We start from the raw sequence: 125,067 nt of genomic DNA, 5'->3' as shown, positions 1-125,067 counted from the left end.
TAGAACTGGCCAAACATATTTATTGGCCCGTTTAAGACAGAGGTCGGAAGCATTTTTCGACAAAGGAGCCATATTTATCCTAATTTTCAGTTGTCAATGCCTTTCCATTGTGACGTCACAATTCAATATTCGTGAGGTTATGGCTTGTTTACAAGGGCCATGTTTTAAGCTTGTTTGTTTTAAATTGATTCTTCTTGTTCCAAATGCAACCCTATAGGCTCATCATTTGTCAATATATCGTATATATCGCCCGGCTTCTCGCTTGATGAGTTTGATCGTACACTCTTAAGCGAAGAGAGAGAGATTCTTTATTTTCATTTAAAAAAAATACATAACGAACACCGGCAATGATGGTGGTACAGAAAATATGCATGCACGGTATTCGGTATCAGATAGGAACGATCGTGACTTGGAGCAGTTCTTGAAAGCAGAGACCCCCTTGGCCTAAGCGACGTAAAGAGGACGCATGCACACTGAATGAAAAGTAAAAGAAGATATATAATATAGACAAGAAAGCGACAGAGATGAGGTGGCATGTCACGGAAGGCGAGATCGAAAGGTCAGTTCCGGGTACGGTAATCTTGAGGACGGACTAGTAGTCATTTAGTAGAAATTGCATGTATTTCGACTTGAATGTGGACATGGACTTGGACATGATCGTCGACTGTCGGATAGCCGGCGGGATAATGTTCCACACGTCAGGCCCGGTATATTTGATATAGCGATGATCTTGTCGGTCGATCATGTGATAATTGGACGGCGTGGACGCGCCTTTGTCGTAGGCTACTTGTGCGCTTTTCATTCCGAGGTGAAGAAGTCATTGAAACATTCAGAGCAATGACCGCAGTGCAACTGATACATAAACTTTGCGATTTCTAGTTTCCGCATATCAGATCAGACACTCACCTTGGCCTAGGACAGTGGTTCTCAACCTTTTTGTCTTCGTGGACCCCCTTTGGACTGCAACGGACCCCCGCGGATCACACACCCACCCCTCTCTCTTTCACACTCTCTCTCACTCACTCACACACACACACACACACAGTTTTAGTTCAAATATGGCTCTATTATCGTGCAACAGTCATCTGTCTTGTGCAAATATTAACTGATAGGTTATACAGATAAACAACTTGGAATTATATCCCGCGTGCCTACGTGTATATCTTTCTACCTCCCTACGTGCAAGCATCATTTGGGTTGACAATTCGTGTTTGATTTATACCGTGGTGTAGGCCAAGTACGAGTATAAGGTTCTAGTTTCGTGTATCAGGGGTGATAAACGGGTGTGAACAAACACTATTTTTCCTAAGGCAACATCATCATCATTGGTAGGCTATATTAGCAATTTTTATCAGTTCCATACACCACAAAAATGCGATACAATGAACAGATAGAAAGGTGTCGAAGCGACTTTGAGTAGTCTATGGAATCAGGAAAGTGTGTACTGTGTACCCTTCTTTGTGAAGTTTTATGATATTGTCATTCTCGCTGTATTTTTGCCGACAAAATAAATCTACGCAACGATTCCCACACAATGCATCTCGTCTTGTTCATTTTTGCTAAATCTTGTCGCTGTAGTTTTCGATCCATATTTTCCAATTTATCGGAGGTCAGGTTTACAGAACTTGGGTGGAATAGATCCAAGGGATCAGTGAAATATCAATCAAAGTCGCGGGGAATGGGCTAAAAAGTCGTGTAACTAAATCCTAGATTTACGGCAAATCCTTTGTATAATCAATCCAGTCGATCCAATCGAGTTGGGGTTGGAAAATTTTGAAATTATAAGCTTCCAGATGGATTTCGATGAAAATTTGTATGGATATAGAGTTTCGGCGTTGGTGAATCCGCGTGTAGAAACTCAGTATTCGAGTTCATTTTTAGATTTTTTTGGGGGGTGGGGTGGGGGTGGGGGGTCCGATGCCCGATTCCCAGTAATTCTCCATAAAATTTATTGGGCATTAGGTGCTGGTGCATCTTGCGTCAGCATCAAAGTCTACTCTAATACATGATAGTGTGTGGTTTTGATCATAATACCCCGGTGTCGCTCGTTCCTACGTCGATAAAAAACCACCGAAAAAAGACCCGATGTCTTTCACATCGAATCGACGAGCAAAGAGAGCGTAAAAAATACAGTCAAATAAAGATAAAACTCTGTTTCATCAAACAATAGACCCAGATGGATGCATAACTGGTCGCTTCGGTCTCCTCATATCTGTTCGTTTACTAGGCTACATCACATTTTTGCGTCTCGTGTGTCTTGAGCGGATGAAAATATATAATCCAAGCAGTTTTTCTTAATCTAAGACCAAGGATTGTTACGATTATTACGATTTTTCTCGGTTTTTGTCGTGTGTCGGGTTGCGCGCATAGAACTCTTTAAAACAGTTTTCGGAAGGACGTTGGGGATTTTGACACTGTTCCTCGGGTGGATCTCGATGAAATTTGGTGCAAATTGGGTCCAACTGTACATCTTCTGGAGGTGTCAACTGCCCTTTACAGAATCGTTCTCTCAGTTCTCTCAACGAGTAGAAGTATTTCCTCCAGCAACCTAAAACTACTTGAAGTAGAAGTAGAATTGACTGACTTTAAATCCATTCAAGTAAGTAAGTAGTTGTGAAAACGATCGGAATTCTTTACTCAAACTGCCTGTTTTAGAAAATATCATGGTATGGCGCACTCCCCCATATTATAAGACTTGTTGTTTAGTCGGACAGCAATACGGAGAAGTTGTATCGGATACTGTGTGAACACTTTGCACGATTAGTACACGTTGATAAAAATATGGTGGATCGTAAAAATGCCATATTGTGTAGCTTTATTTCCGGAAATTAAAGGCATTACTACACTTTCTTCTATACTTCAACATGTATGTTCTCCTGACTAAAGAAGTGAAACTAATTAGAACTCAAAGTAGGATACTGCATGGGAATTGAGAGAGAAATATAAATACTACTTCTAAAAGCGTAAAATGTATTTCATGTCTTTAGTCAAGAAAAATTTCAAAGGTGGTTTGCTAAAGCAGGTCTAAAGCTAAGAAAAAGTCCCGAGTTCATTTTTCCAGATTAGGACACGAGATGGACTGCTAGATTACGATATGATAAGTAAATGCTGGATTTCGAAACATCCGTTTCAAACGTTATGACGGGCCATACTGTGATGAAATATTTCATATGGGCGACAATGCGGTGTGAACGGAACCACGCAACCCATTACCTAAATTATATTCACCAATAGTTTCGTGAAATCATACTGGTCACTCCATACCAGTGTTGGGATCAAGTCACTACCTTCGAGTCACGAGTCATTTCGAGTCATTGCAGATTTTGACTCGAGTCAAGTCAAGTCAATCGATTTTCGAAGGTGACTCGAGTCAAGTCAAGTCAGTCGATTTTTGGAGGTGACTCGAGTCAAGTCGAGTCAAGTCAAGTCAAGTCACGAGTCAAGTCACAATTCAAGTCAAGTAGCCTTTTCGAACTATGAGGCATGATTACGTCATTGCTGATGCATTTTGCTAGCTGTCTGAAATACAGATTGAGTGGTCCTTGATTTTGAAGCGATGAACGAATATAGAGTAAATATACACGCAAGTAGGCGCTGTATCGCTCACATATACGTAGAACTGCTCACTACGTAAGTAATTGCATAGCCTTAGTTTATAGTTACCAGTCAAAATAGAGAATAGAGTAACGAATTGACAACATGCAATACATTACCCATTTACAAATTGATATGATACAATTCGAGCCCGCGCCAATGGTTGAGGATCGACTACATAAACTATATTCGAATTCAATTTCAATAAAACAAGAAGTTTTGTTAAGGCTATTAGAACACAGAACAGAAATAGACATTCTGCTATAAAAATTAATATACTATACTAGTTTCCGACAGCGTAAGCTGTAAGCTTCAATCACTTCGTTTGCGGTCAATTTATTTGTGAGAAAACAATGGAGGCTCAGTAAAACGGACGTTCATTGTATTATTGGTCGCTCTCACGGGTTCTTACATCAGCGTTTCGCGAACAATCCGAACATATGCAAGATAGAGTGATTTTTATCGACACCGATTACTTGATGACTTGAAATTGACTCGTGAATTTAGCTCCGAGTCACGAGTCAATCCACATTTCTGATACGCCGAGTCAAGTCAAGTCAAGTCATTTTAGCAAAGTGACTCGAGTCAAGTCAAGTCATACGAAAAAGGTGACTCGAGTCTGACTCGAGTCAAGTCATGACTCGAGTCATCCCAACACTGCTCCATACCACTGTGCGAGAAGCGCTACGAAAATTCTGGGCTTTACTCAACTATAATGAAAATTAAATGTTGATGCTCCGTGAAAACAGCCCCGAATTTCATCAGGCTGTCTTCCTGATTGTAGGAATAAACTACTTCTTCTTGACAAACTGAAAATAGCGAAAAGTAAGTAAGTAAGATCACAACAAAAAAATACGAAGTAGAAGAAACGGGAAATTTGATCTACTTGAGTAACTACCCAAGTAGCGGAAAACTACTCAAGTACTTTAAAAAAGTAGAAGTACTTCGCTACTGACCGACCACCTCTGGACCTAGTACGAGGAGATAGCGTAGTGGTAAACGTCGGCGCCATCCAAGCAGGCGACCTGGGCTCGATTCCCGCCGTCACTGTTATTCTGGGCTCCTCGTCCCGCGTGTCGTTGTCCGTTCGGCGACAAAAAAGCCCAGAAAAAAAGACCAGATAAAGAAAGAAAAAGAGCAAGAAACATCTTGTAAAAAGAACCGACGAAGAAAGAATAACATCGAAGAAGACTGTGACATCGGACATCGGGTCCTATAGGTCGAGGTGAATGCCAGCTCAGGAGACCCAGACTGGTTGGTTGGTTGGAACACATCGCATTGTGTGTCTTGTATATCCCATTGTATATTGTGTGTGTGTTCCAGATGAAAATATAATCATTGATTGATTGATAGTACGGAGCTAGAGCACATATTATTGTGGTCGCTCATTTTAGTGATGATATTAACGTGTTCGCGCTACATGACACTTTCGATTTTTTATTGCTAGAAAAGTTATGGCCCTTCAAGCCTTCACTGTTCACTCCGATCTCCGATGTATTTTGCGCAAGTACTTAGTACTCAGCTCAAAAGTTCATAATTTTCATTAGCTAGTTTTATCCTATGCATATTATGTATTTTCACTATCAGTAGCTTTCGATCCATTGATTTCACTGGTAGAATACGCACAGTGCCCGGCAGCTATCTATAGGTTGGTTAAGTTACGTCGTGTGAGGATTTGACAGCTTATTGTGGTTTGTAATTTAAATAAGATTACCATTATTTGTAAATAATGGCTACAGTTGAGACTGTTATATATAAAGTGTAAGAGTCTAATTCAATACATACCGTATCTTTTTTATTTTGCCATAGTTATAGCAAAGCAGTTAGTATTTGATTGGAACTTTGGAGTTGTGAGTTTCAAACCAGTTTAGTTCCTGAGCTTGATTACCTCAGACCATCTTGACCATCGTGAGCTGTATCAATTCCATGATATTATGCATGCGGAGCTTGCTTGACTGGATAATGCAGATCTGAGTGAAAATATGTCAACAGTTACTTCATCTTCGTCCCCACCTTCTGACACATCGAACGATGACGCAAGAGTAGGGAATGGAAAAATCGTGTGTACTACACAGGGTTGTAATCAGGTAAGCAGACTCCTGAATCGAGATATTCTGGCTACTGTCAATTCTTCTTAGACCATTGTAGGCCTCGTGATTCGTATTACATATTGTTTGTATTACATGGTTATTATTATATATTAGATTTTAGGGTTACCATACGTCTTCCTTTAGAAGGATTTTTCATCCCGTTTCAGGAATTGAAAATCTCCTTGGAGGACGCCTAAATGTCCACCTTTTCAGCTTTGACAGCTACTAAAAAACACCATAAATGATGCAAAATATATTATGCGGACGTTCAAGCGGGTGATTTGAAGTCAAATCGGAGTAATTTCCAGTAAAAATTATAATTTCAGACTTCTTCAATTCCGGTAATATACGGTAACTTTATGATTTGAACAAAGGTTCCTCCTTTCCTGATTCCAAAGTATGGTAGACCTATTTTATTCATATTCAACCGATACTAGTTGTGTCAGAAGTTTATTTTCACTGGTGGGCGGAGTGGTGGCACAGTAGGATTGTTCGGAATTTGGAAAATGTTTGGAATACTGCGTATCCATGGCTTATTCTGTAGATTATTGTTAAAAACAACCATGGGCCTGAAAGAAGCTCGCAGGAAAGCCGGTAAGATTTGTCTAAATGCGGTTGAAAGTAGCCGTCGGCGAGTGGGCGGAGAATCGATAAAGTGGGCGGGCAAACAGAAGCCAATAATCTTGATTGGTTGAAGCCAGTAATAATAAGCTACTGATTAGCTGAAAGACCGACTTTGTGAACACTGCTGGTAACGATTTCTGTCTGCTGTAGTGCAGTCGTTTCTGTTGGTGGCATTGCAGACATAATATATTGCCTTTGTTAATGTTGTCATCGAGAGTCCATAGTACAACATGGCAACCGCCCAAGTTATTATCTACCTACAGAACGTGTATAGCAGTGTTGCTATGTATTGCACAGTTGCTCTCGGTAGTTGAGATACGAATAAACTAGATGCATGCATCTTGCTACCTTCGACCTTTCCAAAACTTACTGACAGTGAGTGAAACTCAAAAATTTTCCACCAGCAGTCAACAACTCAGTAGCACTTGTTATGACTAGTCGACGTCTCACCCATAACGAACGCATATTAAACTTTTTATTCGCGATTGAATGAAGGCAAAAAGCACTATTTACAAAAGACATTAAAAAATGTATGTTGCAGGATCGGTGTTGCATTGTCAGGCACAAGTTGCAGATTACAGGCTTTTGATTAGAGTTGACTTCCTGCTGTCTCCAACTGTCTTCCTATGCTGTTCCACAGCTTGAAGCGGACTGTCTCTTTGTTGTTCATTGTCAGTCAAGATTGCAGCATAGTCTGTGCTTAGCTTTACACCTCGTTCTATGGCATCATAAGCGACTTTGACAGAACTGATGTAGGAGCTCATTCTGGTGTAGGAATCTGATAAGTGCCAAACATCAACCGGTCGAGTTAGCCACACCCCAGAGCATTGAAAAACATCAAATATGTACCACGTCTGTGGCCTAATAAAATCAGACAAAGTAGTGTCCTTGTTAATCTGTGCAGTTGCATTTAACGAAGGCGGGCCCCTATCTGAAACTTTGAAGTTGGCTCTGCCTGCAGGAGCGTCTTTGCCATATTTTCTCGAGATTCATTGCTTTCACTTGGCAAAACCAAGGCATATACAGCGGTTCCCTCCACGATATACCAGTCATGCTTTAAAAGCTTTTGTGAAGCAGCTTTGGGAACTTGTAACTCAACATGTCCTGAATGAATCTCAAGCCATTACCGGCTGCATCACGACCGATGCTAGAATCAACCCATGCAGGGATATAAAAGAGAGCTAAAAATAAATTGGAGCGATGCATCAGTTCCACTTCTTCAGATTTGTAATGTAACTGATAAGCCCACATTAACATCTTCTGAGCATACAGAATTGTGCCCATCCATCTTGCAGGGTTTGTGATGATGTATATCTTCACCTGCACCGAGAAGGGCAAGAGCATTAGTCGCACATTGTCTGTAGTCATCCTTGTAAAGAAATCTTTTCTGGTCAGTATAGTAGCTTGAAGTTATCAACTGCCGTTGCTGCTCGTTCTTCAAACCATATAGGAATAGTCATAAGAGTCTTGAATTGCTGTTTTCTGTCAAGACCGCTCAAGCTATTCTTGAGGTGGGCATACCATGTGATCACGCCATCTTTTGTGCAGGTTTTGAAGTGATGGCACCACAAGTGATTTCTGCATGGTTGCAATTCTCGCCATTTTCCAAACTGTCATTACATCATCCAACACCACATTACACAGTTCATGAGTAGGGATTGACTGAGGACAATGCTCTTTCAGATGCAGAAAGTAACTCATTACTTCTCGTATAGTAGGTAATCTCGAGCCACAGATGCAATCGCAAGTATATCCGACCAAGTACTGCTCAGATTTAGATCTTGTTCTTCGCTGCGCCATGTGTACATTCTTTCGCCGTTTTGCCTCTGCCATGACCGCGCAATATTGTTGCTCCAAATCATAAACTACTGCTATCAACTCTGAAGCATTCAGAGAACACGTGTTACAGTACTACTGATGACTCATCCACCCAGATCCGCTTGTACAGATTACAGAACCACAGCAGTTACTAAGTACTAACAGACTTGACCTCAGCAAAACCGACTTTTAATTTAGTAAAGCGAAGCACCCGAATCCGAGTCAGCTGTTCCAGTAATCATTGAAGCTTAGCCGATTACCCAATCAAGAACGTGCTTTCGTGATTGTCCGCCTTTTCGCAACTCTGCTGTCGGTGGCCCGCCCAGTCTTCAACAACGACTTTCATACGCATTTAGGCAAATCTTACCGACTTTCCTGCGAGTTTCTTTCAGGCCCATTATTGTTTATTAACAATAATCTACAGAATAAGCCATGGATCCGCAGTATTCCAAGCTATTTGCAAATTTTGAACAACCCTATTGCACAGTAGTGGCGCTGCAGCCTGCGGGAGATCCAATATAGCCCTAACCTGTCCATTTTTCAGAATACGGGGTGACATGCACACAACATAACATATAATTGCCTGATAAAGCCAATGATTCATCCCAAGCAGGCAGTGAAAATCAAATAGGCTACAGACTGGTTTTGGGTGCATGAGCGCAGAAACTCTGTGGAATATTCCCCAATGAAAAATTACGAATACATTAGAGAGTTGCATAGTAGTTGATTACCTGTAAAAGGTTTCAGTAATCTCTTCTAGTTGTGACCCAGTATGATACGGTGTCTACCCTGGAGGGAGGGTATAGATGAGCTATGTACCATGCACCCTTTTTAAATACTATTACTTGAAGACGTATCATTATAGTACTCCACACTAGTATGGTGTAAAGTGCTTGAAGAAAAAGTAACCTTTGTGCAACATTCTAGGCTCTTGCCGACTCTGATTTAATTACAGTTCACTGTGTATGATCGGTAGTAGCCTATGTCATGTGCATTCAATAATTTTATTCTAATATTTTGAAGACTCATTTCATTGTCGTTTGTCGACATACAGCCACTGCAACCAGCTAAAAGTAAATCGGAATACTGTTGCATAGTAGGGTGGTGTATATATTTTCATTTTGCCTATATTCGAATTAGTGGACTTCGTTCATCAGCTGTCTGAAATTTCTAGACGTTCAACAGCGCCGGGGAATTGGCCGTTCATAAACAAAAACATCAGATGACTTTGAAACTAGGACCAGCTCGTACTGGACTCTCCGATATGTTACCCTTTGGTAAGTAGGCGATTGTTAGGCTTAGAATCAAGGAGACATTACCATGGTGACCAAATTCGTGTTTTTCAGAGTAATTAATATGAGATTATTGATTTCAACATTGCACTGTATTTTCCAGTTGGTTGATGCGGTGATTATCATTACAGCTACTATTGCTAGTGGCACAATAAACCATCTTTAAAAATTGTGATGTAGGGCGGTTCAAAAATAACCTTTTTTCCTTAATCTTGCGGGCTACGTGATTAAATCGTTAGGTTGCCTTAAAAAACGACGCACACCAAATTTGAATTCATTCCAACCAATATTCGCGGTTTACGTAGAGTTTGAAAATTTTGAATTTGCCCAGAAACGCAAAAAATTTTTTTTTTCAAATTTTTCTGCCAACCCCATGAAAATGTTGGGCTGTCTTCAAAAACTATGCAAAACAAATTTGACTCAATTCCAAGCCGTAGAAGTGGAGTTATATCAGTTTTTCTTTGATAATTCTGGGATTATCCTTGATCGGTGGATAATTCAATAATTTTCATCGAAAAACTGGAATAACTCCGCTTCTACGGCTTGGAATTGAGTAAAATTTGTTTTGCATAGTCTTTGAAGACAGCCGAACAATTTCATGGGGTTGGCAGAAAAATTTGAAAATTTTTTTTTTTTGCGTTTCTGGGCAAATTCAAAATTTTCAAACTCTACGTAAACCGCGAATATTGGTTGGAATGAATTCAAATTTGGTATGCGTCGTTTTTTAAGGCAACCTAACAATTTAATCACGTAGCCCGCAAGATTAAGGAAAAAAGGTTATTTTTGAACCGCCCTATTGTGATGTCTTGAATGGATCTCAAATTACTGTGTTGTGATTATTGGTTTGCCTTCGGCTAATTGTCATCCCTTTCATTCCTGCTGGGATATTCTGCCTTTCGAACATGATGTTGGTATTGTTACTGTTAAATAGGGCTGGACCCAACAATTCGAGTACTCGAATCCGGATCGAATATTATCTATAAATATTTTATACCTCCAGCCACTAAGAGTTCAATTATTATCAAAGAGAATCATAAAATTTAAACCCTACTAATAGATGCCACACAATGCTCCATCTAAGCCAGTGGTTCTCAAACTGGGGGGCGTGAAAGCATCTGAAGGGGGTCGTGAAGCTGCGGTCTTATAAAATGGAACCCGAATATTTTCGACTGACACTCGCCAGGGGTAATCGTCAGCAACTAGTGGAGAATTTGAAAGAACGTTGTATAGGCCTAAATATCAACAATCGTGATGCATTTCAATACGAATATACTATTCAATTGTAATTGAAGTTTTATACCTTCAAGAAGCTCTTCAAATTTCATATATGAGAATTCTCTCTTCATCCGTTATTATCTCTATGCCATCAAACTATCCCTTGAGATTGCTAGCTTTCTGGTTGCATTTTGTGATATGACGATTAGGGGGCGTGAAATTTTTCACTATCATAAAGGGGGGCGTGTCTAAAATTGTTTGAGAACCACTGATCTAGACAGTCTAATTGAGTCTATAAGTTTATTGCAAGCAAGTGGGTAACAACCCCAATCGTACGGTACTTTTATGATACGCACGGGTTGTTACCGTTAAAGAAACGTCACCAAGCATCAGTAGGCCATAGCTAGTGCAAAGCCTGGCGACTACTAGTGATCCACTATGCCTGTCCTGGTCAAGCAATGCAAAATGACAATAAGCCATAATTGAAGAAGGGAACAGATCTCTCAAAATATCAGAATTTGAGACGTAGCCTCTTATTTACGGCCGTGGAAGCGTGATTCGTCATGTCACAGCGTCCAAAACATGTACCACCTAGATATGCACGTTGCTGGAAACGACATTTCTGCGAAATAGCCATGAAGTGATAGGTTATGAATAGCTCCATCACCTTTTATATGATCGACAACTGCCGATATTTTTTTTGGTGGCATAAGAGATACCTATTTGAACTTACCAGTCATCCACACCATTGGGACATCATTATGAGTGATACTAGAATAGGGCACATAGTACTCGATTCTGAATCGAATCACCAACGTACTTGATTTTGCCCCGCCTTCATTTCAAATCTGTCTTTCTGTGAGTAGCCCATGTATTTTCCATTACATACAAGAGTATTGACTGAAATCCTTGCGATTTTCATGCGATGTTTACTGGCTGTTCCACAAGGCCTATTGCGGAACAAAATATCCGTCAGTATAGGCAGCAGGCAAGTGATTACCGCGTATCATTCTCACAGACCAAACTCCAACCCCGACAAAATTCCTTCAGTACGGCAAAGAATCTGGTTTATTCGAAGAAATAAGCAATCCCTTCGATTCCGAGTTCAAAAGGACAGCTTCCAGCATGAGAGAGGTGAGGTTGGAAGACTTTACGTGCGGCATGGTAATTCAAATTTGTCCAATATACTGATTTAAGTAAATAAGTAAATTATATTCGAGTGTTTATTGTTCGAATTCATGATACGCCTCGTTAGGATTGAGACTTCTCAACCTACACCAAAGGTATACATACAAAATCGTGCATGATCGTAAGTGGTTTCCACCTGTGAAATCTTGACTTTAGAGGACATGCGCTTTCCGGTTGAAAAGACGATTGAATTATTCATCAGTGCTCGGTGGATTACTCAATCCTAACCGAAATGGTTTTGACTGGATGGCAATGTTATTTTCAACAGAAAGCACGCCGATCCGCTGTGCCGGGCTTGATTATCGACGGCAACAAATCCAGGACACCGACCAGCCTCCCGTTCGCGTCGCAGTCCGGACAGCCAGTCGCGGTAAAGATTTTATTGTGTTGCTCGTCCATTCCTGGTAAAAGCACATTTCGTTCTATACAGCAACCGGTACATGTTATTACGTTGACGCCGACCCTACCTTCGCCGATAATTCCAGGAAGCCAATTTTTTCTACCCCCTTTACCGTCGCCGCAAGGATTCAGTCCAGCGACTTTGATCAGTCCCTCGATAGTTCCATTTTCAGCTCGTGAGTATTAGCATCTGTGGTTAAGTTGATTTCCTTCAATTCTCACGAAGTGATGTGTTGGGCGGTGCAATTTTTATCTGTTCCACTAGTTTCTATGGTGAAAATGTTGTTGACTAATTCTCTGTGCATTCCAATAGAAGTATGGTAACGAAGCATGTCATGCTGGGTCAAGGCTATACGCTCCGTAGGTTAATCTGCGATTCACCTCAATATTCAACGGTAGCCTACTGAAGTTTTTCTCATCTTCACGCACAGTTCTATTCTAAGTTTGATGCCGATAGAATGACCGAAAGGGCAGTGCTTTATAAGAACTCGGAACTCAAATGTCACACACTGACGTTTGTTAAATTCAAAAATTCTGATGTTGTGTGACATTCTATTTCCATGTTCGTGTATGCATAACATGTGATAGGTGCTTTATTAATTTCAACCTTCAATGGGATATTCCAATGATTTTGTGAGTGTGAGTAAAGTAATGGTGGTTTGAATTCATTCTTTCCAGCTGCATATTGTGATTGCAAACTTAGTATGACAGCTACGTTTTGGTGTTTTATGAATTCAAGATGGAAGTTGGCAGTCTACACTGCCCATCCCTGGTTTTCCTGTGCCTTGTCATTGCTTGTTTGTCTTGCGAGATAGTGTATTAACGCTAGCAGTTGTGACGTTTTTCCTCATCAAGTACTTGTCATTGGAAAATCCCCATTGTCACAGACTCATATCACTATGGTTTAAGTTACGTCATCTATTTTGATGCTGACACGTTTCTCTTTCAAGGCCATTGAAAGTGGAATGAAAGTTTCAGCGCTACGGATGTGATCGATTGCACTTTGCGCAATTCATGAATTGATCACCGTGTTCTTGCTAGATATGGTATCGTTCTTTGTCCTTTGGGACGTATAGGCAAATTAGGCTTTTTGATTGCCGTGCAGTAAACTATTTGGCAATTGCCAATGTTTTACCCTAGTGGAATGACTACAAGTTTACTATGCCATGGCTCCGTTTTATGATTTCAGTGTTAGTCCTTGAATACTCTCAATAGTTTGGTCACACTATACGTTGTGGTTTTGGTCTGGATTTGTTTATTTTAGTCATTGAGGTATGATGGAAAATGTATGTGCTGTGAATCATATCGACTTTCAAAGCTTATATGGTTTCAAGGTTTCGAGTGATTTTGTTGAATAGATCACTGCAGTAATATGAAGCAGGGAGGTGCTGCTTTTTGGCATATTTTGAACATTGAGTTATATGTCAAGCTCATCTCGTGTAAATATATCCTTCACACGTTAGCGTCTGAATCGAGCTTTCGCACACTTATTTTTAACGGCACATTCTTTGGCGTTCCTAAATCAAATCTTGTTCACTTGGTGTTGGATTTCATTCCGTATGAATGGCGATAGGTACACTCTCTCCTATCCGATGACTTTCTCCTACTCGCCATCCAACCAAATCCTTATCCTACTTACTGCTCTACGCTAATCCCATGTTCAATGGAATATCCAAATATCAGTGGAGCGGTATGTGCCTAGAGGCTAGATTTCTGCCCGGTATGCTTGAGACTTCCGTTTTGTCGGCTTTGATGGGCCGTTATGCGTCTGTGTGATCTAATTTTTTTCTGAAATAGTGAAATAAGACATGGCACTAAATACACTTCAATAATATCATGTTTATAGCGGAATTATTACGTAAGCTACACACTTGAAACAGTCGGTCATATTTCTATTTCAACTCTGCCCGAAGATAAAGTTTATGAATTCCTTGATGAATAAAGATATCGTCGATGTTATTCTTGAGATAATGTATCAAGCATTATTTAAAATCCGCTTAAGATAGATTCTCCTCTCATATTTCCTAATACAGTCATTTGTTTGTTGTTTCCCTAGTCATATGCGCAGCCACTTATCCTAGCCTTCAAACAATGGATTGGATGTCAAGGATTAAAAGATTGCACGAAATGAAATTTTGCATTGCGTTGTTCAGCTCGAATGACCACCACAATGTAGTCTATTGATCTGCGATGTATTAGTAGACTAACACCGTATTAGTAGACTAACACCGCATATAAGTAAACTGGGTTTGCTCGGTTCTTTGTGAAGTATCAAAACTAGCTAGGGCAATTTTCATGTGAACTAGATTTAAGAACATATTACCTAAAACTAGCTCAATTACAAATTCAAATCGCTTCATATGATATTCATCCTAAATTTGCGATTTTCTGGCCAACATTATCAATTCTATTGCTACCAACGTTACTGCATATGTGCATGTGATTAGCGGCATTTACTGACCAGTAAGGATACCAAACTTCCCATTTCTGATATCGGACAATTAGAGACGGTTTCGATATGAAACACTCCCGTACCGCCGCTCTATCACATTAGGTTTTTCGTATCTGTGCACCGTGCTGCACGACCTGTATGTGTTGACTATTTTCTATAAGTTTAGAGTTAGGCAACTTGTTTTGGGTTTTGAGGGAAATGCATATTGATCCATGACATCCTGTTTGGTATACACCAGTCTTCGTGCCATTCAAATGTATTTAGTCACTCGGGAGAAGCAGCCATGTATCACACAGGTATTGAAGTTTGCTCCGCTGATCATCTTGTACTTTTAGACTTCTGCCTACGTTGTCTGGACACTAATGTCAGGTTATTTGCGCGGTGTTCAAGTTTTCGAATCAGTTTAGTGTGCTGAATCAATGGTCTTGTTTTTCGAATCAAATTTAAAAAATCTGGCCTGACCAGGTTGAGCTTACTCTAAAGTTTCTTTGGTATACAGAATCGATTGAGCTCATTTTCTCAGTGTATCTTGATTAATGAGTTTTCAGTTGCTAATTAGTACAGCAATTGCATATTTCGCGATCTCGGTTTCGTGAAATTTCTCGGAAACGAAACTGTGACATGCGAGGAGATTTTTCAGGATGTGCTGCCTTGATTAATTGGGACGTTGACTCTGGTATCAAGAAATGTCCTTTTAAAATCCCCCTTGTATCTCCAATATTCAGTTGCTAATCAGTAATTCGTAGTAGCAGTGATGCGTGCTGTCGATTGGCGAGAAGCTGGCCTGAACAATCGCATCTGCAATAGGCCTCTCGCTAATTGTCGGCATTGCCGGACTCGCTGGTAAACTTGCCGTACGCGTAAGTTCGTCGACACGAGAAGCTTCTATAATCAACATTTCCACATGCCTACTTGACCCAGTTAACCCTAATGAATTGATGCTATATTGGTATATTTCAAAAAATCCAAACCTTTGCCTTTTTTCAAGCCCCCTCTTTTTTCTCGGCTGGCTTCGCGCATGATAGTACGCACGGTTGTTAATAAGGCTTTGTTTTGTGACCGCCCTATCTTAATTTTTGATGCTATTGGGGTGAGGGGGACCCGCAATTTGAATGAATTCATTTTTGTTGAATGTGATTTGTCAAGCTCCATCACCGATAGGCAGCATTGCGTTTCAAAAATAGTCAGGTCTCTTGAAAGTGTCTGTCTGTGTGCTAGTGTACATCAAGTCTGGAGTACCCGACAGATTCACAAGATTTCGTTTGAAAATCTGGGAGCCCGTGTTGTAACGGGAAGTTTGAAACTGGTCGTTTAATTGAATGAGAAGCTGTGAGCGAAGAGGTGATTAACTTCTAGCCCACTGCAATAAACTAATTCTTGATTTACCTCAACTTACTCGCATCGCATTTGATTACAAGCGCAGAACCGGCACGTAATTTTCGTCGTTTTTTTAGCCGGACTCTACCCAAGCGTGCAGGCAGTTGTAGAAGCACAGCATGCTGCGCTGGCGCAGGCGTTCATCCACGCAGCATCTGCGAGCACTGCCACCATGACCAGCATCAACAGCCAATCGGAGAGCATGGCCGCGCCGTCTCAGTCGCACATTCTGACGTCGCAGTCGCACTTGACAGCGTCCAGGACCTCTTCAATAACGGACCTTCCCAGCTCCGTTGCGTGAGTAGGATTTAATATCTGTTTCGTCTACTGCGGTGGTTGTTAATGGGGTTTCGAAGGGGAATTCACTGACCCAGTCTCACGGGCTCGCTGAAGGTCAAGACATACGGTCACCCGAGTCGGGCGAGATAGCGTAGTTGTAATATGAAATAGAAATTAAGAAAATTGGTCTGGTGTTAATGACCATAGTAGGCGACAGACACCATGAATACCACAAACAACCACACACCCGACTCATACAGCAGAAGTCATCATGTTTTAATGGTTTTGTTATTTTGACACTGTTGTTGATGCACAGTTGATTAGATGTTAATGAGGTAGAATTTCGCGGATAGAGGCTTTCAGATTGGCGTAAGGGTTCTCCAAGTTAAGAACCACTCTTCCAATGCCAACTTATCTTTGGAGCCGTCTATCAATCGGAGTTCGGTGTTCGAGTGCCCTCCCAAGGCGAGGCTGTAGAAAAGTTGTTAGCTTCCACATTTTCTCAGTGATTTCAAACTGTTTAATTAAAATGCTTCCTGCCTCAATTATAAGCTTGAAACGCAATTTTGGTGCGACAAGGAATCATCAAATTCGACGACCGCTTGTGTACCAAACACTAAAATCGGATGATATTGCATCCAAAATTCTGCGTTAAAGTTTTTGATCGGTCAATATACAGCGGTTTATTTGATGTATGATTTGTTTTGACGGCTCCTCACTGAATTTCGATATCAGCCTTAGAAAGAGGATGTTTGACCTATCGTATCTGAAAAATTGATTCTTCAAACATATTTGCGGAAAGTCTATTCACTGGTGTAATGATAATAGTAAGATTACGTTAATAATCACCCGAAAAGTGTAATAAAAAATAACAACGTTTGTAACGTTTTCAGGCCGCCTTTCCCTACTCAAAACGTGTCTGTGCCGGTCAACAACAATCCTACTCCGCCTACGTGCCGCGCAATGCCCGTCGGTCAAAACATGCCGTCTGCGCCGGGGGGATCTGCGTCGGTGATCCAGCAGCACGTTCAACAAAACATGGAGCAAAGGAGACCCCTGTCCCAGGTTCGAACGGTTTATGTTGCAGGCTTGTGTGTAGATTATTTCGTCTCTTGTTTAAACCTAATGGTTCCGTTGCCCAGTTTTTAGCATGTCTTTACTAAAATACTATTCAGTAGAGTAAGTCGTCGTCTACACACTTGAGAATGAAGTGCAAGGATAGTATAGTAGGCCTAGTGGTTGGTTTTGAACCTAACAAATATGGCTCTCGGAATGACTCCGTCAAATTTTTCTTCTCGATCACAGTCCGGTTCGCTGGATCATCCTGATTCTGCAAACCTGGAAAGAAAGCCCAGCTTCCACGGGGAGACGTCAGTGATAACGCAGGTTCCGGCCCACTCATCCACCGGTCAGATCAACGTCAATATGTGAGTTGGTCTTGCCAGCTTTCGGCTGTGCAAATTGCGTATTTGTATTACCTTTAGGCTTTGTGTCGTCGATGCATTATTGAATGGTGAGTCACCTGGAGATAGGGAGATAAACCACGTATAACACGCAAAGCCGATTAACCTTATGGTGTGCAAAGGATATGTTTGTGTTTCATCAATGGGAGATTTTTTATTGATAAACGGAATTTTCGCTGTAACTGACTGATGCCACACTCATATGAGTCGGTCGCGACCTATGGACTTTCATAGCCATCGGCCTGCCTCGGACTGTCACCTGATTACGACAACGATAGTTGACTCTTCTGCGGACTACATCGAAATTTTTTTACATATTGAGTGCAGCATGTGTAGCTTTTCACTCACTTTATTCAGCAGTGCGTCAAGCTGTGGCTCAATAATTGACGGTTTCCGTCCTTTTCAAGGCCCGGTACAACAGCGAGTTTTGCGGACGTTGATTTGGGCCTACAGTGCCACTGATACTAGTTTTGTTTCACGCCTCCTGCTATTGTTATCATTACTCGTATTTTGAATCTAAAATCTTTTCACTGACCAAAATATGAATGTAATATCACTATGTCGGTCCATCTTGATGTGAAGATCAGATAAGATTACCCAGAGTGAGCCGTTCTACTAACCCATGTGGGAAAGAGTTGAAGCTGATAGTGAAATTATGGCAGTTTATTCAGTATGTACTACATATTCACTTTAGCTGTCCAAAATTTGGAAAGTCTCAGGAATGCTCCCTTGTAATGTCTCATTCTATAGATTATTGATAGGAATCAACAGTGAGCATGAAAGACGCTATGACAACACTTACAAGTGCATTCAATTTGCTGTAAGCATCTGAAAAGTGCCAAGCATGACCGGCTGATTCAGCAATTTCCTAGAGCATTCAAAACTTCAACTATATACTACAACTTGAGCCCAATATGATCACACAAAGTATAGTGTCATTGTTTAGTTGCATATTTGTATTCAATGATGATGGATCTCTTCTGAAATGATGAATTTGGTCACCATTTGCGTAAGCGCCTCTGCTGTCCCCTGATGAAAACAAGGCATGTAGGCTACAACGATTTTCTTCGCAATAAAGTAGTCATGTTTTAGAAGTTTTTGTGAAGCAGCTGTTGTTCGTTCATCGTGTGTTTTATAACTCAACATGCCCCGAATTAATGTTAAATCATTATCTGCCAACCTACCTACAATACGCTTTCGGAATCACCGCCGGTAGCGGACTCTTTGAACACCTAATCAGCAAGCTGCTGCTGTCGTGATCATCGAGGCATAGCCGATTAGCTAATCAAGAGCCGTGGTTTCGTGATTACTCGTCTTCTCGTCGGCCTATGGTCGGTGGCACGCCCACTCTTTGCCAGCTACTTTCAAAAGCTTTGTCCGAAATCTTGACGATTTTCCTGTGAGCTTCTTGCAGGCTTATTGTTTAGAATGAGACATTACAACTGAGCATTTTCGAGATTTGCCAAATTTTGGACAACCCTAGTATTCACTAAGAATCTACCTATCCGTACTGCTGCCTCAACGACCAGCAGATAATTTCCGATACGATCGATTAATTAACGAAAAACCATGGGTTTCAGGGGCATGCACACGGGAAACGCCAACGGATACCCGTACATGTCGGTGCAACAGAGCCTGCCGCCTTTCTCGCAGCTTGCCGCGGACACTTCCGGTCGAATGGCCAACCATCAGATTTTGACGTCGTCTCGGTCGGTGCCGACTCCGTCGCACATGCAAAATCAACGGCAGTCGTTGCCTCATCAAAATTCCTTAGGCAGCATGGACGCGAAGCAGGTACGCATTCTTGCGCTAACGTTGAGACAGCTCAAATTTGGACTATAGTCAAGTCATTCCGGGAACTGTCCAGTGTTCATTCACAAGGCAAGTCACGCGTATTTTCAAAGTGACTCGCGACCGTCATCTCAAAATTTTTCAAGTCAATTTACGGAAGTTTTCAAAGTAACTCGTGTCGAGTGTGGTGTTTGTGGCATGGTGTGATGTTTATCGACTGCAATGGTCATTTGCACCAGGCCGATATTCTTTATTTTGATTCCGTCGCTCCTGACTTGTAGCATATAAATAACCCTCCAACACTTGGGAAGGAATTATGGAGTCGGATCCGGAACTCATTGTTGTTGCAGCTGTGGATCATACCACCTCACCATCTCGCCACTAGGGTCACACAAAATTGCAAAGCGACGAGTCGTGCCGAGTAATCTCAAATTTTCCGATTTTGAGTTAGTTTTAAATGTGTCAATTTCAACATATTTCATACTTATATCATATTGGAGCTATAGCTGGAGAAATTGGAACGGGAACCCACATGCGCTTGGCGTCAGTATTTTAAAGTTATGAATACGCGATTTTCCGTTTCGCAGAAGCTGAAGCAGACGCTGACGTCAAACAATCCGAACCTGCACATCGATCTGGAAAGCCAATACTCTCTCGACTCGGACGAAAACGATCTGGCAAGAAGAGTACTTGTTATTTCATGTTGCTTGCGACGGATAGCTAACTTGCTATGGGCCTGGAGTTTTTTTAAAATTCAATCCGACTGCGCCGGGGGTTTCAACCTTTCTTTGTTCATGTACAACTAATGAAAACCTGTCTGCAAAATTTGGAAAACTAATGACTAGGGCGTTTTTTTTTACCTAAAAAACGGAAGATTCTGACCTAAAAACTCTAAATTTTGACATTTTTTGACCTTAAAAAATATGCAAATTGGGTGTTTTCTCACATAATGTCTTACTTGTACTACTTATCTTCATTTCTGGATGGAACTATCTGTCCTTATGAAGTAGTTTGGCTTGAAAAAAAACTTTTTTGACTCAAAATTGACAAATTTTTACATGAAAAAACTTTATTTTAACGAAATCTTGCCCTATGAAGAATTCCAGTAGTTACATTACGCATTATGGTAGAAATAATTGAAAGTTTTTGTTGTACAGCGAAAGATACTTTCCTACTACATTCTCGGGTAGAAAGTGTCTGTCCTTACTAAGTAGCTTGCAAGGAGTAGGGAAAGAACGTTCAACAGGAGCAGTTGTTGGCTGACAACACTGGTGACAAACCGTGTTGCTTCATTCTGGCTATGATGTCTACATCACATTTTTTCATCATGCGCTTCTTGATATAAGAACCATGCAGTGCCCACGCAGTCTTGCGTCAGTTAGATATTGCGGTACGTTGAGCATAATCCATGTCAACCTATTTGTCTCATTTGAAAGTTTAAGTGGCCTTATAAAGAAGGCTGCAAGCTGTAAAATGTCAAATAATAAGTTCACCGACAGTGCAAAATCTATGATACAAACGAAAGACAGGTTGCCAAAAAATTTCGACTTTGTAAAAAAAATGACATTTTTTGACCTCACGCTACCATTTTGACCTAATTTTGACGTTTTTTGACATGTAAAAAAATCGCAATACTGATGACTAAAAAATACTCGGTTTATTTGGGAGGCTAACGGCTGAAAAAGCTCATCTCTTTCGCCTAGTCTGGGGAGAAGGTACGCCAAGGCCTCAATACTAGGTTTGGGCACGAGGATTCGAGTACTCTAATCCAAATTGAGCATGCTCCTTGACACTACGGACCTATTTTGTAGAGTAACGATTTATGTTAGGGTTACCACAAGTCCTCTTTTAAGAGAATTTGTTCTCTTTTTTGCCTTTTTTGAAAGTGTCCTCAGAGGACGCTCAAATGTCCTCTTTTTTAAGAATTTTGGTTAAATATAGGGCAAAATTTGACTGAGATACAGTAAGTCAGCACTGAAGTAACGCTCCCAGGGCTATTTTGAGAGCTGAGCCAGAAAGCTGTCTTTTTTTTTAGTCAACCGACCACGAAGTGCGGAAAATTTACCCATTTTTCAGGATTTTGCTTCAGTGTTGCAGGTCTGAAAATTTTGAAAAAGTGTCCTCTTTTCAGATTTCCAAAATAGGGTGACCCTAATTTACGTCCTAGTGAGAGACAATTTCTTTGAGCACTAAGTTAACACTACAAGTTGAATTATATCAACGACAATTCTGATTTGGATACATTTTTACCAACGTGGAAGCCTGTGTTGGTCGTGTTGCAGCAAAACGTGTAGTAGAAAGTCACGCTCGTTAACGGAAACGTGTGAAGTAGCGATCAACCCACAGCATCGTCACACATGCAACGCAGTAGATATGATAAGGGGCACACGAAAATCTTCAATGTAGTCCTGAAAGCAATATGCAGTAGATATTGTTGAGAAAATATAGCACTGGCAACCTGGCATCATACTCTTTGGGGCCGCATAAGAGGTACATCTTCAAACTTTCGATACTCCATACTTTGAAAACTCCTAGACTAAGACTTCCATCGGGCTAATAAACTTCTCCCAAAGTTGCTCGTAGCCGAAACAGCCTTTGCCGCCTCTTCTGCACCTCTGGTTTAATGATTGAATCTGCGAAAACTTCGTACTTTGCTCATAAATGCCGTTTGAAAAGTCTTTGTCCTTCGCAGAACGAGGTCACATCATCGAGCGGGATGGACGAAGGTCAAAAGACAGGACGTCGGAGAGGACGACAGAACAACATCGACCCTGATACGAAGCGGATGAGGTTTTTGGAGCGGAATCGAGCCGCAGCCAGCAGGTCAGTGACTCGGTGTATTTGCGGGATACTGTACGTTGGCTCGCTGTAACGTGTCGTTATTCGAGTCTGCGTATATTTATTGGTTGTTTGATATTTGAGTATGCGACACAATGAAAATCAACGGTTTAGCATGCGGCACTTAAGAACGTGACTTTATACCCTCAAATGTGCTCGCGGGCCAATTTCCTACTTTTTGATGGCGCCGCTGGCCGCAACACCAATAATAGGGGAATTCAATGTGTTTCCGAGTAGGCCTTACTTGACGGGACCTTGCAGACCGACATATGTGATTTACTATTGTGAATTCACGTTTGGCACGAAAAAAATCACATTTTAAAATATATGAATGAAATTTCTGCTGTACTTGGCATAGCTGCTGAAGACATCATGCGAGAGTACAAATGCATCAGGACATCGTAAAAGCTGTCGCGTTATGATTTTGCAGCTAGCGGAAATTTGACGTGTCACAATTATAGGTAGACTATTTTAGAATTTTACAAAGATTGATCTGAAATCAGAGCATTGGAGCAGTACAGCCTAATCCGGGTTTCGGGCATACTCCTGATAACAAAACTATTGATCATGTCATTACCTATGTCAAATTTAATCAGTGTTAGATTCACCTTTGAAAACTGGAACAGATCTAAAACAACTTGAATATAATGATTACTGTGCAATAGCAATAGAAATGTCCAATCGCCGAAGTATTCATTGATCTTCCACTCAGTGGTAACTTTTGAAAGTGATGTAATAGTGAAGTTTAATGAGTAGTTTTGGGGCGAATTTCCAGTTTTCTAATAAAAAAGGAGATATGGCAGTTAAATATTGTCCAATACTTCGAAATCCAAAATACGGTTGCGGGCCGTGTGTTTGAGACCTCTGCCCTAAAACAAATCTAACCCTATTCCTAACCATAAAATTAACACTTATATCAACCATAACCCCAAGCCAGACCCCAAATCAAACCCTAACTCAACCCACATGCTTGCTTTATCTTTATCGTCATTCGGCTGTATCTCGCCCGTTTAAACTTTGACATTAAAAAATCAATGACAATCGAATTGCTGGCCAAACTTTTCTGCCGCGTCGTGTCGAAGGTCGAAGCACTCCGTCAATCTACTCCCCAGACGATTTAATTGTATCGAATGAAGATGAAAAGGTGTGACCAACGCGGTGGATAGTCTGCGTTACATTAATATTTGATCATTTTCCGTAAGCCTCATTTATCGAGAAGTATTCTTTCCCTGATGTGATTTTGTTGAAATCTGTGCTTGCAACTGCATGCTGTCGGGTAAGATCGACGTCTTGTATGTTCCAGATGCCGAGCCAAAAAGAAACAGTGGGTCAACGGATTGGAATCCAAAGCGAAAGAACTCTCCAATTCCAACGTTAGCCTTCAGGTATGTTACGGATAAAGGCGTACGTTTCCCTAGGTACAGACTTTTAACGGCAGAGTCAGGCATGTAGAAATTCCCTATTTGTCATTGATATGTTTGAGATACATCTTACTATTTTATTGCGCCCCACCGCTAATTGTTTACCAATACTGCTATGGCAAAAAATCTTATGGTGTGGAATGATATCAATGAGGCAAGTGAGTGAATTGATAAACGACAATGCTCAAGTTGAACGTCAAATCATTTTTGAACTAAATATTTGCGAGTGATAACATTTTTCATCACGACTCTTCCTCAACTATATCACGGAATTTGCAATTGCTGCTGCAAAACTGTCTTCTCGCGTACACCATCCACTAAGTTTACCGAGATGGAAGGGCTTTGGCCTCACTTTTCGTTTCAGTTGACAAAAGTTGAGGCAGATTGCTCGAATGCGAATTGCGTCGCATGTCGTTTTGCCTGCATCCGTTGCGTCTGATCAATAGCCCCAAGTTTCATACACTGTAGAGTAAATGACCGACTGAACGTGACATGAAATCGATCAGTGTACGTTAAATGTTCGACACCATAGAAGAGAGGAAATTGAGCCTCGTTTAATAGAGTGTTTTCGCTGTACATAAGCGAGAAGTACATTCATTAAATTTCCGCTCTGCACTTTGTAAAAACATGTTTACGGTCGCCACACGTGCGACTATCTCTGATGTTCTCTGAAACAATCTTATGTTTTGAACTTTCAACCTATCAGCCATTAAGCGATCGAATGTTGTTTTTGATGTACAGAGATATTCTTATGACGGCTTGCACACCCGGGCGGTTGCAAATAAGAAAGTAGGTCCCGGGGGTTTCTCACTCGTAGTTGTTGCGTCAGGAATATACTTCTCGTAAAGTGATAATTGACCTGAGACTTGGTGTGACTCTGTACCAGACATGGGGTGGTTACTGCACCAGTGTAAACGATTATGATAAAGATTACATGGAACAGCAACCATGATAACTCACAATTGCATATTTTGCTTCATTGAACTTCAGTATTAAGCACATTGAAAGACAATATAACGATTTCGATGATAATAGCCTTTTTAAAAAATTTAATGTCATATGCTGGCTATGTCACAATACATCATTGTTGAACTATGAAGAGCACTGCTAACACTGAGATGTAATAATGTAATGTGGAGGTTAAAAATCCGTTTCTGCTATCAGTATTGTGGTATCATGCACTCACTCACAATGTTCGGTTGACGCAGTCGTAGTCATGTCATAGTAAAGGTGAATATTTTAGTAATATAGAATCGTTATTTTACAAAGAAATCAATTGGATATGTGAATTAATCGATTACGATTACCAATCACCGTTACCCCATGTCTGCTTGGTACCACGCCTCTGAAGTTTGGCTTGGGTGCTATCTCTGTTTTTACTCGCTTATCATTGTTTCCTATTTATAAGTGTTGCCCAGTATGATATTTTTTCTGCATTGATTGTAAGCACAGTTTACCCAGTAGGATGAGTCAATTACAAGAATGTGGAGGTGCCCGCGCAAACACGGCACGTCTACCCTGGTGCACCAACACATTTTTGTCGTCACGGATTTACATCCCCGCCGTTTTGACAGGGCGAAGTGGCCCAGCTGCGAGAGGAGGTCGCCTCGCTCAAGCAGCTTCTGCTGGCCCATCGCGACTGCCCGATCACCCGTCTGCAGCAGCAGAAGCTGGCCATCGCCGGCGGTGACCCGTCAGCCGTCGTGACCAATCCGGTCCAGGCCGCGGCCAGCCTGCTCGGCATTGAGAGGGGCGAGAACATGGACGCCCGAAACGGAGATGAGGACGACGTCAAGCCTGGTTTAGGTAAGCGGCTGGATTTGGTTGTTCTTACCCGTACCCATGTGAAGATTAGGGCTGGGCAAAATCTAGTACTGAGTGATTCGATTGGCCTCGAATCGAGTGTTTGAGTATCACTCATTATGACGATATAACAGTATCGGATTCATTTCTCCCAGCCCTACTGACAATGTACCTGGTTTATCATATTTTACAAGATTTGCGCTGTAAGGTCTCCGTATGCTGTGTGCAATCGCATCAAATATTTATGAAAGAGGTGCCGTAAAACCGGTACGACCCGGCTGAATCCGACCACTGCATGCAGTATGCAGCTATTAATAAGAGGTGTTTGTGTGTATTGGATGAAAAGTAACAGAAGGTAACAGAAGGACATGCAATGAAAATGAGATTGTGTGTGTCGGCGGGCCTTATCAAGATGTCAGATTATGGTAATCTGGAAGGCAGACTGGTAATCGTTCAGCAGAAGCTACTTGTATTTTGTCGTGAATGTGGACGCAATTGATGACTGTCATATTGTCAGCCAAATACTGCTCCACATTTAGGGTCCTTCATACTTGATTTGATAAAGTGATGCGTTTTAAATTGCTATTCGCTCGGGACACGTCGTAATTGGACAACGCGGACACTCGTTTGTTGTAGCGATGCGCTTCAGATCCCGTAAAAAAATTCGTTGAATTATGTGGGAAAGCAACGGGAATGATTCATAAACTTGGCGATTGTATTGACGGTGACTGCGTGTGCTTTGCGTCACAAACCATCTGTCTGTTCAGCAGCCTCCAGCATGGACATGCGGATTTCGTCGTCTCTACACAACAATTCGAACCACGCTTGCAAAACAGAACATCCTCTCGACGATTATCCACAGGTGAGCCCATATTGACATGACGAGAAATGAGCGCATTATCGAAAATATCACATTCGATTGCCGATGAAATTTCAACCATTTGTTAGTGTAGGACGGTTGTCCTCAATTCGGGTGCCACGAGAAAATGAGGTAAAGAAGGATACCTTCGATATATTATAACAAAAGTTAAGTACATTGAAATTCTGAATAGCATTTGGGAAGCTCGTAGACTACTTTATAATGTAGCGGTTGCAGTTAGCCCGTTGTCTACTCATTGTGAATCGTAAACCATCGAATGAAACGAATAAGTTGACGCGGCTAAAAACGAGCGACTTTCCGAGTAGGTCAGCGATTTTTACAAGCTCACACCGATATCTCAAATCTGAAACTTGACTGCGTGATTAACATTGGTTCTTATAGCACAGTGGTTCTCAACTTATGGGTGGATCGCGAGATCTTAACAAATCTCACATTTGAGTTGCGGCCTAAAAAGGTCGATGTTGATCAAATTGTCCGTATGAAGCGGTAAGTCTGTTACAGGCACTCCGGCAGTATACACTGAAATTCAATGCTGCCACCAAACAATTTCTCTATTCTTGCAAAGCTACTTTGTAAGGACAGATAATTTACGCCAGAAATGTACCTCAATTCTAACGTTTTGCGCAACAATGCCTAATTTAAATACTTGAGTGCAACATTTTGTCAAAATTTAGTTATTTAAAGTAAAAAATGCCAAAATCGCCCTAGTCCTCACCATCAGAAGCGTTTCTGTATTTCGTAGTGTTGTATCCACCAACAGCTTGAAATTCCCAACTATATACGTGTGCGGCACAGTCAGCCGTTTTGTATGTGGGCCAACTGGATAATTTAAGCCAGTACGCTAGCAGATTTCGTTACTTTGACGTGGGTACTTTTATTCAAGTTCCTCGTCTGACTTACAGTAGTATTGTCCAACTCTTGAAATTACTCGACTAAATGCCCTTTTTTCGATCAGGTCACGAGTACTTCGGCAATCACCATGAACTCGAACTACGGCAGTAATCCTAATTTGTCAACCACCGCCGGCACGTGACAGCGACACGACACTGCTTCTAGCCTCGTCGCCTGACCATCGTTTGAACACAAAGTATTTCCGGATTGAGAGTAATCATATTATGCTTCACATATGAGAGATATTTTACAGTCGCAACAACGTTGACCCATTTATATGATACAATTGCCCTGTTAGAGCAGAGGGTGCCCGGCGCAAAGATGGGTGTCGCAGTCACCATCGATTCTCGTCCGGACAATCAATAAATTGATGCGGAACGCAAAATATAACACACAAAAGACTTACTCATTGGAATCCTTCTGTACGAATCAAGTAGCGATGAGCACGAAAAGTGCCTTTAGATTTGAAACCTTACTGCGTTATGAAAGATTGGAAAGTAACTGCAGATATCAGTCGGTGGGAGTCGATGTGTCCGTAATGCCAAAAGGACCCGAGTACAATTCTGTTGCATCCTATCTCGTTGTGGAACCGTGTCCATTCAGCTTCTCCCTGGATGTTGTGTTTTTTTCCGAATGTTCCAGCTTTTGCTCGACTTATTTTATTGTGATGTGCTTTTGTTGTTTCGTCCTCGCTCTGGCCGCGTGTCAGCTTAGCGACAGCTGTCGGATGCTAGCTGATCAGATTGCCTACTTTGCCATTTTGACGTTTTATCCGTTTTAAACACGGGCTCTTTCCTTTTCTTTATTTTTAAGAATCGAGTTTGCATAACGATCAGATTTTAAATAGGAGTATAGGGTTCAGCAACGCTCTTGATCTCATTTGTTCACATTATGACCAGCTACTTTTTATAGATGTTTATGTATTTTTTATTATTTCACGCCGCAGAGCTAGTTTACAAACTACTTTACATAGATTTCGATGTAACGCACGATAGCCGATTGTGTATCTGCGGAAAATTGCCATCGCGAATGATACTTCTTCTATCGATTTTGACGCTTTGAATGTATAGTTCTCGATATTTTAGATTCTTTTTTTATTTCTAATCATACCGTTGCTAGTACATTTGCACACCCGATGTGGTAATGTGCGCCATTTATATAACTAGAGTATTGCGGTTGTAAGGTATCATGTTAAAGCTCTGGTTGGTCCCGAACATATGACGACGGTAGTTGACTACGTTTGATTGCGATTGCGACGTCGCATTGATGCCGGAAATAGTAACGTAACGGAGGTAACTTGATCTATTGAAATTAGATGCTGAGGTCGTATGTTTTAGGCTGAAGGGTGCACCAGACTCCAATCTATCCCAGCATCCGGTAGTCGGGTTATTTTGAATAAAATGCGACATTGCTGATGATTTGTAGCCGTTCTCGTCTTGTGCGCACCCCCTAGTTTTCCAGGGGTCTTTGTTATGCTGTCTCCTGCACGTGACTGTCACGTGACCCATATGTGGTACATTTTTGCATGAATTCATTAATCCGCTCTTTTCTCGAAATATAATAATACCGTTCCACATGTTTCTGTGCAGTGTGCATTCATATCGGGTCGCACCACGATGGAGTCTGCAGTCCCCCTAATCTGAGTCAGTGTTGGGATGACTCTAGTCATTACTTGACTCGAGTCACTTTTTTCGTATGACTTGATTTGACTCGAGTCACTTTGCTAAAATGACTTGACTTGACTCGGCGTATCAGAAATGTGGATTGACTCGTGACTCGGAGCAAAATTCACCAGTCAATTTCAAGTCATCAAGCAATAAATGTCGATAAAAATCTCAGTATTTTGAATAAGGTCGGATTGAGAGCGACCAATCATTCAATGATCGTGCGTTTTACTGAGCCTCCATTTTTCTCCCATAAATATATTGACCGCAAACGAAGTGATCGAAGCTTGCAGCTTACGTTGTCGTAACCAAACCTCTTGTTTTATTGAAATTGAATTCGAATATTGTTTATATAGTCCCGAACCATTGGCACAGGCTCGAATTGTATCATATCGTATCAATTTGTAAATGGGTAATGTATTGCATCTTATCAATTCGTTTCTCTATTCTCTATTTGGCTGGTAACTATAAACTGAGGCTATGCAATTGGTTACGTAGTTTAGCATTTCTACGCAGGCTATATGCGAGTGATATAGGGCCTTCTTGCATGTATATTCGGCAACTCTATAATCGTTCATCTGTTCAGAATCAATGACCACTTAATCTGTATTTCAGGCAGCTAGCAAAATGCAATGACATAAGCATGCCTCGTACTTCGAAAAGGCAACTTGACTTGACTCGAGTCACCTTCGAAAATCGACTGACTTGACTTGACTCAAGTCAAAATGTGCAATGACTCGTGACTCGTTACTCGAAGGTAGTGACTTGATCCCAACACTGACTTGAGTAAGCGTCCTAGGTAGACCTATGTGCCATATAATTATATTCGTCTTTTTGGTGAAGGGTAGCACTAAAACGTTCTGCTTCCTTCAGGGGTGGGACACAATAAATGCGACAACAATGTCAGCGCACTGAATCGTTCTAGCCAAGGCATACAGCTCGGGTACAACAAGCCATATCTGAACCAAATCGGGTCGGAAAGCGGCTCCAAACGCACTTTCATACTTCGATAACGCTCAGTCTTTTGCGGACACACTTTGCTGGGTTTGTCAGTAAGAATCTAAAGAGTTATGCGACACGGGCGTCGACTGGTACAGTGAGGTCTCACTAGATTGCTGCCGCGGTGTGAATGCAGTCCTACTCCGCTGCCTCAAAATTTCTCTGTTGACAGATATCAGGGATATCGAGCTAGAATCAGGTGTATACTAGATGTCCTTGGTAAATATTTTTTATAATCGCGTTCGCGGTCTGTCGGGTACAGTTGTACAACTCAGCCATGTAATTGAGCGGAGTTGACATACAATGTCGGATAAGTTGTGTGGTGGAGTGTATAGTTAATGATTCGATATGAACTTCAACTTAACTTGTTCGTGGTAGCGGAGGAGTTATGCCGTTGCTAAGTCAGGAACACCATAGTTTGGTGGCTCTCTCTCGAACATCTTAAACAAGGCACAGTCATCAATGAAATCGAGACGCTTTCACGCATAGGAAGGGATGTAATATATATGGTCATGTTCAAAGATATAGCAGACGAACGGTAAGGACGCGAGCTTTTCTATCTTTTTATTACATCGCAATCTTGTGGTGTTTTGATCTAATGAAAATTTCAATAAAATTACTGGTAGATTGATTGACCCGAAGGTAAGCCTATACCCTAGTGCAGGACCGTAACGGCGCTTCGTCAGCCCTCCCCCACAAAACGTTGGTCTTTGGCCTCCCATAGAGGGACAAACCAAACCCCAGATCCCCCACCACGTTAGTCGTGTTTGCCGTGACTTACAAACAACATTTATTGTAGGCCTACTTTTTAGTGATAGCCTACGTATTACTACACCTAAACGCGGGAAGCGCAAAATTTTTTAACATTTCATGATCGTACTGGTCAGTATGATCGGGAATTGCATATATGTTGCTATCAATTTTTATCCTCCCCGCTCACGTTATCAGATTTCCCGGTAGAGCTGAATGAGGTGTCTTGGAAACTGCAGGTCCTAAATATTAAACACATTCGGGCTGTATAATAGGGTTCCATGTTTTGGAAAGATGAAAAGAGGACACTTTTTCAGAATTTTCGGACATGCAAAACCGGTGGGAAATCTCAGTCCATTTTGGCCGAAAATTTTTCCAAAATTCTCAAAAAAGAGGACAAAAGGTCGTCCTCCGAGGACACTTTCAAAAAAGTCAAAAAAGAGGACAAAATCCTCTTAAAAGAAGACGTATGGTGTACTATATAATAACTTCATTACATGATGTTGTTTCGTGACCTCCTGTCTGCTATGTCAAAAGATATTGAAATCACCCATATGTATTAGACTATAGAAGACGCACACGATTTCAAACTGGTATTTCTTCACTGGCAATTAAATTTTCGTTGCGGGTAGGCATTTGTCTTGTGGGGTTCAGATTGCCAGGACAGGAACATTCGGCGCCATCCATATAGGCACCTATGGACAATTAAACATATTGGCCCACTGGTTCCCAACCTGGGGGACGCGCTCCCCTTGGGGGTGGGGGGCGTGAAAGCATCTGAGGACGGGCGCGAAGAAGCGGTCAACTGAAAAATTTTTCGCGCTCTGCACGATTTACCTCCAATTCACGCGTATTTCTCTATATACAGACCGATTTTCATATTTTTGAATTCTCTGATCAACAGTCATAACCTTCCATGCCATCAAACAATCTGTTGGGGTTGCCAGCATCCCCGTTGGATTTTGTGACCTATGACGATAAGGGGGCGCGATTTTTTTCACTATCATAAAGGGGGGCGTGTCAAAAAAAGGTTGGGAGCCACTGTATTGGCCTATGCCGAAGTTTTCGGTCAGCATAAGGGCAGTCCTTTTCGGCCCAGGTTTTCTCGCCACCGATCGTTCTGGCACACTTCTTGGAATCGCATATGTTACATGGTCTAAAACTGTATAGTGTACATGTGTTGGTGCGTTGTGGCGCGGTAATGGCCGACGCCGAAATGGCCTTCTGCATAAATCATGTGTATTTTTTCTTTGGGGAAGGGGAGTACCTAATCCAGAAATTTGGCAACATTAAATCGCGCGAAGTGCCGAATTTTTTTTAAAGTTGCAAAAATTTCCAAAATAACAAAATAATTTTGGGCCCCCTTCGAGCTCGGCTCCCCCTAATTGGGGGGTTTGGGGTGCGGCAGTTACGGTCCTGCCCTAGTGACATGATCCCAACACTGGCTAACCTACATATAGATAGAGAGAGAGAGAGAGAGAGAGAGTCTTTATTTTCATCCAACCAAAATACATAACAGCAGACGGCAATGATGTTGGTACACAAAATATGCATGCACATTGCACAGTATTCGGTATTAGATAGGAATGATCGATACGACGACCTTGAGGGTCAACTAGTCTGATCACACCCTCATCGAACAGGTACACTTGACTCTATGGCTACACCTCTTCATAATACCCACCAGCAGCAGCGCAACAACTGACTATAAAGAAATTGAACTAACAGCAACTCTCGCATTAATTAAATGACTGACGAAATTTTGTATTTCTATGTACAATAGATTGGAAATTCGTTCGTTTGTTTTAATATTAATTTCATCAATGACCAACAAACAGGGCATGGCGGTATGGAAGTATGGTGTAGTGCAGGGGTGGGCAATTATTTTTCTCCGCGGGCCAAATGAGAAGCTGAAATATGTTGACGGGCCGAGTCAAAAATTAGAATATCCAGCGTATTGATTTTCTTTCTAAATTGGAAGCAGGGTATTACACGAATTGGTGCTCAGTGGATGTGTTGATATGGAGAAATAACAAAGTGACGGTTAATTGCCCGAAAAATATCTATTTGCCTTCATATTTTGAAACAGTGTTAAACATGATACATTTTGAACTCTCTTTAAACCCCTATCCGCGTTTTTCTATCAATACCAGCCCCCATTGAGATGCACGATGTAATACGAGACGTTTTGTATGCCCTACTCGCGCGAAGCGCGGAATTTTTTCATGATTCATGATTCAATCGGTCAATAATATTGGTGATTTCAAATATATTGCTATATTTTTTAACCTCTCTCAGCCCACGTAGTGGCCTACTCAGTTTTACCGCTAGAGCTGAGTGAGGTAGGGGAGACCGGGGACAAATGTAACTAGGGGCAAATGTAACAATCGACCTCACCGCTAGTAGGATGGAGAAATCAGCTTGATATTTTAGGTGCGCATGCAGTAGTTATCTCTCCTATTATACCTGGAGTTACGTTGAGCTACGATGTGAAGCCCCGGAATAATTTGCAAAAAACGTAATTTTTGACCCTTGAGTAAAGTTTTTCTAGTCTGGAATAATTTGTCTAGACGAATAGTACCTCAAGTAGTTACAACGTAATATGTGTAGCTGGAACAATGTTACTATAGTCTACCGTGGTGATGGAAAGAATAGGACTTGCATCGCCGGGAAGGTACCATACTTAGACACTAATCATGGTCGAGCGTGTCAGGGGCAATCGTAACACTCTGTTACTTTTGCCCCGTTACAATATGTTATCAATTCTGAATGTCTTTGTTCATATGTTGGTATTACCATTCATCTACTGCAGAATAATCTTGCAACAGCCAGAAGTTCACCAGAACGGATACTGCCTTGCGATACCGATTCTAACATGATCATCTGTCGAAACGGCCATGCAATAGTTCTGATGTGAATCTGACGGTTCGGTTATTTTCGTGATTCAACCACCCTTTCTCATGTTGATCGACTTTTGGTGTGTCGAACTTCAATAGTCATGGCTTAATTCTCGTCCTCTGACTTTGATCATGGCCCACTTACATTTTGATATTTGATGTGAACAATTTATGTTAATTTTCTACAGCACAGAAGAATGTCATTATAGCTTTGACGCCACACAATGTTGCGTCCTCGTTTAACTATAGGCCTACTATCATCGGTCCATTCAACCAAGATATGTTAGCCAGGTCGGTTTCGCACCTTCGCAGGTGACCGAATGAACAACCCATTATGCACGCTGAACAACAGAACCTTGGTAGAAGAGGCCGAATATGTGTAGGGAGATGATGGAATGAATGTGTCTCTTGCACACTTTAAGCTTGAACAAGACACGAAGGGTGATATATTGCATTCAGATGCCATAAATGCGATGGGACGTAGCCTGATGGAAGCGTTCAAACATCTCTTCCTTTAGTTTCATGCAATATTACAATTTGTGCTTCGGTTTTCGTTGTTCATTTAGTTTGTGTTTAGTTATAAATAACACTGTTACAATTGCCCCGCAAGGGTGGTACAATTGCCCCTGGGTACGGGGCGATTGTAACATTTGAGCAGCGATTTTTGCGACCCAAAATTACCATGATTGATTGTTGATTGAGTTCCAATTTAGTTTTTATATCAACTATCGAGTTGTTGGCTTCTTTATGTAAAACGTTGGAAGTGAAATTTCCACGAGAAAAACACGTAATGTTGGAAAATACGAAAAGTGTTACAATTGTCCCCGGTCTCCCCTACTGTCTTGGAAATATTCGGGAGGGTCCGTTAGTATGACTACTTCGTTACATGTTGTTATTTCGTGACCTCCCGTCTGCTATGTGAAAATATATTGAAATCGCCGAAGCGTACCAAACTAAAATGACGACCCCGATTGGTATTTCTTCACTGGCAAATATTGCCTATGGACAATTGGACTTTGTGGTTTTCGGTCAACATAAAAGCAGTCCTTTTCGGCCAAGGTTTTCTCGCTGTCGAGCTTTATTCCCTTTACTTAGTTAATTTGATCAGCAGTTGCAATTGCAGTGCCTTCTCGGAATCCCGTGCTGGCCTATAAAGTTCATTTATCTTGGTGCGTTGTGGCGCGGTAATGGCTAACACCGAAATGCCCATTCTAAAAACCATTGAATAAAGTTGCATAAATTTTCAAAATAATACCCTATAATTTATGTTCACTCATGAAATAATTTTGGGCGCCCGTCGAGCTCGCCACACAATTGGGGGCTTGAGGTGCGGTAGTTACGGTCCTAAGGATAATATATAGCTTATTGTCTTGGTAGCTGGTTTCTGAGAAGTGTGCAGCTTGCCGAAATGGCCTTGTTGATTAGCGAAATTTGCAGTTATTAACCATCTTTGAATTTCATCCTTCGACTTTCTTTTTTTGACATCCTTTATGGGTGGTGATATATTCATAGAAATCATGGGCATTGATTCACTTGTTTCATGAATTATGGATTTGGAAACACATCACGTAATAATTTGAAATACAAACCGTGTAATGCGTAATGTGACAATGGCACCAAAGAAGGTTTGGTGATTTTTTGTGACTTTAACCCTAACGGCATAACTTGCTGCATTGACTTTAGTTTTAGTCTGGATTAGGAATGTGAGGTACCTAGGCTGCGTAATCACGTGTGTTAATGAACAGGCTTGCTAGTAAACGAATTTCTGGTCCAGTTTATACATCGTATGGTTTTAGTCCGCGCAGCAACATTAAAAAGTAGGTTTGATATTTTAAATTTCAAGCAGCCTTTCGCGGGCCGCACAGAATCGCTCGGCGGGCCGCACTTTGCCCAGGCCTGGTGTAGTGCAAGGGTCGGCAACCTACGGCCCGCGGGCCGGATCCGGCCCGCCAAGCGAAATCGTCCGGCCCGCGACCAAGTAATTACTTACCACAAGAATACGGCCCGCCGTTTGGTAATGAGTTCCAATCTGCAGTGCAGCACTGCTTGGAAAGAATGCGGCATTGCTGCGATATTTAACTATCCTACGTCTATTGTTACGCCATAAAACTGGTGCGAAGGCGGTTGACTAGGAGCCTATATCGTACTAAAAAGTAGGAGATATGAATGTCTGTAGAGTAGACTAAACCAGTGCTTATGAAGCGGGTGTATCGCGCAACCAAAGGTATAGCCTACCATACTTTTTAAAGGTTTGCCACTCTGATAGGGTGTGACAATAAAGGTGCCGTTCGTCTGCTTCAAAAACGCAATGACAAAATCTCAAACTTTCCGTTTCATTGTAGATAACTAGCCTCCGTATAGGTTAGTCAACTGCAGTTTAATTCACCAGAGGACATTGTACGCCAAGACAACAAACCTGAATAATGTTTTGGACACAGTGGCGAAAGCTGATTTTGGTCTCACAAACTTAATCACCGACAGATAGCCTACCCCATATATTACTAGAAGCAGAGAATCAATATGGCGATGCCCTGTATATCTGCCATGTTCGCGCATTAAGTTGAGCAGCTATGCTTGCACGAGTGTATGAACTGAGAAACGAATTAGCAACTTTCCTTGAAAATACAAACATCGCCGACTCATAATCTTGTCTTCGAAATGGGTATCTAATAGGGATGGTGTGAACGTGAGGTTCACGTTCGCGTTCTGTGTGTGAACCTCGGAAAATTTGAGGATCGCGTTCACAACAGAACCTTGGTAGGTTCTGCACTGTGAACCTTTTTCATATATTGCAATTTTCACTTCATATCTTTGGTTCAAATTTATTGACTTTCAACTGCGGGCCACTCTATGCATGGAGCTGACAGTATAAACATTCAACACTAAACGAAAATGCCCTTGACAATCTCAAAAAATATTGTTACAAAAGTTTGCTCGAAATATCCAGCTTTCCGTTTGTACATAAATTTTGTCAGCGAATGATCCTAATTCAACCAATCATAGGGTTAGTTCGGATATCAATAATTTTCACTATCCGGATAACGGATATATCCGGATATTTTGGAATTTCTCTAACCGGTTAACCGGATAATAACTGCTAAGTGAGATAATCGATTTCATTAGGGCTGCATGTAAAACGGATCGCAAAATCATTACACAGTGTTATTGTAGAGTACCTACCTACGCGCGCAGTATGAGCGAATACGAGAAAAACCACGCAAATTTAATGTTCACTGCTTCTGCAATGCCCTCTTTATAAAGCACAGATGCATCAATTGTGGGATCCTGTAGCCGGGACCGGCATTTTGTAACAAAGAGTCCACGTTCATTGAATGCTTTTTCAGCTTCCACAGAAGTGGGCTGAATAGAAAGCAGCGCTTCATAGAGGGTCAAAAGGTTGGCAGGTCGTACGCCGGAAACTTCAACGGCTTTACATCTTTTTGACCATCCTTATGTTTAGGTTTGGAGTACTAGAAGGACGACTAGCTGATACTGGAATTGATGCCGACATGATACCTCGCTCTAATTCACGTGATCCCACACGCAGCCAGCCGAAAATGTAGGGGGATTGAAATAAAATCAGGGGGTTTCGATCTTTTTTTTCGAATTAATCATCAGCGGTAATCAATTACGCTTGCACGCACGCACATTTTTGCGAACATTCGATGTCATTCAGTTTCGCGGTGTCACTCTCAGAATCACTAATTAGAATAAACTTAACGGCATATCGTCAACAAGCCATGGAGAGATAGGAGCCAATGCATGCTGGGTCCGAGATGGTTAGGCCAGCGATTATATCGTTCGTAGGCCTATTGCAGATGCGATTGTGTAGGTCAACGATAATATCGTGAGCACCAAGCCAATGAAGATGCGATTGTGCAGGCCAGCGATGGAATAGTGTGTACAGTACAACGACCTAATTTAACGATCTTCTCAGCAGGAGATCGCGTCACATTACTCTGTGCAATGTGTACAGACGCATCTCGCTAATTGGCAACACGCTTCTCGTTAATCGGCCGCGCCAACACTGAATACGACTTATTGAAGCTTACTAAAACGTATAAAATGCATTAGCAACGATTCTTTTTTATCCGGTTAACCGGCAGAAAAATATCCGGATATCAGATAGTGAAAATACCTGCGGTTAACCGGTTAACCGTTATCCGGATAATCCAACCCGTCCAATCAATGAGATTGATATCGTCTTCTGATGTAAAAATCTAGCAGGCGTACGGGGTCAATCTTGACTACATATGTATACTCTATCATAAAAACCAAATCCGTGGGACTGGGATGTTGGCTATACTGCTGTATAACTTGTTAATGATGTAATATCGGTAGCAAGTATAGAAACCTATTTTACACTCTGCGTAATATACATGTGGCAATACTCAGACGCCGAATACATTGTACGATCAGGTCGAAATTTATGGCAAAGCGACGCAAGATTCTGATTTTATGGGATTAATATATCATTTGATTGCCTCAGTTGATACATTTGGCGACGTTTAAAACGTCAATATGTATACTTAAGTACTGAGCTATTATGTGGCCCCGAGTCGTCGCTCGGTATCGTGTACAGTAGATTAATATAGGCAATCACTTAAGTGAAATATGGGGTTTAAATTAGCAATATGACGTCACGTGACGTCATAAGGTTCACGTTCGTGTTCACACAGAACCTTTCAAAAAGGTTCACGTTCACACGAACCTGAACCTTTCAGAGGTTCACACCATCCCTAGATCTAATCTTGCTTTCGTAGTACATTAAACGTCACATCTAAACAAATTGAATTTGGGAAATAACTGAATACATGAGATGTTGAGGCGCATTCGAAACAAAACTGCGACTCTGGGAATTACAACAGTAAAAAGAAAATTATGCTCACTTTCCTATACTGGAGGAGAGTAGCCTAAACCTAGTACCAGCACTCCGTTTAATGCGAACGCCAATAGCATTGCCTGAAAACTTCAAATGGGCCCTTTTGAAATGCGATGCAGTTGAATTGAATGACAAATTTCATACAAAGAGCATATCGCTGCACGACTTTGACAAAGAGTTCAATATTGAAATGGGTCTTTATTAGGGCTGGGCAAAATCGAGTACCTGAGTGAATCGATTCTGAATCACGTAATATGCTTCGAGTCGAGTCGAGTAATCAAGTATCACTCATTATGACGTCATACCAAAATGCATTACGTCAAAGTTCAAATATGTACCATTTATGCCACCACAAAGAATATAATGCCTGTTATCCATCTCATAAAAGATACTTTCGTATTTTTTCGACCATACCGACTTCATTCCACTTGGTTACAATGTTGTGGGATAATCATTACTTCGGAAATGTGCTACGTCCAGTAACCTTCGTAGCTTTGTACCACAGATTTCGTATGCTATGATACCGCCAATCAAGGTTTCAAGGCTTCAACAGTGAAAATTAGTATCGAAACTATAATTCTCGTTGAATAATTAACTTTCAGTGGTGAGAAGCGTATAATTTCAGTACTCGAAAATTTCATATTTTGCTACTCGACTCGAATCATTGAAATTAATACTCGATTCAGATTCGAGTACTCGAATCATTGTGCCCAGCCCTAGTCTTTATCCCAGCTTGACCAACAATGCAAAAGAAATGGCATCGACTTTTGGTAGCGCGTACGCATGTGAACAATAGTTTTCAACAATGAAATTCACGAAGAGCAAGCTAAGATCACGTATTCCAACGCCCATTTAGAATATCGTCTGATTCTTGCTTCATCTGACTTGTTATCAGAAGTTGAAAACCTATCACAAAGCGAGCTGAGCCATGTGTCACATTTATCATGCGTTGTTGAAGTGTAAATACATGTGTTTTGCCCTTTTTGTGATTTGTATGATGGAGATTCAGGGATATCTAGAACTAGTTCTAGATATCCCTGTGGAGATTGCATCAATGTAGGGTACTATACCGACGTTAGCGTTAAACATAGTATAGAAAAATTCCGGCCCGCCTAAAAGTTGTGCACTCGGAATTTGGCCCGTGACTAGCAAAAGGTTGCCGACCCCTGGTGTAGTGGTATGGGACGAAATTTCGATATAGAATATGAAAATGTGCAACTATGGTATGGTATGGAATGGAAATTTCCAAGTAAGGTATGGAATTGTTTTTCATAGATTTCATACTTTTACAATTTCGCCATAACCATGACAATGGTGCAACTTTTGATTTGTCAAATCTATTGCACATATCAGGAAATCGATCACTGACAGGTAGGCCTATATAATGTTCACATCTCTAAGTGCGACACTGACTCATCCACCCTGGTCGGCACCTATGTGAAGGCAAAAAAGTTAAGCAACTCGCATATGAAAGTAAATATTATTAATGACAATTATTCCAATCTGAATATAATAAAAACGAGTGATATTCGACCGCTGTTCGCTGTTGCGTTACAGCTTACATTTCGCTTATAGTGACTTCCACTCCGTAAACTACCAAGAGTCGTTTTAAAATCGTAGAGTCTGTGAATGTAGCAATATTATCAATTTGTTGAACTTGGAAGTTATTTCCTGCACTTTGCTCGGATGATCATCACGCAACATCTATTTGACATAAGCATCATTGTACTTCAAAATATGTAACTTGTCTCGCAGCGACGTCACGCTATGCCGGCCTCCAACACCAATTGTAACTCCATTAAATCTGTTGATTATCTCTAATAAAAAGAATGCACAGTGGACATGGACAGTGGACACCCTGATGTTGGTTAATGAAGTTATAATAAGTATGATCCACACATTGGCGGAGGTATCGGACATTTGATCCGCTGTCGCAGAACCCCGAGTGATTGTAGCGGTGTAAAATTGTATTGTAACTGTTAGCCTGTGTTAGGGTTAACCATATTACCATATTACCATATTTTGGAAGTCTGAAAAGAGGACACTTTTTCAGAATTTTTAGACTTGCAAAACCGGAGGAGAATTCTCAAAAAAATGGTAAATTTTTACCAGTTTGTGGTCGGTTGATTGAAAAAAAATAGGTCAACTTTCCATTCAGCTCCCGAAGCACCCTCCGGAGCGTCCCTTCGGTGCTGATTTACGGCATCTCAGTCGAATTTCGCTATAAATATGACCAAAATTCTCAAAAATGAGGACAAAAGGGTATCCTCCGAGGCAGTGGCGGCAGGCTCCAAGGGGGCGGCAAAATGAGGCTGCACGGTGAGAGAGATGCCTGCATCATCGTGATGGTTTGAAGACGGAGATGCGATAAGGACTTTATAGTAAGGTCATCTAGTCTGCACCCCATTTTTTTGCACCCCGTTTTTTTTCTCCTCCGTGATTGCTGAGCGTCTAGCGGGATAACCACGGATACCAGTTTTCGAGTCTTCGGTCTGACCCGGCCGGGGATCGGGCCCACAACCTACCGATCAAGAAGCCGGACGCATCACCATTACACTATCTCGCGCGTCGTGTAGACAGCCGGCTAAAAGAAGGGTGCTTGGTAGTCCTATAGCTGGCGTCCCGTCAGCTAAAATTTAATCAAACCGGTCTCAATCGAAAGCTAGTGTCGCGCTGATTCCGAAAACACGAATTAATATGTTAACATGGCGATGGAATCACTCCGAAATAGCCGTCACGGCCGATTGTTCGGAGAGTTCGCAGAAAAAGGAGAATGTCTGGCGAACAAACAGAAGATACTGGCCTCAGTGTTGTTGAAGAATTTAGACGATGCATGTTTCAAGCATAGGACAGATTTAAACTTGTAGCTGAAACTAGGTTTACCGGCATTCACCACTTAAATGATATATTTGAATTTTTTAATTCCCACGCGCTGCTGCAAAGCGAAAGTCACAATTTATTCACCAGCGCTTTTAGAAGCACTTATGACGACGAGGTGGACTTTTTGGAGTTAGCTGCGAAAATTGTCATGCCTTATACGTCGAATTAGGGATCATATAAAGCAGAAGATTGCTAGCTTTTCGTACAAACCAATATGAGGCCTCTAGGACAGGGGTTCTCAACCTGGGGGGCGCGCCCCCGTTGGGGGGGGGGGGCGTGAAAGCATCTTAAGGGGGCGCGAAGAATCGGTCAAATGACTTTTTTCGCGCTATGCGCGATTTACCTGCAATTCACGCGTGTTTCTCTATATATAGACCCAGTTTCTTATTTTTGAATTCTCTCATCAACAGTCATAACCTTCCATGCCATCAAACAATCTGTTAGGGTTGCTAGCATCCCGGTTGGATCTTGTAATATGACGATACGAGGGCGCGGAATTTTTCACTATCCTAAAGGGGGGCGTGTCTAAAAAAAAGTTGCGAACCACTGCTCTAGGACGAACACAAATTAAGTTATAATCATTTGAAGTTGTTCAACTTGAGATTTTAACAGGGTTAAGAGGCTGGTGCGGAGCAGTGAAACCACGTTTGATCGTAGTGCAACAACGTTTGATGTTTTACAGTGGTTGTTTAATGCAAAGCTACTTGATTCGACACCGTATTTATGCTCGTGTCTGAAACTTTATCTGAACATTGGTGTTTCAACTGCGAGCTGTGTGAGGAGCTTCTCAAAGCTCAAACTGATTAAGTCTTATATATTTAGTTCTATCATGAATAATGATCGGCTATCAGCTCCATCCATTCTGTCTATAGAAAGAGACTACGCGTTCAAAAACTTGAATTTGAGGATATTATCGCTGCTTTTGCTTTGAGGCGGCCATTGATTTTCTATTTGTACAATACATTCGTTCGCTATTTCTTGTTTTTAATATTTTTGGCGTCATTAACGTCGAGACGGTGAGGCTGAGAAGCGGCATATTATTTGTAATTATTCCTATTGACAAGATTACTTGAACATCAATCGATGTCGAAATTTGATGCGGTCTACCGAGGGGGGCGGCATTTTCAAGAGAGCCAGGGGCGGCAGCACATGCTGCTACGCCAGTGCGTCCGAGGACACTTTCAACAAAGTCAAAAAGGTGGACTAATCCTCTTACAAGAGGACGTATGGTAAGCCTACTTAATCTGTCACTAGCCTCTGTCGGCTACAGTGCCTCATCCTGATCTTTATTCGGCTATCTTTTCTCTTAGACGCCTTTCCTTGGTGTTTTAGTTTACTTTTTGAGCGCGTCCTTTATCAGATTTTTTTAGCGTTCGTTGTCACCGTAAGCCCAGATATTGGCTTATGACAGTTCAGAAAGTTCTACTGCCGAGAATAAAACCGAGTACGTTCACCATCAAAGAGGGGGGCAAGGGTTGGAATTACTGACTAGGTTAGGGTTAGGGGTTGGATAGGCCAGGTTAGTATCAGTCAGTCATATACATCATTGGGATTACGACTAGGGGCCGTCAAATGCCGAATTCACTTTTGTGACGTTTGTGCTGGTGACATGCAACACTAATCAAGCATTCATTGAGCATCTAACCTTTGAACCAGGAAATGAGACGATTGCGTTGCTTGTGTGTTCCGGCTTTTGAGCTAAGGGTGATTGCAAGTTGCAACTGATATTTGCATTGGTGTTAGTTCCAACCAAAACAGCAAGTCTCGTCCGTAGACGCGTCGTTGGGTGATTCGTGACAGTTCTCGACTGGCGAAGAATCGGATGAACGGGGCAAAAACATTCCGGACTGCTATCGTGCTAGCCTCCCTTATTGAGCTCGTATGGATCCACGCTGTATATGCCGAAGATTACTATGAAGTGTTGGGGATTTCTAAAGATGCAACGAACAAAGAAATACGAAAAGCCTTTAAAAAGCTTGCGCTAATTCATCACCCCGATAAAAACACTGTAAGTACCGTAGTGAACTCTGTGTAGTAACTTCTGCACAGTGCACACGTGCAAAGCATCAAACAAATGTCATTCCTCATACAAGGCTAACATTACGGTACTACCCTTATCCCATAGTGGAATGGAATTGGTGGCTTGGTTACCTAATTATTCTATGCAACAAACCCATCTGTCACGCCACTCACTCGCAATTTATTTCCAAAAACAACCAGTGTTCCAGTCTGGCCTTTACGGGCGTTATCTAATCAACAATTGATTCTCCCATGACCACTGCAATAAGAAATTTGTTTGTAACTGCTAACAGTCCTGCAGCCTGACCCATAAGACAGTGTGAATAGAGGTGCATTGCATGGAATGATAGAACCGAAATGCAGCTTTAGATGGTTTTGCAATATTTTGGTGTTTTGAAATGATTATAATAGTAACAAACCAAATGCCTGATAGTGAGCCTTTGTAAAACAGACGGTACAAAAAAGAAAAATTATTCCATTATATTTATATGAATCATCAGGAATTCAGTTGAACAGAATGAGTGTTGAGCTTTCAACTGGAATACGGTACTGTAAAATAGCAGAACATTTTTACTTGTCCGCACCTCTTTGTAAGCAGACCAAGCAACCAAACATGCAACCATTATAGAATTGCTGAAAAGTATGTTGTTCTCACAAGAAATAATATAGCATGGATGTAGATAAAGTAGTAAGAAGTGATGTCACAAATCTAATATGCACATTATGACGTCCAGTCGTCCAAGTCCAGTGTTTTTCTAGAGTAGAAGCACCCTCCACTCCCTTCAAACGTGTCTGACAACCCTAGATTATAGGATAACTATTGTCTAAGTATGTCGTGTCAATCACACTGTCTTCACATACCTACAAGTCTACAACAGACCATAACTTCTTAATCAGTTCTTTTCAACATCGTTGTAATATTCTGATAATAAAATGCACCATACCAGCCATCAGTATTTTGCACTTGATATAATTAGCCATGATTCACATTTGAAAGCGCCGCAATCTCCTGTGATTTGATTAATTTAATAGCAACAGGTATTTTGTGTACTCGATGCAACGCGTTTTTTGAGAAAATCAGGCAAAGACTAGTCTCTTCTCATTTACTGAAATTTCTCTTTGGTGTGCTCAACTCGAAATCGCTGTAAATTTTGTACTTATCTTGAATTCTTGTCAAGTTTGTGATAACTGTGATGGTAGTTTTAATGATTTCCTGTATTTCGTATTTATTTTTATGTAGCCTATTATATATGGTAATTACAGAGATAAAGCCTCTCTTAATCTGGCCTATGATGCTACCAATCTCGGGCATACACTGCCTTAAAGAATTATTATTACCATAATTTGTCTTGGATGGTATGTATCTGTAATATGCATATTTGTATTATGTAACTGAATACTTTTATGAATACTAATTTCACACCACCATTATTTCAGAATGATCCAGAAGCCCATGAAAAATTTTTGAAAATCACAAATATTTATGAAGTGCTCAAGGACGAAGAACTGCGAAAAAAATATGATCGTTATGGTGAAGAGGGTTTGAAAGAAGACTTCAAGGGAGGAAGATACGAAAGCTACAACTTCTACAAAGATGAATTTGGTACAATGCATGGCTGCAACCTGCAATCTATTTTTCTCAACCTTCTGTTATTTGAAATTTGGAATAAAAAATACTACTCGGTGATGTTCAAAATTCTGACTGCCAAGTATTAGTCTTATACAAGCCTCTTGAATAATTTCTGTGCATATGATGTTGGTCCTAGAAAATTCCAAGGCCAGTGGTAATCATAACGAACGGCCGGACGTCCTTAGTGTATCATTCATTACGATATTTACAAACTACGATGTAGTCACCTTTCACTTGCACAATGCTTTGGCACATAGAAGAATTTGCAAAGATATTCCAGATTGTTTGATCCATAGTCTATGCAGTGTGATTGCTACATATCATAATTCATAACCATGGCAAATTGGCCTGCTCTAATTGCAAGCGGGTCATTCCATATCAAGTGATCCAGGAAAACGAAAAAAATGTAATGCAACGTCTTAGATTTTACTGAAAATTGATATGCTTACAAAACTTGATTTTCTGATTTCAGAAAACCTACTTTTATGAAAACCTGTCAACTAGAACTGAAGATTTGCCCATTCAAAAATCGCTGTTTTTGTGATGACTCAAGCGGATAAAATGTCAAAAATCCATACATGAAATTTATATTTGCCATATTTTGATCATATTAAATTTGTTGAGGGTGCACTTGGTCATTTACATCCTACTTGATACTTTAACCCTTTGCTTGACCCCTGGGGTTGTGTAGTTGACCTGTGACCTCTTGATTTTGTTCATAACTTCAAAAATCATCCACACGTGACGTCATTTTGAATTGCAAATATCTCATGGCGACGAGGTGATATCATCAAGTGTAACTGTGTAAGGGATCATTGACTTATCTTGACAATGCATTTATTTGCCTACATGTTGGGTAAGCAATGCGTGCACTTTTAGTTTATCAGGGCTTACGCACTGACTCTGAATGCTCTTTGCTGACGACTTTCTAAGATATCAACCTATACCGACCCGCAAATTCAAAAGCTTACGCTCTCCTATGAATTTTTAATAACATTCTCACCAAAATTCCAGGTATCTACGATGATGATCCTGAAGTCACTACGCTGGACCAGTCGGAGTTTGGTAAGAATTCCTACCTACCCACCTATATTACCCATGTTTTTCTACTTTGTGTACAAGCCAGTGTTTTATAGATTAGAGAATTCTGTGTTACCACGCTCTAATCTTTCTCTTATTTCCACAGACTCCGCCGTCAAGTCTGGAGAGATATGGTTCATTAATTTCTATTCTCCGCGTTGTTCACATTGTCACGAACTTGCACCTACTGTAAGTATATATGATGTGATAGGACTTAGTCAAAACAAGTCTAGTCGAATTATATTATTTGATTCCTAGTCGAGTAGCCTACCATGTGCTAGTGTCACAGACAAGGATATAATGTGATAGTAGTGTGTAGTAAAAGGACACGGAATTGTTCCAGCTTGTAACTTCTTATACCAGACCAACCAAAATTGTGTCGCACAAAGTCATGTTGTTCATGCGCAGTGATACGTGCTGCTTCTAAACAATAAGTTAACTGATTAAATGTATTTCCTTACATGCGAGCTACTTCCGGTGCTGTAAGGCTTCGTGCATTTTGAATACGATGTATATTTGTCCCAACCAATACCTGACTGGGTTCGGTTATTCGAGTCGGCAATCTATGGCCCTGTGTTTGTATCGTCCGAAGTTGTCATTGTTAAAACTCTGTAAAATGTAGTGGAGAGCATTCGCCCAAGAGATGGAAGGCATTATCAACATCGGCGCAATGAATTGCCGCGACAATAGATGGACTTGCCAAGACAATGGCGTCCACAGCTATCCAACTCTCATGCTGTTCACGCCAGGTCGAAGGGTAAGTCGCAACGGGACTCCGACGCATGATGAGCATGCAGCAGCCTTCTCTGATTTACTAATACTGCATGTTCCTTCTGAGGTACATCGACCGCCACTGCACGATTTTTTGAGCAGAAGAAACTAAATCTTTTATATTTTGCGATATAGAATCTATTTAACAACTAACTCTTCCGTTCGCAAGTTCATTTCAGTTGATTTCAGCAAGTTGCATGGCGCCGTTACTTTGAATATGTGGTTTTTTCTTTTGCATGAAAAGTGGCGAGAGGTAGCCAACGAGCTGCAAGGAGTCGTGAATATCGGTGCATTTGAATGTGGAGGTGATTTGATTGGCTGTTTACAATGAAACATATGTCTTCCTTTAGCAAGTAACATTTTTATTTGCTCGTTCTGTCCGCTTGGTATCAATTTTAAAATAGCGGGAATACCATTCTATTGTCACTGCGTAGTGCATATGGCGAATGGTTCATTGTTGAATGGTTGCGTGCAAACTTGTCTCATTCAACATTGTATTACAAAACAGGAAAGAATCGCTTCTGGTGCATACGGCGTGGATTGACTTCATACCCAAGACTAAACCTCTATCACAATGGTTCAGAGGTATAGCGTAGAGCTCGCTGTGGTCGGAATATTGTGTAAGGTTCTTGTATTCAGTGTTATGTGCTGAATACCGATTTGAACCATGCTGGGCATCACCGGCTATGTCAAATTTATGCTTCATTATATTTCCCTCACGTGCCCAGAGGGGGTCATGGTAGTCAGAGTTGGCACTCAAGTAGAGGTAAAAGTGTGTAATCGAAGGTATGGTATTTTCAATATTGAAAGATGCATCGCCGATACTACTAACACAAAATGGCTAATTATGCTACAAATTATATTCAGTTGCTGTGATACAGGGCCTATTTCACGTTGCTGTTATGACATTTTCCCGTGTTGAAAGGACGTAAACATTAAACACATCCTAAAACTAATTCCTTCTTGAAAAATTCCAAGTTTAAAAGCATGACCACTTGCGTCAGTAGTGGAAGCAGACATAACCTACTTAAGTACTTTGAGAAATAGAAGTACTTTGTTACTGGCGACCGTAGCACACGCACTTTTGATACGGTCCTCATCCCTTTCATCTCAGCAAACCGGTTAGAATATTATGTGATTTTACTTGCATGGCCCACCACAGTTGCGCGTGATGACCGATCTTAATTTCAATGATTTTGAACGAGTGTTCAACAGCAAATGAGTTGAGTGTAGAGCCTATGTTTGGTGATTTGAATCGTCGAATCAATGAGTACCATCTGCTTTTTTCGTTGCGAGAGGCGGTTCGGCTGCTGTTGATATTAGAAAATGTCACTCAATGACCCTTGCTTGCGCACAGTGCACTTCATTGTCTTGTTTACGGTTTGTGAGCTCCAGATTTTGTCCGACTTCAAGTCTTTGTGATTAGATTCCGAATGATATCAAATTTCACAAGATTTTCTAACCTCCGTTCTCAGAAGTGCTGGAAACGAATGACACTAGAATGCTGTTAGGCAAATCCTACCAATTTATTTCGAAAAAGAGTTTTGCTACAACTATACTGAACTACCATTACTATGGTGTTGCATATATACTGCATAAAATCTACAAGTCCACGCCTCTCATACGGAGAAAACACGTTATACTGGAAAAGAAGTGATATTTCTGGAGAAATGGCCAACATGTCTACATTGTGCCTTAATAATCTGATATGATAATGCGCGATATCTTCAACTCGCGCAATTTGATCTGCTGGTGACCCGGAATACACTTGTCCGGATACGATAGCTTAAGCGTGTCTATTCAAAGTAGGGTTTCTGGCAAAGTTGCTTGTCTGGACCGGTGCAAATTACTTCTTGGTTATTCGGGTCCACTGATTATGCATCGGTTTTCTCAGCTTCAGCATTTGAAATCCCTCTTATTGCATGCCTATTTATGTACGGTCCTCTCAGATGTCAGTGCATGCTATTAGATTTCCTAATTTCGTTTTGTCCGAATCAATTGGGATTTTCCAATAACAATTATAAAGTCAATATCTGTGACGTATTAATTCTCGCATATCTTCCGTCCAGCCCATTCGCTATCAGGGCGACCGAAACAAAAGGGATCTGGTGAAGTTTGTGATGAAGTACGTCACAGTCCAGTTGGTTGAGCTTTGGGACGGCAATTTCGAGAGCGAAGTCTCGAAACAAACCCAATTGCCGTGGGTCGTCTCGTATTGTGGCGGAGATTCCAACGAAGGCGAAGAGGATTCTGATTCGGGAATGAACTGCCCCACTCTGAAAACGAAACGGAAGTTAGCTGGAATGCTGGTATATGGGATGTGTTCATATAGAATTGTGTGGTTGCTGGCATATTTGTTACTTGATATTTCGCAAAGCTTTCAATTTTGGTCATAGACTAGACCTTATCGGTAGCTGCCATACTCGAGAATAGAACTTCTGATCTGTCATGTCTGAAATTTAAATAAGTCACCAGATTTCCGATATTGACTTAGGTGTCGGTTTTTTCTGCTTCGATTTTTGTTTTTGAGTGCTTCCGCTTTTGAGACAAGCTACTTTTTTACAACTTTGCTGTGTACAAAGTAGTGTTTTGATGAATCTGCAACACTTTCATGAGAATTGACATATGACATAACCGGGCTGTGTGTAGTCTCTGTGTAAAAAAACATGATTTGAAAAGTTGCATCATTATGTGTCGAGATGCACCTTGCAATTTTGAAAGCTGTCTGTGTCAGTTGACTAACTGTTAAAGGTTTGTGACACCTCATCCCTATCTACTTCATCATTACTGGAGTAGTTATGAAACTATGCATTTATATCTTGGGTATATTTAGCATGAATTGAAATTGCTACTTCTACTTGTAATTTGAAAAAAAAGTTACAGCATTAGTACGATATTAAGCATGCGTGAGTCTGAGTATGCTCATCACCATGGTTTTCTCCGCAGAGGGACTTTGCTGCGGTCGCCACCATTGACTGCGTCAACTCGCCGGAATTGTGCAAGAGACTTGGTCATAATGACGAACTGATATTTTACCCCCGGGATGCGTTTCCGGATCAACTTGAACGCGGAATTCCTTTGAATTCCCTCGATGCGAAAGAAATATACGATCAAATCTTGCGCGATCTCGTACCCGGACTGCCGGTTGTCACAAGCGAGCAACTGGAGGTGAGCAGTTTTGCTGTGATATGTATATACCCTGCTGTGTGCCATTTCGAATGTTCTTATACCAGCTCCAAGTGAAAACCAAAGCCAGCTTGGTGTTTTTTCAATTCGGCGAGGAGTCTGTGGACCGGACCGACACGAGCCTGAAGAGATTGCCCATCATACTGAAAAAACACGTTAGTTAACTTTCTTGTCTTATGTGACAGTTGTTTCTTTCTTGCAAGGCTTACTTCCCGTCGATGAATGATTGGTTTTGCAGGAAATATAGCTGCTGTGGGTCCTAATACTGTGATCGAGTTGCATGCACTTGATCATTCATATAAAGCCGTGATCGTGTATTTCAGAACATAAGATAGGCTGGTCTGCTTCAACTGTTTCTGGCGACAGTAGACCTACTCCTTTGATAGCCCAGTGGCATAAAACTGTGGTGTCTGTACTGCAGTACATAGTGCAGAAACTGTCATGTATTTTTACATTGTTGCTATAGCAATCAATAATCCATCTTTTACTGAGTCTGGTGTGCTCAGAAAGTTGCTATTTTTCACTTTGACAGTTTCTATGCTTCTGCTTCAATAATAATTTATTGATTATTCCGTAAGTAATGACTGAAGCACAGCGATGTGATTGGATGACAAATCATTCAATTTTACCAGACGACAGCCCTAATGATCTTAAATTGCCGGTCATTCAGTAGCCTCCAACTAGCGTTGATGAACAGCGAGTGTGATGAACTGATAAATGAATAGTACAAACCGACAAGAATTGCACTTCACAGGGATGAGTGTGTAGGCCTGTATTTTCTCTAATATTGATCATGCTTGATAGTAATCATTTTGTGGCAAGAGAAGAAATTAGAAGATATGCGGACGTTTCAGCAGCATAATCTGTAGAGCTAATCAATCGACTGTGCTGTGCATGTTTTATTCACAACTTGTAAAATATCACAAGGTATCAAAAGGAAAAATCTAGGCTACAACCTCGAACCATATCGAATCAAGCTAATCTAAAATCCGTTTTCATCGAAGTACTATGGAAGCTGCAACGTAGCAACCAAGGACTAGAGGAAACCTATTGAATGCAATGTAATTGAATCAAACCTATCAACGTTGATAAATTGTTAACTCAAATTTTTAGAGCTGCTCTCATCAGGTGTAGTCTCTCCTTGTGTATATCAACTGAGTCAATTTATAAAAAAGTGCTGTTTTATTGGTTTGAGTTACAGAAATAAAGTTGTTCCGGGCGACGTGTTAGCACCTTCTATTTTATTCACTCGTGTTTAACCCGTAAACCCCACCTAACCTGACCGCAAACCGCAATACCTAACCGCTATCCCATCTTCAGCATTGTTCACTTGGGTGAACAGTCGTACAAATGAAATCAACCAACCTGACCTTGATTTATCTGTTGCTCAAATGACCATCATCGACATTATCATCCGAGGGAACTGTCACTCAGATATAATCGACCCACATGAACTTGAATTATTTGACATAAAATTGATTGCCATTTTCATTTCTAATTCAAATGAGCTGTCACTCAATCAAGCTTTTACCAGACAGTAAATATCTGACCAAAACTATGTACCGAGTAATACGAAAATCTTCAATGTGACGATCGACAGGAAATGTACCTCCAATACCCATATTTCAACATTATCGGGATAGGAAGGCGTAAAACCAGGTGTGCACACAGCGCATTGCACAAAATTAGCGATCATGTCAACGTTACTAATCGTTACATCTTCGGATTGCACCGCTCCTTATTCAAATCACCGACGCTTCACCAACTTTTCATTTTCAGAATATCCAAGTTGTGATTATCAATTGTGATAAGGAAAAGGATTTCTGTAAGAAAGCGATGTACATCGAAGCACCGACCACTGTCGTATTCAAGGGAAGAGGCGTGGACATGTTTGAAATATTCCACGGTAAGAAATTTGTGGGCTTTTTAATTTTGTCATCAGAGTCCCCGAGTAGCCTACACACTGCAATAAAATGTTGTCTTCTCATGATTGACTGTAAATTCCAGGGATTTACTTGGCACCCATGTGTAAGCGTTCGTTACGAAACCCAACATGGTCAACTATGGTAGGATGCAGTGTGGGGATCAAGTCACTACATTCGAGTCACAAGTCATTTCGAGTCATTGCACATTTTGACTCGAGTTAACTCAAGTCAATCGATTTTCAATGGTGACTCGAGTCAAGTCAAGTCACTCTATTTTTGGAGGTAACTCGAGTCAAGTCACAATTCAAGTCAAGTTGCCTTTTCGAAGTATGGGGCATGAGGCATGATTACGTCATTGCATTTTGCTAGCGGTCTGAAATAGATTGAGTGGTCATAGATTCTAAACCGATGAACGAATATAGAGTTAAATATATACACGCAAGAAGGCGCTGTATCGCTCACACACACGTAGAACTGTTCAACTACGTAAGTAATTGCATAGCCTCAGTTTTTAGTTACCAGCCAAAATAGAGAATGCAGATTAGAGAAACGAATTGAAAAATGCGATTTATTAGCCATTTACAAATTGATATGATACAATTCGAGCCTGCGCCAATGGTTGAGTATAAACTATATTCGAATTCAATTTCAATAAAACAAGAGGTTTTGTTAAGGCAAGAACAGAGAACAGAAATATAGATTTTGTTTTTAAATTACTTTACTACTAGTTTATGACTCCGAGTTCGATCACTTCGTTTGTGGTCAATTTATTTGTGAAAGAGCAATGCAGGCTCAGTAGAATGCACGATCATTGAATGATTGGTCGCTCTCACGGGTTACACCAGCGTTTCGCCAACAATCATATGTATCATGCAAGATACAGTGATTTTTATCGACACCGATTACTTGATGACTTGAAATTGACTCGTGAATTTTGCTCCGGGTCACGAGTCAATCCACATTTCTGATACGCCGAGTCAAGTCAAGTCATTTTAGCGAAGTGACTCGAGTCAAGTCAAGTCACACGAAAAAGGTGACTGGAGTCATCCCAACACTGGTAGGATGGCTTATTCGCTTCAAGGTCAGACTTTGTAACTTACATCTTGGTATAACCTGTACTGCATGTACAATTGTACGTCGACCCTTGATTGAACGAACATACGACTGCTAGCCAAGTTGTTCATCCACACTTTGTGGCATGGACCATTTGTTTCCTTCTCAATATCAATGGTACCCGACATTTGTGATTGCCCGACATTTGATCATGTAAAACAATGAGAAACAGCAACCTGGCATGTGACATTTTTGCATGTGGTACTGCTACCCGCAACCATAACCAAACCAGTAACCAGAGGTGGTCAAAATAGTCAGTGTTGCTACTCCAGTAGAAGTCAGATTAAGTAGATTCCTACTCAATTACAAGTAAAAATTAACGATTTTTAAGTTGTGTAAAATCTACCTCAAGTGGAATTGGATAATGGAAGGTTTGAAAAGTACCAAGGACACTACAAATATGTGCAATCTACCAAAATATATTCAGTTACCAGGATACAGAGGCTATTTCATGTGATTCTTATGACAATTTCACTCGTGAAAGTGATGCAAACTTTACCCAAAACTAACTAATAGAAAATGGGAAAAGTAACTCAGTTTAACTGAAACATCGTTAAGTAGAAATGGAACTGGTCAAAAATCATAACCACTTCAGTATGTAGTGGAAGTAGACAAAATATACTTTGTAAGTACTCATAAAAAGTATTTAAACGGCTTCTTGGAGGTGCAGAACTTCAATATACAATTGAATAGTATATTCATATTGAAATGAACCCCAATATTTTCGGCTGACACTCGTCAGGGGTAATCGTCAGCAACTAGTAGAGAATTCAAAAGAACATCGTATATCAACAATCGTAACACAAAATATGACGTCACAAGCACGAAATGTCGAATACGAGAGCGTTCAAAGTACTTCGTTACTAACTACCTCCGATCTTGACACATATTCGCAATTCGCAATCAAGTGTCGCACACTATTGTGTAATATCGGGTAACAACGCCTCCATTTCCCCATGTAGGGCGACAGGGCACTTCAGAACTGAGCGCGTTCGCGCAGGAAAGCGCCAAGACGAAGGTGACCACACTCAATCCGGAAATATTCGAAGACGGGGAAATCAATTCCTCCGAGAAGCCTTGGTTTGTCGACTTCTTTGCTCCGGTGAGTGCTCGTTTCACTAAAACTAATAGGAACTGTCGTTTGTAACGTACGTTTTGGTCGTTGCCCATCTCAAACGATAGTTCGTCTTCGTTATATTTGTTTCAATGGAGTCTTGATTGCCAACTCGATTGAGACTACCAGCTCACTTTCTTTGCCGCCTATAATCCGAGCTTATCCCTGAGACACGGTCAAATGTAACTTAAACAATTACCAAGTAGAATCACAAATTTACTACTCAGAGAGATCGAAAGACAATCTCCACATAGAGGGCACTATTGATTGAGCTGTGAGGCTCACAATCACTTGACCATTTCTCGTGTTACATCGTTGCCGGGCTTCTGATTAGCGCAGTCGGGATCTTCATCCCTCGACTTTTGCATTATGAATAGCCAACACACTTTAATAATCTGCCACTATATCCGTGATTCTTAACCTTTGTTAACCCGATGAACCATTACGCTAACCTGGAAGCCTTTGGCGAATCCCACATTTTCGCAGAGTCACACAAACAAAGATCTGCCGCAATGCCAAACAATGAAATTTCTAGAGAATACATGTGCACAAAATGAAATGTGCATCAGGATCATTAAAACATGGCAAGAAGATGATAACAAATAATTACCGCAAATAAGTGTGACTTCTGCGGTATGAGTTGGGTATGTGTCTTGACCTTCGGTTTACCCCCCGACACTGTCTCAGCGAATCCTTGGGGCTCGTTTGAACCCCGGATTAGCAACCACTGATCTAGGCTGTTGTAATAGCGCGTTTTTTTGCAGTGGTGTCCGCCCTGTCGTGCGTTGCTCCCCGAGCTGAGAGAAGCGTCTCGCATTCTTCCTTCCATTCAATTCGGAACTATCGACTGCACGAAGTTCTCGGAAATCTGCGATAACGTGAGTGTAGACGCAGCAAGGCGTGTATGACGTCATCGATGTTTCGGTAATTGGCTTTTCTTCGCAGTACGGCGTCGAGTCTTACCCAACCACGATGCTCTTCAACGGCACAATCGTAACCGAGTACAACGGACAGCATAGCTCGTACGGGATCAATCAGTTTGTGCAGGTTTGTGCCTAGTGTATCTATCGATCTTTACCTTGCCTCTCACAGTGGTGTTTGATCGAAATGCGTTCTCCATTCCTCATTACGATTGTTGCAATGGTGGACAGAGTAGTGACCGTCGCTACTCAAAGTAGAAGTAGAAGTAACATCGTCGATTTCTGCTGAATTACAAGTAGAAGTAGCGATATGGAAGGTGAGTCAAAACTGCCACAAGTGGGAGCCGAAAAGTGAATTGCGAAAAAAAAAGTGCTCTACTAGTTTTATGAAGTGTACTGCATACTTTTTAGTAGCAAATCGAAGGGAGCAACTTCCGAAATTTCAAGATGCATCTTCACGACGATGCAGAATGACTGATGGTACTACAACAGAGTAGTTTTTCTAAAATATATTCTGTTACGTGCCCGGTTATGATAATTTCACTCACAAAAGTGTCTGAGGTGACTATTATCGAAACTGCAATATCTGTCTTTGCGACTAATGTAAATTGAATAATGACATTGTAAATTGCGCTGCAACTGCACCTTAGGTGCAATTTTCCAAAATATTTCCAGTTCTCGCGTTACAGGGGCTATTTCGTCCGGCTGTTATGATCATTTCGCTCGTGAAAGTGGTGCCAACATATCCATTCCAAGGACTGCTTTCTACGTTATATGGTCCAAAGTGTAAACAGTAAATAGTACAAGCAAACTGTACAAGTAGATGTGGAAGTAATCTTGAATAAGTCATGCAAGCAGGAAAAACCTATTTGATTACTCCGAAAAGTATAGAAGTACTTCGTTACTGACCACCTTAGGGTGGTTGCCGGTGCGAAACGGCGAAATCAGTGGGGACGTGATTCAATGCCTGCATAGGCTTGGTGGGTTTGGAAAGTGCTTTACTTCTTGAGGTATGTACTTGAGCTAAGATACGGTTAACATGAACATTTTTCATTGAAATGATGTCCGATTGTGGAATGTCATACGATACCCTGAAAAGTAACCGTTTCTGAAAACATTTCTGCATGATTTGCTGACAGATTTCAAACAGCCGCGGAAATAAGCTAGAATTATATATAAACCCATTCACCTCAACCATACTTAATTATACTCATCTTTCGCAGTATGAATGAACCCGATATTCATTATTCACCGACGCACTTGGGGATGTAGATGTAGTTAGAAGTACCACAATTCTTATCGACGGGCATTATTTTAATTGCCCGTAATTTCCTCTATGGTTTCTGAAGTGCTTTTAATCTTCGCGATATCAGTACAGGATAATAGTTTCTACGTTAAAATAGACTTAATAAATCCTATTATTTGTTACGCCAGATCGCTTTTTCGAAACGCGTGGCTATTCGCTTCGTACACCCATGCGTTGATGACCTCAAGTAAACCGGTACTGATTTAACTTCCGGACTTGTGCCTTCCGAGCGGCTTCCATTCTCCGATCGTTATTTTGATGACGTATCCATGGAAGCCGTTGCGATATTCGTTCATTTTTGGCATTTGAAGCTACGCATACTTTGTCGCAATTTGTCATAAGGATCGTAATTGAAAAATCATACTTTACTCTACACGTCTACGATGTGATTAAGCCGCGCGGGTTCAAGAGCGCAAATGTCAAGGCACTTGCGTTTTCGTTGCTATTTCGGTGAATTCGCGTTTGTTTTTGACGGAATAATGACGTGCTATATCCTTCTTGCTCTCTTTCAGTCCTTCGCCGTCATTACGTATGGCGCCGTTTATGTCTTAAACCGTACTTTGTCAAGAGTACCGTATTGTGTGACTTCACAACCCGTGTAGTGTAATTTGTGTTGCGAAGTGGGCGAATGTCTCGGATACGTAGAAGCGATTATACCTCGTGCTAATTAAGGTGTTGCAATATTACTAACATGTGTATTTTCCATACTGAAAGTTGTATCTGTATCTGAATATTGAATTTACGTAGTATAGGTGGCAGGCAACTAATGAAAAATGCACTCATCCTCGTCACCATGTCGCAAAATTTCATCAATCTCCGCGCGGTAGTCGAAAATCGTTCAGAAACTAGCGTAATGGCTTGTCAATTCGCCGCAATTAATGCTGTAAATTCCTCCTATCCAGCAGACCGCGCCTTTTCGTAACCCAACCGGTTTTCACGGTTGGATCTTGCGATAGCAACGCGCTAGACAAGTCTCTGTTACGTCGCATACGAACGGAGATTGCCATCGCCCGTGTCAGATGTACCTTTGCGGTTCCTGTGCCTGTCACAGGCGGCGAGATATCCGACAGATAGAATCAATCACGATTTACGGTATGCAACGATTTGACATTTTTAACTCTGCAGGACAAACCCGACACCCATGCGCGCGACGGTTGGCGTATACTCATCCATTTTTTGTTTGAATTTCAGGATTTAATCAACCCGCCGTACGTGCACTTAACGCCGAAGACATTCCTGTCGATGGTACAACGGCGACCTGTCGGAGAAACCTGGGTGGTCGACTTTTACGCGAATTGGTGCGGGCCATGTCAGCGCCTTTTGCCGGAGTGGAGAAGGATGGCTAAGGTTTGCTCTATTTCGTGTTGGAGCTCCATGACAGCACATGCTACATGCTCCTGATTAAAGTTTTTTGCCGATGCGCAGCCGGCTGATGCTTTAAAACATTGATTCGCAATCGCTTTTCATTTCTTTTCGCTGCGCCGCTCGAGGGCTTTCTTGAGCGGCGCTTAAATCTGGAATTACTAGTTTTGAGGAGCTTTTCCGGCGAAAAAATGGCGCTCCGGCGCGGTTCAAGGCGAAGGCGCTCTTTTTTTGCGAGTCACGCCTTTGACACGCGGCGGCGGCGTGATCGGTAGAAACCGGTTCGGCGATCCGGATTGAATGTCACGATAACGGACGCAGTCGTGTTGAAGCCTGGGCATGAGCTTGCTCCGTGATGCGATTACGAAATGCTGTTCTTTCCCGAGGACTTCGATGTTGAGAAATTGGCATGCACATTCTCGAATTGGTGCATCCACGGTTGTACTGACCAAGGTGGGAATTTGACCTGAGAATGTAATAACTATAAAAGCGTTGGGACAATATTGAATTATTGAATTTGAAAACGAATGGTAGACTGACTGTGAGCGTGAATTGTGATATACGGCACTTAGTGAATACGACACTCGACAATTGGCATGCATATAGTAATGAATTCGGTATGAGATTTTGGGTTATGGTTTAGGTTAGGATGGGGTATAGGAGTATATTATAATTAGAATTCACTGCCAAGTGCCGAATTCGCTGGCAACCTTCCTGGAACCGTCTATCCCTATTCGCCGTTGTGGTTCATGCCTGCGAACCTAATTTGACGTGTATTTTGGGACAATTTAGGGCATTTAGGCGGTCTAAATGGCAATTCCAATCGCGGGCAACCGAATGGTGATTGGTGATACGCCTTGAAAATGGATTGTTTTGCGTCAAAGCGCGGAAATGGTGGGCAGTGCGATTCGGGGTATCTCAATAAGAAAAAGCCAGTGTCATCAAAATTTCTCGAATGATCGCTTCCGCCAGTGGCATTACCCGCCGCTAATTGCAGCCTCAGACTATATATCACTTTACCGTTACGCTATCCGGCCTCATAACGCCTATAGTTTCTTTCTTCGTGTTCTGCGCTTTGCCGTTTGGATTGCCGCTAATGCTCAGGCTTATCTTACTCTTGCGTCGCATCAAAGCTGATTAAGTTACACGCCGGACTCTTCCGCGACATCGCGAATTCCTATTTTATCCGCTGACTGATTGTGACACGGCTGCTGACATTTATTAACCATTCATTTATTCGTTAGTTTGTCGATTCCGTAGTTCTGAAGCGTCATATTGCGACATTGAAAAAAAAACGTCGCGAAAGTAGTCGAATGCTCTCAGCGAAGTTTGAATTCAAGTGACACCTCTTAATTAGCCGGCACGGGCTATAAATGTTGTATATCTTATGGCGTACGCAGCGCGCTGTTATTGAATTTTCCACTGTGCTTTTCCACGCCAACATTCTGCGGTGGCTCTGACTAGAGACCGACCGATTATTTCGCCAATAATGTCCAGTTGGTACCGGACTTTGACAGACATATCGGTAGTGTTGGTGACGTCACAACATGTTAGTATGGAGTGGGAGACCTATAAATCTGCGACTGTTAGACTGGGAATATTGATATATTTATTATAGCTTACATGCGTCCAGATGCGACCCTTTCTAGTTTACGTTTTGTCCAAGCATAGCAATAGCAATTCAAATAAATCCTCTGAAGTTTGGGATAATCGCCTTAAACTAGATGCCATATCCTTTGAATATCGGCCGAATATATCATAATATATATCTATTCAAAAATCGGATACTTACTCGACATCTCGCTGTAATTGGTGTTTGGTGTCTACTGCAGACTCTCGGGGGAATCATCAAAGTCGGCGCTGTGGACTGCGCGAAACCGGGCCACAGCGAATTCTGCCGGATTCACGCGGTCGATTCCTATCCGGAAATTCGACTTTTTCCGCCTAGGAAACGAGAATCGCACAACCCGCTGTACGAGGTGTTTCGTGGCTGGGATCGGCGAGCGTTTAAGCTGGCGGAATGGGCGATGAAGTAAGTTGTTCCGACGAACTCGGCCAGTACTTGCGTTGCGGAGATGCGTTTATTGATAGGCAGATAGTCGCTGCAATTACATTGAAAACGTACGGACTCCTTTAGTCGACAACACTGCGTTGTAATGCCGTTTTTTCACGATCCGCGGAATCACTGCTGCGACTAGGAACATAATCATAATGTATCGTACTTACTACCGCAAACGAATTACACTCGCAGGCATATAGATAGCGAGCGTATTGTCGCGTGTTCTCACCGTTGTATCGAGAACGTATGACGCGTTTTGTCAGCGGCCTTTAGGCGAGTCGCGTGTTCTCGCGTTAAATTTTACTACACCCGGATTATATGCTATCGACCTTGAGGATATGCGAAATGTTTTCGTACCGCGTTTCCGTTCTTTTCTTTACTCCTTCGATCGCTGTTGTTTGCTCATAATACAGTCGTGATGATAATTCGTGGTTTGAACTCCTACCGGCATGTGTTAGTAAGCAAATGCGCCAGGCGACTTGCGGGACTAGCTGAGCCACTATACTATGCGGGTTTGAAAGTAAATTCTGCTGATTTGGATAACGCGTCCGCGCGTGTGTGTATGTGTGACATGGTACTATCGGATAAGGTTGCTTGAGCTGACGACCTGTAATCGGCTTGGAAATGCTTATTAATTGACCTTAGTGTTGCTGTGCGATGAGTAATCATTGACATTTCGCGTTGATCTCGTCCGCTTGATTATCGGCGTGATTTACCCGTGCTTTCGCTAGGTGATTACGCGAAGCTGTGTTTGGAACCGAATCATACTCCCGTATGTTTTTTTAATCCCACTTCTAAGATTAGTTTCGAGGGTGCTCGAAAAATACAATTAAACGCTGCGGTTTTATCGTACCTGGCGATAATTTTCGGATGCGTCATCGCGTTTATATGAAAGTTTCTATCGCTTGTTTGCAGATATGCCAAAACTGAAGTCGTGGAGCTCACGTCGAAGGACTTTAAGAACGGATACCTGGAAGACGAGGAGCCGTGGTTGATTGATTTCTTCGCGCCTTGGTGCGGCCACTGCCACGCGTTCGCACCGAAATTTGCGATGACATCCTTGGTGAGGCACCCGTTGTTTTGTTGTTACGATGACTAACAAATGTCAACTCTAATTGAAGTTGTGTAACCACCTAATCGCATCAGGCGTATAGCATTTAATTTCGCTGATCGTTGATCGTTAATAACGGAAGTATAGACGAGTGGATGAATCACTCAGGTGGCGAGCAGCGTAGTCATTCATTCCGGGACTAGAACAACGCCAATGGGTCGTTGGTCTACTTCAGAATTCCTTTTCGAGTCTGGAAGATTTTATCGGGGCTCCTCATCTAGATCACAGTCTAGATCTGTGGTTCTTGAATTTTTTTTTAGCGTGAACCCCTACTTATTTTGGGTGGTTGCGCGAACCCCTATTTAATCTTTTTCGCCATCTGGTCGAATAAATGCTACTTAATGGATGAAAAAGGCCGTCACTTTCCCTTGTGACCTGTGGTGAGTCCATAAGGACATATTTTGTACATGACAATGTAGTTTGTAATTTCAACATTGGCCTTTCATTTCGTTTCCCAATTCGAATTTAGAATGAAAGCCACCTCTCCAAATTCGTAGCCAGAAAAAAGGTATCGTCTCCTAGCGTATCCAAGCGATAAAAATCAATTGAAAACAGTGTCGTGTTTTGTCTTGAATTCGACGCGCGTAGACTGGCGAGTTCGAATCGTCGACGACCGTACGTTGGTTCTTACAACGCGTCTTGTCCTTGACAGAAACTCAAGGGAAAAGTGAAATGCGGAAAACTGGATTGCCAGGCGTACCCGTCGATATGCAGGGTCGCGGGCGTGAACGCCTACCCCAGCGTTCGGTTTTATCCGCCTACCAAAGCCGGACAGAAAAAGTCTACGAAACACGTCATCCAGTCTCAAGTGAGTACTTGGCAACAGCCTTTTTTTGTCATTCCTTTCACGTTACCCAAATGTTCATCCTGGCTACGTCTACGTTGTGTGCATACTACAAAGTGCCGCGTGTGTAATTATTGCGATGTTTAGGACCCGCAAGAAATCGTTAACGAAGTCGACAGATTATTAAAACCGTACGAGAATAGAGCCAAAGAAGATACATCGAAGCAAAAGGTGACTTTCATACGTTCAAACGTTTAGCGGCCGGCAGTCCGTAAATGTGTTGTTGTCTTCTTGCCAGATCGAACTATGAAATGGAAAAGATGGTAGGATCCTCGACTGGTCTACCTTGACGCCACACGAAAGACGGTGTGTTCACACAAGCACGCGGACAGTCGATATTTATGTCTTGACAAATCTATTTCTGTAGCGGAATTATGTTAAATTTCAGATCTATTTTGAGCTTCGTACGCGAGTCGCTTGAGACCCATTTGCATAGTGTGTTTTCGAAAATATTGCGCGTATATATAATGAAGCCCTCTTCTCTTTACACACTCATGATCTTCTTAGTCTATCACAACAGTGTTTTGATTGGATACACGTGTACCGACACCGATGTAAGTGAACTAATCGTTTGAAGCAGTGCCTGTTACTAGATAGTGCAATAATACAACGGATTGATGATATAAGTAGTTTGTTGCGTTGATGTTTAGAGCTGAGTATTTTGTGACCTATTTGTGCGTTGAGTTCTTGAGCCCGTAACTTGTTTTTATTTTGGTACTCCCGCCACTATTACGCGTCGCATTATGTTGCATTTATTTATTCGTAGAAGCAATACACAAGTTGAAGTCGTATTTGATCGACGGTTATTGTATGTTTGTAGCGCTGGGATTGTTGTTGCCTGACACATGCTCGAATAAAACTGTATGTTTGACTACGTGTTGTGGCTTGATGTAGAATTGGTCTGCGTCGCTAGTTCAGCAGTTCGTTTCGTGATGCGCCTTCGCCAAGAGTGCTCATTGCCCACTTTCAAAATTCGTCTCGTTGAAGGTAACTGCTGTTACAGATTGGTTCATTTTATCGGCATGATTTTCAAGGTCATTGTACTTCACGGTTTTCTACCGCGGCAATTGGAATTGCGTTGCAGCTGCGGAGGTTGTGCGGCTCCTGCTCGGCTTCGTGGTCATCATAGGATAGCATACCTGGGAGTTTATCATCAGGCTCTACCATGTATTCGTCGCGCCCGTCGCTACTATATTTGAGTGTGCCGGTAGCGACACGTTGTCTGGTCTAGTGTTGTACCAGTCTAGTGTTGTCTAGTCTAGTGTTGTCCAACAGGGACTGATGTAATTCTACCACGAGTGTAGTTAGTTAGTTTGTTTGATATTCATGGTGTTTCGACTACATCGGTCATTTAACACCATGCAGGCCGATATTCATTATTTTGATTCCCTATTTACCGAATTGTAGCACGACCCACGTCTAGGCGCTTATAAGACACCGCTTACTTACACGGATCACATGGCGACGAGGAGCCTAGATAAACCTCCGACACTTATCTAGGAATTGTGGAGTCGGACTCTAACCCGAAACCCATTGGGGTTGCAGCTGTGGATTGTAGGCTACCACTACGCTACCTCGCCGCACCACGAGTATAGTAATTAACCCTCAACAGTGCCAGTATATTGGGTCGGCGTTGTTGTTGTTTGTGGTAGGCTATTCCTGGTGTTTGTCGACTATACTGGTCATTTGCACCAGGCCGATATGCCTTATTTTTGATTCGGTAACTGCGGACTTGTAGCACGACCCACTTCTATGCTTTTTAAGACACAGCTTGTGCGGATGTCATGACGAGGAGGAGCTTTGATAAACCTCCAACGCTTAGGAAGGAATTCTGGAGTCGGCGTGTTCTTTTTTAAAGTGGAGTTGTAAGGGTCATTTTCTCCCTTGTATCAATACCGCTAGATCCACAACGATGACAAAATACAAAACTAGGTAATGCGAAATTAGCACTTATCACTTATCACGAAGTTACTAATATCAACGCATTGTTATCGTTCGTTGTGCCACCATACGTTACGGTTGCTGTATCAGTCCTAGTACTGTATACAGACTGCGGGGTACGAAATGGAATACAATACCATGGTCTTAGCCTACCTATAAACTTTGCCGCCAGCATAGTGCAAACCAATAGTAGAGCCAGGCCATCACTGGAAACGTGGCATTCACATGTTCTGCTACGGCAGGGGTACCCAACGTTTAAGCCGAGGCCCCTATTTTCTCAACCTTATCAAAAATTAGGAATTTTTATTTTAATTAAAAATATATATAACGTAACCGGTAGTTAGAATGATACAATGGTAAATACAACACAATAGACACGATAGTAGCGTACATGAATTGAATTATTTATTACATATTCAGTTAATGTGACGGCTGAACTTATTTCTGATGTGGCGATGTCTTAATTGTTGGTTTAGTGGTGGAGGGAAGGAAGTAAACTTAATGTCAAGACATAACTTTTTGTTGTACTAGTATTTTTATAAATTATTTCTTCCGTTATATTATCGAGAAGTCTGCTATCGTGTGAATGGATATTTGACAATTCTATGACAGGCAGAATGGAAGAGAGAGTGCGAGAGAGAGAGAGAGAAAGAGAGAGAGAGAGAGCGATAGAGAGAGAGCGACTAGTTGGAATTCGAACGAACAGAAACATCTTGCGATTATACGTTGCTCGAGTTACTGTACCTAATAACACAATTTACTCAAGCAATTCTAAGCTACTTCAACTTCTACAAGAAAATCCACTTTTTCAACATTTCACCCATTATTCAAATAGTGCACCATATGTTTCGTGAATGAAATGATTAGGAAAATCGATCATGATCAATACTGAATATGAATCGCGACCACGGAATGTGCCACGGAAGTTTTGATTACGTTACACCCCCCATCAGTGTTTCTGTGATAGTCGCGGAACGGATGCTTCGCGAAGTGTTGAAAACTATCGTGAACTATCGACAACTTAAGGTCTGAAATGCATCATCCTAAAGCTACTTCAATCGTTCTAAACATTTCCGTTTCTAGTTGAAGTAGGTTTGACTTGTTCAGACAATTGCTGCATACACTTGCAGCTTGCTTCAACAGAGTTTTATTTCATTAATGCAGTTTCCTTGAGTAGTAAAAGACCCGACGAAAGAAAGCACTCACAATGAATGGAAAAGAACTAGTAGAAAGGGCCGCGGCTTCAAAGAGATCAACATCGAAAAAGAACTGTGACATCGGGCACTCTAGGCCGAGGTGGATGTTAGAGTAAAGGATCGCTACTGATGCGTGTCGTTCTACATCCTCCTATCTGTTCATGACATCGCATTGTGTCTTATCGCATTGTACATTGAGTGTGCCTTGTTCAAATAAAAATACAACCCAACCATGTTATGTTATGTTATGTTACCGTTGGATACGGATACGTTGCGAGTCTGATCCATATTGTTTCTTGACTGATCCCAATGAAACAGAAATGCTAGCAATCATCAACATTGCACAACATTAATTCCAGATTACCATACTTGATATCAATTATGCTTTGTGACTAATTAACAGATTAAACTGCCAGCTCAATAATTTATTGACCAGATATGAATAAACAATGTTGCGGGGTTACACGTAAAAGGCCTATTGCTTTGACATTGATATGCGATACGTAAATGACCATTGAACAAGTAGACGGATTGCATCACGCATCATTGTGTTGAGGCCTCAGCGCTGAGCCCGTTCCACAACTTTTCGAATAGATGATGCCTTGGGCAATCTTGCTTTATTCACATTATTTTACACAACAACATCTTGCGAGAAACAATTTTTGGTGATACCAAATGGAATATAGTTTAATGTTGCGCTCGGGAGTTGGTTATGTTAGCCCACCATATCGGCTGCGTAATTCAAATGCGATTAAGGAATTAGAGTGGATGGTAAATTGCCAATGATTAATAATCGCAAATTTCATCATTAAATCATCAAACATATTTAGGTCTGACTTTACACCGTTCTATTTTCTCCGCACCTCGTAGTTCAACTTTCTCACCTCGAGAAGGCCAGTACTACCATTTACCTATTCTGATAACCACATCGTCCACGTTCATTTTCACATCACAATCGTAGACATTTTACCTTAACACAGCTGTTACTAGAAAATCTCTCTTGATTCTCGGACACAAACCCGAAAATGAATATGCAGGGGCAGGATATTCCGCTGCAATCGTATTTAATAATGTAGACCTATTTATGATTTCAGTTCTAGGATGAATTATTCGTTAATCTGATGAAGTGATCAGACACGTCTATTTCATCTATCCACTACGGCAGCTTCACCGTTGACCGTATGACCTGGGTAACTGCTGATATCATATCGAATATCATTTTATATATTTTACACACTTGCAGGGGACCCTAGAAGATTTGGTACACGTTTGTGATTGATCAGGTCAAGAATGAACACGAGAAATCGTATGGAGGTAAAGTCTGTACTGTGCACCATTGGGCGTTACATGCAGTTAAAGTAGCCTATACGAAAAATAACCTGCGCACAACACGCACGTCGCACAACAACCGATAATACGCACCATACGTACATTTTATTTGAGTCGTTTGTGTAGGCCGTGCCCATTTGGCGAACAAAGAGACAACGTGTCATGCCGTATAGGCCTCTCAAGGCAAAATAAAACATACCATCCATAAGGGGATATCGCTGGTATGTAAAAGTTTGGTACAGACGCTTGTTCAATATTAAGACAAAATATCATGCTGTATGCCAGGGGTCACCAACACGCGGCCCGCGGGCCGCATGCGGCCCGCAAGGTCCTATTTTGCGGCCCGCCACCTGATTTGAAAAAATTTCAGAAAAACGCTTAGTAAATCATTCTGAAACGCTGAAATTGATTTCAGTTGAAACATCATGTTGTTGTTGTTCAAAATAATTTTACTGTGCCCAATATCACTATCCCTGACTAGTTGATACGGCTTTGGCATGGTAATGTCATTCCGTGGATGAAGAATTTGCTTGTACGAATGGGCACATTGCCTTGACGTGCAATGGCTCACCCCTGCCAAGACCGAGACGCCGGAAATACGACTTCGGGCTCCTCAAAAGACCATGCTTTACGAGGAGATAGTTGCCTAGCAAGTAGGCCTACCGTGTCTAGCTAACCCCAATATTGATTATTTAATCCAGGGGTGGCCAATCCGCCGCAGTAGAAGGGAAATTATGCGGCTGTCGACACTCGACACTTTTATTAACTACCCTAAGTTTTCGAAGATACATCCTGGATCAGCTCTATCGGTGAATCTGATCATATTGGACGAGAAAAGATAAATATTTTATAGTAATATGTGAAACTGTACTAATATTTATTAACGAAATTCACTCATGAGCATGAAAAATTTTTCGCGCCTGGCGCGATTACAGAACGCTTTCTGGTGGCGCTTTAAAACATAACTACTAACGATTTCGGTGCGCATAGCAAGCCGATATGCGTAAATAGATTAGTTCGGAGTGTACCGGCAATGGACATGGACAGTTTAACGAGGGTATTTGGCCCAGCTAGTTTATCACGACTAACCACCGGTATGCGGCCGCAGGCTACATGGGTAATCGAAATGCGGCCGTAAATAGCCAAAATGTTGGCCACCCCTGTTTTAGCGGCTACAGAGTGTTGTCAGGTATTGTGTACAGCTCATAGTTCAAAATATAATGAAATTGATGATCATGATACTTTTTGTTTAATTTGTGTTTGTTCGATAAAATATTATTTCTTTTGTGGTGACTATAACCGTCGCCCATGTTAGAGACCACAGCATTGTATTAACATAGAGTTATCAGACGTGGTTGTTGAACTGCGTTGCCTACTTTTATCTCGTTATTGATGTCATGCGGCCCGCGGCCTCTAGGAATTTGGAAAAGTGGCCCGCGACCAATTTTGAGTTGGCGACCCCTGCTGTATGCAATGGAGATGTCCTCGGCTATAAAATACACCCTCGGACGTCGTTCACGAGGCATAAGTGGTTTAAAGATTTGAAATATCCTTATCATTCACATCAAAATGGTTCAATGTGATGAAATCTTGTTCCATGATTACTCGATTTCTTGATACTCAAATTTTGCGTACATAGTGGGAGCCAGTAATAAGCGTCAATCCGCGGGTGAAGGGATGCAGATTTACAGGTTTGTCCAACGTCGGGCCGACACTTACCAGTCCGTAAACCACAATGAAGCAATACGCAACCGGTTTCGTAGTGAGAGGAAACCTTAATAGATCACAGATTCCTTTACACGGACAAAGTTTTTATTATAGGCTTATCTCCAGTCTTGCCCCGAAGGCAACGGCAGCTACATGCCTAAATGGCGTGCTCGCTGGAGACAAGATCTCGTAACAGAGAGAATACAAGATTTTTTGGTTTTCCTTTGAAAAAGTTGTGGGCCTTCTTACGTTACGTATAAATACGGCGATCGCAGATCTGTCTTCTCACAGATTCCTCTTCCACAAGAAGCACAGGTCAGGCCGAGTATTGAAAAATACAGTTCGGAGCTTATCTTTGGATCCTTAGGAAAAAGTCATAATTACAGGTAAATTGAATTCTATGATGAATTGCGAAGTACAGATCGGATTTATATGTCATGAGAATTACTGGTTCTGCATCTAATACGCTATATAGCCTGTAGCCTACTTTCAGGAGTAAATGGCAAATGGAGTACTAATTGATATCGGCTATTCAGTTTTACTGCTATCGATTTAGAATACTGCTCAAATCATTTATCAGGTTCATTGCTTTCAGATATAAAGATGAAGTACATTGTTCTCTTAGCCCTGTTTGCTTTTGCATACGCCCAGGAAGATGTAGATCTGGATTCTCCAGGTAAGCATCGGATATGTTCCTATTTCGTGAATTTTTCTTCCTATATATATATATTATAGGCTAGTCAGCGAAATAATCCACATCGAATTTAGGCTATTTTAACCTCCCTCCGCATATTGTTATACATCATACGAAGATTGAGTACCTTGTTTTCAGTTGTTGGAGAGGAAAAATGGCCCGAAAACGAGGACACTAATGGTGGATTCTTGGCTGGATTCGTGTACAGCAATGTCGAAGAAGGAAGCTGCTATTTTAATCTCCCAGAACCCGCTGTTCTTTTCCATGTGAGTAGAGTGGTTTCAGTTGAATTTGTGAGAAAAGAGAGGAAGTAAAATTAGAAAAAGGTATCTAGTATCATGAGTCATGATTCATTCCCATCATGGAGAAATATGTTGTAAAAGGCTTTGAATTTCGCAAAGTATTTGACACTAGAGGAATAGCTTCTTGGAGGTACAGAACTTCAATATACAATTAAATAGTATATTCATATTGAAATGAACCCGAATATTTTCGGCTGACACTCGTCAAATAGACGGCTTAGCCATGGGAAGTCCCCTGGGACCTATTTTGGCCAACATTTTCGTAGGGTATTACGAGGGCGAGCTTCTGTCCCAGCGTGAGTCCGCCAAACCACTATTGTACCGCCGATACGTAGATGATACATTTGTCATTTTCAGGAATGAATCGGAGTGTGACCAATTTCTCATTCGCTTAAACTCGCTTCACCCGGCCTTGCAATTCACAATAGAAAAAGAACGCAATAACTCATTATCATTTCTGGACGTATTAGTTGAAAAGCGCAATACCAACAAATTTGAAACGTCTGTTTTCAGAAAACCGACATTCACAGGCCAATACCTTCGCTGGAATTCATTTAGTCCTCGGCGCAGAAAAATTAACCTCATAGGCACACTCGTGCATAGAGCGTTGATGATATGTTCGGGTAACAAACTGAGTTTAGAACTTGACCACATCCGAAAAATCTTACTTGATAACGGTTACCCTGAACACGTCATCAGCCGCGGCATGGAGAGGAAATTAACGCAATTCAACGCAGAAAAACGAACAGAGCCCACCGCACGAACAATAAAAGATGTTTATATCCATCTACCTTGGATTGGCCCCATTTCCACCCGCTTTGAAAAACAATTGATTTCTGCTGTCGGTAAATGTTACGATACAGTCAAAACCAATGTGATTTTTACAACAACACAACTGCTCCCTTCAACACGCAAAGACGTGCTTCCTGCACTTCAACAAAGTAATGTAGTGTACGAATATAGGTGCCACTGTGATTGTGGCTACGTGGGAAGAACGTCAAGACGTCTGCAGGACCGCATAAACCAACATGTCCCCAGATTTATCAGAACACGTGCGTCACGCGATGTGAAAAGCTCACCCTTAACTCATCCACTTAAGATTGATGCGGATCGATCAAAGGCAATTAATTCTGCCATCGGCAAACATCTGTTGGATAATCCGATTTGTGCGAATAATTATCGAGACGACCGATTTCGAATCGTAGGTCGAGGCCGTTCACAATTCCATTTGTGTGCCTTGGAATCAACTTTTATCAAAATACACCAACCAAAACTCTGTCAACAAAAGGAGTTCGTGTATCACCTAAAAATAGTACATTGAACGCTCTCTCATTCGAAATTTCATGCTGGTGACGTCATATTTTGTGATACGATTGTTGATATACAATGTTCTTTCCAATTCTCTACTAGTTGCTGACGATTACCCCTGACGAGTGTCAGCCGAAAATATTCGGGTTCATTTCAATATGAATATACTATTTAACTAGAGGAATAGTGGTCTACCTTCTTTGCGATCAGTGCTAAACTAATCCGATGAAAAACCGGTTCTGTTACTTTCATCAGAGATCAGTGCAAGCCCATAAGAGTAATTGAATTGAATCATCCAAGCTCAAGTTCAAAGTCTATTAATGCCATCACAAATTCTAAAAGCGGCAACGATCGGAGTTAATCAAAGCTGTAAAATACGGGAATTAGATACAACAAACGGTGTTCATCCGTTACCTGCGCACTTCATATAATATTTTACTTACCTTAGGTATTGAACGGACACATTGTTACCGGTGACGGCACCAACCCAGTGGAAGGGCGATACACAGTCGCCGCCCCAGCGGGATGGGAAATGGAGAACGGAACTTTGAGAGTTCTTGTGTACTGCGGCCGAGGAGCTCTCTTCAACGCTACCGATGTTGAGTTCAGCTGTGATCCCCTTGACGTTGCTGAGTGTAAGTAATACCACGGCAAATTGCGGATTATAGCATCTGAGATCGAAATTATGCAACTGTGAATGGTTCGCGAATAGGAACACGTTTAGCGTAGGTGTCCATGCCCAATGATTTTCGATGTTGCTCACATTCACAAGTTTTAGCTGCTTCTCCAAACCCCTGAACTGAATACAGCCAAATTCTGTTTTGCCGTGAACCAATTTGGACAACATATCTCAACAAATATCAACATGGTCGCTTTGGAATATAACTGAAAGATTGCGGTTAGGCCTATTCTATCCCATAATCATGAACACGGCGATATTTCGAAACGAATACATAGCACCAATATTAATATTATCACCTGTCTACAGTGTCTGTCTACTCTTTCCCACAAAACGATGAAGTCAAAGAAGCCAGCAGCAACGTTTTCTACCGACCTGGATACCACCAAGGTGACGCTTTGACCATCACCCTCCCATCACCCGTAGCTCGATTTAACGTAAGTTCGTTGGGTCCTATCCCTCTGTCTGCCGCTTACTGCAGCTTCTGAATTATTCCTCTAGATCACCGGTGCTGACAGCAGATGGGAAATCACCAGCTCCGATGACGGTCTTACCCATGTTGTAACTGGATTCGTCAACGAACAGGGTGTCGATGACCAGAAGGAAGTAAGTGATCTACTATAACTCAAGGGTGTCAAAACTACTACCCGTCGGACAATCGCAGCCTGCGAGTCAATTTTGCTCAGCCCACAGAAAGTTCTGAAAACGGTCTGCGCATGACTGCTCTTCAGCTAATATATGTTCGACTTTGCAATTCCAACATTAGATTATGGCGGTCAATGGAAAAGTGGTTAGAGGAATTATCCACTGAAATTGCATCCTCAAAGTCAGCCTTCGAAATTAATTTAAGGATTTCTCTGTTTCTATGACCAACAGTAGCAATAGTAGGCCTACATGTGTAAGAGCGGCGAGATATGAAAGTACCGATCCTATGCAATTTCAGGGTTGGCTTAGTAAAGTGTAATACCAATTGGTAGTAGAAATGAGAGACCTTAGTAAAATGCGCATATATTAGTAACTGGCATAACCAGGGAGTGCGAGGAAAAGGCCATTTTATGCCATCCCACAATTTTGCACTTGGGTCCCAATGAATCCGTGATGTCATGTTATAAGTTTTATTAATTTTTGTTCATCCACACCTCAAATACTTATCATGGCAATCACGTGTGATTATGTCAACCCTGGCCTCGGCAGTTTTTTTTGTAGTTGGCCCGTATAAAAAATGTTTACGCACCCATGCGGTTAATAGAGATTTCCACATCTCTCATATTTGTCTACTGTTACGTTTTACAGGTCCATTTCAGCCTTGATTATTTGGTCACTGACGAAGACAATCCCAGAGAGAACTGGTTCTCCGCCGGTCAAATCACAGTCGCTGTCACTACTGTGGAAGAAGAAGATGAAGACGTAGTGGTATAGAGTGACGTAACAAACAGACCACGATCAGCGCGAAATTGAAATTCTTGATATTATTGCTCTCCATCTTGAAAACAAAACGTAGTCATGAGTAATTGATTTACGATTTGTGGAAAGGATATTTCAACTCTTGCCTAATAATTTCCAATGTTACTGTTTGCTTTGCATTTCAATACCATCTACAACCGAACAATATCACGTCTGATCTATACCGTGGTTGTCTATTGTTTTGCTATGTGGAGACTCAAATCAGAATTGAATTGGGGTAACGTATATGGGGTGATCTCAGCTTGACGACCAAAGTTGGGTGGAGAAAACAATTTTCGTTCCCAAATCTTTTCATGCGCAACCGTACCCCCAGTCTCCTCTGATCCCTGAAAGTGACGTAATTGGTTAGGCACACAGTAGTTATATCGTGCTTTAGGAAGGAAAGTAACTTTATGTTATTACGTTTGTGTCTGTTGATTCATTCTATTACAACAAAATAAAAGATATATACCGAGATATGGTCATAGTAATCAAGTCAACGTTGGTACCCTAATAGAAGTAGCAATAATTCAGCAAATTTCTACTCAATAACAAGTACAGAAGTAGCGATTCCCAGGACATAGTCAGACTACTTCAAATGGAAATATCAAATCATAGGTCTACTTTAGTACGTACCGTTTCAACAGATAGATTTGATAGCGGGGTCGTGACCAATGCAAATGATTAATGAGACATGACACTACAAATAGGGGCTAGGCTATATCTTCGTAAGTATATTGAGCTATGTGGTACAGGGGCCATTTCACTGAGTTGTTAGAAAAATTCCCCTCCTACAATTTATGCAAATTTATCCCTTCTACTTTTCAAAATCAAAAGGGTAAAACATGAGTAATTTGTTCCAAAATGTTAAGTAGAGGTGGAAGCTGAACGTAGCATGCAGGTCTTCATGTGTAGGCCTGCTGGTGCCGAAATGCCGGTGTGCAATGTGCACATCCCCAGATGTAGGCATCCCATCGGCCTTCGACAGCCTCAAGTAACACTAAGAATATACCGCTCTCCCTCGATTCTGTATATTCTGCATATTTCTACTTTTTACATTTTTATTTTTTCAGGAGGGGTACCGGTATTAAAACTAAGAAATCTAATGACATATACTAAAAAACGTGGGTTCTTTGAGTACTGGCCAATAAACAGAAGTGTCTCAAATCGCAACGTAGCATACAAATCTCAAATTAGCAAAGGCACTCATTCATATATATCGAATCGGTTTTTTGGATCTCTTTTTTTTTATTTAATCGCTGATCTACGCTCCCGAATTCGAGTCCCTTCTCTGTCATTCCTTCATAGCAACACGCTGACAATAAAGTATCTGCGCGAGTTTTTGCAAGTGCTATTTTAATGCGCAAGATAGGCTTTAAACTGAGTATGTTATAGTCTCGGGTATCGCTGGAGTAGCGATTTGCAACGATGCCGTCATGAAATACCCAATTGAACTTAAAATAGCGATCGCAAATGCTTATGCACTGAAAAACTTGAGTAATTATGTACAAAATAACGTTAAATAACCAACAATTTGTGTGTAACATAAGCCTGTATGCACAGATCGTGTGTATGTGTATCAGGTAGTTGCTAGGCTACACGAGTCGGTGCATATGCCGCCTAAGCAGAAAGGACAAATACACGAAGAAAGTGTCAATTTGATATGGGAAATAGGTTCCCAATTTAGCTCAGTCTGGCATGTCTGAGCTTTTACAAAGTGGGATAACACAAGGCGAAAAACATCAAAACTTAAATAACGTTGCACAGCCCTGTTATAAAATATAGTCCTGTAGAATTTGGTCTAAAAATGGGTCAACCTAGAAAAAATTCTTATAAAGACGTATTACTGTTGGAAAGATAATTTTACCAGCTTTTCAATGACAGGTTTTGTCACTTTTTTTACCTTGGGGAAAAAAGTTATGACCAAAAACGTGCTAAAGGGTAAAAATCCAACTTAGGGAAAATATTAACATAAAAATATGAAGAAAAGGCTATAAACTAATGAATTATCAACAGAAAAGCAGGATATAGATGCAAAACGAATATATGAAAATAAAAATCGATTTATGTATCTGTTTCAGGGAGTAAGAGTGAGCAAGAGAGGGGGATGGGGGGTGGGGTGAAGGACTCAAGTAGAGCTATCGTTGTTCGTTATAACTTCATTATGCTATTGTTTACTTACTATGGTCTGTTTCATTTACCTTGCTTGTTTTTTTTTAGATAGTGCTTAGTCAAAAAGAAGCAGCAATTTGTGTTAAGTGTAGAAACGGCTATCGGACTGGTGATTCACTGTGTCATTCGGGAGCTTATTTCTGAATGATAGTACCACACACCTTTTATACTAGGGTTGCATTTAAAACAAAAATCAATTAAAAACAAACTTGTTTAAAACAAGGCCCTAATTTAAAACATGTTTTTTATTGCTTTTTGATTTTAAGCCATGACATCACGAATATTCAATTGCGACGTCATAATGGATTGAAATTGACCATCGAAAATATAGGGTAAATGTAGCCCCTTTGACAAAATATCTATAGTACAACTGTTGAACCGACTATTTTGAGGGTTCCACTTCCAACCATCCCATAACGATATACGTCGGCTAGATTTGGTAGTAATTGTCCGTGTGCTCATACAGCATGTTTTTGGAAAGTATTTACACAATTATGGCATAATTTTATAACTTGAAAAAATACAATTTTGTATTTCAAAACACCGTTTGTTTTAAATGCAACCCTACTTTGGACACTATAATTGGTCATGCTTTGAAACTGAATTATGTACATCCACACATCATCACGTAATTTATTGAGAAGCCATGCGAGATCCAAGAAACTTTTATGGTGGCTTTATCGAAAATTGGTAGATCTTCACTGGCAAATAATTCTTCTCTGAGAAATGGTATTTGATCTGTGGGGCTCAGATTGCCATGATAGAATAATTAGACACGAGCCACTTAGGCAGCTATGGATAATTAGATAGGCTTATATTTATTTCGAAGTTCATGGTCAACATAAGGGCAATCCTTTTCGGCTAAGGTTTTCTCGCAGGCGATATATTGGCACACTTTTCAGAGTACCATATTAGCAAATATACTTCGTATGATTTCGTGCATCGCGGCGTGGTGATGGTCGACGCCGAAATGCCTATTTTTATTTACTATAAATCATGCTTTTTTCTGGGGGAAGGGTACTTAATAATCAAAAATTCGGCAACATGAAATCGCGACCAGCGCGAAAAAAATTGAAAAGAGTTGCATAAATTTTCGATAAGTGATGTATAAATAATTTATGTACATTCACCGACAGACTTTCGGGTCCCCTTCGAGATCGCGACCCCCAATTAGACGATTTGGGGTGCGGCAGTTACGGTCCTGGTAAGAGGTCAAAGTCCGGTTGCTGTTTTCTGGTTGAGATTTTACTATTGGAAATATTTTGCGCTTCAATCGCATATATAGATATTAATTGCATGTGGTATATTCGTAGTCAAATCAAGGCTGTTATAACAGCCATTGGGGAAGGGTTCATACCATGTGCTTCGAACCAGATGTACGCAATCTGAATTCTTATCTGTGATTGGCAATACGGGAAAATAATTGTATTGGGTTTTGTTTTAGTGCTTTGCGTGACTAGTAAATCAACTGGGAATGTCATGGAGATATCTGCCCACATTGAATTTGGTACTGCACCCAGTTATTCATTTTAACACGAATGTATTCCAAACAAAGCTCCGCTCCGCGACGATGTTGGCTGCCTATGATTTCATAAATGTAGTAGCCTTAACAGCCCCTAAAGCGCGGTAACTGAATATATTTTCGTATATTCTACCAATGGGTATTGTGTCATTATAAACATTTTGCGTTAGCCGAGAAGATACATGTTGCGATTTCGTATATAGCCACCTCCGACTAACTGTCGAAAGTATGCAACCACCCTCCCCCCGACCAAATTTACCTAGATATTTCTGCCACTTGAAGTAGTTTTCACGTGTCTTAAAAATTACTACTTATACTGCTAAGTGAGTAGAAAATATAGGGAGTTACTTGTGCTACTTGAGTAGCAATGCCAATCACTTCTACAAACTCTAGTTCAGTGGTTCTCAACAGGGGGTCTGTGAAGCATTTTCAGGGGGTCCACGAAGGGAAGTGGATTTACAAAATAGTTGATAACCTAATTTATATTTTTCAAATTAGGAAAATCCCGAGGCAGTTTTGCTTCATTACAGTAGAACTCACATCAACAGGATGGCCCTCTGAGATGGAATATCCTGCTGTGTGGACTCATTTTAGTTGCTAAATTTCCAATAGCCCACTGATACAAATATTTGGCTGTGTAGAGGTGTTTGCTGGGCATTGTTTAACAATTAATGGTTGGATAAGTAAAGTCAATCACGGAGACTTTGAAATGCTCGCAAAAATCCGTTTTCTCCTGCGATATATAGGTCTACATAACCATTTCCATAATAACTTCAAGATGAGCTGCTAGTTATAAATTAACAGGCTTGACGTTATATGTTCAATATTAAATAGTTTGTCAATTTTGGTATCATCATTGTTCCGATCATACCCAAATGTGTCGTCAGAAGCGTTTTGCCTTATTATTACATTCGCCACCACCTTTATTTGTCTAAATGGATTTTAGCACTCGCTGATATGAAATCGAAGCTGCAGATTTTTAAGACACGACCACGTATTTGAAAAAAGCAGTTGAATAATTAGCTTTGAAATAATAAAAGTCAACCCGATTTCTACATAAATAGAATGCTGTTATTTTCAAGAAAAGTAATTTTGTTGCTGTTTATCACTAGCCTACAGTTATCATCTGTACAAGACAGATGACGATTGTACGATAATTGAGCTAAATTTGAACTAAAACTTCGGGGGGAGCGGGGTCCAAAAGGGGTCCGCGAATACAAAAAGATTGAGAACCACTGCTCCAGTTCATAGTAAAATATTACGGAAAATCAGAAACCGTCAAAAATGAAAAGCTTTTTGTATATAGAATTAGCGTTAATATTGCAAAACACAAACAAAAAGCCTCGATACCATTTAAAAACATCTCTGCCTCTGTTCCAATATGGTATTTGGTGTGGGTTTTTGAATTTGTGTACCAGTGTAATTTTATGGGTCGAAAAGAGCTTCTGATTGAACGATGATAGAGAATCACTGTATTCAAGTTCACCAAAAACTCACTCATTCTGTATTACAACAACCCATGTTTCATGATAGATGATTTCAATAACAATATTTGAATTGTTGCTATTGTATGCTAACCGTGATGTCACTAACGAAAGCTGAAATTTGATTAATTTATGAAAATGAGAAAAAGTGATACGGAAAAAATCTGACGTGATGGAGAAATTATTAGCACAGAATTGGATTCAGCAACCATAAATTAGCCTAAATCAATCATTGAAATTTTCGACGCTAGTTTTTTTTCGAAATTTGTAAACCAGTGTTATCTCCGTCTCGGTCAACTTTTGCCCCCTTAACGCATGATAAATACTTCTTAAATAAAGTTATGTTTCATTGTTTTCCTGTTCGATTGTTAGTTTGCTTTACTGGGGGTGATATTCCAATTTATGGTGTTGTATTCTGATACGAAGGTATCGTATTTTAGCTTATAATTGTATTTTAATGTTAGGCAAAATAGCGCTTTATCTCCTGGCACGTTTTTGGTCATAACTTTTTTTCCCCAAGGTAAAAAAAGTGACGAAATCCATCATTGAAAAGCTGATAAAATTATCTTTCCAACGGTATATAATACGTCTTTATAAGAATTTTTTCTAGGTTGACCGAAAATTCTACAGGACTAATAAGGATTACATGTTGTAGACGCGTCTCGTATCAAACGCGACAATAATGATGAAACAGAATACATTTCCAGATCCCTGGTGATGACTAGGGCGATTTTTTTGACCTAAAAACGGAAGATTTTGATCTAAAAATATTAATTTCGACATTTTTTGACCTGGAAAAACTTAATTTTCATCAAATTTTGACCTAAGGTAAGCAAATTAGGTGTTTTCGCACATAATGTTAAAATTGTACTAGCCTACTTATCTTCATTTCTGGTTTGAACTGTCTGTCCTTACGTGGTAGTTTGGCCTGAAAAAACTTTTTTGACTAAAAACTGACAAATTATTGCATGAAAAAACTTTATTTTAACGAAATCTTGTCCTATGAAGAATTCCAGTAGTTACATCACGTATTAAGGTAAAAATAATTAAAATTTGTTGTAGTACAGTGAAAGATATTTTGCTACATTCCTGGGTAGAAACTGTCTGTCCTTACTAAGTGGTTTGCCAAGAATGGAGAGAGAACGTTCAACAGCAGCAGTTGTTGGCTGACAACACTGAAGTTGTGCGTACACTGCTGGTGACACACCGTGTTGCTTAATTCAAGCGATGGTGTCTACATCACAACTTTTCATCATGCGCTTCTTGAAATAAGAACCATTCAATGCCCACGCAGTCTTGCTTCAGTTACGTTACGATATTGCGGTATGTTGAGCATAACACCATGTCAACCTATTTGTTACCTTTGAATGTTTATTGTTTATGCTTCACAATGAGCAGACCGTGGGCCGTCTACAACGGTAGGCCTATAAAGTAGGCTACAAACTGTAAAGTGTCAAATGATAAATTCACCGACAATGCAAAATATACGATACAAACGAAATGCAGGTTGCAAAAATTTTTTGACTTTGTAGTAAATTTTGATATTTTTTGACCTAACGCTACCATTTTGACAAAATTTTGACATGTCAAAAAAATCGCTCAAGTGATGACTAATGACTACATAAAAAGGTTCCAGTACTTGCTATACTTTAACGTGCAATAGGCATAGCATGTGGTCTGCAAGTGGACAACGGTACTGATCTGTGCTATGCGATTTAATTGAGATACGTCCACATTACCAAAGTCAGAAACGAAGTCACATTAAAGCATTGGCTTGTCACGCAAGGATACGGCGCCGTTGTTTACTGGCATTCATCAACAGGAATGACCTTCCCTCGATTGCAAAAATGCCTGATAGCGTCGACGACATCTTTGTCGGCTGGGGAATCGTCCGTTTGCAACTTTGAGTAGATTAATTCCCCATTAATGCACAATTCATATGAACCAAGCCGACCGACATTACCAGTGACCCGAATGTTCGGAAGATCATTCTTCATCGCGGCCTTAAGCGCAGCGAAGAATACTTCGTAACCTCAGCTGCGACAGTATTCGACGTAGACGGACACCTGTACACTCATTTTCACTGATGTCTTTGGCTTTTGCCGCCACACAAAGTAGCCGTAATATGCCTATATGCTATCCGTATAATGAAAAATATGTCATAATTTAAAAGTCCTGTGAGATTTCACGTTGACCAGTTTCACGTTGACCGAATGGCCAATTCTAATTTCCTGTCGAGTATGCGTAGCCGAAGTATATAGTAACCGCTGGGACATCAACCCTTTCTTTTGGAGTCAACTCTATAGTAGCGTAGGGTTGCCATGCGTCCGGAATTTTCCGAACATGTCCGGAATTTTACTGTTCAACCTGCATCCACGAGGAAATTAAAAATATGCCTAAATGTCCGCGATTTAGTGTCACATATAGGTTGAGTGTGATATGGGGTCAACCGCGTTCGCAAAAGATGCAATCGAAAATAAATATAAACAACCATCATTTACTGAAATCGGTCTCATTGTAATCGTAATTGTAAGATAACGAGTATATTGCTAGAGTCGGTTGAGGCCGTTTGGATGCTTTAGTCAAGGACAGTGGTTCTAAACCATGAGGGTCTTTTGCCTTTGTTCTGGGGATCGGGGGAGGTGTTGAACGTAAACAGCTTCCAAAACAGGCCATGAGTAAGTCTGGGCAAAGGTGCTGACCGTTTTTTATTAATCAGCTTTACAAATTGGGAGCTTGGCCATGGAACATTGGAAATGGAGTCACGACCGTAACAGGATGGAAACCACCGAATGTGCATCCTGCTGGTGCGGACCGTGATTTCTGCTCATAAATAGTCTTATACGAATGATACATGAACAAGACTTAACGATGTGCAATTACGCTCCCTGTATTTCGAAGTCATCATCTCCCACCAGCTCTACCAGTTACTCCGATAGGGCGGAGAAAGGATCAAAATTATATATATGAAAGAAACAATATTATTGACAGAATTCATTAACAAAATTTAACAACCAGATGCATCTGGAAACCATATACATATAGTAAGCCCCTCAGAAGTTTACCGTATGGTGGGCCAAGAGGAGGGGGCTGAAAAATGTTGTTTTGGTACTGGTTACAACACACAACTACATAAATGCACCGACCCAACATTATTTAGCAAGGCTGTCTAATACAGCTTTGATAGTGTGACGTCATATGGACAGACAATGTATTCATACCTCATTTTACAAAAAACGCTAGTAGGCGCTAAAGAGTGTCCGGAATTTGAGCCACAAAATATGGTAATCCTATAGTAGCGTCACATTTCCAGCGTTACTCAAGTAAAGGAACACCAGATATAGAATATGTTACAAATCTGTTAACTTCCACTTGCTATGTCCTTTTGTCAGGGTTTTATTTTATTGAACAATGTCTGGCGCTCATCGCCTGGTCAGGTCATTTGCGTCATGATAATGAATGTCGTAATGTCTCTTTTCTTTTTGGTACGCTTTGCTTTTGATATGCCCGCCTTGGTCATCATATGTAGTTGGTCATTATGCTGTGGTGGTGCGTTGTGTGGAGGGGGGTGTATGTACACAGGAGAGGTTGTAGTTCGAAATCGAAACCATTTCCTTCTTAAATGCCAATTCTATTCATTACACTTATAAGCTCATTTGTAATTAAGCAATTGGTATCACGCTGTTGCCAAACAATACTAAGACACTTCTCAAGTAGAAGCCTCGCATTTCTGAACTGGTATCTAAGAGGGAAGAGCAAAAGTCACACTTAGTTGCAATGTTCCTTTAACACTCTGTTGATGCACAGTTGATGTTGGGCACCAGTAATCTGAATGTTCCGCGGAAGGTTAAGAGTCGATTTTCTATAGCGATAACCTAAGATACGCGCATAAAACATGTTTTCGAATTAATTTGACGACGTTTGCATCTGCGGTATCCGCGGTAAATACAGACGCGAAAGAAGGATCGTGCAGCACATATACTTCAACCTGAATCGAATATTACATAATATGACAACATTGGCGGCGAAATGACCTGACGATTGTTTTTGGGCACCACAATCATAATCACGTGAGTTGTAGTATAGAGATTGTACTGTACAATATCTATAGTTGCAGTCTATGTATAGATTACTAACCTACTGAACTGATAGATACGCAACTCCCGTCGTTACGCACGAGGAAGCAGTGTTGTTAACTGCTCAGCAATCTATTATAAGCAGCGTACTTGGTAGTGCTATAGCTGGAGCTAAAAGGTAATATAACTGGTCTTAATCGAAAGTTACTGTCGCGCTGATTCCGAAAACATAAGTTGAAATCTGGTCCGGGCCACGGAACCACCCCAAAACAGCCCTCGAAGTCTAAAAATCGGTATTGTTCCGACAATGGGAGCGCCGCAACACAATGATCAGAACAATGGCTAATTTCGCCGAGCGATTGTTCGCTTGAGCAAATTTGATTTTAAAACCTGCGAACTCTGGTCTATGAGAAGGTACTTCGTAGTTGGCAAGTGAGAGCTGTGATTTATCATTTAACGTCGCGTGACCAATGACCATACTGCGTGTCGCTTTGCGGGAATGCTATTTCCACGTGTGTGGGCGGCTTGATACCCTAAATCAGTGGCCTAGATCGGTTCTCCGAGCAGCATGTCACTCAAAATAAGGTTTCCTGAAGCTCTGACAAATGATCAGAAATCGTTGGTGCCCTATACCGCCAGAACAATGTTCAAGCGACCGTTTCACACATTTCAGTTGTGTTGAACTTTAAAACACCTATACAGTTCTATTGCAATGTTGCTTCTATTTTTATGTTGTCAATCGACCTGAGATTGGCGAATGCTGTGGAGAGTTTATCAACATTAGGTTAGCGCTGCCATATGTCTGAGTTTTCCTGGACATGTCCTAATTGTGGTGTTAAAACTGCGTCCGGAGAAATCCTAAAATATGCCCAAATGTCAGGAATTTTCTTAAATTTGATTTTAGTCCGAGTTTTTCTAAGTCGCCAGTTTCCATTTCTTCCAAAATTTGTTCTATAGTTACGTTCCTCCAACAACTCTACCGCTAAATCAGATCACATTTACTGAGGAAGGATAAGTGTTTGATGGTAATTGGGGCTGGGCGAAATCGAGTACCTGCGTGATTCGATCCTGAATCGAGTATTAAGCTTCGGGCTAAGTCGAGTATCACTCCTGGAGACTTCAAAACAGCATAAATTTTGAGAAAAGTTTCTATGTGTACAGTACATTCTATGCGACAATAAAGAATATAATGCCAGTTTCAAATCACATTAATGATTACAATTTTGCGCCCGTACCTTTTCATTGCACTTTGTGATAATGCTCGATATATGGGTCTGTACCCAATGCTATTATTTAGTTTATATGATTCAACAATCACAGCGTTACGAGACGTGTCTTGACTATAGCTTGATATTTTGAAACTTTTAACGCTGCCTTTTTGATGACGATCCCAACGAAATTTTTTAGTAGCAACATCGGCCAATAGTTGTATTCAATAATTGGAATAACCTTTGAAGCGTTACGATACCACTGTATGCCAGCGTTTCTGCAATATTGTGCTGACATACCAACGACATTTCAATAACCGACATAGTTGCCAATGTTGCCATTATATCGATATAGGCGTGCACTTACTTTTAAAGCATCCACCCAATTCCGTAGCGCTAAACATGAATGTCACATATCTCCGTCAAAGCAAGACATGCATTGGGTTGATTGCAGATTTAGACTACATAGTTGCAAAGTTTAGATATATCTCTGTCACCAGAATCAAACTGTAGTTCGGGACAGAAGCATTCCGCTATACCTTCATTATCAACAGAGACGCTTTCCAGTGTAATTTGAAAACTGTAATTTCGAAACAAAGCGTGCGTTTTATTGGATAGTGGCGATCGCGCAAATTTTCTTACTATTTATTATCCCTTTCTCTCAAATTCTAAAGTCTTGAAAATATACTGGGAACAGGAACGGAAATTTCCAATTCCTGTCATTGGCAATATCGTGATTGATGTATAATTACCTACTGAAGTACTTATTTTATTACTTTTGAATACCGGTTATGTGTCTGACGAGCACAATAACCGAAAGAAAACGACCACAACAAAAAACGTGTCACTAGAGGCAAATCGTAGCTTTCTGGTGAATCGGCGATATGCCGCCATTCATGCATACATTTCACTGCAAAATAGACATCTCCTAAACCACGGGAAATATTGAGTGTAGCAGGAATTTGCGATCGAAAAGTAAATAATATTTTTGCTATGTGTAATAATGTGAACTATTGAAAATCTCAAAATTATTGACTTGCGTATCCGATGGTCCAGTGAAACCCTGACCGCATGCAACTCCATATTAGAGTTGTACCCGACTTGGATATATCAGACAGAAGTTCAAGAATATATACATATAGTTATAGACATTTTGGTCTCAAAGGCCCGATGTCAATCTGGATTTAAAAAGGGGCAAATCCGTACCAATCCGAATCCGGTCAAAATTCCCAACTCCATTGTTTTAATTATGCATGATCAATCCATACTCTTAGAGGACGTATTTAGTTTCGAAAACACTCACTTGTATAATGGATTCGCGCTGATCGCTCACGCCCAGTACTGTCACGGTTAGGGTTGCATTTAAAACAAACGGTGTTTTAAAACACTTTGTTTAAAACATGTTTTAAACAGTGTTTTAAGCAAGGGCCTTTAAAAAAATGATTATGCCATAAGTGTGTAAATAATCTCCTAAAAACATGTTGTATGAGCCTACGGACAATTACCACCCGATATAGCCGACGTATATTGATATGGGACGGTTGGGACCCTCAAAATAGTCGGTTTAACATTATTAGTACATATATTTCGTCAAAGGAGCTATATTTACCCTATATTTTCAATTGTCGATGTCAATCCACCATTACGTCACAATTCAATATTCGTGACGTCATGGCTTAAAAAAAAAACAAAAAAAGCCATGTTTTAAATCAGGGTGTTGTTTTAAACATGTTTGTTTTAAATTGATTTTTGTTTCAAATGCAACCCTCAGTCATGGTACCATTACCCGAATATTTCTTTCGAATGGCAAATGGCATATAATTTGGTTTGCGTTACTTAGGTATGGGATTTTAGTGCATGCTTACTCAGGGATATCTAGATATCCTGATGCTTAACCTGAATCAATATCCTATTTACGCAATTTGGATTTATGACTTTGCCGCGCATGCTGCATTGTACCGTAGCTCCTATTCGTCACTGACGCCATTCCTTACAGATGTTAAGATGCCTTGCACGCGATATAGATGCATGATCGAACAATTGTTCCAGGGTATCAGCAAAATCGCGCCAAAGTAGATGTCGATGTGAGCATCATCACGAAATGATGGGGTGTGTGATTACGATTTAGGAAGTTGTGGTATTGTGATGTGCGTCATGTGAACCATCGCATACTAAGTAGTTCATGGCGGCGGCCTTTGGTCGTGTTCGGGGAAGCGTGAGAGTTGTGGGGAACGTAGACGTGCCGTGTGAGTTGTTGTTGTCGTTGTTTTCTACTTTTGAATAAATACATCTTCAATTACAGAAGTATAGTGCATAATCGTCTGCTTCTCGTTGCTTTTTATTCTTTTCTGTTTTCGATTGATGTGAATAATTTTCATCGTTACTAATCCAGGGGTGGTCAACCAGCGACAGTGCAGCCGCAGAAGAAGAAATGTGCGGTCGTCCCAACTTATTATATTAGCATGTGGTGACGGCCACCGACATTCAATTTGAAGTTTACCATTACCTTTTCCGTCGCCTTGGAGAACGTCTAAGTTTATTTGAATCGTACGCATAAAAGAGAGTGTTGAAATGAGATAGTTCGTATTAGAAAATGGGGCTGCTTCGCCCCCAGAAGTTCTGCTGATACTCCTATGGTGGCCTAGCGAAAAACCAAGTGTTTTGGGAGGCTTACGAAGCGCGATTTCAGTACTGCCTATACTTGACATGGAGTCGTGTCGCGACTTACGATACCTATCGTAGGCGCCGACCGCGTTTTAAACACTACTGTAAAGTGTAAAATATGGTTATACCATACGTCCTCCTTTTTCGGGTTTTTCAAAATGTCCTCCGAGGATGCCAAAATGTCCTCCTTTACAGCTTTTAGAGATAAGATAGTGGGTAGATTCGAGTGAGAATGGGTAAAAATGACTCTAAACATGAAATTCGTGGTTCGAACGAAAGTTACGACCTTTATTTGTTTTAGTCAACCAACGCAAAGTGTGAGAGAAAAACTTTATTTCTGGAGTTGAGACGGAAAGTTGACCTTTTTTTAGTCAACCAGCGGACAATGTGCAAGAAAAAGTATCTTTCTGAAGGCTAGAAAGTGACCTTTATTTTAGTCGACCGACCACGAAGTGGGGAAAACTTACCATTTTTCCGGATTTTTCCACCGGTATTCTGAGTTTGAACATTTTGAAAAAGTGTCCTCCTTTCCCGATTCCAAAATATGGCAACCCTACTGTAAAGTGTTAGTCAATACGTTGCATACGTATTTCTGTATTTTTTATATTATTTATCGCGAATGGCACAGTCTGAATGCAGTGTACTCTGCTGATTGTGGTTTTGATCAGGTGTCGGTACGGTTGACGACGTAAGAAGAATGACGAAGAATGAATTCCGCAAATACGAAAAATATCTGACAAACAACTCTGTGGTGATGTATATTTAGTATCGGTTACTATATCTGATGATGTATAATCCTCCAAACATTATTAATATTGCTTAAGTAGAAGAAACATCACGAATGTTATACCTAGGTAAAAGTAAGTAGTTCCAATCAATGCCAAATATACATGAAGTAGCAGTAAAATATTGACTTTCTCTGTGGTCAAGGTAACAGTAAGGAAAGCCACCACTTTCGCGGGTGAGACGGTGTGGAGGAGCCTACGTAAACCTCCAGCACTTGGGTAGGAACTCTGAATTCGACCTCGGTCGGACTCGAACCCACAACCGATTGGTGATGCAGCTGGGGATTATACCACAACGCTATCTCGCCGAACTCACAGAGCCATATAATTATAGTTCAATATAAAAATGGTTCGGACAGCACAACAAGCTAGTAGGGATGGTGTGAACGTGAGGTTCACGTTCGCGTTCTGTGTGTGAACCTCGGAAATTTAGAGGTTCGCGTTCACAACAGAACCTTGGTAGGTTCTGCACTGTGAACCTTTTGGTAAATTGTAATTTTCATTCCATTATAAGATCGTTGGCTCAAATTTATTGCATTTCAACTGCAGGCCACTCCATGCATGGTGCTGGTAAAAAATCAACACTAAACGAGCATGCACCATGCTCCTCGACAACCTTAAAAGTTTTACTTGCTTTGTTGCAAAAATTTTCTCGGAATATCCAGCTTTCCGTTTCTGAATATTTAGTGACTCTCTGCTGTGAGCGTGACCCGCAATCACACAACATCACGAGCGATATACCTAGTCAGCGAATGTTGCTTATTCAACCAATCAATGACATTGATATCGTCTTCTGATGTCAAAAATCGAACGGGCGTACGGGGTCAATCTTGACTTCATATCTTTACGGTATCATTAAAACCAAATCCGTGCGATTAAGGTGCTTGCTACTGCTGCATAACTTGTTGTTGTTTGTGGTATTGGTAGCTAGTATAGAAACCCGTTGTACACTCAGCTCAATATCAATGTAGCAATACTCAGACTCCGAACACATTGTCCGGTCTGGCTAAGACCGTTAACGCGTAAGCTTATATTCCTTGGTAAGTCCTCATCGAAATTGTTGGCAAGCGACGGAATGTATTTTATTCAATTATCGTATCCTTTGATTACCGCGGTTGATACATTTAGCGACGTTTAAAACGCCGATATGTACTTCAGCATTGTGGCATTATGTGGACCGAGTCTTCGCTAGGTATCGTGTACATTAATATAGGGCATAGGCTATCACTTCATTGAAAGATAGGGTCGGAATTAGCAATATGACGTCACGTGACGTCACGAGGTTCACGTTCGTGTTCACGCAGAACCTTTCAAAAAGGTTCGCGTTCACACGAACCTGAACCTTTCAGAGGTTCACACCATCCCTACAAGCTAGTAATACAAAGTGCAGGTAAAGGTCTTATGATGCCACATTTGAACATTCCCTATCCCAAAGAAAATTTAGCTTTCTTAAAACATTGCTCACGTATATTGCTGCAATCAATATTTCACGAAAGAAACAAGTGTAGTGACCCTGATACGGCGTTACGTAGGCCACCTAACAGGGAAGCTGGTGTGTTTCTGGGCTCGGGACCTCGTCTCCGCCTGTTCCGCGCTCCTTACACGAAACGGAAACGCCCAACACGGTACACGAGTCCATACGGTTATAATTAGGGCTGGGCAAAATCGAGTACCTGAGTGACTCGATTCTGAATCACGTAAAATGCTTCGAGTCGAGTCGAGTAATCGAGTATCACGCATTATGACGTCATATCGGAATGTAATTTGTCAAAGTTCATATATGTACCTTTTAAGCGACCACAAAGAATATAATGCCTGTTATCCATCATATTAAGGATACTTTGGTATTTTTCCGACCATACCGATTTCATTGCACTTGGCGACAATATTGTGGGATGATCATGACTTCGGAAATATGCTATTTCCGGTAACGTTCGTAGCTTTGTACTTCATGTTTCGTATGCTACGATACGGCCAATCAAGGTTTCAAGGCTTCAACAGTGGAATTAGTATAAACTGTAATCCTCGTTGATAAATCAACTTTCAGTGGCGAGGAGGGTATAATTTCAGTACTCGAAAAAATCGTCTTTTACTACTCGACTCGAATCATTAAAATTTATACTCGATTCAGATTCGGGTACTCGAATCATTGTGCCCAGCCCTAGTTATAATAAGATTGTATTCCACGGCACAGTACTCAAAACGGCGTTTCATACTAAACTAATATACTCAAAATACATAGCGACACATACAAACAAACTGATAACGGAAACATACGACCTATACCTATACGTGACACAGGCCTACACACAACACACAAGCACATACAAACCATATTCCGACAGATAGGCCTAAACCTACACCAGCAGCAGCCTTGCCATCTACAGGCGAGGGACTAACTACGGGACAATATCACTACCTAGCTGCTAGCGCAGCATCGCCCATGATCTTTCCATGCCCCAGCCAATCTATCTGAACATAGATTCCGACAGGATACATCCACCTCAAGCCTACAGATACAATGCCAACTACCTGCTACTTCACACCGAAGTGACCGAATGTAGATTACCAACCTGCGGATGCGGATAGATACTCAGCTCCCGCAGTCACGCTTGGGCAAGCAGTTACGCTGAGCACTTGGCGGGTGTCGTGCAGCATTTTAGTATGTAGATATGGTGATGTTATTAGCCCTTGTAATTCACTTCAATTTCGTTTCCACCGGTATATGCCAATTTCAGGAAGTAACTAAGTATTCATACTATAGTACTGCCGGATTTATTGTTGAATGTTATTGTGAAATCGGGAATATTCAAAATGCAACGTAGTGACCTCTGAAGATATTTCTGATGATTTTGCCAGCGTTATTTGGCATACATCTGCAATAGAATAGTGTATTCAAATTGAAATGAGCCCTACATTCGTCTGGAATTATATGGAAAGGCGCTTGTCAACTACTCTAGTGATTATATACAACTGCACCAGATTACTTTGGTTCTCGGGTTCAACTTTACATGGGCCTGGGTAATTCCTGACTGGGAAAGCGCGATACTCGATCGTTCCAGCTCATAAAGTTTCACTATATCCCCCCACAAAATGTCTTTCCCCTGCAGATTCATATATCTCGAGCCACCTGGCTTGGAACAGAAAAGTGAGTTCCTGGTCGTCTGAATGAAGTTGAATCATTTAATCAACTGAATCCATGATCTACGCATTACAGACCTCAATGAGACGTGGAGGATCAGAGCATAGGAATATTGGACGATCTGCTGCATAAGGATTTGGTGCGGTAAAGAAGCCTTCGAGGGGAATCTTTTGCACCGAAGCAATCAGTTTGAAGAAACTTCGGTTTACCGACAACCCATCAGCTACCACCACATGTATATTTAAGCCTCGTGCTTCGCATTCATACAGGACGTCCCAGAAGTAGAATGCCAAATCCCCAGGCGTCAGGGCATGAGACGGGTACCATGCCATAGGTAATGTGATTTCTTTTCGTATAGTACGGACGTAGTTCACTCTGATGTTTGAGCTTGATTTAATTGTTATTGTTGACGCATGATATATATCATAAATTACCCAGTATTTGACTTGCAATTTCACATTTCTCACTGAATGGAGAATCCACAAACCCAATTAGTCTTCCACCTTTCACCACCTAATTCTCACGTCACTAAAGGTTCTGTGTGAACGCGAACGTGAACCCCATGACGTCTAGTGACGTCATATTGCTAATTCCAACCGTTCATTTCAGTGAAGTGATAGCCTATATCAGGGGTGGCCAACCTTTTTGCCGTTCACGGCCGCAATTCGACTACTGATGTACCCTACGGCCGCATTCCGGGGCATAGTCGCAATGAACTAGCTGGACGCCAAATACCCATGTTAAAGTGTCGGTGACCATTTCCGGTGAACTCCGGACTAATCTTTTTGATCGCTATAGGCTTACTATACGCACCAAAATCGCGTGTGGTGACTGCGAGGTCAAGTCATGTAATGGGACTGTTCATAGTCGTGCAAAGCGCGAAAATTTTTTCAGATTCAATTAAGACTCGTCATTAATATTAGTAGTTTTACATATTACCATCAAACATTTATCCTTTCTTAGCCCATGTGAGCAGATTCACTGGTAAAGTTGATGGAGGGGGTGTTTTCGAAAGTTTGGGGCAAGTAATGAATGATGATGGGCCTTCGGTGGGCCAATTGTTACTAGTCACTTTGTTGCATGCTGTTATTGGTTTAATATCTGAATAAACATCATTCGCTGACTATCTATATAGTGTATTTCGCTCTTGATGTTGTGTGATTGCGGGTCAAGCTCGCAGCAGAGAGTCATTATATATTCACAAACGGAAAGCTGGATATTTCGAGCAAACGTTTGTAACAAAGCAAGTAAAATTTTTGAGATGTTCGAGATGCATGCTCGTTTAGTGTTGATTTTTTTATGCTTCCAGCACCGCATAGAGGTGGCCCGCAGTTGAAATGCAATAAATTCCAACCAAATATGTTATAATGAAGTGAAAATTGTAATACATGAAAAAGGTTCACAGTGCAGAACCTACCGAGGTTCATTTGTGAGCGTGAACCTCTAAATATCTGAGGTTCACACACAGAACGCGAACGTGAACCTCACGTTCGCACCATCCCTAGTAGTCACCTGTAATTTTGTATGGTTCTTTAAAGGGGCACTGCGCTCTAAAAATGACGTGGTCTCAAATTGAAGGGCAAAACGAAAGAAAAATTTTGGCCGCAGCCGTTTTCGTTAGAACGCCACCGTAATGGAGCTGTAATGTATTGAAATTTCCAGAGTTGCAGCACGCTCCAGCAGTCACGCAGAGATCGAACTTTATATAGTTGTCAGCCCATGTTATGAAGGAAATAGAATACACTAGGCCCGATTTTGACATAAATCTCCTGACTGGACATCTTCCGTTGAACGCGGTATCTAAACCACCTTGGCGTGTACGACATATTTCCTTCATAACATCGGCTGACAACTATATAAAGTTTGATCTCTGCGTGACTGCTGGAGCGTGCTGCAACTCTGGAAATTTCAATACATTACAGCTCCATTACTGTGGCGTTCTGAAGAGAACGGCTGCGGCCAAAATTTTTCTTTCGTTTCGCCCTTCAATTTGAGACCACATCAGTTTTAGAGCGCAGTGCCCCTTTAAGATGACATTGTCACTATTTTGGTTTCTTGCACATATTTGTATGCTGATGGGGATCTCGAAAAGAGCTCAATAGTCCACCGAATTACATGCGGCTGAAATCTACGACCATGTTTACCAACAGAAGCATTACGCAATTCATTTTCGCTGAACAGCTGACGCGAATCGTTGAGCTGACTATTAGAAAGCTGACTACGGAGAGATACAGCACCAGTGACCACACGTTGATGCATCCTTTCGAATAATTTCTTTGCAAAACTATGTGAAAATAGTCGTATCAATTTGGTGACGTAACAGAACAGACCCCTTATATCGGTCTCAACTGAATCCTCACCACTCATATCGCAGACATGGTGTACCATGGACTCATAAAATTGACCACTTAGGACATCATGGGTTACACTATCAAATTGGATATTCACAGCCGCTCTGCTAGTTTCCTTTGAAAATTTCAGATATACATGCTGCATATAATACATGTACTCTTCAGATGGATATTTTAGCGACCCTGCCTTCCTCTCCATCATAAATAACAGGGATGATTACCTAGGTAACTCACCAGAACACAGAGTTTTCACAGTGATTATAGTGGAAAGCGGCAAAATGCTTTCTTTAAAGTATAACCGACAATGTACTCCAAGGCTTCATTTTCAAAGGCCTTCATCTCTCCTCTCCATTAATCATATTGTATCCTTTTCTGTTGTTCATGGTCGCTATTGTTTTAATATATCAATCATTTTGTATCCTTTTCTGTTGTTCATGGTCGCTATCTTTTTAAATATATCAAGCAATATACTTTTGGACCGCGGAATGAGGTGTCTCCGTACAACTTGGCATGAGGTGATTCAGTTCAGTTCGGTTTATTAGCAATTTTTAATCAGTTCAATACACCACAAAATTGCAATACAATGAAAAGATATGAAGGTGTCGAAACGACACAGAGTGGTCTTTGGAGCAGACACCCACCTTGGCCTAGGCCAGTGGTTTTTAACCTTTTTTTTCTCCAGCGCCCCTTTCAAAAATTGCCTGGGTCTGGCGCGCCCCTATTATAAGGACTGAGTAAAAAACAATGGGTAGGTGGTCGAAGTCCGGTTTTTGGTTGGGACTTCAATATTAGACCTCTTGACTAATTTATGGTATATTTGTATGTGCTATTTTCGGGATCAAATCCGGGTTGTTATAACAACCATAGGGTAAGGCCTACGGGCTCGTAGCATTTTTTTCTAGATCAATGTGACATCCCGAATTCTCCTCTGCGATTGGCAATACGAGGAAGGTAATTGTATTGGGATTCGTTGTTACATTGCTTTGTGTGACTACTAAAATCAACTGAGAATGTGGTAGAGGTCGTTGCTCATATTAAATTTATTACTGCACCAAGCTCTTAACTTTAACCTGAATGAAGGTAACAACACTAAGCAGTATCATTCTATATGATACGATGAAGAACTATTCTGAGGATTTAATTTGTAGCTCTCAAATACAAGTATATTTAGTCATTTATTTCGGCCAAAAATCTTCAAAACATCTTCAATGTACAAAGGGCATCACTCTCAAAAGTTGTAGAGTAGCCTACAGTGCCTTTTCGACATCGACACGCAGTGTGCTGCAGAGTGCAGAATACAACATCTAGTTCAAAGCATTTTGTGGAAAATGACCCGAGCTATCAGTTTAAGTATCCGTTTAATAATATTTTCATCATTTCAAAACACCACAAAACTGCGATACAATGAAAAGATAGGAAGGTGTCGAAACGACTTGGAGTAGCTAGCGTGACGGGAGTGTTTTAACGGGCAATTGGCAATCCAAAAGTACGTCAAATTCACTGCTTTCATGGAAACATCGTTGGTGCATATTTCGCGATGAGCGCAACGAAATACGTTGCGATTCGACAGATTTTGTCGAATGTCAGTTGCAATGAGAACTCAGGGATATACAGAACGATTGTTCTACTATATATAATCATATGTCGTTACTACACCATCTACTGCTGCAGAGGTCTCAAACACGCGGCCCGCGAGAACATTTTGTGCGGCCCGCGAAGACATTTGGGAATTTCAAGTATTCGACAATATATTCAAGTGTCATATATCTATTTTAGATTTAAGAACTTGAAGTTCACTCTATAACTACTACAGAAACCTGAAATATAAACATACTTCACCATCACATCACTTCTAAAATCTATCATGCGGTAAAATCGCTATTACTTCACATTTCAGGTTTATGATGATAAAACATGACCTGTTGATGATTCATGACTGAAAATTGTGATTTTGTATGGTGCAACCTTTCGTCAATTTACTCAATTTTGGATTGAGTGGGTGATAAACTAATACTGACTCGAGTTGAGTCGGGTCAAGCGTTAAAATCAGAGAAGGACTTGCGTCTCGGAAAGTCGGAATAGTGACTTGGTAATCCTAATGACGCAACAATCTATGGAACTGTTGTGGGGAATAGTAATATATCAAAAGCCCGTAGGCTGCGTTGCGTAGGGTATATAGATAACTAATCAGGTCTGTATGGAAACCATTGGCATTCTGTGGCCCCCGTGACGTATGTTTGGTAACATCCTGGGTGTTGTTTGTTCTCTCTATCCATGTTATTATCGGTCGCGAGTAAGGTAGTGGTACGCTCCACAGCTGTAACACCAATGGATTCTTCGGCGATTGGTCATTTCTTTTCCAGGGGTTCTTAACCATCGGGTCCGTAGCCCCTTCGTGGGGGAGATGCATCAGGGGGTACGAGATGCATTGTGGAAATATGCCTATATGATGTGGAATATTTTGGGGTCAATTTATTCAACTCGGAAATATTCTTCGTGCTACGCACGATTTTATGTGAACTGGCTTTCTGATTTTTGTATAGGTACCATAAGAAATTGCGTGGAAAATGAACAGGGGGCACGTAAAATCCTAGTGAAACGCTAAACGGTTAAGAAACAATGCTATTACAATGTAACAATAATAATTATATCTATGTTATTGATCTGTTCCAATATCAATCGAAGAAAATCTAATGGTGGTTTAATTTGACTTTGACAATGACAATAACAATAGCCTAGACTTATCACGACTATATCAGACACGACGATTAGGCTACACCGCTCACATGCTCTGATATCAGATCAATCTTTAGTAAATTCTAAAATATTCTACCTAAAATTCTGGCAGGTCAAAGGTCCACTAGTTGCAATATTATAACCTGACAGCTTTTACGATGTCATCATGCGTCCTCTTGCATGATGTCCATAACTGATTATTTCAACGATATGTTTTTTTCGTGCCAAACGTGAATAGTATAACAGTAAATTACATTTTCACAATGTTTGTGGAATGCCTGTCTGCGAGGTGCCGTCCAATTAGGCCTACTTGGATATTATACTTTGAATACCCCTGTTATCGATGCTGCGGCCCGCGGCGTCATCAAAAATTAGAAAATGGCCCGCGAGCACATTTGAGTTTGAGACCTCTGATCTACTGCGAGGCCATTTTTCTTCAGCGCCCCCATACCGCCCCCTTAGCCCAGCGCCCCCCATTTCGCTTATTGAGTGTTACCGCCCCTTCAAAATCCAAATCGCCCCCTGGGGGCGCTGGAGACAAGGTTAAGAACCACTGGCCTAGGCGATATGAAAGATGAGGCATTCACACTGAATGAAAAGTGAAAGAAAATGGTATAGTAAAAAGCAAGCGCCAAAAAGTGGGGTGGCATATTACGGAAGGCGAGATCGATAGGCCAGGTCGTGTCCGGTAATCATGAGGACGGAGTAGTATTCATTTAGTAGAAATTGCATGTATTTCGACTTGAATGTGGACAACTGGACATGAGGGGTTTTCAAAAATGACTTTTTCTGAAATCATACTGGCTACTTGATAAAATTGTTAGGTTACCCAATGTAAGCCTACACACCAAATTTGGTTCAATTCCAACCAGTAGCCGCATTGCTACAGGAGAAGAAAGTTTCTATTTATCATATCAAAATAAATAACAAAAAATTTGAAAAATTTCTCTTCACCCCATGAAAGTGTTGGGTTGTCTATAGAAACGATGTTCATCAAATTTGGTTCAATTCCAACCAGTGGAAGAGAAGTTATTGCCGTCGAAGAATTTGGATTTGAATAAAATAGTATTTACGGTGGGCACCATTATAATAAATAATTAAAGAATCGGTCACAGTAAATACAATTTTATTCATAATACAAATTTTTCGACGTCAATAACTCCGCTTCCACTGGTTGGAATTGAACCAAACTTAGTATGATGTATGTATGATGTATGATGCAGTATGATTCACATCTGCAACGTCAACGGGAGGTTCAATTCCAACCAGTGGAAGCGGAGTTAATGCCGTCGAAAAATTTGGATTTGAATAAAATAGTATTTACGGTGACCGATTCTTTGTTTATTTATTATAGTTATGCTCACCGTAAATACTATTTTATTCAAATCCAAATTTTTCGACGGCATTAACTCCGCTTCCACTGGTTCGAATTGAACCAAATTTGGTGAGCATCGTTTCTATAGACAGCCTAACACTTTTATGGGGTGAACAGAAAATTTTCAAATTTTTTATTATTTATTTTTATACAATTTCACTTTCTTCTCCTGTAGCAAAACGGTCACTGGCTAGAATTGAACTAAATTTTGTGTGTAGGCTTAAATTAGGTAACCTAACAATTTTATCAAGTAGCCAGTACGATTTGAAAAAAAGTCATTTTTGAAGAGCCCTAGTGCGCATATATCAGGTCTGGACCATACCTCGGGGTATTTGGTATTTGGCAGCTATCACCTCTGGAGCATGTCCGGATAAAGAATAGTGCGCAGATATCAGGTCTGAAGCATGTCTGGCGCTGTTTCGTGCGCAGATATCAGCTCCAAAATATATATCTGGCCCTGAGCAGTACGAAGCAGGGATGGACCATACCTGGGGATATTTGGCAAGCAGCTATCAGCTCTGGAGCATGTCCGGGTAAAATAGTGCGCAGATATCAGGCCTGGCGCTGTTTCGTGCGCAGGTATCATTGTGGATATAGGCTACTCAGATATTGCGGTGTTTGGCGATATCTGCGATAGCTGAGTATATTCACGGGTCCATTAATACCACCACCACAACAACAACAGATCAGGTTTTTCACCATCGCCAGGCCTGTTTATTTTTGGATTTCTCCAAAAATAACAAAAATAGCTTATTTTTGGATGTTTTCAAATTTTATTTTTGGAGGATCTCCAAAAATAAGAATTGAAGGTGTTTTGAGCCCTATTACTACTGAAAACACCAAAACTATGTTATTATCATGTATTCTAGTCCTCCAACACATAGATATCATCAGTGATCTTGATCTAACTTTCCAATACATTCTTCACAAATTTAGTATTTGGCCTGGAGGATGCCTTCTAAAGAATATTAATCACTGCGAGACGCCCCCCCTTGATTTTCGAGATTTCGGCCTCGAACGTCGCAATTGTGGGAAACATCGAGGTTAGGGGTCCAAAAATGGAGGAATGTCTAACTCTTCAAACTTTCCAATTTTCCAAGCCTTTGCTCCTGAAAAGCGCTCGTCAGTAATGCGCTTGAAACCTCATCCCATGCGTGCCTCATTGAACTTGACAGCCCAACACCCCAACACCCTCTGACCTTCCTTGTGGCGGTCCTCGTCACAGTCCTCACCTGGACACAGGCGTTCGACCAGGCGCATGAGCTCATGCGACTCCATGATCAGAACGTCAAGACCATGAAGCTTTGTGACGGTGGTGCTCAGCTATGTGCGAGCGTGACCTTGCGATCGAGAACGATCAGATGGACCACAGCAGCGAAGTTGCACACGCCGGACTGTTTTCGTCCATAACATCAATGAGTTTAGTACGGTTTTCATTCAACCAAGAGGCCACCCTCTTCATTGACAATAAACGAGCGTCAACAAACTTGGGGCGCACGCTTTCCATCTACTCTGGATCAAGTTGTGTTGCCGTCTGAAGCATCAGCAGATGAGTCCCGTCATCGTGTGGACGAAGTGATTGTGACAGAGGTGGCTGTATATGATTTCGCCGTTCCCTTTGCCTCACTCAAGCTGCCTTCCCGTCTTCTCTACATGTCGCACTGTGAAACTTATAGGAGTACAAAGGCGGAGGGGCGGGCAGGCAGGCAAGGTCAGCAGAAACGTGAAGTGGATTGAGTGGAAGTGGTTTTAGCGTTTCGGTGACCCCTTCCCTCACATAGGTGCTGTTTTGTGTGTTTTTATGAGTTTTCTGGTCGTTTACATCGCTCTGACTTGTTTATTTCACTGAAAAACATCATCCAAAAAAATCTTATTTTTGGATGTTTTCAAATCTTATTTTTGGAGAATCTCCAAAAATAAAATCCAATATCCAAAAATAAACAGGCCTGACCATCGCTAATTAGCACTCGCGAAAATAATAACCGCTTAGTCGCGGTATGGGTATTCAAAAACATTTTTCGGCCTGATTACGCAATGTGCTATGTTTGAATTCAAATAAACTATCGAGACGCGAGAAGAGATGTAACCAGCGTCGCCAGCGTGTACCTGTGTAATTTATACATTTGTACACGACTTATCGCAATCAGCGAGTTCATTTGTAATTTGTCGGCAACCTTAGAAATGGACTACCGTAACGCTGCGTCTGGTGGCGAGATAGGGCAGTGGTATAATCCACAGCTGCAACACCAATTGGTTGCGGGTTCGAGTCCGACCGAGGTCGACTCCAGCATTCCTACCTAAGTGTTAAAGGTTATCTAGGCTCCTCCTCACCATCTCATCCGTGTAAGCGGTGTCTAATAAAAAGCCTAGAAGTGGGTCGTGCTAGAAGTCGGCAGCTACGGAATAAAGAGGCGATAATTGGCCTGGTGTAAATGACCATAGTAGTCGACAAAGTACCATGAATACCACAAACAAAGAAACCGCTGCGTCTGGTATCATGGATACGTTCAATCTAAGTTCGTATGAGGATACAGTTAGACCAACATTACATTCTGAAAACACGGCGCACAACGTAATTCACAACGGGATTTGCAATTGTTTCCTTTAAACGAGTCATCGACTCGCGTTAATTACTGCCCTGCCCTTTGTACACACCAGTGTTGGGATGACTCGAGTCAACTTTTTCGTTTGACTTGACTTGACTCGAGTCACTTTGCAAAAATGACTTAACTTGACTTGACTCGACGCTTCAGAAATGTCGGCGGATTAGTGACTCGGAGCAAAATTTACGAGTCAATTTACAAGTCATCGACTAAACAGTGTCGATGAAATCACGTTATCTTGCTTATGTTCGGATATTTCGCGACACGCCGGGTCATTTGAGAGAGCAGCCAGCCAGTCATGGATTGTACGTTTCACTGATCATCCAATGTCACATCACAAATCGCAAAAATCACAAACCGCAAACGAAATGATCACAGCTTGCGTTAATTTACTAGCAGTAGATTAATCTAATAGCAACGTATCTCTGTTTCTTAGCAGACTCAGTGCATGTATTACGCACTATACGCAGTGGTCACCTTAACCAACCCTTTTGTATGATTTGAATCGAACAAATATAGTTAATGCGTTTATATTCTCGCGGATGTGTGGATTGGTAGTGTACTTCTCGAGGATTCGTATTCGATCCTCCATTTTGGCTCACGTGTTTTATTAGCAGCTCTACGTGTGTGTGAGCGATACCACACTATTTTGTATGTATATTTAACTTTGTATTCGTTATTTGATTCAGGAGAAATGGCCAACGTATATGTCTTTCTTACAGCTAACAAAATGTAATGACTTTGAATCATCACTCATACGTCGAAAATTCAATTTGACTTGAATTGTGTCTTCACTCTTGGCTTGACTTGACTTGACTCGAGTCACCTCCAAACAACGAGTGACTTGACTTGACTCGAGTCAAAATATGCAATGACTCGAGATGACTGGTGACTCGAAGGTAAAGTGGCTTGATCCCAACACTGGCACACACTGCACGTCGCTTCTATTGATTGACGATTGGGATTTGGTGCAATGGATTCGAAAGTGCAACCGATGACATCACAGACTCGATACCAAGACCATTGTCACGAACGCGAAAGATTTCGACGCTTCAGAAATCGCATCGCCCACCGTGTCTCTAAAGGGCCATTCCCAACCTGGACAACAAAAGTTGGAACCACCACATTCCCAAATCTTCTGAATTTGGTACATGCATGGATGAGTTAATTTCGAGCACAATAAAGCTTATTCGAGCAAAACTGAACTCCGGGATCAAAAGTTACGTCATTTTGAAAATTGACGATTTTCTGCTCATTTAGCTCTGCGGCATTCAGGTTTATCAATGTAAAATTCGAAAATGTGTAAACCGATGTTGGATTACATTATTCAAGGACAATTTTTCATAGCTTTTTCATTTTGGTTTTTCGACTGTAAGGTGGTGAAATTGCAGTCTCAAGAGTGCACTGCATTTGTACATGGAAATGCGTAAGTTTGAAATATGGTAGACCGATGGTTCCCATACTTTTTTGACTCAACACACCGTTTAAGCTCAACTTATATTTATCACTACCCCTGAAGACAATATGTCAAGTTTCAACAACCTATTTGAAACCAAGAGCTGTTCCTTGGGTATATAATAATGAGAATAACTACCTACTGCTCCCGCCGTTTACCCGTCCGATGCCAAATTTCTCAAATTTGACATTCGGATTTATATATTTTTTTGATAAGGAGCGATTTTAAAAAATAACTGACAACAAAGAGAACAGCTGTCTAATCAGTGTGACGTATAAAGTTTTCAATCAGTACAAATATTACAAGAGTTATTTTTTAAACAGTCAATGAAGCTAATATGGTTGTCTGATGTAAAAAATCTATCAGGTATGCGTACGGGGTTGAACTTCATTTCATATGTTTATTGTATCATAAAACCAAATCCGTGCGAATGGGGTGTTGGCTACTGCTGCATAACTTGTTAATGGGGTAATATTGGTAGCAAGTATAGAAACTCTGCTCAGTATCAACGTAGCAATACTCAGACGACAAATACATTGTCCGGTCTGGCCTAGAACGTTTAGGCGTAAGCTTTTATATTCCCTTGCAAGTCCTCGTCGTAACTGTTTACAAAGCGACGGAAGATGTTGATTTTATGGGATTATTATATCATTTGATTGTCCCGATTGATACATTTGGTGACGTTTAAAACGTCGATATGAACTTCAGCATTGTGGCATTTTATGTGGACCGAGTCGTCGCTAGATATCGTGCACAATGTACATTGATATAGGCTATCACTTCACTGAAATGTACGGTTAGCATTAGCAATATAACGTCACGTGACGTCATGGGGTTCACGTTCGCGTTCACACAGAACCTTTCAAAAAGGTTCGCGTTCACACGAACCTGTACCTTTCAGAGGTTCACACTGTCCCTACTATTTAGTCTGCAATCGATGATGAAAAAGAGTCATATCAGAAAGAAATACACATAACGATTAGACATCGACACTAGTATCAGTATAGTTTACTGAACGAATAGACGTATTTGCAACACTTATACTATTGTAACCCATCCCACGGGGTAGTCACGGGAGAGCGCACAAGCGACCGTGGGACAAGCAAATATATACAATCGTATGGAGGGGCAGAGCTGTCCGATGAAACCAGAAATAATGTATTCTGGTCAATGGTAAAAATTAGTTCCTGCGCCCCAAAGATTTTCAGAGCAGCGCTATACTGGGTTTGCGTAAACGCTCATCTATGTGGCCATAAGTAATATTTATTAAATGGCTCCAGAGAAGTTATACAGCACTTTCATGCAGCTCTCGTGACATCGCTGTTTCATTATAACCAGATTTCCGTGCTCCCCCTTACTTATACACAGTGTTATGTGTAACCAAACCATGACTTACCACAGTTTTTTTTATCCGATTCATGCCTTGGAGTCGGATTGAATTTGAGTCGTGACTTTAGAAAGTAGTATAGGAGTGGGACATTTGCCATTCCGTTCCACACCAAGGCACAGACTGATTATCGAATTACAATATTTTGTGGTAGGGCAATATCGAGGAGAATAACAGATATTCAAATTAATCTCATTTTCGCATATCCATATTAATCTTTATGTATGCTACATAACGGGATGATGAAGGCCATTATCGGCGGCACACATGCACCTGTAATTTCTCGGAAGATCTATGGCAGCGTGATCGCGATGAAGCGAATGAGTGGTAGTATCATGTTTATTAGGTATTTACTTTCATTTCCTTGTCAACTGTACTAAGGGGAGTATAATTACCAACACCGCAAAACATGGAGGAAGTATCGTGTTACGATGATGACCTGTCTGTCATTTTAACATAAAATGGCTTTCCTCGACTATTTCCTGCTAATGCAGGGCCGGCCAACCCGCGAAAAGGTTTTGAGTGGCCCGCGAGGTCATTTCCGAAATTAGTAATATTATCAAAAATGGATTACACAGATTGTGAACTTGGAAGGCCAATCAAAAATTTGATTAGTCCGGCCGCAACACTTGAGATGTGATGACTAAAATTTCAGTTCCGACGCATTGGCATATCCATGAGCCAGTCACATTTTGGTAGATCTTCGTACACTACAATAAAGCAGAATAATTTGCGATAGATTTAGCAAAAGTAAAAATTTTCTACACGTTTCGCGCAACATGTTGTCACTCGATTTCTTGCTTTTTATATTGTTGCCCTTTTGTGAAAATAAAAGAACGCCTAATGCAGTGGTTCTCAATCCGGGGTCCGCGAAGCAATTCCAGGGGGTCCGTGAAGCCTCTAAATTTACAAAATGATTGATAGCCTATTTTTTTACTTATAGGGAAATCACGATGCAGTTTTGTTTCATGCCTACTAAAACTTCAAGACTCACATCAACAGCATGGCCGTCTGAGATGAAACTGCTGTGAAAACACATTTTATTTGCGAAAGTCCCAATAGCCTACTGACACAAACATTTTGTCGTAAAGTGGTGTTATGATGGGTTTTGTGGAAAAAATGACAATTAGGAGTAATAGGAAAAATCAGGGTGACTTCGAAAGGTTTACAAATCATCTTGGATTTGAAGTCTTAGCAAATTAGGGAACAGTAGTTTGAAATAGAACTTGCTGAAATTTTTCCGAATCTGTCCCAGTATCGGGATTGAAACCTATCCACGAAATCTTTTTACATCGGTGATATACATTACCACTATATTACAGAATAAGTTCAATGTGAGCTGCTACATGGAAATGACTGGACTTACCGTTCATTAAAAAATCTATTTCTCAATTTTGGTGCTACATATATGTTGCGAATTGCGATCATACCCAAAGGTGTTGTCGCTAGGTGTTGTCGCAAGCGTTACACGTGAATATTACATTCGCCACCAGCTATCTTTAGGGATATATATTTTCGGCAATCGTTTATATCAAATCAAAGGCGCTGATTTCCAAGACTCGACTGCGTACTGATACCGAATTTCTATAGTATGATGTTATTCTCACGAAAAGTAATTTTGTTGCTGTTTATGACTAGTATTTGCATAGGACAGATGACTGTTAGATGGTAATTGAGCTAAATTTCAACTGAAACTTGAGGGGGTCCGCGGGGTCCGTGACGGTCTAAAAGGGGTCCGAGAAGACAAAAAGGTTGAGAAGTACTGGCCTAATGTATCAGATTGAGTCTAACCATATTCGCGATTACGAGACAAAGTGTCGTTCAACATCCGACCTTGCGTTTGCGCTCGCAGAAATACCGTCGACTATGAAACCTATAGGCACAAAATGATTGACACATGTTGGTCGAAGCTTTCGATATCGATATGTCCAGGCCCCGAATAGTCCAGTCCTTGCAAACTTAGCCCAGCGATATACAGCAGGCCCGCAATATAGTCAAATGGCAACATTATTGACCTATGACCTTCGAAAAATTTTCGCGCTTCGCGCTTCGCGCTTCGCGCGGCTAGTGGCCCGCGCATTAGTTCGTCAATAAAATGTGGCCTTTGGTTGGAAAGGTTGGCCACCCCTGTTGTACAGTATGCTATATATCAAGGGTCACCAAACTTTTTGAAACTAAAAGACGACATAACATCATTTTGTAGGCTATACAACAGAGGTCTCAAACTCAAATGTGCTCGCGGGCCAATTTTCCAATTTTTAACGACGCTGCGGGCCGCAGCATCAATAGGGGGATTCCATGTCTTTCCAAGTAGGCTTTATTGACGGGATGAAATTGTCCTATTGAAAGTAAGTCGACCCAGCAGACTGACATTCAACGCACATCATAAAAATGTGATTTCCACTTGTATCAATTTAGGCCTGGCATGAAAAAATCATCACATTTATAACTATTTGAATTAAAGTGCTGTTGTACTTGATATATATTAATTATAAGATATCGACGCCATGTGAGCGGACAAATATATAATTTTATCATAAAAGCTAACACGTTATAATTTTGCAGCTACAATGAATATTTTGAATTTAATATGTTAATTATAGAGATTGATCTGATATCACAGCTTTTGGGGTTTAGCAGTGTAGCCCAATCCAGAATTCGGGTATACTCCTGATAAGTGGGTTATGAAGCTCATGATCAAACACCTTCGAATATTGGAGCAGAAAAATAACAATATAACTATATTATTAAATGTGCCATAGTTATAGAAATGTCGGAACGCCGAACAACCCATTGTTGTTACTACGGTATTCGGTACCTTCAAGTGGCCTTAATAACATGGTTTAGCGACCCAAGATGTTACTAACAGAATGCCAATGGTTACCATAACTACTTGCTTAGTTAGAAAAATACCAAGCTGCGGCCTTTTGGTCTATTACTATTCCCATGATGACACGCGAATAGTTTGTTGCGTTCATGGTTGTAACCAATTCACGGACTTCCGAGTAACTCCGAGTCCACTCGGTTCATTTTCATTTTGCCATCGAGTCAGCCCGAGTCCGAGTAATTCTAATAAAGGTTGCGTCCAAGTCTAACTCACAAATGTCAGTCACGAATCGTCTAACGACAGTCCCACGAATCGTCTAAGCATAGTGCTGTAAAGGACTATTGTCGGATCAGGGTTAATCATCATGAATCCGAAATGTGGCGAAATAGTGAATCTTCTACTGCATGGTCGCGATAGTGCAGTTTGATGAAAAGTCTCAGGCTTTCGGAGCAATTTAAGAGCGAATTTTCACTTTGAAAACGTGGATGTGGCATTTATATATTGTAAAATTAATTAAAATCTAAAATGTCGTCGCGGGCCGCACGAAATGCTCTGGCGGGCCGCGTGTTTGAGACCTCTGCTATACAATATAGGTGTCCTCAGCTATACAGAATACCCTCGGACGTCGTCCACGAGGCATAATTGGTTCAAACCTTAAAAATATCCTGATGCTTCATTCCAAAATGGTTAAGTGCGATAACATCTTGCTCCGTGATTACTCGATTTCTTGCTACTCAAATTTGGCGTACAGCGGGAGCGAGTAATAAGCGTCAATCAGCGGGTGAATAGATCCAGATATACAGGTTTGTCCATCGTCGGGCCGATACTTACTAGTCCGTAAACCACAATCATACAATACACAACCGGTTTCGTAGGAGAGGAAACCTTAATAGATCACAGATTCCTTTACACTAACAAGTTTTCAATATAGGCTTATCTCCAGTCTTGCCCCGAAGGCAAAGGCAGCTGCATGCCTAAATGGCGTGCTAGAATGAGACAAGATCTCGCAACAGAGACAATACAAGATTTTTTGGTTTTCCTTTGAGAAAGTTGTGGGACGTCTTATACGTTACGTATATAAATACAGCGATCGCAGATCCGTCTTGTCACAGAATCCTCTTCCACACGAAGCACAGGTCAGGCCGAGTACTGAAAAATACAGTTCGGAGCTTATCTTTTGATCCTTAGCAAAAAGTCATAATTAAAGGAATATTGAACTGTCTGCCGAATTGCGGATTACAGATCGGAATTACGTCATGAGAAAAACTGGCTCTGCATCTAATATGCTATATAGCCTGTACTTCCGGGAGCAAATGGCAAATGGCGTAATAATTGATATAGGCTATTCAGTTTTACTGCTATCGATTTAGACTACTGCTCAAATCCTTTATCAGGTTCTTTACTTTCAGATATATAAAGATGAAGTTCATTGTTCTCTTAGCCCTGGTTGCTTTTGCATATGCCCAGGAAGATGCAGATCTGGATTCTCCAGGTAAGAATCGGATAGGTTCCTATTTCGTGAATTCTTCTTCCTGTACATATACCTTTATCTACTATATATACAGTATGTGCGCTAAATGCACACTTCCAGGCTAGTCAGTGAAATAATACACATCGAATTTAGGCTATTTTCCACCCCCCACATAATGTTATACATCATACGAATATTGAGTCCCTTCTTTTCAGTTGTTGGGGAGGAAAAATGGCCCGAAAACGAGGACACCAATGGTGGATTCTTGGCTGGGTTCGTGTACAGCAATGTCGAAGAAGGTAGCTGCTATTTCAATCTGCCAGAACCCGCTGTTCTTTTCCATGTGAGTAGTGTGGTTTCAGTTGAAGTTGTGAGAAAAGAGGATATGTAAAATTAGAAAAAATTGCAGCTAGTACTATGATTCATGATTCATTCACATCATGTGAGAAATATCATGAAAAAGGCTTTAAATTTCGCAAAGAATTTGAGGAATCAAGGAATAGTGGTCTCAATTGTACCTTCTTTGGGATCAGTCCTAATCCGATGGAAAACCGGTTCTGCTACTTTCATCAGAGACGTAGCTTAGTGCAAGCCAGTGTTGGGATGTTGGGACTCGAGTCACCTTTTTCGTATGACTTGACTTCAGAGAGAGTGAGAGAGAGAGAGAGAGAGAGAGGGGAGAGAGAGGGAGAGAGAGAGAGAGAGAGAGGGAGAGAGAGAGAGAGAGAGAGAGAGAGGAGAGATAGGGAGAGAGAGAGAGAGAGAGAGAGAGAGAGAGAGAGAACGGGGTATTCATTTCCACCTGCACCATCGAGATGCTTTTGACGACGGAGATGCGATACGACCGTAAGGTCGTCTAGTCAGCAACCCCGTACTTTTCTCTTCCATGCTTTCCATGCTGAGCGCCTAGCTGGATAGCTGCTGATACTAGTTTTCGAGTCTTTGGTCTGACTCGGCCGGGAATCGAACCCACGACCAACCGATCTAGAAGCCGGACGCATCACTATTACATTATCTCGCTCGGTGACTCGAGTCACTTGGCAGAAATGACTTGACTGGACTTGACTCGGCGCATCAAAAATTTAGATTGACTCGTGACTCGGAGCAAAATTCATGAGTCAATATCAAGTCATCAAGTAATCGGTGTCAATAAAAATCACTGTATTTTGCATATGTTCGGATTGCTTGCGAACCTCTTATGTAACCTGTGAGAGCGACTACTCATTCAATGATCGTGTGATTTATTGAGCCTCCATTGCTCTCTCACAAATAAATTGACCACAAACGAAGTGATCGTAGCTTATCGCTTACATTGCCGTAAACTAGTAGTAAAGTAATTAAATAGCAAAATATCCATCTCTGTTTTCTGTTCTTACATTACCCAAACCTCTAGTTTTAGTTAAATTGAATTCGAATGTAGTTTATATATATTCGTAAACCATTGGCACAGGCTTGAATTCTATCGCACGAATATGTAGGTGGTTTATGTATTCAATGGTATCAATTTGTTTCTCTATTCTCTATTCTCTATTTTCGCTGGTAACAATAAACTGAGGATATGGAATTACGCGGATTAGGAGTTCTACGTCTATGTGAGCGATACAACGCCTTCCTCCGTGTATATTAAACTCTATATTCGTTCATGAGTTCAAAATAAATAACCACTCAACCTGTATTTCAAACAGATAGCAAAATGCAATGACGTAATCATGCCTCATACTTCGAAAAGGCAACTTGACTTGAATTGTGACTTGACTCGTGACTTGACTTGACTGATTCGACTTGACTCGAGTCACCCGCAAAAATCGAGTGACTTGACATGACTCGAGACTCCTTCGAAAATCGATTGACTTGACTCGACTCGAGTCAAAATGTGCAATGACTCGAAATGTCTTTTGACTGGAAGGTATACTGGAAGGTATACTATAGTGACTTGATGCCAACACGCGGGTGCAAGCCCATGAGAGTAATTGAATTCAATCGTCCAGCACACGGTGTTCCTGCTTCTTATTCAATTTTACTTATCTTAGGTATTGAACGGACATATTGTTACCGGTGACGGCACCAACCCAGTGGAAGGGCGATACACAGTCGCCGCCCCAGCGGGGTGGGAAATGGAGAACGGAACTTTGAGAGTTCTAGTGTACGCCGGCCGAGGAGCTCTCTTCAACGCTACCGATGTTGAGTTCAGCTGTGATCCCCTTGACGTTGCTGAGTGTAAGTAACCACGACAAAGTAGCGGAAATAGCTTTTGAGATCGTTTCAACCTCGCAACTATAAATGGTTCGCGAATAGGAATTTATTTAGCGTATAGGTGCTCATGCCCAACGATTTTTGATATTGCTCACATTCACCAGTTTTAACTGCTTCTCCACACCCCTGAAGTGAATACAGTGGAATTCTGTTTTGCTGTGAACAAATTTTAATGACACATCTCAACAAATATTAACATGGTTGCTTTGGAATATAACTGAAAGATTGCGGTTATCATATAGTATAGACCTATCCTATCCAAATATCAATATTTTTACCTTTCTTCAGTGTCTGTCTACTCTTTCCCACAAAACGACGAAGTCAGTGAAGCCAGCAGCAATGTTTTCTACCGACCTGGATACCACAAAGGCGACTCTTTGACCATCACCCTCCCATCACCCGTAGCTCGATTTAACGTAAGTTCGTTGAGTCTAGTCCTGCAGTTTGCCGCTTATATAGCAATTTCTGAATTGTCCTTCTAGATCACCGGTGCCGACGGCAGATGGGAAATCACCAGCTCCGACGACGGTCTTACCCATGTTGTAACTGGATTCGTCAACGAACAGGGTGTCGATGACCAGAAGGAAGTAAGTGATCTACTATAACTCAGGGTGTCCAAACCAGACATGGGGTGATTACTTCGTGAATGTAATCGATTGCGATTACGATTACTTGTGAATGACGCGATTACGATTACGATTACGATTACAGCAAAATCAGGAAGTAGTCGATTACGATTACGATTACATTTGAAAAGTAATCACGATTACTCACGATTACAGTTATTTTGCATCTTAAAAGTTATATTGAAAGACAATAAATGGATGGCGCTAAAAGGCCTAATGAGATAACAACTTTCTTTAAAAAAAGATGCGATATTTGTTTGTTACGTCATAAAGTACCCATTGCCCATTTTATAGAGGACGATTTATCGCACCCAACGATTTGCATTCTTGCTAGGTCCACAACTGCCGCACCCCAGATTTCCTAATATGGTGGGGAGCGAGCTCGAGGGGGACTCAAAAGTATTTCGTAAACCAACACAGATTATAGACTATTTTTGAGAGATTTCATGAGCTTGAAAATTGTCTACGACCATCGCAATTTAAATGTCTCTATATAGCTTAATTTTGAAATACATACGTCTCCTTCTCAAGAAAAAAGCATGCATAATTTATAGTAACAGGCATTTAGGTGCCAGTCAATACCGCGCCACGACACACCAAAAGACATATGCAGTTTCGACCAGCATGCAACAATCCACGAAGTGTGCCACTAATGAAAGACATTGGCCGAAACTTGAGATATGTGTCCTTTGTCAATAGCCGCGCTGGGTGGGCGTGACTAACAGTCCGGTCCTTCCAATTTGAGCCCACAATGCAAATACCACCCGGGCAGCCACAGAGCATTAAATACATGGCAATTTGTATGTGCGTCACACGCAAGCATTTCTTTTAGTCTGCTACGTTTGGGCCACTACAATATCTTTTGATGATATAACAGACCGGCGGTCACGAATTAACAACATGCCCTAATGTAATTATTAGTAGATACCAGATGTGATAATTATGAATTACGTGCCCCCAGCTTTTCAAGTAAATCTGACCATGGGGGGGGGGGGGGGGGGGGGGGCAGAGAGAGGATTAAAAATGAATAGTAATATGCTGCAATTACCAATATTTGTGATGAAATTAAATTTTTAACTTGAAAATTTACCACCCTATGGGCGCCCAAGACCAACGTTTGGAGTGGGGGACGATTTGCTGTTTTGGTCCTGATTCTAGCTACAAGCCACGCTAACACTGTTTATAAGCGGGTGGCTATGGCGGCAGGTCTAAATGTTGAGTTGTGAAATAACGATTGGCGCCCGTTTCAAGTAGAATCATATGAGAATAAGAGAAAGTGAGCATAAAATTCTGCCTCCAACTTAATACAGATAATGTAATGCAAGCGGCCATCACGAGAAACGACTCGCTTATCAGCAGCTGTTGATTTTTAATGCTTCGTCGTGGAAACCGTAATGTTTTATTTGACGAGTATAGGCCTACAAAATTTCAAACCTTTGTCCGGTGTACGTTCGTACTACATCGGACTACTGCTCGCCAAGCAGCAACGGTCAAACTGCGTTTAACTAAGCATAACCAAACATCAATACATACGTTACTATTTTAAAATAGGCAGAGTGGTGATTAATTGTCCTATGCTGCGAGGTAGCGGCGTCTGGAATGTATTGATAACCTGATATACAGCATGGGGAGTGCTCTTACAATCACACTAATGTACATCGAATATCTATTCACTATGTGTGGATGGAATATATTGATAACCTGATATACAGCGCAGTGATAACCTGATATACAGCGCGGTGAGTGTTCTTACAAACATCGAATACCTATTCACTATGGGTGGATAGCCAGATACTTCTTACTTACGTAATGACCAGCAAAGCTAATAGGCCACTTCTGACGTAATAATGAGCAATGGCATTTAAAAATCTGACGTTTGTGATATCACTAACTGGTGTAATCCTTGTTGACGAAAGTTCAGTTTATGTCATTGTCCTGTACAAAAAAAAGTAATCGTTCTTTCACAAAGAAATCGATTAAATATGGGAAGTAGTCGATTACGATTACGATTACTTCCGATTTTTTCCGAATGTAATCGATTGCGATTACGATTACTTGAAAATGCTGTAATCGTCGTAATCGATTACGATTACTAATCGCGATTACCCCATGTCTGGTCCAAACTACTACCCACCGGACAATTGCATCCCGCGATCCGATTTTTCTCAGCCCACATAAGGTTCTGAAGTTATTACTGAAAACGGTCCGCGCATGACTGCTCGTCAGCTGAAATGTGTTGAACATTACAGTTCCAACATCAGATTATGGCCGTCAGTGGAAAAGTGGGTATAGGAAATATATACTAAACGGTATCGCATCCTGAAAATCAGCCAACGAAATATATTTAAGGATTTCTTTGCTTCTAAGACCAACATTACAATAGTACATGTGTATGAGCTGTGAGATATGAAAGTCGCGATCCTTTTCCGATTCAGGGGCTGGCTTAGGAAATTGCAATTCCAATTGGTAGTAGAAATGACAGACCTAAAAAATGCGACATATTAGTAACTGGCATAACCAGGGAGTGCAGAGGAAAGGCAATTTTATACCTTCCCACAATTTTGCACTTAGGTCACTGTAATGCCATACGTGTACGCCATGTCCCAATGGATCCGATCGATTTTTTTTTCATCCACGCCTCAAAATACATATCCTGGCTACGCGTATGTGTACACCAGTACAGTAATGACTAGGGCAAGTTTTTGCAACTTTTTTCTACAGCTTCCGGTAGCTTCCTGTATACTCAGAAAATATGCAGTATGGTGTTTTAAGCTATTTGATGGAGTTTTATACTGCAACTTTTTGCAACTTTATTCATTTTGTCATGCGAATGTTTAGTCCAACTTTTATCATGTATTGTGCAAAATGCAAAGGGCTAATTTGAAAAAAAATCCTATAAAACTATTTCTAGTATGGTTCTCTTTTTGATTTGCTTAAAAAATAGCTATGTGATTGATTAGCTGCATCTCAATGTTATCTATGACGCAAAGGCTTACAAGCTAGAAGTTGAACAACCCCAGCCACGCACGATATTACTCGTACTATACGTAAATAGGTCGTTTGATTGATTGATTGATTGATGTTCTTTCCCATTTCACGGACGCCCAGGCGAGATCGCCGCTAAATACGTTTTCACTGGGACACCTTTTCAGGCTATTTTGTTAACGTTACCAACAGAGAGAGAGAGAGTCTTTATTTTCATCGAACCAAAATACATAACAAACGGCAGTGATGGTGGTACAGAAAATATGCGGGCACAGTATTCGGTATTAGATAGGAATGATCGATAAGACCGTGAAGGTCATCTAGTCTGATCACACCAGCATCAAACAGGTACACTTGACTCTGAACAGTTTGGCTGTAAAAAAATGTTTAGTTAAAGGAAAATAGAAAAAAATTAAACAATGGTAGCAAATGATCAATGAAGCAATGTCTGGGCGAGGTAGGGCAACAGTGTTAGTGTAACGACAAGAGGTGATCAAGTAGGGCATTTTTGAATCTAATATAAGGCAATTCACGGATATGTGGTGGTAATGCATCCCAGATGATAGGTCCCGAGTAGTCGATAGATCTTTTAGTTAGGTTGCTATTGGGTGGGGGTAAGTAGATGTTTCCTTTAGACGAGGATCTCGTGTTATGGGAATGGACATGTTTAGCAGGTATGAAAAAGTCATCAAACACAGGAGGCAGACTATTGGAAAAATATTTGCGAACAACTTTTGATACTTCGAAGCGATATAGTTCATCAACTCGCAAAATTCGATGCTTACGGTAGTAAGGCGATAAATTGGTACGTAAAGGTACAGATGAGATCAGTCGTATCGCACGGTTTTGCAGGGTTCAAATTCTGCACAAAAATGTTGTGCATGCATTTCCCCATACTACGATTCCATATTGCAGATGAGAGTGGAAAAGAGAGAAGTAGATGGTTCGTAGTACTGATCTGGAAACCAAAGATTGGAGACGGGTCATTATTTCCACACACCGAGCTAGTTTTGATATTGTGCATTCAATATGCTGCTTCCAAGACAATTTGGAATCAATGGTGACGCCGAGATATTTTGCTGAGTCACATATTGAGATTTGTTTATGATTGATGTTCACAGTTTTTTTTGCAATGCCATGCACCATGTTTGCAGACCTATGGGGGGTTGGGTATGGTATTCGACTGGTTTTATGGACTGTCGCTTTGTTGTTTGGCTTTTTGCGGAAAATTATTTCCGCATTGCATTGTTTTCTTGACACGTACCGGAAAAATGTAATTTCGGCGGTCTCGCCAGGCAGTTCGCTAAATGCGGAAGAACCGATTTTGACAGCTCCGTAGGAGCTGACAGCCAAATGCTGCCATGTAGGTTTGAAACCTAAAGAATGTAAAACTGTATACAGGGTCGATTGAATACCGAAGAAAGAAACCAAACTAGCAGATGTCCCTGTTGGATTCTGCAACGGAACCTTTCGAGTATCTCATACCCAAATAATTCCAAAAAATTAAAAATGCAAATTTTGTTGAAATTAAGTGCAACTTTTTCACAATTTTAGTGCAACAAAACTTGCCCTAGTAATCATACGTGTCCATATGTCAAGTCAACTACAGGGTACAACTCTGATCTCGGCGTATTATTCTGTAGTTGACCTACATGAAAAATGTTTACACGCCTATGCGATTATTATACAGCCCCACATCTCTCTTATTTGACTACTGTTACGTTTTACAGGTCCATTTCAGCCTTAATTATTTGGTCACTGACGAAGACAATCCCAGAGAGAACTGGTTCTCCGCCGGACAAATCACAGTCGCTGTCACTACTGTGGAAGAAGAGGATGAAGGAGTAGTGGTATAGAATGAAATTGAAATTTTGGATATTATTGCTATTCATCTTCAAAACAAAACGTAATCATGAGTAATTGATTTACGATTTGCGGAAAAGATATTTCAACTTTTGCCTAATAACTTCCAATGCTACTGTTTGCTTTGCATTTCAATGCCATCTACAACCGAACAATATCACGTCTGATCTATACCGTGGTTGTCTATTGTTTTGCTATGTGGAGACTCAAATCAGAATTGAATTGGGGTAACGTATATGGGGTGATATGAAGCTTGAAGACCAAAGTTGGGAGGCAAAGAAAACGATATCCGTTTCTTTTCTTGCGTAACCGTACCCCCAGTCTCCTCTGATGCCTGAAAGTTACGTAATTGGTTTGACACACAGCAGCTATATCGTGCTTTGGAAGGAAAGTAACTTAATGTTTTTACGTTTTTTTATGGATTACGACGAATGCAAATGATTAATGAGACATGACATTACAAATAGGGGCTATCTTCGTGAATATAGTGAGCTATGTGGTACAGGGGTTATTTCACTTGGTTGTTAGAAAAATTTCCCTCATGACAGTGATGAAATTTTATCCCTTCTATTTTTCAAAATCAAGATTGTAAAACATGAGTGATTTTTTCTAACATGTGGAGGTGGAAGCCAAATGTTACAGATCTTCATGTGTAGGCCCTACTGGCGCCGAAATACCCTGTTTCCACTGTGCACATTCCCAGATGTAGGCATCCCACCGGCCTTCAGCGCCCTCAAGTGACATTAAGAATATACCGTTCTCCCATGATTCTGTAAATCATGCATATCCCTACTATTTACATTTTTATTTTTGAGGAGGGGGTACCGGTATTAAACTAAGTAATCTAATGACATATAAGCCGTACGTAGCGCGAATAAAAACCCAATCTGAATAACTCCCTAAAACTTTAGTTTATGTTAATTTATGAAAAATTTACAAAAATATGTTTTTCAAAAATAGGCATGTGTTTAACACAATGACAAAAACATGTTTTTAACAGGTGTTTTAAAACAAATTGGGTTTTAAATGTCACCTACTAAGTTTTTTTATTGTTCTTTGAGCCCTGGCCAGTAAACAGAAGAGTCTCAAATTGCAACGTAGCTTACAAATTTCATACATACACTTGGGAACTGTCGACGATAACAGATAGCAGATGCTTAATAAGCATTGCTTATGCAGAGAGTAATTATGTACAAGATTACTTTAAATCACAATCAATTTGTGTGTAACATAAGCCGGCGTATGCACTAGGGTCGCATTTAAAACAAATGGTGGTTTAAAACACTTTGTTTAAAACATGTGTTTTAAACAAAAGCCTTTAAAAAAAATTGTGTTTCTTTAAGTTGTAAAATCATGCCATAATTGTGTGAATACTTTCCAAAGAAAACATGTTGTATGAGCCTATACGGACAACTGCCACCCGATATAGCCGACGTATATTGATATGGAACGGTTGGAACCCGCAAAATAGTCGGTTAAACAGTTATAGTACAGATATTTCGTCAAAGGAGCTATATTTACCCTATATTTTCAATTGTCAATGTCAATCTACTATGTCGTTACAATTGAATATTCGTGACGTCATGGCTTTGAAAAAGAACTGCAATACCTACTATACCACTGTATGCCAGCGTTTCTGCAATATTGTGGTGACATACCAACGACATTTCAATAACCGACATAGTTGCCTATGTTGCCATTATATCGATATAGGCATGCACTTACTTTTAAAGCATCTACCCAATCCCGTAGCGCTAAACATGAATGTCACAAATCTCCGTAAAAGAAAGACATGGTGGTGCGTGGAGTGGTATACACAGGAGAGGTTGTAGTTCGAAATCGAAACCCCGTCCTTCTTGAATGCCAATTCTATCTACAATACTTATAAGCTCATTAAGCAATTGGTTGGTATCACGCTGTCGCCAAACAATGCTAAGACACTTCTCAAGTAGAAGCCTCGCATTTCTTAACTGGTATCTAAAAAGGAAGTGCAAAGGTCCCACTGATTTGCAATGTTCCCTTAACACTCTGTTGATGCACAGTTGATTTTGGGCACCAGTAATCTAAATGTTCCGCGGAAGGCTTAGAGTCAATTTTCTACAGCGATATCCTAAGACACGCGTATAAAACAGGTTTTCGAATTAGTTTGACGACGTTTGCAGCTCTATCTGCGGTAAATACAGACGCGAAATAACGATCGTACATCATATACTTCAAGCTGAATCGAATAATACATAATATAACATCATTGGCTGCGAAATGACCTGAGGATTATATTTGTTATGTTTTTGGGCACCACACTCTGTAGCAGTATACGCAGTGTAGAGATTGTACTGTACAATATCTATAGTTGCAATCTATGTGTAGATTACCCACCTACTGATAGATACGCATACGCAACTCCCGTCGTTTACGCACGAGCAAGCAGTGTTGTTTACTGCTCAGCAATCTATAAGCAGCATAATTGGTAGTGCTATAGCTGGCGACCCAATCGCTAAAAGTTAATCGAAAGCTACTGCAGCGCTGATTACGAAAATATAAGTTAAAATCTGGTCCGAGCAATAGAACCACCCCAAAATAGCCCTCGAAGTCTGACAATCGGTATCGTTTCGATAATAGGATAGATACGCATACGCAACTCCCGTCGTTTACGCACGAGCAAGCAGTGTTGTGTACTGCTCAGCAATCTATAAGCAGCATAATTGGTAGTGCTATAGCTGGCGACCCAATCGCTAAAAGTTAATCGAAAGCTACTGCAGCGCTGATTACGAAAATATAAGTTAAAATCTGGTCCGAGCAATAGAACCACCCCAAAATAAATCTCGAAGTCTGACAATCGGTATTGTTTCGATAATAGCAGCGCCGCAACACAATGATCATAACAATGACCAATTTCGCCGAGCGATTGTTCGCTGAGCAAATTTGATTTCGAAACGCCCGGGCCCTGGTCTATGAGAAGGCACTTCGTACTTGGCAAGCGAGAGCTGTGATTTATCATTCAACGTCGCGTGACCAATAACCATGCTGCGTGTCGCTTTGCGGGAATGCTATTCCCACGAGTGTTGGCGGCTTGATACCCTAGATCAGTGGCTCTAAAGATCGGTTCGTGATTGGCGAATACCGTGGAGAGTTGATCAACATTTTCCCGGAGTTTTCCCGGATATGTCCAGAATTTTCATAAATTGGATTTTAGTCCGAGTTTTTCCAGGTCGCCAGTTTCCATTTCTTCCAAAATTTGTTCTATAGTTACGTTCCTCCAACAACTCTACCGCTAAATCAGATCACATTTACTGAGGAAGGATAAGTGTTTGATAGTAATTGAGGCTGGGCGAAATCGAGTACCTTCTCAGTCGAGTCGAGTATCACTCTTGGAGACTTCAAAATAGTATAAATTATGTGAAACGTTTCCATGTGTACAGTACTTTCTATGCGACAAAAAAGAATATAATACCAGTCCTAAATCACATTAATGATTCCACTTTTGCGGCCGTATTTCTTTGCACTTTGCGATAATGCTCAATATACGGGTCATCCCTAACACCACGATCCGAACCGGCCTGTACCCAGTAGTAGTAGGGTTTGATCAAATATACGCCCGCCAATCCCAGAAGGCCACGTCGCCTTAATTGCCACGCCTACATTGCCACATCATCCGCCCATTGCCGCGCCTATGGGACGCCTATTGCCACATCATCCATCCATTGCTATATCATCGCTGCATTGATTTCCGCATCTTGATACTTTTCTCAGATATTGTATTATGTGTATTTAGGACTAATATCATCCGTCCATATTTTTTAAACTTGATTTTATGTGTACAAGTTACGGTTTCTGCAGTTTCCACATTTTACGACTTATGATTGCTGCGTCAAAACTTACCTTGGCTAGAATCGACAGATTTTCTATTATGTGTATTTAGGACTATGTATTTAAATTCCTATTCAGATTATACATAAATGCGAAAACTATGATGTCTATGTAAGGTTATATTCTCCGGATAATATTATTAATATCAAAATTCTACACATCATCACTAATTACTTAATATAAAATGTGATTTTGAGCGCTGCGACTTGATAATATGAACCCCTACGCTTCTGATGCATGATTTTTTGTGATAAGGACCTAGGTAACATTCAGAGTCTGCAACGATTGTTTGGATATACATTATAGCAATACCCCACTAAACTATAGGCGGTTATATTACTCTATTGCTCAGAGATAACTCATCCGTCCATATTTTTAAACTTGATTTTATGTATACAAGTTACTGTCTCTGCAGCCTCCACATTTTACGACTTATTTTCATTAGACGCAGGCAAGCGATTCTCCAGTTCGGAGCTACGGAAACAAATCACTCGCATGTGCGCGTTCCGAATAGTCTTGTAGAATTTTCTAAAGTCGTAACAGCTTAGTAGCATAAACGCGAATCCCAAGGTGAAAATAATCGAATGAACTATAGCCGTAGGCGTGCGATTCGCAGGGCTTTATTTATACAAACTCTATCGATGCCTGTACGCGAACCCCAGCGTTAAAACGATTAGGTCTAATTAACACGTTCTGAAGCCGAAAATTTAGTCAACATCATTGAGATAGCCATGATTTGAAGATGGTGATCGAGTGTGACAATAGCACTCGCCAAGGTTAGACAAAACATAACCTTAAACTACTCTCTACTTCACAAAATATAAAGTTATAAAAGTAAGCAGATTTTGTCGATATTGCTTTGTGATGATTTTGATGTTGTTCCATACCGATTGGGAAGATAGGACTCCTAATTCCTTAACTAACTACATAATCCCTAGTAACGTAGTCAGACGCATAACGGAATTTACGCAAATCGATATTGCTCTGCGATAATTTTGACCACTATGTTTTGATAATAACTTGCTTCCGAGAAATAGATAACATTCATTATACGTTAGATGATACTTTTCCTTTATATTCTATTATGTGTATTTAGGGCTAATGCGATATCACTATGTTGGCGACAGGCCTGATTTGAACACGCTAATTTTGCAAATTAAACTTATCACCCAACACGAACACTCAATGAAGAGCACCCCGGAGCACCCACATAAATGCTCCACAATTTGTGACGTATAATATACTGAGCATATAATAAGCTGACAAAACTGATACTTGAGTACTCCGAAATGTACAAGTACTTTACCTTTACACGACGTTTTTGTAAAATGAATACTAATGGTACGCGAATGATCATAGACTAAGCTTGCTTTCAGAGTTGGAAACTAAATGCATATGAAAATTTAACTATGTTTTCCCCTCGCGCATCAGATGTAGGCCTACTCAAGTGTTTATGAGGCGGCGAATAGTTCGAAGGTTGTTGGTATGCAAGGACGTCACATAGAATTGTGGAGTTTTCTGTAAACTATATTCCAGTGATCTATTTTCAATCACTATACTTTTATTAATCTAAACTAAGTACTGTTAGTAGGCAAATCCTAGAAAAGTATCCTCTGATAAAAGCAGGAGTAATTCGTTATCTCTGAAATAAATAGATAGCTCGCAATATGAGCGGTGTTACGATGACTGACAAATACTTTGAATTAATGCATAGAAGTAGCGATTTCGAACTACGTAACAAGTTAGTCGAGCTCACGCATTTTCCATTAAGTTTCGAAGATGCGTTTTATAATTGCTCTAGGTGTGAAATAGACATCGCACTCTTGCGGGGAAACAACATGAATTCAGTCTTCACACCGCAGAAACACAGCCGCTTGGTTAACATCACAAAACCGCAATTGAACTCAAGATTGCCATACACGGAATCGCTGTTAACGATGTCTGACTGCGGCGTTTCGACGAGTAACGAATTCTCGTATTTAGTATTGATTGTGACACATAGTCAAAACAGCGACAGTTTTCACAACCCGGTACATACATTGAACCAACTGATGTAAGGTGAAACACTACGTTCGCAGCAAAAAAAGTTTGCAGGGTATGACCACCACCAACATATAGAGTAGTGAGTGAGTAATTAAACTACATACCCCGATTTTACTATATTCCGAGATCCGGATCACGATTCAAGTCTACCTGAGAATCCGAACTACCCTGTGAAGTTGATATATCAAGTTGTGAACCGTGAAAGGGTTGTAATCTCGGTGAAATAGTGTGCGACACATTTTTGCACAAGTCGAATGCATGTCGGTTCATACTAAGACCATTAGGAATTTGCACAATGACAGGTTATTGAAACCGATGCCAAAACTCAGTATAATAGATTGATATTGACCGCGTGTATGTTTGACATATATGCAGCATCTTGGATCGGCGGTGGAGCACTGAATGGCACTGCAGAAGTCATCTACTCTCCTAAGCTTGGACTGATCTGGGCTATTGCGCCACTGTGTTACGGGTTTAGTGTTCAAGTACTTTATCTTTACACGACGTTTTTTGTAAAATGAATACTAATTTTATTGAAAAAATAAAAAATAAAAAAGAGCGAAAAATTACATTATATCCCGGAACGCAACAAGAAAAATCGTATGAATTTGTAAACTACTTGTTCATGACATAATAATAATTCTACTTGTACACTTTTTCACATTTTATAACACTTTAAGTAATACTTAACAGTTTCAGTTTTAAATAAAATACAGAATATAAACTAATCGAAAAATTCGGTAACCAATTTCGCGTAGGCTATGCATGCATACAAATGAGGAAAGTTACATCAACGCGTGTTAAAGTAGCTGTATCGAGTTATCGAATGATTTTCTCCTTACATCAAAACAACTAGAATGTATAACTAAATTAAAAAACGTATCTAAATGAGCTCCAGGGCATTGTGATTATGCTGCATACCAAATTTCATCACACATTTCATGATGGAACAACTTTAAAACTAACGCAGTTCTATAGCAACTTTTGCCTAAATCTGTTTTCGGTAGCGTGTACATATACATAGTCAGATTTAATAACAGAATTATCATGCTAATATGTGACTCCTCACCTTGAAACTTGGTACGTAGTTGTAGGACATTGTGATTATGCAGCATACCAAATTTCTTCACGCATTTCATAATGGAACAACTTTAAAACTAACGCGGTTCTACATCGACTTTTTGCGTACATCTGTTTTGCGTGGGGGCGTATAGCACGTACCTATACATAGTCAACTTTAACAACGGAATTACCATGCTTAACATTGAATCCCAACTCGAAACTTGATACGTAGTTGTAGGACATTATGGCAATGCACCATGCTAAATTTCATCACACATCTAATGATGGAACACCTTTAAAACTAACGCAGTCGAATACCGACTTTTACGCATATCTGTTTTGCGTGAACATAGCATATACCTATACATAGTCAATTTTAATAGCAGAATTACCGTGTTAAACATTGAATTCCCACCTTGAAAGTTGGTACGCGGTTATAGGAGATTATAACAATGCACCATACCAAATCCCATCACACATTTCATGATGGAACAACTTTATAACTAACGCGGCTCTACATCGACTTTTTGCGTACATCTGTTTTGTGGGAGCGTATAGCACGTAGCCTACCCATACATAACCAACTTTAATAACGGAATTACCATGCTTAACATTGAATCCCAACTCGAAACTTGATACGTAGTTATAGGACATTATGGCAATTCACCATGCTAAATTTCATCACACATCTAATGATGGAACACCTTTGAAACTATCGCAGTCGAATACCAACTTTTACGCATATCTGTTTTTCGTGAACATAGCATATACCCATACATAGTCAATTTTAATAACAGAATTAGCATGCTAAACATTAAATTCTCACCTTGAACGTTGATACGCGGTTGTAGGACATAATAACAATGCACCAAACCAAATTTCGTCAGACATTTCATGATGTAACACCTTTAAAACCAACGCAGTTCTATACAGACTTTTGGCTAAATCTGTTTTTCCGTAGCGTAGCACGTACCAATACATAGTCAACTTTAATAACGGATTTAGCATGTTAATAATCGACTCCCCACCTTGAAACTCGGTACGCAGTTGTAAGACATTATGACAATGCACCATGTCAAATTTTGTTACGCATTTCATGATTGAACAACTTTAAAACTAACGCAGTTCCATACCGACTTTTGCGAGTGCGTAGCACGTACCTATATGCATACTCAACTTTCATAACGGAATTACCGAGCTAAACATTGAATGCGCAACTTGAAGATTGGTTCACAGGTGTAGGGCAGTATGACAATGGAACACATCAAATTTCATCACACATTTCATGATGGAACACCTTTAAAACTAACGCAGTTCTATACCAACTTCGCGTGAATCTGTTTGCGGGAGCGTAGCACGTACCTATGCGTGATCAACTTTAGTGATGGAATTACATATGTAATTAAGTTTCAACACTTTTACAATGATTCGTCTTGCTTCCTATAACACCCCACTCGAGAAAATGCGTCGTAGGATATAGATGAAACTAGCACCACTCATCAAGACCGCTGAAAACAGTACATTTCAACATTTAGTAGCAGTAAATTTCTAGTAAAGTACAAGACGTGATGATTTCCGAGTGAGTTAAAAAGTAAGTATTGCAGGTATAGTTTACCTGAAAACCGAATACTCTGAAATAGAAGTAGATGCAGTGTAAATAGTTAATCACTTGATTAAGTTTAGTGCAAGCAGATAAAACCTATACTTGAGTAGTACAAAATGCACGAGTACTTCGCTATCGCCTCCCTCCACGTAATAAGTGTCTACGGTTTAAGACTGCTTTTACCGATACTCGTCGGTTTCAGTTTTAGATAGAATTCGGAAACCAAATAATTTCATAAACATAAGCTAATTTAATGAATTTACTCGAATGTACTATGCCGCGCTGATAAGATTAATTATAATATACTTATCATGTTACAGTGATTTTTCTAGCGTAGAAATCTTTAAAATGTAGTAAGCAGACCAAATGAAGATATTCGTTGAGCTGAATAAACATAAAGATACTCTAGACTACTTTATCGGTACTTTACAGTTACAGTTTTAGATAAAATTTGTCCCTTTCACCTATAATTACAACTCCTCGCTATCTAAACATGTTTAGAATATATTATTTGCGATGATACGAACCCGTGAAGTACTCAAGTTGCTTTTCGTAGGATATAGATGAAACTGACAACACTCACCAAGACCAGTGATCCACTGAAAAAAGTACATTGTAGCAGTAAAGTCCTACTAAAGTACAAGAAGTAATGATTTCCCAGTTAGTTAAAAAGTAAGTATTGAGGTATAGTTTGCTCGAAAAAGCGAAAAACTCTGAAATAGAAGTAGATGCAGTGTAAATAGGTAATCACTTCATTAAGTATAGCGCAAGCAGGCCAAACCTATACTTAAGTACTGCAAATGTACAAGTACTTCGCTATGTTCTCCCTCCACGTAAAAAGTGACTAGGTTTTAGAGTACTTTATCGGTACTCGACAGTTTCAGCGTTAGGTAAAATTTGGTAAGACTTTAAATTTTAAAGTAGTTTGAGCTTACGTTTGTATCACCCTGACAAGTAACATTATCAGACATGAAAATGATACTATCACCGAATATAGAAGTTAACACGCGTCAATGTGCTTCGGAATTCACGAGAAATTGCTTACTAAGAGAAGTATATTGTTGTATACACAATAGTGGAGAGAATATTTAAAATGTAGTAAGCAGGTCGATGGGTATTCGTTTAGTTGTATAGACATAAAAACATTCCCGCGCGCGTCTTAGTATTAGGTGGTAGGGTTAGGAAGTGTTTTGTTTAAGAGCGCGCGGGAATGTTTTTTATGTCTATACAACTAAACGAATACCCATCGGCCTGCTTACTACATTTTAAATATTCTCTCCACTATTGTGTATACAACAATATACTTCTCTTAGTAAGCAATTTCTCGTGAATTCCGAAGCACATTGACGCGTGTTAACTTCTATATTCGGTGATAGTATCATTTTCATGTCTGATAATGTTACTTGTCAGGGTGATACAAACGTAAGCTCAAACTACTTTAAAATTTAAAGTCTTACCAAATTTTACCTAACGCTGAAACTGTCGAGTACCGATAAAGTACTCTAAAACCTAGTCACTTTTTACGTGGAGGGAGAACATAGCGAAGTACTTGTACATTTGCAGTACTTAAGTATAGGTTTGGCCTGCTTGCGCTATACTTAATGAAGTGATTACCTATTTACACTGCATCTACTTCTATGTCAGAGTTTTTCGCTTTTTCGAGCAAACTATACCTCAATACTTACTTTTTAACTAACTGGGAAATCATTACTTCTTGTACTTTAGTAGGACTTTACTGCTACAATGTACTTTTTTCAGTGGATCACTGGTCTTGGTGAGTGTTGTCAGTTTCATCTATATCCTACGAAAAGCAACTTGAGTACTTCACGGGTTCGTATCATCGCAAATAATATATTCTAAACATGTTTAGATAGCGAGGAGTTGTAATTATAGGTGAAAGGGACAAATTTTATCTAAAACTGTAACTGTAAAGTACCGATAAAGTAGTCTAGAGTATTTTTTATGTTTATTCAGCTCAACGAATATCTTCATTTGGTCTGCTTACTACATTTTAAAGATTTCTACGCTAGAAAAATCGCTGTAACATGATAAGTATATTATAATTAATCTTATCAGCGCGGCATAGTACATTCGAGTAAATTCATTAAATTAGCTTATGTTTATGAAATTATTTGGTTTCCGAATTCTATCTAAAACTGAAACCGACAAGTATCGGTAAAAGCAGTCTTAAACCGTAGACACTTATTACGTGGAGGGAGGCGATAGCGAAGTACTCGTGCATTTTGTACTACTCAAGTATAGGTTTTATCTGCTTGCACTAAACTTAATCAAGTGATTAACTATTTACACTGCATCTACTTCTATTTCAGAGTATTCGGTTTTCAGGTAAACTATACCTGCAATACTTACTTTTTAACTCACTCGGAAATCATCACGTCTCGTACTTTACTAGAAATGTACTGCTACTAAATGTTGAAATGTACTGTTTTCAGCGGTCTTGATGAGTGGTGCTAGTTTCATCTATATCCTACGACGCATTTTCTCGAGTGGGGTGTTATAGGAAGCAAGACGAATCATTGTAAAAGTGTTGAAACTTAATTACATATGTAATTCCATCACTAAAGTTGATCACGCATAGGTACGTGCTACGCTCCCGCAAACAGATTCACGCGAAGTTGGTATAGAACTGCGTTAGTTTTAAAGGTGTTCCATCATGAAATGTGTGATGAAATTTGATGTGTTCCATTGTCATACTGCCCTACACCTGTGAACCAATCTTCAAGTTGCGCATTCAATGTTTAGCTCGGTAATTCCGTTATGAAAGTTGAGTATGCATATAGGTACGTGCTACGCACTCGCAAAAGTCGGTATGGAACTGCGTTAGTTTTAAAGTTGTTCAATCATGAAATGCGTAACAAAATTTGACATGGTTCATTGTCATAATGTCTTACAACTGCGTACCGAGTTTCAAGGTGGGGAGTCGATTATTAACATGCTAAATCCGTTATTAAAGTTGACT

The 125,067-nt window shown here is 40.7% G+C and overlaps 5 protein-coding genes and 1 long non-coding RNA gene across 10 annotated transcripts in view; 5 read left to right on the top strand and 1 right to left on the bottom strand.

Annotated features, from left to right (window-relative positions):
• LOC145433834 (uncharacterized) overlaps positions 1–348 on the top strand; it is an 11,777-nt gene extending 11,429 nt beyond the window's left edge. The window contains exon 3 of the mRNA XM_080311091.1: positions 1–348. This exon is cut by the window's left edge and continues 971 nt beyond it. The gene's annotated coding sequence lies outside the window, so the exon portion shown is untranslated.
• Positions 349–5,341: 4,993 nt separating this feature from the next.
• Positions 5,342–28,991, top strand: LOC145433833 (cyclic AMP-dependent transcription factor ATF-7-like). 4 transcript variants are annotated; one of them, XM_080311088.1, is made up of 15 exons: positions 5,365–5,681; positions 9,301–9,403; positions 11,652–11,767; positions 12,090–12,191; positions 12,252–12,396; positions 16,127–16,346; positions 17,222–17,393; positions 17,634–17,755; positions 19,372–19,585; positions 20,170–20,268; positions 22,275–22,405; positions 23,724–23,805; positions 25,416–25,647; positions 26,415–26,506; positions 27,480–28,991. In XM_080311088.1, exons 1-15 carry the CDS (start codon positions 5,577–5,579, stop codon positions 27,555–27,557), a joined length of 2,013 nt encoding a protein of 670 aa, XP_080167214.1. In that variant the 5' UTR covers positions 5,365–5,576; the 3' UTR covers positions 27,558–28,991. The 4 variants fall into 4 exon arrangements, with proteins under 4 accessions (XP_080167216.1, XP_080167214.1, XP_080167215.1 ...); XM_080311089.1 differs by having other exon boundaries at positions 5,367–5,681; positions 20,170–20,259; positions 26,412–26,506; XM_080311087.1 differs by having other exon boundaries at positions 5,367–5,681; positions 26,412–26,506.
• Positions 28,992–43,157: 14,166 nt separating this feature from the next.
• Positions 43,158–62,801, top strand: LOC145433831 (endoplasmic reticulum disulfide reductase DNAJC10-like). Of its 2 annotated transcripts, XM_080311084.1 has the most exons (19): positions 43,158–43,495; positions 44,944–45,109; positions 46,151–46,201; positions 46,323–46,405; positions 47,232–47,292; positions 47,496–47,572; positions 49,057–49,296; positions 49,934–50,155; positions 50,221–50,328; positions 51,953–52,079; positions 54,174–54,313; positions 55,090–55,203; positions 55,271–55,372; positions 57,743–57,898; positions 59,746–59,945; positions 60,888–61,035; positions 61,736–61,891; positions 62,015–62,098; positions 62,166–62,801. In XM_080311084.1, the coding sequence occupies exons 1-19, from the start codon at positions 43,310–43,312 to the stop codon at positions 62,175–62,177; spliced, it is 2,433 nt and encodes an 810-aa protein (XP_080167210.1). In that variant the 5' UTR covers positions 43,158–43,309; the 3' UTR covers positions 62,178–62,801. The 2 variants fall into 2 exon arrangements, with proteins under 2 accessions (XP_080167210.1, XP_080167212.1); XM_080311086.1 differs by lacking the exons at positions 47,232–47,292; positions 47,496–47,572 and adding an exon at positions 46,839–46,973 and having other exon boundaries at positions 43,159–43,495.
• LOC145433832 (uncharacterized) lies at positions 57,896–59,836 on the bottom strand. The gene is made up of 2 exons (XR_013913204.1): positions 59,706–59,836; positions 57,896–58,379 (listed from the first exon to the last, which is right to left on the bottom strand). It is a non-coding gene; the product is annotated as an uncharacterized LOC145433832 (long non-coding RNA).
• Positions 62,802–68,326: 5,525 nt separating the features above from the next.
• LOC145433844 (uncharacterized) lies at positions 68,327–72,708 on the top strand. The gene is made up of 7 exons (XM_080311100.1): positions 68,327–68,486; positions 68,696–68,776; positions 68,933–69,060; positions 70,853–71,039; positions 71,393–71,520; positions 71,585–71,689; positions 72,377–72,708. Exons 2-7 carry the CDS (start codon positions 68,704–68,706, stop codon positions 72,500–72,502), a joined length of 747 nt encoding a protein of 248 aa, XP_080167226.1. The 5' UTR covers positions 68,327–68,486; positions 68,696–68,703; the 3' UTR covers positions 72,503–72,708.
• A 32,609-nt stretch (positions 72,709–105,317) lies between these two features.
• LOC145433845 (uncharacterized) lies at positions 105,318–113,689 on the top strand. The gene is made up of 7 exons (XM_080311101.1): positions 105,318–105,450; positions 105,724–105,806; positions 106,001–106,128; positions 107,816–108,002; positions 108,327–108,454; positions 108,521–108,625; positions 113,380–113,689. The coding sequence occupies exons 2-7, from the start codon at positions 105,734–105,736 to the stop codon at positions 113,503–113,505; spliced, it is 747 nt and encodes a 248-aa protein (XP_080167227.1). The 5' UTR covers positions 105,318–105,450; positions 105,724–105,733; the 3' UTR covers positions 113,506–113,689.
• Positions 113,690–125,067: the final 11,378 nt, after the last annotated feature.

Source organism: Botryllus schlosseri, chromosome 2 (assembly GCF_051294905.1).
Source record: "Botryllus schlosseri isolate E-star chromosome 2, Bs_hap1, whole genome shotgun sequence".
NCBI lineage: Eukaryota > Metazoa > Chordata > Ascidiacea > Stolidobranchia > Styelidae > Botryllus > Botryllus schlosseri.
Note: the sequence above shows the minus strand (reverse complement) of the source record. Positions and strands in the feature narration are given on the sequence as shown.

What these genes read in the sequence shown, in the direction of transcription:
- LOC145433844 (XM_080311100.1), top strand. Translation starts at nt 68,704, where the DNA reads ATGAAGTACATTGTTCTCTTAGCCCTGTTTGCTTTTGCATACGCCCAG. An exon ending in TCCCCTTGACGTTGCTGAGT is followed by an intron (nt 71,040 to 71,392) that starts GTAAGTAATACC and finishes ACCTGTCTACAG; the next exon opens with TGTCTGTCTACTCTTTCCCA. An exon ending in GTGTCGATGACCAGAAGGAA is followed by an intron (nt 71,690 to 72,376) that starts GTAAGTGATCTA and finishes TACGTTTTACAG; the next exon opens with GTCCATTTCAGCCTTGATTA.
- LOC145433831 (XM_080311084.1), top strand. Translation starts at nt 43,310, where the DNA reads ATGAACGGGGCAAAAACATTCCGGACTGCTATCGTGCTAGCCTCCCTT. An exon ending in GCTGGACCAGTCGGAGTTTG is followed by an intron (nt 46,202 to 46,322) that starts GTAAGAATTCCT and finishes TTATTTCCACAG; the next exon opens with ACTCCGCCGTCAAGTCTGGA. An exon ending in TCACAAGCGAGCAACTGGAG is followed by an intron (nt 50,156 to 50,220) that starts GTGAGCAGTTTT and finishes TTCTTATACCAG; the next exon opens with CTCCAAGTGAAAACCAAAGC.
- LOC145433845 (XM_080311101.1), top strand. Translation starts at nt 105,734, where the DNA reads ATGAAGTTCATTGTTCTCTTAGCCCTGGTTGCTTTTGCATATGCCCAG. An exon ending in TGCAGATCTGGATTCTCCAG is followed by an intron (nt 105,807 to 106,000) that starts GTAAGAATCGGA and finishes CCTTCTTTTCAG; the next exon opens with TTGTTGGGGAGGAAAAATGG. An exon ending in AACCCGCTGTTCTTTTCCAT is followed by an intron (nt 106,129 to 107,815) that starts GTGAGTAGTGTG and finishes TACTTATCTTAG; the next exon opens with GTATTGAACGGACATATTGT.
- LOC145433833 (XM_080311087.1), top strand. Translation starts at nt 5,577, where the DNA reads ATGTCAACAGTTACTTCATCTTCGTCCCCACCTTCTGACACATCGAAC. An exon ending in GACCTTCCCAGCTCCGTTGC is followed by an intron (nt 16,347 to 17,221) that starts GTGAGTAGGATT and finishes TAACGTTTTCAG; the next exon opens with GCCGCCTTTCCCTACTCAAA. An exon ending in ATTCCAACGTTAGCCTTCAG is followed by an intron (nt 23,806 to 25,415) that starts GTATGTTACGGA and finishes CCGTTTTGACAG; the next exon opens with GGCGAAGTGGCCCAGCTGCG.